At 48.1% G+C, this 143,006-nt stretch overlaps 2 protein-coding genes and 1 pseudogene across 3 annotated transcripts; 2 read left to right on the top strand and 1 right to left on the bottom strand.

Annotated features, from left to right (window-relative positions):
- Positions 1-4,798: 4,798 nt before the first annotated feature.
- Positions 4,799-8,047, top strand: LOC133772975 (nuclear envelope pore membrane protein POM 121C-like). Its single transcript, XM_062210109.1, is given in 4 exon segments — positions 4,799-6,073; positions 6,230-6,406; positions 6,408-6,491; positions 6,673-8,047. Coding segments are annotated over 4 exon segments (2,829 nt in total). The 5' UTR covers positions 4,799-4,880.
- A 16,788-nt stretch (positions 8,048-24,835) lies between these two features.
- Positions 24,836-29,918, bottom strand: LOC133772974 (poly(rC)-binding protein 2-like; annotated as a pseudogene).
- Positions 29,919-34,172: 4,254 nt separating this feature from the next.
- Positions 34,173-135,999, top strand: UXS1 (UDP-glucuronate decarboxylase 1). 2 transcript variants are annotated; one of them, XM_062210044.1, is made up of 15 exons: positions 34,173-34,320; positions 68,514-68,541; positions 70,395-70,443; positions 71,342-71,385; positions 77,976-78,036; positions 92,248-92,428; positions 100,300-100,404; positions 107,484-107,543; positions 110,631-110,752; positions 118,464-118,583; positions 124,535-124,578; positions 125,899-125,959; positions 130,118-130,175; positions 131,501-131,604; positions 135,155-135,999. In XM_062210044.1, the coding sequence occupies exons 1-15, from the start codon at positions 34,227-34,229 to the stop codon at positions 135,284-135,286; spliced, it is 1,263 nt and encodes a 420-aa protein (XP_062066028.1). In that variant the 5' UTR covers positions 34,173-34,226; the 3' UTR covers positions 135,287-135,999. The 2 variants fall into 2 exon arrangements, with proteins under 2 accessions (XP_062066028.1, XP_062066027.1); XM_062210043.1 differs by having other exon boundaries at positions 70,380-70,443.
- The last annotated feature ends 7,007 nt before the right edge of the window (positions 136,000-143,006 follow it).

Genomic DNA, 143,006 nt, shown 5'->3' with positions numbered 1-143,006 from the left:
GAAGTACCCTTGAATATATATGCACATGGGATGTGGGGAGGAAGTCATCAATGAGCCAAATCTTATTTGGTGCAAGAGTTTTTCCATATAAGTGAGATAATTTCAGCCAACTGCAGCTTAGGTTCCAAAACATTTTCAGTTAAAATCATTTTAGATGGAAATATTTTGAAAATGAGATAATCCCTATAAAGCATGTAGCACTCAATAAATGTTAGTTATTTTGTATTTGTCCATAAAGTGTATTAGTAAGGCCCTGCCTTAGAAATCAGAGTAAATGGAGTATAATTTTATTACTCTCAAAGGCCAATGTTCATCATAAATATCAATTATTTAATGGAGCTATGAGCCTAGGGATATTTTGAAAGTGGCAATGACTAGAAACATTGGGTTGTTTGTTCCTGCATTAAAAAGCCCCCAAATGCAAGGCATGGTTAATGCTGAGGCTGCTGGTCAACCTGGCGGTTCCCCATGCCCTTCCCCATGCTGTCAAACTGTCATTTCGCAAAGTTGTCAATATGGTTGCATAACAAGCAGCAGAGGTGGAGGGAGAGGAATATCTTCCATCTACTGCTTCACTCCTCAAACACTCACAACAGCCAGGGCTATTCCAGGCTGAAGCCAGAATCTGAGGATTCCATCTAGGTCTCCCACATTTCAGGCAGACTCAAGTACTTGGGCCTTAGCAGGTGCTTTAGCAGGAAACTGGATTGGAAACAGAACAACAGGGACTTGAACCAGTACCCTGATATGGGATACAGGCCCTGAAAGTGGGATACAGGCACTGAAAGTGGTAACATAATATGTCACTACACCAGCCCCATTTCTATCTCTCTATATAATTTTTTATTTCCGGTTGTCTATTAGCTGAGATATAGGGCTCTTTAAATCTTACAACTATGTTCTGACATTGAGCAATATACTTGCCCTACCTTAGCGTCATAGGTTTCCTATTTGTCTGTAAAACTTTAAGTCTCCAGCTCTAAAATCTTTGAGTCTAGACACTTGAATAACACTCGAAGTGAGAGGGGCTTTGGGTTTCATTTTTTGTATTTTTGTTAGTATTGTAGAGAAATTATCATTGACCAACTTCTTGAAAGTAAAAAAGTTAAACTCTTTATTTATTAGATATTCAAAGCAAAGAAAAATGGCAGCAAAAATTACTGATCTATAGAGACATGTTCTAATGATGGCAGTGCCTTAGAATAGAACCAGAACTGTTTAGAATCAGATATGAATTAGATAGATTATTTCTCTACTAATGGGCATAGAACCTACCTGTGAGAAAGCCAACTGGGACAGTAATGGAAGTTAAGCATTGGATAGAAGGGAGAACTCATATGCAGAAGGAAGAACAGCAGATTTGGGGCCAGAGCTCTGAGCAAATATGAGGTCTTAAGCTGGTCATATAACATGCATACATCCCAATTTCTCTCTATGTAAATTTGGAACACCATACTGGCTTCATTGGATGGTTGTAGGGATTAAATTAAAAAATATCTGTATTAGTTTTCTAGGGCTACCACAACAAGTAGCACAGGCTAGGTGTGGTTGTGGGGGACTTAAACAACACTCCTAGAGGCTAGAGGTCTGAGGGCTCCACTTGGTGTGCACACAACCATCTTCTTCTTACTATGATCTCCCATGGTCTTTTCTTTCTGTAAGTGGGTATCTTCTTATGTGTTCAGATTTCCTTTCTATAAGATCACCAGTCATATTGAATTGGGTTCCTACCATCATGGCCTCATTACACAATAGTTACCTCTTTACATCCTATCTCCAAATACAGTCACATTCTAAGGAGTTGGAGATTAGGTCTTTGGTATGTGAATTTGGGGGAATATGATTCATCCCATAATATGATCCATGAAAATGCTTTGCAAATTTCCTACATATGGAAGGCATGGCTGCTACATCCCTGGGGGTGTACTATGACAGCTGTGCCATAGTGGGCAGAAAACAAATCGGGGCTGAAAACAAATTGCTCTTCACAAATAGTAACACTGCTAGGTGGTCAACTGCATCCAACACCTAGGTTTATGGCTGTGTCCTTTCAACAACTGTTCATGAGTATCTGCTCTGCATGTCAGGCACCAAGCTAGGCAATCTGAGGGTTGCAGGGATGTTATCTGGTGTGTCTGCTCCACAGGGAATGAGTCAGGACATAGAACAAAGCACTTTTGCTGCTTGTCCTTGTCCTGAGCACTTCCTGTGCAGGGGGCTCTGGGCACCCTCACAGACATATACTCCTTAATATTCTCAACAGTTCTTCGAAGGCTCAGAAACATACAATAAATTTGCCAAAGCCATAGCACTGACAGGGTTTGAACTCAGGCTTTCTATGTTGAAGTCAACATTTTTCTCCTTAAAGCCATAGAAGCTATACTGAGGGGATAAAAAGAACCAAAGTTCTAAGGACCATTGTGCACACGTGTCAGCTGGTTATTTTCTCTTTTTTTAAAAGGTTTATTTGTTTATTTGAAAGTCAGAGTTACACAGAGAAAGGAGAGGCAGAGAGAGAGAGAGAGAGAGAGAGAGAGAGAAGAGAGGTCTTCCATCCAATGGTTCACTCCCCAGTTGGCCGCAATGGCGCTGATCCGAAGCAAGGAGCCAGGAGCTTCTTCTGGGTCTCCCACATGGGTATAGGGGCCCAAGGACTTGGGCCATCTTCTACTGCTTTCCCAGGCCATAGCAGAGAACTGGATCAGAAGTGGAGCAGCTAGGTCTTGAACCGGCACCCATATGGGATGCTGGCGCTTCAGGCAAGGGCGTTAACCTGCTGCGCCACAGCGCCAGCCCCAGCAGCTGGTTATTTTCTCATGCAAACCATGTTTGGGTTTTAGGGGTAACAGGGGTTTTGCCCCATAGATTGTCATAGTTAACACAATACATAGCAAACATAAGCTACAACAAAACCAAGCCTTTGGGTAGAATCACTGCACTAATGAATAAACAAATAAGTAAAAGTAATTTGACACTAGAAGGGGGCACAGAATTGCTAAATTTTGAACTATTCTAGGGAACTGGAACAGAAGATTCACAAAGAACACTACAGATCTATCCCTAATGAAGATACATAAGTAGCATCACTCTTTCTCACTCTGAACTGTAACCCCCTCATGTCAGCCTGAAATTGACTTTTTGACTTTTCTATACAAGGGAAGGATAAGATCGCTCCAAATTTCAACTCCCAACCGGAATGTCAAACCCAATTTATTTTCTCCTACCTCCAAAAGATAGCTTTGGTTGCAAGAAGTACTGAAAGCATTAGGTAAAATTAGGGCTTCCTTAACATCCTACCAGCAGCTTCCCTGTGCAGTGGAGCACCAGCAACAGTTTCTACATCCTCAGGGAAATGTTTAGCAGAGAGCTGGATCAGAAGTGGAGCAGCCGGGTCTCGAACCAATGCCCATACAGGATGCCGGTGCTTCAGGCCAGGGCATTAACCCGCTTCGCCACAGAGCTGCCCCCCACCCCCAGGGAAATGTTTAGAAGATGGACATCTACACACCAAAGTAGGAGTTCATATAATTTTAATGTGGTCTTGCGATGCAATGTACACATGCCTTAGACAAAGAAAAGCCAAATGAAGCCAAGATAGATGCTAATATTGTATGTCTGGACAGAATTTGATTGTGTCTGGTACAGGAACCAGGCAAAGTATAAGACATGGAAATTCTTAAGCCTGCTTTGAACATCCAGATTCTGATGAATTGCCAAAATAAATGAAGACAGGTCACTAGTGAAAGTCCTGGAATCAAGAAGATCTCAGTCAGCAAGATCATCTGATCTATGGAGACCACACCAAGAGATAAATATGTCTTCACCTGGGCTAAATCACTTTATTGGACAAGTGGGGGGAAAAACTCCTTAATTCAAAGCCATGTTGGTCAGTGGGCAAATTTTATGGCATATGAACTATATCTCAATAAAGTTATTTTTAAAAAGTCATTGGTGAACACACACATGTGCAGGCACATTTATGATAAACCTGGGAAGACTGTAGTGGCAATAACAGTATAATTCGGGGATCTTTCCAAATCTGCTTATAAAACATAGCAACTAACTATAAAACAAACAAAACCCTACAGAAAGCATTTACAACAAAACGAGAGGCAAGGCGGCCAAATACAGAGGAGGAGGAGACTCTCAAACAGCCCCAGCACCTGCATGTGACCAGGAGCCTCTGTGTAAAAGGAAACAGCAGGGAGTTAGATGCAGAGTGACTGCTGCTTTTAGAAACATATTCGGGGTGGGGGGGGGGGTGGGAAGCTACCTGTGCTTTAGTGCGCGCGACTTGTGTCACACTGCTACAGCGCCCCCACTTTCATCCCCTTATTTTAGCCAGATCATGTCCTTTAATTAAAAAACTCTAAACTCATCTCCTGAGAAAGTCTTTTCCCGTGAATCCTTCCAAATTCATGCCCTCCGTGGGAAGACTTGGGACGGTTGCATCCAGTTCTCAAACTCCTGACCTGATCTCTTGAGATTCTGTTTCTCTGGTTGCACCTGTCCAACGAGGTGAATCATTCCTCCCTAGGATTCTCTCCTTAGGATCACCTCCACAGTGTCCAGGACACATGACCTAGGGCGCCACAGGAAGGCAGTGCCGAAACCAGTTCAGCAAAGTGCCAGACGGAGGCCAGCGGTGGTCCACAGTGAGGGCCAAGGCCGGCCGCGGCCAGGGCAGGGGCTGCAGGTCCTCGAGATGTCCCCGGGAACCGCGGTGGGAACCGAGCCGCGAGCCCCGGGGTTCGCGTCTCGCAATCTCGCTCGTTGGGAACGTGCACTTTAACGAACATTGCTCGCTTCGCCTCTGGCCAAGTTGGCAGTGAACCGAAAGCTCCTAGAGCCTCGGACCTTACCGCGCTCAATTGCGCCTCATGGGCAGTTACCTGAGCAAGCCTGGCCCGCCGCAGCCGGCCCGCACCCAAGAGAGCCGGGACCTGCGGGAGAAGCCCAGCCGCCGCCCAGCTGCCTGCTCCCCGCCGCCTACTGCCCCTGCCCATCGCGTGCAACACGTTCACCCTGCTCTCCCCGCTCCTCCTCTTCGCAGGCGCCCCAGGAGGCCTTCCTCCCGGGACCCTGGGGCTCTGCCAGACTGCTTCGTAATAACACCTCGAAGGCGCTATCCGACCCAGCAGGCCCAGTACTCGCTCGTGGGCGTGCTTCCCACCGTGTGCTGGGATGGTTGTCCCAAGAAGGCTGTGCTCTCTGCTCGAAATTCCAAGATGGTGTGCGGCGGTCCAGGCACCGTGAGAATCGCGCCTCCTGACAGCAAAGTGATGCGTTCTCCAGTGCCAGCGCAGGTCACCCACTCAGTGCTGCCCTTGCCGTCAGCTAAGGCTGCAGACCCGAAGGCCAGTGGACTGAATGTCCTCCAAGAGAGGAAGAAAAGAGCCGTGGGCAAGGAAGACCCGGTATTCCTGGATGGCCTGCAGAATAAGAGAAGGTGCCATGACAGCAATGGCAGTGGACACCCCACAGCGGCGCCCCAGGTGGCCAATGGAGCCCTTGCTGCTGGGGTGCCTAAGCCTGGGTCTCTGAAGAGAGGTCTCAGTTCCCAAAACTCGCATGACCCCTCGATAAAAAGACCTTGCCCCTCTGCCTTGGCAACCACGTACACGGGAGGCATCCCCAGCTCCCGCCGCAACGCCATCACCAGCTCCTACAGTTCCACCCAAGGCCTCTCGCAGCCGCACAAGAGGAGTGGGCCCTCTTCATCCTCCTCCTCCAGCTCTGCCTCCTCCCACCCGCAGATGCCAAAGAGGCCCGAGAAGAAAACAAGGCAACAGCAGCTGCGCGCTCCTTGCGGTTTGGCGCCTCCCAAGGCTTCTCAGGGGGGAAGGGTTGCAGAGCCACCCAAGAGTAAGACAGAAAAGGGATGGAAGTGCCCATCTCCCCCTGACGTTTCCAGTAGGCGCAAACGCAAGATTCAGCTGCTGCCCTGCAGGCGAGGGGAGCCGCTGACCTTGCCTCCTGCGCCGCAGCTCGGCTACCCCATCAGTGCGGAAGAATACGACAAGGAAAAGAGAGCGGCGTTCCAACGGCTCAACAGGCTCTTGGAAGACAAGACAGATGCTGCCCTGAGCTCCGTCGCCAAGAAGCTGCCTGCCGCCCAGCCGCGGGTTAAGTCGACCCTGTCTGCTGCTGGGAGTGCTTTCCCAACCGCCACTCTGTCGGCTTCCAGCACCAAGAAGACACAGAAGTCTTCGGGCCCCCCAGCCTTCCTGGAATCGGCAGGAGTGGCGAAGGCCGTGGCCCCTTCGCCTGCAAAGACACCTGACCTTCTAGCTCCTGTCGGCGCATCTCAGCCAGCGATCTTTCCAGGTACATTTTCAGACTCCAAAGCCCCAGCCCCTTTCCCGGGGCTGATCCCCGCTTCTGCCATGACACTAGTCCCTGGTACCAGGAAAGTCCCCTCCAGCTTCTCAGGCAGAGACATCTGCCAAAAGCCCCATCTCCGCCTGCCCCAGCCCCGGCCACCCTGCCAAGCAACCTGGGGGGGGGGGGGGTGCTACTGAGCACTGCCTTCTCTCTCTCTCTCTCCCTCTCCTCTGCAGCTCCAGCTGGGACCTCAGCATCCTCCAAGTTCAAGTCCAAAGTGGTAGCCTCCCCTGAAAGTGGGAGTGAAGGCCCCTTGCTGTCTGGCCGTGCAACCACAGTGTCTTCCAGGACCACTGGAACGTCCTCCCTAACTGTCACGCCCAACTGTGGCATCCCAGGGCCACCTGCACCTGTCATGCCCTTGGCCACTCCCCACTCCTTCAAGCACAACATTGCTCCAGCCCCAACCCACCCTGTCTTTGCTGGGCAAGCCTCTGCCACCTCCTCTGTGGCTTGTGTCACCACAGCCAGTACCACCACAGACTCGGCTTTGAAGCCTGCTTTTGGCTTTGGTGGCAGGGGTGTGCCCAGCACCCAGAGCAATGCGACTGGCACCACTGCCTCCACTACAGCAAAGCCTTTCCTCTTCGGGGCTCCCCCTGCCTCAGGAGCCAGCTTTGCCCCAACTGAGGGCTCCACAGTCCAGTTTGGCAAGCCTCCTGCCATGCCAGCCTCAGCCACAGTCACCACCTTTGGCCAGTCCTCCTCCAGAGCTGCCCAGTTGGCCACTAGCAACACTGCCCACTTTGGTGGTTTGGGCAGCACCCTCACAACCTCAGCTCCGGTCACCCCCAGCCAGCCTCCACTGATGGTCCCTAAAACAGCCCCTGCAGCATTCAACAAGCCCTGTGGCTCAAGCACCAAGCCCCCTCTCCCATCGTACCCAGGGGCCAACCCCCAGGCCAAGTGTGGGGCCATGGATAGGCAGCAGCAGAAGGCTGCCAAGCTAGCCCTTGCCCCCAGCTTTGGCAGCTCTCTCACTTTGGGGAACATTGCAGCCCCGGCTCCAACAGCAACACAGGCGCTGGCTCGCACTCAGCCAGCTTTGGGTAGTGCCCCCCAGTTGTCTTTGGGTGGTTTGAAATCCACAACAGCTGCCTTTAGTACCCCTGCAAACACCAAGCCAGCCTGTAGAAGTACCACAGCGGGCTCCTCCCTGGGTGCAGTCACCCAAAGCACCAGCAGTGGGACCAGCAGCACCCCCTTCACGTTTGGGGGACCAGCGGCCTGGGTTGGCAGTGGAGGCCCCAAGCCCCGGGGGGCCACCCAAGTCGCCACCTCCACTGCTGAAATGTTTAGCTTCAGGTCTAGACAGAGTGGGACCACAGGTAATGCCTCCTCCTCTGGGGGGACCTTGAGTCAGAAGAGCCTGGCTGCACCCAGCCAGGACCCAGGGGTCCTCAACATGGCCAGCGCCCACGGGAGCAAGCCTGTAGTTGGAGGCACTTCTACACTCACCTTTGCTCAGAACACCCCTGCCCCAGCACTAGGCACAGTGGGTGGCAGCCTTTCCTTTGGGGTGTCCTCAACGTCTACCCATGGTCTTGCTAGAATTGGATCTTTCGGGTCAGAAGCCCCTTCCTTCTCCATTGGTGCAGCACCCAAGACCCCAGGGGCTCGGCAGCGACTGCAGGCTCGACGGCAGCAGCCTCGCAAGAAATAGTCTTTGTCCCTTGCCTCTGCCCCTGACCCTGCACCCCCACCCCTTGCCCAAATCTAGACCTTGTCCCCAACTAGGAAGACCCTTTGACCCTTGGAGTTCCATAAACTAAACCTATCCCAGATCTCTGATGTTGACCACCAAGGTAGTAGTGACAGCCCTGGGGTCCCTTCCCCTCCTGCTGGAGGCAGATACCTCTGGGAGAGGGGCAGGCAGGAGGTAGCAGGGCAGAAGCGTGGTGCTTTTATTTGAATAGTTGCACTGGTGAGCTGGGGAGCCAAAAGAAATCCGTATTTATTTTTTATTTATCCCTCACTCTTGTTTGGTGTGTAACCAACTACCTTTATCCCTGATGGTCATCTTCGTGGGAGGGCATGAGACACAGCCCACTGGGATCTCCATGAGCTTTGGATGGGACTGGGGGAACAGATTATTCCAAAAGCTTGACTTTGCATGGCCTGGCTACAAGAACTGGTCCCCCCCCCCCCCGTCCCTTTAGGGGACTGTGTCTCCCCATTCCTGGTTGCTTTGTCCCCTTACAGGATTTATTCCTTTAAAGATGATCCTGAGTCCAGCTTTGCCTTGGAGACCTCAGTGGGTGCTGCTCCTACTGACCTATTTCCTCCTGCCAGGTCACATCCAGTGTGTCAGCTCCCTCCTTCTCTGTCAGTCTGGCCCCCTACAAAGCATGGTGGGCTCAAGACTGTCAGCCTGACACATCCAGGGATGAGACACCTCACTCTGGGAGAGAGAAACTACCAGAGAAGGCAAGCCACCCCCTGCTGCTGTCCACTGCCTCCTCCCCCACCTACCCAGTGGCCTCAGCAGAGTATCTCCCTCTTAGGGATGCTGCAGGCCTTCTGCTGTGTTACTTGGTGCTCCCATTACTGCCCTTGGGAGTGTGGAGGATGGATTGTGTAAGTGGTGGCATGCTGGTAGCGCCTGACTTAACTGTTGCGACTTTTCCAGAGCCACGCTGGTTGAATGTGGAAGCAGTACCACTTTCCAGCTACTGGTGCTGACTCCTGAGTCTTCCCAGGAGGATGGGACCCAGGGGAAACAAAGGCCTTGTCCCTCTGCTGTTTTCTCCCTTTGTAGGCCCTGCTGTAGGTGACAACACCCCTTGTCTACATTAGAAAGCCCAAATTCATGGGCCATACTTTAAAATAGTGTCTTAGTTCTTTTTCTCAAACATCCCTTTCTCCCTTTCTTCCTTTGTTCCAAAACCACATAGCCCAGGCCCTAGAACCTTGCTGACACACCCAACCTCTTGGGGAGAAATATGAATGTATGTATCTTTGAAAAGATAAATAAACTTTTTAGAAACAAAAACGTTTTTGTATTTAAGTTTTTTTTTTTTTTTTTTGGACAGGCAGACTTAGACAGTGAGAGAGAGAGAGAGACAGAAAGGTCTTCTTTCCGTTGGTTCACCCCTCAAATGGCCGCTACGGCCGGCACTGCGGCCAGCGCGCCGTGCCAGTCTGAAGCCAGGAGCCAGGTGATTCCTCCTGGTCTCCCATGCGGGTGCAGGGCCCAAGCACTTGGGCCATCCTCCACTGCACTCACTCCCAGGCCACAGCAGAGAGCTGGACTGGAAGAAGAGCAACCGGGACAGAATCTGGCGCCCCAACCGGGACTATAACCCTGGGTGCCGGCACCGCAGGCGGAGGATTGGCCTAGTGAGCCACGGCACAGGCCGTATTTAAGTTTTTTAAAAAATAACATGTTAGATGTCGCTTACAAAGAGCAAAATTCTGGGGCCAGCACTGTGGTGCAGCAAGTTAAAGCCCTGGCCTGAAGCGCTGGCATCCCATATGGGCACCGGTTCTAGTCCTGGCTGCTCCTCTTCCAATCCAGCTCTCTGCTATGGCCTGGGAAAGCAGTAGAAGATGGCCCGAGTGCTTGGGCCCCTGCACCCATATGGGAGACCCAGAAGAAGCTCCTGGCTCCTGGCTTCCAATCAGTGCAGCTCTGGCCATTGCAGCTATCTGGGGAGTTAACCAATGGATGGAAGACTTCTCTCTCTGTCTCTACCTCTCTCTGTAATTCTGTCTTCCAAATAAATAAATATTTACCAAAAAAAAAAAGAAATATGGAGTAATGAGTTGGATGTATTTGGGTACTTCAAAAGGGTTGTGGAGAGATGGAATTAAAAGATAAGCTTGGGGCTGGCGCTGTGGAGCAGCAGGTTAACTCCCTGGCCTGAAGTGCCGGCATCCCATATGGGCACTGTTCGAGACCCGGCTGCTCCACTTCTGATCCAGCTCTCTGCTATAGCCTGGAAAAGCAGTAGAAGATGCCCCAAGTCCTTGAGACCCTGTACCTGTGTGGGAGATCCAGAAGAAGCTCCTAGATCCTGGCTTTGGAATAACGCAGCTCCAGCCATTGCAGCCATCTGGGGAGTGAACCAATGGATGGAAGACCTCTCTCTCTGTCTCTACCTCTCTCTGTAACTCTTTCAAATAAATAAATCTTTAAAAAAAGAGAGAGAGAAAAATTCTCACTGAAGAAAACCAAGATGTTCTTTCTAGCTAATCCCAAGGAGAGTATTGCACAATGCACAGTAGACTGCCACCAGGTTTCCTTTATCTAGAGATTTGCCATTTTTAATTGAATAATTTTTTCCAGGTGCGTGAAAGCTAGGTTCAGAAGCACATTTTCAGTAGCCTATTCTGAACATCTTGGATACTTGGGCTAAAGGAAAGAGCAGAGCAGGATATTATGCCAACCTGCATAACCAAACTCATTGTATGAGGCTGCCTCCCAAGTAAAGGGAAGTAGATAACACTGAGTAACGATTGAAGCACCAATGACAGTAGCTAGCAAACAAAGCATCCTTTCCAAAGAGACTACCAAAGATTGGTTATCAACAATGTTTTTGCAAGCCTTTAGAGTTTTCACTTTTAAAATTGGTATCACTAGGCAACCATGTAATTAATTACAGGGCTTAAAATAAATTAGGCTTCTGAGGCTGGCACTGTGGCATGGCAGGTAAAGGCGTTGCCTGCAAAGCTGGCATCCCATATGGGTGCCAGTTTGTGTCCTGGCTGCTCCACTTCTGATCCAGCTCCCTGCTAATGGCCTGAGAAAGCAACAGAAGATGGCCCAAGTACTTAGGGCTCTGCACCAATGCGAGAATCCCAGAAGAAGCTCCTGGCTCCTGTCTTCAGCCCTGGCTGTTGCAACCATTTGGAAAGTGAACTAGCAGATGGAAGATCTTGTGTGTGTGTGTGGATGTGTGTGTGGATGTGTGTGTGTGTCTCCCCCCACCATAACTCTGCCTCTCAAATAGACAAAACTTTACAAAAATTAATAGAACTTCTAATAACAGATTTTTAGCAGATGATGATGATTCAAAGCAAAGAATCTGCCTCTAAACTTATTAATCACCATTTCAAAAGCAGACTTTATAAATCACACTGTTGGATGTGTGATGTTGCTTTTTTCTTCACTAAAACAAACTGAACTATCAACACGGCCTAGAGAAATCACACTGCTTAATGAAAATTTCACAGACAAATTGAAAGTGATTTGCCTGTGCTACGCACTTTTCTGGTGTCAGATGGCCAGTAAGTATTCATTGAGCATGCACAGCTGCAGTTGGCATGTACACTACAGACCAGAATTGATTATCTGCTCCCTGGGAACCTTGTCCCAACAGAGAATGTACCCCCAGCATATTGATGCTGCCTCTGCTCTACTCCTCACTAACAAACATGTAGTTTGGCACAGAGGTCTTTGTATGATCCTCTTGTAAATATTTCAAGTTCTACAGAGCTTGGAACTAACCATTTCAAAAATCAGTAGTCACACAAGAGTGATACCCTCCAGTGGTTTTCATCCACTGCCAGCGAAATCCTTGTTTGATGCTCTGGGTTTTGCCAGCAAGATAGGCAGGAAGGTTTGGTTTAGGAAAGCTGCTGCGAGGTCAGTAATGGCCTTGAAAGGCCTCAAATCCACACCACCTGGTTGATGAGGTTTGTTGATAAAGAACTAACTCAGGAAGCCGGCACTTAGCCTAAAGGTTAGGATCTTGTGCCCCACAATGGAGTACCAGCTCCCAATCCTAATTTCCTAAGGCAGACCCTGATAGGCAGCAAGGATGGCTCAAATAATTGAATTCCTGCCACCCACCTGGGAGACCTGGATGGCGTTTCAAGTTCCTGGCTCCTGGTTTCCGACCACTTAGGGAAAAAAACCCAAACCCTAGTAGGAAATAGAGGGCAACAGCAACAACTCTCTCACACATCCCACAACACCATCATGGGGTTGGTCATCTCTGGCCCAGCACCCCTGGGCTCTGTCACCAGTTTTCTCGCTTAGTCCCTTTCACTCCTGGGATCATCCCTTGGAATTCCAGTTGGCCTGTGGGGGTCCCACATATGCTGTAGGCTTTCAGCTCCCTCAGTCCATCAGTTATTTGATGTGTCCCTATTGTGCTGAGTAAAACACTGCCTCACAATCAACACTAGCACTACGGATGCTCACCCCCAGTCACGTGTGGGCATCTGTGGGGAGGAAAGGTATTCTTTCACTCCTTGATGTCATCTCTCTGGTTGTCCAAAGATAATACAGTCAGCCCTCCCTATCCATGGGTTCCATATCCAGGAATTCAAACAACTGTGGATTAAAAACATTTGAAAAAACTGCATCTGAACTGAATATGTACAGATTTATTTCCTTGTCATTATACCTTAAAGAATACAGTGCAACAAGTATTTACACAGCACGTAACTTGTGTTAGGTTTTAAGGGTCAACTAGGGAGGGATGTGCATGAATTCTATGCGTTTTATACAAGGGCCTAGAGCATCTGTGGATTTTGGTATTTTTGGGGTCCCTGGAACTACCCTCTTCTGGAACAAATGTATACCCACAACACTCTGAATACAATGTGATTACATACTCTTCCCCATACCTGTCAGGCCCATCCTGTCCTCAGCCAGAGAGGCGCACAGAGAGCCCAACAATGTTGCTGGATTCTCCTGCTGCCTCCTGCCCACCCCGGACCCTCCATCACAGTCCCCTGACTTAAGACTCTGGATGGGTCTCTGCTTAGAGAGAAGTTGCCTTGGGGAAAAGAAGACAGAAATCAAGAGGTGAGAAAATCCTCTGTATTCTGTGTTTTTACCCGGTTCTTTCTTTCATTTCAGGGGAGGCCCTCTGGGGAAGGGACATCACACGGGCATCTAACTGACAGGTCTGTTTTACAAACCCGAGAACCTCCCTGCCCTCTCTGTGAGTTGTCAGGCACCATCCCTCCAGCCACAAGAGTACTGCTCAGAGGACAGCCATAGGCTGCACACAGGTACCCAGCTCTTCCTCTCTTCAAAAGCCAAGGCGTATGTGGGTCCAACAAAGCAAGATTTCCACTCAAAACTGAGAAAACGCTTATTGTCACCTGCCAAGAGTCAGATTCTATCCCCACTGATTTCACTATTTCCCAAGGGTCTTCTGTTTCATTTTATAGACAACTTGAGTAAAGAAACTTAGATGTGTGAATGTAGATTGGATCAAATATCTGTTTGTAATATTTAATTTTTTAATTTTACTACAATTCATGTTTAAAACACATGTAACAATATATAAATTTAGAAATAGTATTGTCACCCTTTTAATTCCTGTTTTAATTTGCATGTGAGTAATGGTTATATACAACACTACTAGAGCCAATTTTGAGCTTCTGACACAGTTTTCTAGAGCATAGAATTTTTAGGTTTTTTTAAAAAGGATTTATTTATTTGAGAGGCAGAGTTACAGAGAGATTGGGGGAGACAGAGAGAGGTCTTCCATCCACTGGTTCATTTCCCAAGTGGCCACAAAGACCAAGGCAGAGCCAGGCTGAAGCAGGAGCCAGGAGTTTCTTCCAGGTCCCTTACATGGTGCAAGGGTCCCAAGGACTTGAGCCATCCTCCGCTGCTTTCCCAGGCACATTAGCAGGGAGCTGGATGGGAAGTAGAACAACCGATGCTGACATTGCAGGCAGTGGGTTTATTCACCATGCCACACTGCCAGCTCCAACTTTTAGTTCTTGAATACACTGTAATATAGTACTCTCTGAATCAGTCTGTTACACTGCCAATGGCAAATGGAGCCCAAACCAAAAGTATCCAGTCTAATAAATAGGATAGTAGATTTTCTTTATTCATGCTGCACATGATCATCATAATTTGAATGATTATTCTTTTCTTAATTGATTTTTAAATCATTTTTAATTTAATTTATTTGACAGGTAGAGTTACAGATAGTGAGAGGGAGAGACAGAGAGAAAGGTCTTCCATCCACTGGTTCACTCCTCAAAAGGCCGCGACGGCCAGAGTTGAGTCAATCTGAAGCCAGGAGCTTCTTCTGGATCTCCCATGTGGGTGCAGGGGCTCAAGCACTTAAGCCATCTTCCACTGCTTTCCCAGGCCATAGCAGAGAGCTGGATCAGAAGAGGAGCAGCCAGGACTAGAACCAGTGCCCATATGGGATGCTGGTGCCACAGGTAGAGAATTAACCTACTTCACCACAGCATCGGCCCTCTTAACCTAAATCTTTAAAAACCCTTTGTGAGGGCCCTGTGCCATGGCTCACTTGGCTAATCCTCCACCTGTGGTGCCAGTATCCCATATGGGTGCCAGGTTCTTGTCCCGGTTGCTTCTTAAAAAAAAAAACAAAACAAAAAAACAAATAAACAAGAAAACCCTTTGTGAAATGCCAAACTACAGTTGCAAGTTGAAGTCAGGCCTTCAACACACACTGAATCTTTACCATATAGCTTTGTTCTTTTTTCTTCCTCATGAATGCTTTCTCAGGGAACTCTATAAGCACCCAACTGGCATTGTTTAAGGTCCTCTGAGTCTTAGACTTTGTTCAAAATATAGTAATTGGGATCACATCTCATATCACGAGTCTCTGTAACAACTTCAACATAAGGTGACTCTTTCCTGAGGGATACACTTTAGAGGAGGAAAACCCTTTTGCCTTGTATTAGGGAATACATGACATATGATCTTTTTTAATCATCACAATGATTATTAGACTCTATTAAGGTTACAGAAGTTAAACCTTATAACAGAATGGAATAAACCCTAATCCTTGTTAGGGAGTTCACAGCTATCAGAAGGCCAGAGGATCTGAATGGTGTCTAATATTATGGAGCACAGGCCCTTTATGACATGTTTTTCATTCATTAACTCACTTAATCCATAAAACAATTCTACATGCCAGTATTACTGCTGATCCCATTTAAAATGAAAGGAGACTGAGGCATTATGTAATTGGCAAGGAGACATGGACTTCCTAACTTGTACATACAAGCTAGACAAATCAAGAGAACATATATTTTGTTCCTGCTTAAAAAGTCTAGAATTTCAGTGGTCCTCAACCCTGACTGCATATTCCATAATCCAGATCAAAGTAATCCAGGTCTCTTAGAATGTGGCATCTTCTCAAAACGCCTGCCCCTGGGTTTCTAATGTGCCAGCAAATTGAGAAGCCTCTAACAAGATGGACAGTTCTCAAGTTGGTGCCCAGAGGAGCCACACTGAGTGTGCTGTACCCCAAATCAGATAAACCCCTCTGTGCTAGTTAGCTTTGCATTACTACAGTGAAACACCTGAGACAGCCCAACTTTATAAAGACAAGAGATTCACTTTGGCTCATGGCTTTGGAGAGTCACCGTCTGTGATCGGGTTTCTCTCTGGTGATGGCATTCTTGGTGGCAGAGTCCTGAGACAGCACAGGACAAGGAACATATTTCTCTGTCTCACGTGATCTCTTATAAAGCTACCAAGATTCAGTCATGTGGGCTCCACGCTAACGACATAATTCAATGTAATCGCTTCCCAGAGGCCCCAGCTTCAAACACGACAATTCAGTTACATTTGCACCCTTTAACGTAAGTCCGTAGGGACTAAAATCCTGAATTTGGAGGACAACTATTCAAATCACAGGCAACTCTTAAATGGGCAATGTAATGGATTTAAGTAATCTTCCAGACATAAAATTCTCTGAGCAGTACTCCTGTGGCTGGAGGGATGGTGACTTCAGAACCTAATCATATTTTGTAGAGGTTGAGAACACTGACTAAAACTAGAGCTCCTGCACTAGAGCTTTGCCTCTTGTCAGCTCCCTGACTCCAGGAGACTTAGTTAAGCTCTTTCTACTTATCCATAAAATTGCAATACTTACACCAGTCTGGTAGGATTGAAACAAGAAGTAAACAAAATTGCATGTATACTATCACAGCAGAGTTCTAAAATCTAGCATCTTTGTAAATAAGTCTAAATAATACATTGATAAACCCTTATCACTAACACCCGCAGCAGCAGCAGCAGCAGCGTCTCTTTAACTGAAGCAAATAGTAAATCACGGATTGAAGCGAAGGAAAAGCCATCACAGTAGAAGACAGAGACACCAGAAGACAATCAGAGGGGCAGAAACGTTGTCTTTAGGGAGGAAAAGAGGGTCCAGAGTCTCCCATTTATACAGTCAGGGTGTTTCCATGTAAAACACTTCCCCCCTTCTTATAGCACACATTGTCTCTTTACTTTTAACTTGTGGTGTCATTTTAACCCATACAAATGACTGTCCTCCTTACCTAAGCTTATTCTGCCACCTGGCAAACATTCATGGAATGATTTCAATGATTGAGTCACCAGGGGAAACAGCAGAAAGACTGCCGTGTTCCGTCCTCCAGACTCTCAGCCAACTAGGAGAGAGAATGGACACACGTGGACATAATAATCACAATGAAGCCTCTGTCGGCAAGTACCTTAAGAGATCTAGAAACAGAATATGAGAATTCAAAGCAGAGAGGGATGACTTCTAACTAGAGCCCAGGAACACTGTCATTGGAACTGGCACTTGAGCTGGGTATTGTAGATAACAAGAGCTTTCAAAGGGAAAAGAAAAGACCAGAGAGTTAAACTCAGAATTATGTGAGTCCATGCTGAGAGGGACTCCTGGGGACAGTAGATCTGTTTGATTGGTAGTAAGTGAATTGATAGTAAGTGATTGGTAGGAAGTGATTGGTAGTAAGAGAAATAGAGAAAGAATAAATCAAATGCCCAGGGGCTCAAGTCTTGGCATCTCTGCCAGTGTTGTACCTCAGTGGGTTATGCCACTGCCTGTAAAGCTGGCATCTCACATGGGTGACAGTTTGAGTCCTGGCTGCTCTGCTTCCGATCATATGTATTTGCATCTCTTTCTTCAGTCCCAGTTCAGATGGGCTCATGATTCTTCCAGTTTCTGCTGCGCCGGTCCGAAGCCAGGAGCCAGGTGCTTCTTCCTGGTCTCCCACATGGGTGCAGGGGCCCAAGCACTTGAGCCATCTTCCACTGCCTTCCCGGGCCACAGCAGAGAGCTGTACTGGAAGAGGAGCAACCGGGACAGAACCTGGCACCCCAACCGGGACTAGAACCCAGCACCCCAACCGGGACTAGAACCCGGGGTGTCAGTGCCGCAGGCAGAGGATTAGCCAAGTGAGCTGCGGTGCCGGCCTCACTAAAATGTTTAAGAACAGACAAAATATGATGGGAACTCTATTAGAATAGACTTAGTGATGAAATCCAAGAGACTTGTCATGCCCTCCTGACTCCTGTGGTGCTACAGCTGTTACTAATGAGCACAATTTAACGAGATCCAGAATAGTCAAGGTTGACTACTTTTTCCTCCTAGTTCTTTGAAGCTGACCCTTTATTTTCTAGCTTTTATATTTCATGGTGAATTTTTTACTTACATCCTAGTTTTTATTCTTTCAAAGTTGACAGGACTTTTTCCTTTGGTATCCTCCAGGGGTTTCTCTTTAAATGTGGTATTTTGTAGTTTCTACAGTAAAAATATATTAATGTTGGTTTTATTTTTATTTTTGCTTATATATGAAATTCATTCTTTTTTCCATTCTGAAAAATTACGAGATATTATCCAAATTTTTTTCTCTATCCATTTCTCTCTGTTCTTCTTTCAGGGACTGTTAGTCATATATTGGATTTCCCACTTTATTCCACATGATTTATTTATTTATTTATTTATTTTTTGACAGGCAGAGTGGACAGTGAGAGAGAGAGACAGAGAGAAAGGTCTTCCTTTTGCCGTTGGTTCACCCTCCAATGGCCGCCGTGGTAGGCGCGCTGCGGCCAGCGCACCGCGCTGATCCGATGGCAGGAGCCAGGTGCTTCTCCTAGTCTCCCATGGGGTGCAGGACCCAAGCACTTGGGCCATCCTCCACTGCACTCCCTGGCCACAGCAGAGAGCTGGCCTGGAAGAGGGGCAACCGGGACAGGATCGGTGCCCCAACCGGGACTAGAACCCGGTGTGCCGGCGCCGCAAGGCGGAGGATTAGCCTAGTGAGCCACGGCGCCGGCCTATTCCACATGATTTATTGTCTATTTAATATTTTCCATACCTCTGCTTATTTTTTTTATATTCTCAACTTCAGCTCTCATCAACTCAAAATCCAATGAAGGTCTTTAAAGACTATAATATCTACATATTTTTGATTTCTAAACTATCTCTATTGGGAAGTGACTGCTATGACACCAGTATAATTTATAATGAGGTCCTAATTTACTTGTCCATGTTTTTTAAACTCATACAAGCATACACCTTATCAGACTGTCCAACAAAAAATTTTCCCAATTCTTAAGGATACACTAGACTTTTTCATTCCACTAGTAAATGTTGGGTTGGTCAATCTTGGAGTCACATCTCCCTGGCTACAGGGATTGGTATGTGGCCCAGGCCACTCCAATCATAATTCCTAATCCTGTTGACCACAGCAATGGATTTAGGAACAGGCTCATGACCACAGCATGGCAAAACTTCACTTTTCTAAGTTAAATGAGCAGTAAAAATTCTCTCTCTTCTTGAAAAATTGTTGGCAGACTTTTTATTAAAAGAACTGGAAAGGAAATATTTTAGGATTTGTAGGCCAAGAGGTAAAAAATTGAGAACATGATGTGGGCCCTTAGATTACAAGAGAGAAAAGAGATTTCTACAAAATTTGTATTGAAAAAAAATTTAAAATATAATGATAATTGAGCATTTTTTTGGTAACACAGTTTTATTAATTAGTAAGAATAATATAAGCCAATAAGAATAATATAAGCCATTGTGGAATAACATTCTGCTGATTTGATGGTTAAATTATTGAAATCAATGGCAAATTCCCTATGCTAATACTGATCCATAATGAGATGTTATCTATGAGGGAGTCTTCAAAAAGATCATGGAAAAGGTGCATTTAAAAAAAAAACAATGGATGGACTTCAAAAAATATTTTGCACTCAAATAAATATTGTTCAATTCCATTTCCATGGACTTTTTGAAGCACCTTTATATCTCATCATGGAAAATATCTTTTCACACAGACAGGTACTGTCAAATACTGATACAAAGCCATGAGTATATACCCTTACTGAGAATAGTCATTGCTTGAGAGAAATTTATGAAATAACATTAGATTCTTCCCTTGAGACTTGCTAGTTAGCATCGCATTACGTTTCAGATTGCTCACAGCAGTTGAAGTTAAGGTGGCTACTCCTCACCCTCACAGTTAAGAAGACTTTGACGTATGGAAACGCTTTTTCTCTTGGACTGAGGTCTGGTAAATGTGGCTAGAACTGCAGCCAGAGCTCAGAAATACAAGAGGTGAGCAAGATAGTGGCTAAATAAGCTGCCCCAGCAATCTAGCCAGAGACCACAATGTGAACAGCTATTCATGTACCAAATCACCTCCTCAAGAGCCAAGAAAGCCAGGTGAGACCACAGTGCCTGCTTTTAATATACTAATAAGAAAAGACTCAGTGGAGAAGGCTGGAAAAAAAGAGCAATTGCATCACTCCTCCTCCACCAGCTTCAAATTGCGCAGCACAAAGAAGGCACTTCCTGCTTGGGAGGGGTTGGGGTGGAGTAAATGAACAGACCTTGGGCCCTTGCACCCATGTGGGAGACCCGGAAGAAGCTCCTAGCTCCTAGGTTCAGATCAGCGCAGCTTCCGCCATTGTGGCCATTTGGGGAGTGAATCAGCAGATGGAAGATATCTCCCTCTCTCTCTCTGCCTCTCCTTCTCTTTCTGTGTAACTCTGACTTTCAAATAAATAAATAAATCTTTTAAAAATAAATAAATAAAACATACCACAGAGTTTTTTTTTATTACACCTGCATAAAAACAAATGTAGACAAATTAAACAGAGTAAAGATTCCAGGAATTAATCCATGACTATAGCCAATTGATCTTTCTTTTAAGATTTATTTTTTATTTATTTGAAAGGCGGAGTTGCAGAGAAGCAGAGAGAGAGAGAGAGAGAGAGGTCTTCCATCTGCTGGTTGACTCCCAAATAACGATAATGGCTGGAGCAGGGCTGATCCAAAGCCAGGAGCCAGGAGGCTCCTCTGGGTCTGCCACCTAGGTGCAGGAGCCCAAGGACTTGGACAATCTTCTTACTGCTTTCCCAGGCCACAGTAGAGAATTGGATTGGAAGTGGAGCAGCTGGGATTCAAACTGGTGGCCATGTGGGATGTAGCACTGCAGGCTGCAGCTTTACCTGCTATGCCACAGTGCTGGACTCCAGACAATGGATCTTTGACAAGGATGCCAAAAATCTATAGTGGAGAAAAGACAGTCCCTTCAAAAACTGGTGCTGAGAAAGCTGGACATGGATTTGAAAAACACTGAAACTTGAACCCTACTTTTCATCCTACAGAAAAATCAATTCAAAATAGATGAGACATAAATGTAAGAACTGAAACTATGAAAGTATTAGAAGAAAACACAGGAGAAACAGTTCAAGGCATTAGAATAAGCAATTATTTTTAGAAAAGACCTACAGGCAAAGGCAACAAATGCAAAAAAATATATAGACAAATTGGATTATATCAAACTAAGAAGCTTCTTCACAACAAAAGAAACAATCAACCAGAGTAAACAATTGACAGATGCAAGAAAACATTTATAAACTATAGTTTTTTTTTTTTTTGCCATCTAGGCCACCAAGAATACACAAGTAACTAAAACAAAACAAACAAACAAAAAAACCTCAAGACAGCAAAAAAATAAAATCAAACTATCAAGGATCTGAGTAGCTATTTCTCAGAAGAGGAACTACAAATGGTTAACCAGTACTCAAAAAAATGCTCACTATCACCAGACATCTGGAAAATGAAGATTAAAACCACAATTAAGTATCTTGCTTCATTAGGAATGCCTACTGTCAAAAAGAACAAAAATGATAAATGTTGGTGAAGATGTAGAGAATGCAAATTACCATAGCCATTAGGGAGAGCAGTATGATAGAATTAAAAACAAACAGAAAAGGCCAGTAGATCTGAACTTAGAACAGTGATCACTGAAGGTTGGGAGGCTACAGAGACGGGGACAGAAGGAGTAGGGAGGGAGGTGGATAGAGAAAAGATGAACTGGTACATAGTCAGATAGAAGTAACAAGGTCTACTGTTCAATAGCATAGTGGGATAATGATGGCTCACAACAGTGTAGTATATTCTTGTATAAGAAACTGAAAGAGAAGAACTGATATACTCCAAAGAAAGGTAAGGAAATGGAAAGCCTAGTTGCCTGGTTCCATTGTGATATGTTGTGTGTACATGTTGAAATAGTGGATTGTGTCCCATACAAATGTATACATATTGCCTATTTATTAAAGGTTTTCAAAACAAAATAATTTATACATTTAAAATATTTTATTTGCTTCAAATTTCTGTGTGAATAGAGATATTCTAAGAATGACAGCATGAGAAGTGTATGGAGTAGTTTGACATTACTTCGCTTTATTTTTTTTAAAGATTTATTTATTTATTTGAAAGTCAGAGTTACACACAGAGAGAAGAAGCAGACAGAGAGAGAGAGAGGAGAGAGGTCTTCCACCAACTGGTTCACTCCCCAGTTGGCCGCCATGGCCAGAATTGCACTGATCCAAAGCCAGGAGCTAGGAGCTTCTTCCAGGTCTCCCATGCGGGTGCAGGGGCCCAAGCACTTGGGCCATCTTCTATTGCTTTCCCAGGCCACAGCAGAGATCTAGATTGGAAGTGGAGCAGCCAGGTCTCAAACCAGCACCCATATGGGATGCTGGCACCGCAGGTGGCAGCCTTACCTTCTATGCCACAGCACCAGCCCCAACATTACTTCACTTTAAACATTAGTTGTTATTGAATGGTTGTACCACACTTTGTTTTGTATGGAAGTGTTGTTTAACCTTGTAATTTTAGAATGAATTCATTAATAAACATTATCAACTCTGCAGGAGAAACTACTTTTCAAAGCTATTTCATGTTAGATAAGAAAAGTTAAGTGCATTTTTTTTTTGGCATAAATTCAATTTCAGCTTGAGCTAAAAAAAATGACAATAAAACTTTCCATTGGCAAGTCATTGAACTGATGTGTGGTAAGGCAAGTGAAGATAGTATCAAGGGCAAATAAATGTCCCCTTTATTCTCCTAAGGTTCACTGGATATAAGGACAAAGATGAACTAAATAAAAGAAAAGGCATATACATTTATTAAGGTGAAAAAGCAGGAAAATCATAGCATGAGGAAAATCACAAGAGTATGTTACCCACAGCCCAACATTACTCATATGCTTACAAACCCTCTTATCGTTAGTGGCAGGGGAGAATAGGAACTTTTAGGGGAACAGTAAAGGACTTTTAGAGGAATTCAAAAGGTTTGGAGAACATACAATAAGTTGAGACAAAGAATGTTTGGCCCCAAGAAGGAACAATGGATTATAAATGATTCCCTGTGGAATACTGAATGGGAGTGAAATAGAAGATAATGGTGTGTGTGACAAAAGTCTGGGCACATAGACAGACTATCCGTCTTTGTTCCCGCAATATGAATGTAGTTAATGGAAACGCAGGGAAGGGACTGGAGATATCATTTCTTCTTGGCAGAGATGGAAACTTTGCAGGAGGCCTCTCTCTGTGCTGATTCAGGGGTAAGGGGTATATGACAAGGGAAAGTCAGGGGCCAGCGCCGTGGCTCACTTGGTTAATCCTCAGCCTGCGGCACCGGCATCCCATACAGGCACCAGCTTCTAGTCCCGGCTGCTCCTCTTCCAGTCCAGCTCTCTGCTGTGGCCCAGGAGGGCAGTGGAGGATGACCCAAGTGCTTGGGCCCCTGCACCCACGCAGGAGACCAGGAGGAAGCACCTGGCTCCTGGCTTCGGATTGGCATAGCTCCGGCCATAATGGCTTTTTTGGGGGGTGAACCAATGGAAGGAAGACATTTCTTCTGTCTCTCTCTCTCTCTCTCTCACTGTCTAACATTATCTGTCAAATAAATAAACAAATAAATAAAAGAAAGTCAAAAGGACCTTGATTCCACACAGGTTCTAAGACCTGTCCGCCTGTCAAGGCATCAGTATTTGGGTATCACTGTCTGAGCCCCAACAATGCAACAGCTTGCATTTCTGACAAAAGATCACAAAGCTGAGGGTGGCTAAGTCTAATGGAGACGATGAAGTCACTACTGACATAAATAGTTCAGTATCACATGATACAGTCACATATTTTCCAGCAATAGCCTGCTAACCAATAATATAATGAAGGGCAAACATTTGCTGTGGCAGTTAAGGTGCCACTTGGGAAGTCTGCATCCCGTGTTGGAGTGCCTAGGTTTGAGACACAGCTTTGCACCTGGTTCCAGCTTCCTGATAATGCACACCCGGAAGGAAGCAGGTGGTGGCCCAAGTCGTTGGGTCCCCTGCCACCCATGTAGGAGACCTGGATTGAGTTCCTGGCTCCTGACTTTAGTTTGGCTCAGCCTCAGCTGTTATGGGCATTTGGGGCATGAACCAGCAGATGGGAGATTCTCTCTCTCTCTCTCTCTCTCTCTCTCTCTCTCTCTGTCTCCATCTCCATCTCCATCTCTATCCCTCCTCTATCTCTGTTCTCTCTCTCTCTCTCTCTCTCTCTGTCTCTCCTTGCATTTTCCCAAACATTATAAACATGTCCAACTTAGCTGATATTGTACTCCACACACTCTTATCTCCATCAGATGAAGCACATATTAGCAGATTGCATTTCAGGTAGCACTGAATTCATATTTTCTCAACCTCTGAAAATATTCTCACCCATAGTTTTTCCTCACAGATTATAGAGGCTAATTCTCCAGTTTCCTCAAGTTCACCACTAACTTTCTAAAATAAAAAACAGTCAAGCAGTGTCAGTAAAATTTGTTAATTCATCAAGAACCAAAAGGAAAACACATTTTCTCTCTTTTTAAGTTGACTGTTGATGGGGTTTCCAAAATCATTGACTCTATAAGTAACTATTTCTCACCAAAAGGATAATAGTTTTAAACAAGTGTGTTATATCTAGATACATTTCTTTGGCTACTGCAACAAAATATTATTTAATTAATTTACTATTGAAAAATGATTATCCTTGCTTAGCTAACAAATAAATTACAAATTTACTTTGTAGTTTCCTTTTCATTTTGTGAAAAAAAAAATCTGCTAAGTGAGATGATCTGCTTTAGATGTTCAGCTTTTTCTGCTGTTACGTTCCTGTGAATTGGGAATATTGCTGTGGGTACTTAGTTTGATAATGCCAAGCTATGCAAGAATTCATTCATGCAACTATGGTGTCACTGCATAATGAGAACAATTGTTTGCCTTCTTTTTTTAAAGGAATTAAAATGCTTCTAATTAAAAAAATCACAAGTGGATGATAAAGTGTGTAGAAGCTGCAAATTTACAAACTAAAACTCAGAATTGCTGACTGCTCAGAAACTACACAGATGGATCATGGGTGGTGAACAGCAGAAAAGGATTATGGATGAATCTGCATTGTTCAGCTGCTCCCCATGCCACCCATCTCCAAGGAGAGCCTGACATTGATTAGATACTCAGCCTGGCTAATGCTGGCAGCAGATCCGGTGATGATAACCTGCCTATCAGTAGATCTTTCTACTTGGCTTGTAATTTTGATCCGTGCCACAGACATCTGACTGTCATTGATTTTGCTGCCTTGACACTCAATTATGCAGCCAATTGAATCGTTTAGAATGGTGAGTTCATGAGAAGTAGTCTAAGCAGATGCACCCAGATCTGTCCAATAGCCTTTAACCTCTGGAGAGCTGGATTTAGTGCCACTGAATCCGGTGCTGCCATGGGTCATGGGAAAATGAGACTGTTGCATTGCCAACTGGTGCAGCTTGGTCAACTCTAAAGATGGTTCCTCCAGGTCAGGGTTGAGGCATATGGACAGGGTAGAGTGGAGAAAGCTCACACTGTCACTGCCTGTACCATAATGTCCTGACCACCTACAAAGAGGACTGGAGAACTTGAGGACTTGGGCTGGTACAGGTTGGTCACGTCCTTCATGGGGGACTCCAACATGACCACACATATCTGTTTGACACACTCAAAGATGGACTGCAGGATGCCAGCAATAGTGATGGCCTACTCAGTTGAGCTGGGGAGCACATCCCCTGCCACCTGCACCTGATCCCCTTTTCATATTTCCTTGATCTTGCAACCACATTTTCCAATGAGAGAGCCACACTGACTGGCAGGAACCGCCAGCCTCAGGGTAACCGGAGGTCTACTGGCAGCTGTGCTATTGGTCATAGAGCTGCTGATGTCCTCTTCCAGTTTGTCAAAGATCATAGTCAGTGCCTTGAAGATGGCATTAGTGGGGCCAAAGTGATAATGCTCTCAAGACAGTTCCCTTCTGAGATGTTGATACATGCACCACTCTCCTTGTGCATCTTCATAACAGATTTTCCTTTCTTTCTGATGATACTGACAACTTCCTTGCCATGCATAAGTAGCCGGATGGTGACAGTGACATTTAATCCACCTTCAATCACATGGTATCCATGCCAATCAGTGTTCTTGGGAGCTAGACTTTGAGTGGTCAAGTCTTTGGTCACTGGTAGGGGTGAAGCCAAAACTCCATGTGCCAGGCAATTGAAGGGAAAAGGGGAGCAGGTGGGAAGGGGATGGGTGGGAAGCACTGTTAGGGGAGAATAGGGGCAGGCAAGAAGGCAAGAGGGGCACCCCACGGGCAGGCAGAGAAGGACGCACAGATGGGAGAGGGGGTGGAGGAGAAGGAGGAAGAAGGAGGAAAGAAAGAAGGAAGGGGAGGGTGGCGTGGAGGGCAGACAGGAGAGGGCACAGGCTGCTGCCTCTGCTGGTCTCAGCTGTTTGTCCTCCAATCCAATAAAATGATCCAGAGTCTACTGTTCCTTAAAAACATGACACAAAGGGGAGCATATGTTTGGCCCAGTGGTTAAAATACCAGGTAAGAAATTTACATCCCCGGCTGCTCCACTTCTGATCCAGCTCTCTGCTGTGGCCTGGGAAAGCAGTGGAAGATGGCACAAGTCCTTGGGCCCCTGCACCCACATAGGAGATCCAGAAGAAGCTCCCGACTCCTGGCTTCAACCCAGCCTGGCAGTTGTGGCCATCTGGGGAGTCTCTCTCTCTCTCTCTGTGTCTCTCTCTCTCTCTCTCCCTCGCTCTGTAACTCTTTCAAATAAATAAAATCTTTAAAAAAAAAAAAGAAAGAAATTTACATCCCATACTGGAGTAACTACGTTTGATTCTTGGCTCAGGTTCCCAATTCCATTTTCCTACGAATGCTGAATCTGGGATTCAGTGGTGATGGCCCAAGTAAATGGGTTCCTGCTACTCACGTGGGAGATCTAGATTGAGCTCCCAACACCCAGCACCCAGTTCTGCCTTGGTCCAGCCCTAGCTGTTGTAAGCATTTGGGGAATGAACCAGCAGATGGGAGCTCTCTTTGCTCCTCAAATAAATAAAATTTTTTTTAAAAGCATGACACATGATGTCTACTTCTTGTGTTTTTCTTATTTTAACATAGTGAATATCTACTAATAATACAAATGTCACACATAGTGTTGCAATTGAAATTGTGCTGCATTATGGCCATGTGACACTATTTGTAGTGTGTAGAGCAACAAGGTAAAGGGATAAGGGTGTCACATAGAGTCTGGTGCATCTGCACAACTCCCATCTTTGCAGTACAAAAGCAATTGAATGGGTGAATGGGATTATGTTCCGGTGAAACTCGATGGACACATACATGTGAGTTTTAGATATTTTTCATGTCACAAAATATTATTTTCCTTTGATTTAATGTTTTAAGCATTTAAAATGTAAAATCTTTCTTAGATTGCAGGCCATACAAAAATAGGCAGCCACAGGCTGTAGCTTGTTGCCACCTGTATGGTGACCCTAGAACTCCTCAGGTCCATGCTTCCCACCTGGAGGGGGAATTCCATCTTGCACAAGAAAGAAGCGGAGATGCATGCGTCAGTTACAATGACTAGCTTTCTCTGTCCAGTCCACCTACACTGTTGTTGCAGCATCTGTGCCAGGCTCTGCCCCTGAGACTGCTCCTACTGCCAGAACCCTCCCTGGACAATGGGAGTGGGCCGTGATAGACAGGAACACCTGCTATTTGCAGACTGCAAACCAGACTCTCATCCTGATCAGGCTCAAGATGACATTGTAAACCAAGTACTTTCTAGGGAGTGAATTGGATTTCCCTACAAAGACATTTTTATCAGTAAGTTTGGGAGAGCAAGGTAAGACCATTAAGGTAGGGAGTTATTAGGGAAGATAAACTGCACTGCATAGAAGCAGAAATAAACAGCAAATCTAGCATTGGGTTGGGATGGGAGGTGGGAGAAGGGATGAGAAAATGAGAGAAGAAAAGGTCTGTGTGTGTGTGCGTGTGTGTACACAAGGGTACCTCAAAAAGTGGGAAAATGGAATTTAAAATACAAGTTTTTTTGGCACACAGACTTTTTAAGTGCATGCATGGCTTTTCAAAATGCATATTTTCCAGGTATCATGCAAAAAAGTTTTGTGCCCAGATTTTTTCCGTACCAAAGTAAACTCATATTTTAATTCTGTTTTTCCATAACATTTTTGCAGGCCTGTGTGTGTGTGTGTGTGTGTAGGTTGGGAAAAAAGCCCATACAGACACTATTCCTAGTGATGAGGTGATCAGATTCTTAATTCGCACTGCTACCCATGTTCACTGGAACTGAACAATTTGGCAACTGGAAGGCAGATGGTGGGAGTCAGGTTTCACACCTTTGGTGTGAGGAGCTAGCAGGGGAGGAGGCCAGAATGACCCATGTGTCAATAGATTATAGTTGGAGACATCAAGGGGAAGTCCTGTTGACAGCCTCAGATGGGCACCTCTAGGAATATGTATTCATTAACATGTGTATACACATATATTAAGAGAGCACACACACACGTTTCTATGTTCTGTCAGCCACAAAGGCCTAGAATAATGATATCCCTGTTGTGTCAGCACATCTAATTCCAGACTTTGGTTTCCAATACCCTTTTCCAACAAAAAGAACTAGGAATCCTTGGAGAAAATGATTGATTCTAAATGTAGGGCAAGACATATAAAAGATGAGCTTGGAATATTTTGCAGTGCAAGAAAGAAGGAAATGCCAAAAATGAAGGAGGGGGCATTTAGCCAAATTGTAAGCCACCAGTTAGGATGTCCACATCCCATGCTAGAGTATGTGGCTTCAATTCCTGGTTCCAGCTCCAGATTCCAGCTTCCCATCAATGCTGATCATTGCAGGCAGCTGGTAGTGGCTCAAGTAACTGGGTTCTTGCTACCCACATAGGAGACCTGGATTATGTTCCTGGTTCCCAGCTTCAACCCAACCCAGCCCCGGTCATTGTGGCCATTTGGGAAGTGAACCAAATAATGGGAACTCTCTCTCTCTCTCTCTCTCTCTCTCTCTCTCTCTCTGTCTTGCTCTCTTTCTATTTTTTTTTTTAATTTTTATTTTTTGACAGGCAGAGTGGACAGTGTGAGAGAGAAACAGAGAGAAAGGTCTTCCTTTTTCTGTTGGTTCACTCCCCAATGGCCACTGTGGCCGGCACACCATGCTGATCCAAAGCCAGGAGCCAGGTGCTTCTCCTGGTCTCCCATGCGGGTGCAGGGCTCAAGGACTTGGGCCATCCTCCACTGCACTCCCGGGCCACAGCAGAGAGCTGGACTGGAAGAGGAGCAACCAGCGCCGCAGGTGGAAGATTAGCCTAGTGAGCCACGGCACTAGCCCTTTCTCTCTTTCTATCTCTTTCTCTCTATCAATCTGTCTCTCTAAAAATTAATAATGCTTAAAAAAAGAAAAGACACCTCACAATGACGGGAGGATATCAAAGGGGCACAGGAGCCAAGTAAAAGAGCTCCCAGTAACATAAGGTGGAATAATTTGAGCAAAAAAGTAATTAAGTAGTATTATATTCAAAATATAAAATAACTACCCATGAGTTCATACTGATATAAAGGAAGGATTGCATAAATAACAAAGGGAGACAACACAGCCCTGTGCAGAATTGCTAATATTTTATGTAGTTCCTCCACCCTCAAAGAGGAAGACCCTAGCTCCCCACCCATCAGTGTGGGCTGTGCCCAGCTGACTTCCTTCCAAAGAGCACCATTACAGAAAGGGTGGGGAAAATAACTTTACAGGGGAGAAAGCTGGTAAACAATGCCTCAGCTGAACTTGACCAGATCAAGGTTAACATTAATAATCATGAATCTTGTGGATAATGCGAACTCTTGACAGAAATGATGAAAACTCCACATGGATGCAAGCTGTTAACAATAGGGAGAAATTGGTATTGGGTATATGAGAACTTCTCACACCATCTCAAATTTTCTGTAAAACTGTCCTTTAGAAAAAGCCACTAGAAAATAGCTCAGGAACAGGCATGTTAGATTTGCAATTTCAATTTATTTGTACCATGGTATTAAACCCGTCTGTCTCTCCAAACCCTGTGGTAAGTTATAGTGTACTCACTTTCTTCCTGGGGTGAAGGGAGGGAGGTACTAAAGCAATAGGGCAGCGAAGCCTACCTCCCATCTAGCCCTTGACTGAGACCCGGGGAATGGAGTAACACCCTCTAGAGAGGAACTCCATTGCAGGCTGCATGGCCACTCAGCACCAGGAAGATGGCTCTGACCACAGAGAAGAGGTGCAGCTTCAGGTCAGGCCGCTCAGAAGTAGACCAGCAAGCAGGCTTTCTTTGGCACATTTCTTATGGGAAGATTTATTATTCAACAGGGCTTAGATAGGAAAATTATTCTAGGTATTTTAAACAAAGCATTCAAGCCAGGGGTTTGGTTCCAAAGACATTGGCAGGGTTTAGAAGCTGGGATTCTGGAAGTATGGAAGAAAAGACGGACTCTCCAGAGACCAGAAGCCAGGAATGCCTGTGGACAGTCAGCTCTGATCAGCCCAGAAGGGAGACCTTGACTGCAGTGGGACCTCTGAAAAGATGCTGCCTCCCTCAGGGGGCTGCTGGGGCCCAGAATCATCTCACCTCTGCTGCTGCCGGAGGCGATGCCAACAACTGCCAGCAACCACTGGCAACAGCCACGATGGGAGAGCCAGTTGCAGAAGCACCTTTCTTTTATTCATTGATCTTCTGCCAGGGCCTCCACTTGGCCAAACCCAACAGGAAATCTGAAGAAGCAGTGTGTACACTTGTAGCTCCAGCAGAGCCCAGAACACAGTCCAGAAGTACAGACGGAGCCCAAGAGGCTACCTGTGAGAAGCCTGCAAAACCCTTTGAGAGGAGCGTGATGGATGTCTGCTGTGCACCAAGCTTCCACGCCTTTCAGGATCTTTCCTTTGCACCATGCCTTAGGTCCTCTCCTCTTGTTCTCTGCGCACCACACAGACACCTTACTTTGCTCTTTCCTACTGAGGCCACTGCTCAATATGTGTGAATCAAAATACATCCTTTCCATTTCAGCTCTGCAAGGTCTCTCTCCCTCCCTCTCTCTCTCCTTCTCTTCTCCCAGTTTCCTCACCTGAAAGCAGAAGTATGCTGATTAAAAAAAAAAAAAATCCCTGATTTGTAGCCACTGCTCCTTTCCATGGTGTAAATACTCTCACAGGAAGAGCTGGTAGCAATCAGTTCTGTGAGCCTATGCCAGCTGGACAGGTCATGACAAGCCCTACTGCATGGCCTGACGGCATGTTTCCCTCTTGTGAAATTCCTTTGCCATTCTTCCAGCTCCAGTGTGGACTCACCACATTGTACCATGCATGCCAGCCACTTCTGCCCCAGGCTGTGCTCTCCTACAGAAAAAAAATGTCCTCAGTAGGCGAAAAGGGTGCCTTGAAATCCCAGTCTTACGCTCACAGCTACATGACTGGTAAGCCTGGACACTTGCCAAATGTTCAGAGCAGCAGTTTCTCCGCAATGCAAATTAGTATTAAGTAACAAAATACAGAGGTCCCTCGAAATACTCAAAAACAGAACTATCATATGATCCTGCAATTCCATTTCCAAAGAATCAAAACAGGGTTTCAAACAGATATTTGTACACTTAAATTCATAGCAGCAATATTCACAATAGCCAAGAGGTAAAAGCAACCCATGTGCTCATCGATTCAAATGGATAAAGGAACTGTGTATATACCCACAACGGAATACTACTCAGCCTTAAAAAGAGGACATTTTGTCATTTGTGACAGCACGGATAGACACAGAAGACATCATGCCAAGTGAAAAAAATCAGACATGAGAAGAGAAATGTAATGTTGGATCTAAAAGTGCTGAACTCATAGAAGCAGAGAGCAGAATGACAGTTAGTGATATGGGGAAAGGAAGATCAGAGAAATATTGGTCAACAGAGTCTACATTTCAGTTGGGAGGAAGAAGTTCAAGAGAGCCATTGTATAACATGGTGATTAGAGTAATAGCAAGGTGTTCTAACTGTGAACATTCCCAACCAAAAAACACAACAAGCTGTGAATTCCTGGACATGTGAATTACTTCCATTTTCACAAAACATTGTGTTGTACACCACAAATAAATGCAATTTTTAGTTCTTAGTTTCAAAACGAATAAATTTAAAAAAAGATTAAAGGGGGTTAAAAAATAAAGCCGCAACAGCAACCCTACCCCTCAGTGCTGTTACAAGAGTTCAATGAGATACTGTGTGAAAGTGTCTCACATAACAGCCCAGGGCACATTGTAGATGTTTCATAAATATTAGTGTTCTCTCCTCCTTAGGCTTTTCACATTCTAGGACAGGAGCCATAATATGATTCATTTAAAAATTGCCCTACGTGGCAGGAACACTGCCTGATCACCAGTAATTGCTCAAAAATATGGTTGTTAACAGATCCATGGGAAAAATGAGGGGCTGATGGCAACGGCAAGATGGAGGCTAGGTCAGGAGCCTACAGCCTGTTAGGAAGGTGGGGGATGGGAATGGACTGGGAAGAGACAAGACAGGCCAAGGTCCAACACATTCTAGAAGGGCTTGGAGGGCCTCCACCAACTCCTTTTGCCCAGGCCTATTTGACTCCACTGGGTGCACACAGCTCTTACACTGTGCTTTGCTCCCTGATTCTGGCTGTGGCTGAGCTGGAATTCAAGGTCTTCTGGGTGGCAGTAGTTGAAAGCAGCAGCTACATCAGCTGCAGGTGTTAATGACATTTCCACAGACTTAATCCAATGGGGCAGCAGAAGTTGGCCATAGGAGCTAGCAATAGAAAAAAGGCTCGATGAGGAGGGTTGGGTTTAAGGCGTTTTGTACAGAAATGGCAAATATCCTACAATTTCTGGTCTACTTGAACATACATCTATTAACTTAATCACACTTACAACCTAATAGCTTGACATCTGCCTAGAGGCTTCAAATCTCATTATGCCTGTAGAGTAGGGTTCACAAAATAATATTCATTTCTGCTCCTCATCTTTAACCTAAAAACCATAGAATCAGAGTGGGAGGACCTCAGAATTACTCTTTAAAAAAAATGGATCTAACCCAAATCTAGAACGCCCGTGATAAGGAAGTGCCGACACAGACAAAATCGATCTGTTCCACGGTGGTCTGCTCCGGGGCTCTGGCCCCTTTGTGAACCCAGGCCTCTGACCTCCACGCCAGGTGCTCTGTCACTCACCCTGGACGTCAGAGCCGGGAAGCCGGGCTTCTGGAAGGCTCTTCCGCTGGTGAGCAGCATGGACAGCAGCAACGTGGCTGCAGACTGGCTCTGCCCTGGGCAGAAGTGGCCAGTTTGTCTCTCAGTCAGTGGCTCTCCAGGCGTGGACAGGGAGGGTGGGATGGACCAGAGCCCCAGCATTCCTGCTGTACGGTTGGAAGGACTTAGCAGGACCAGCTGTACTGCTGGTTATAAGCATTTTCCTTGGAGTTTTGTAATAAACAACAGTTCTTCCATTGCTGAGTCTGGCAAAACCCTGCCAGATTTCTCTCGGTGACTAGAGACCAGGATTTGTGGCTTGCAGCTCCCAGCTGTTTTATGGGGTCTCCTGGTGGGGGGGGGGGAGGCTGGCCGTGGTGGCCCCGTCTCTTCCCCAAGGGTCCAGCGCCCCGCCCCCCGCCCGTGGGTCTCTGGACACAATTCCATTCCATAAACGTCGACTGAAGGAAGAGGCTCAGGTAATCTGAGGACCCAGTCCCGCACCGCCGTTCACCCTTAACTAGCCTGCACAATCTCATCTTCCCCTTCTCTTTCCTTGGTTTATCCTCATTTCCATGCTTAACATTGCTGTTCTCGTCATAAGTTAACCGGTCCTAACGGTCCTCCTCCGAAGACGTCGCCGCAGCTCGGTGACAGGGCCGGCTGACAGGGGGGATCTGCGGTTTCCAGAAACCAAGCAAACAGAGAAGCAGTCAGCGTTCAGAGGGAGGCGATCAAAGACACGGCCAATTACAGGATAAATAAGTGTTTCCTTTTATGGCAACACCCCAGCGCCCACCGCGTGCCGCCCGCCCTGCATGCAAGCGCGGGGACCACTCTCTCCGGGGCCTCCGCCCCGCGCGCCTCAGCGCTCCGGGAAAACACGTTCGGACGCGCATGCGCCACGCCCAGCTCTCCGGGCCCGCCCCTCCCGCCACATTCTTCGAAAAACCAATGCGCGCGCGGCAGCCACTGCGCCTGCGGGGGAGAAGAGATGGGAGGGGGTGTGGCCGGGGGGGCGGGACGTGGACGGCGAAGGCGGAGCGCCCTTGGGGGCGGGTCGGCGCGTGCGCACTGGAACTCCCGGCAGGAAGCGCCGCGCTCGGGGGCGGGGTCGCGCGGGCGGCGGGAGGCGGGGCTCTCCCGGGCCGCCGCCGCCGCCGCCGCGGCGCATTGTGCAGCCAGGCGGCCCCCGCGCGGCACGGCCCTGGACCGGCGCGGCGCCCGGGGATGGTGAGCAAGGCGCTCCTGCGCCTCGTGTCAGCCGTCAACCGTAGGAGGATGAAGCTGCTGCTGGGCATCGCCTTGCTCGCCTACGTCGCCTGTGAGTGCGCGCCCGCTGCCGGGCGAGGGAGCCCCATTCATTCCCCGGCGCCTCGGCGGGGTCGGGGTGGCGGACCGTGAGGGGGGAGCGGCCCGGGTCGCCCTGCAGCTCGGGGTCCCGCCCCGACCCGGACGGGACCTGCGCTTCCTGCTCCGGCCCCGTTCCGCTCTGGCGGCGAAGCAGCCAGCCAACTTGGTCGCGGACCCGGGCGGGTTAGGCCCGGCGCGGACCGCGGGCGGGCGGCCGGCCGGCGGAGGGGGGCCCTGGCCCCCGGGGCGCGGTGACCGCGCGGCGTCCTCAGCCGACCCCCGCGGTGCCCAGCCCGGCCGCGCTGTCCGCGTCCGAGGGTCCGGGCCGGCGATACCCGAGCGAGCCGCGCGGGGACACCCCTGGGGACACCCGCGGCCGCGCACGGCGCTGGCTCCGTGGGATAAAAATACCGTTGCCGTTGGCAGAGTCCCCGCTTCGCCTGTTTGCTCCGCAGGAAAATTACTCAGCGTTTAACTCTTGGGGAGCCGAGCGTTGGCAGCCCCCGCGGCCGCGCCCGGGTGTCCGGTGGTGCCAGGTGTCCCCCGGGGCGCGGCGGGGCGTGCGCGCCCGGCGTCTGCGGTCACCCCCTGCGTGCTGCCCGGGGACACTGCCCTGCAGTGGGCCACTTTGCGGGCGGGTGATGGACCCTCTGCTTTAAAGGGAGGCAGAAGCCTTGTTGTTGTCGTTGTTGTTGGACGTGTATCGGATGGGAGTATGTTTGAGTCGCGCTGTCAGTACTTTTGCTGTTAGTACGGAAATCGGACTAGAAGTAGCTGTGAGACGGCCGCTGGAATCCCCGCACCCAGACAGGCACACACACGCTGAGCGATGGAGTACACCTGCTGATTGGTGGGGTTACTTCATCCAGAGGTGCCTGGGGACCCAGGAGAGGGACTCCAGCTGTGCTCTGGTTGGACGAGTGTGAGGACACCCACCCAGCTGGCCACAGCCCTGCTGTCCAGGAGGGTGGAGACCGGGAAGCTCAGGGCTCCGGTTGCCTGCAGAGGTTGGAGGCCTGGGATGGGCATGAGATGGAGGTAGTTTTTGCAAGCAGAGAAGAGCTAGTCTGAAGTCTGTCTTAGAGCTGAGCCCCCAGAGGAGAGACCACCTAAAGTTAAATCCTTATGATTAGGACGGTAATAATACCTAAGTTTGGTGAGTGCTTAACCATGTACGTGCATGCGTGCTACTAAGAATTAGTGAATTATCTTCATCCTGGGAAATGGGCTCTGTGATTTTATTTCCACTTTGGAGGTGTGGAAAGTAAGGCCAAGTGCGATTAGAAACTGCCTGCATGATTACACAGAGGGGAAGCCAAGATGTAAGCCCACCCAGGCCTGGGAGCTGGAGCTGGAACCCAGGTCTTTGCACAACAGGTTCAGTGTTGATTTGTGGGTGGGGGTTGGGGGTGGGTTTTGGAGTTAGACGCAGGGGTTTAGAAATAATAAGGGAGGGAATTACGGGCTGTGGGAAGTTTCTCACCATTCATTCACAGGATGCCTTACCAAGGCCTCCTTGTTGTCTGTCGCTAAAGCTTGGCTCCGGGGGACACCATGAGATGTAAAAACACCTGGTGTCCCTCCTTAGACCACATAATCTAGCACAGTGGGTGGGGACAATAAGGAGTTCTGTCCTGGCAAACCCTGCAGGGGCTCCGAGGCTCTCAGACTTGAACTGGCCTCAGAATTGCCTAAGGGTTTTTCTTTTTCTTTTTTTTTTTAAACACATTTCTGGCTTCCACCTCATGTTTGTGATTCAGTAGGTCTGAGGTGTGGTGAGAGAATTTGCATTTCCCATGTGTTCCCCTCTGATGCTCTTGCCTGGTCTGGGAAGCCCACTCTGAGAAACTGGCCAAGAAAGGGAGGTGGGCATGAATTGGATAATCACCCAAGGCAGGTAAATTACAGGTGGTGTGAGTACTGGGAGTGTGTGACGTGTCCCAGCAGTCAGGGGTCAAGGCTGGGGTGTGAGTGCTGGGAGTGTGTGACGTGTCCCAGCAGTCAGGGAACTTACAGGTGGTGTGAGTGCTGGGGGTGTGTGACGTGTCCCAGCAGTCAGGGGTCAAGGCTGGGGTGTGAGTGCTGGGCGTGTGTGACGTGTCCCAGCAGTCAGGGAACTTACAGGTGGTGTGAGTGCTGGGAGTGTGTGACGTGTCCCAGCAGTCAGGGAACTTACAGGTGGTGTGAGTGCTGGGAGTGTGTGACGTGTCCCAGCAGTCAGGGAACTTACAGGTGGTGTGAGTGCTGGGAGTGTGTGACGTGTCCCAGCAGTCAGGGGTCAAGGCTGGGGTGTGAGTGCTGGGAGTGTGTGACGTGTCCCAGCAGTCAGGGGTCAAGGCTGGGGTGTGAGTGCTGGGAGTGTGTGACATGTCCCAGCAGTCAGGGGTCAAGGCTGGGGTGTGAGTGCTGGGAGTGTGTGACGTGTCCCAGCAGTCAGGGAACTTACAGGTGGTGTGAGTGCTGGGAGTGTGTGACGTGTCCCAGCAGTCAGGGGTCAAGGCTGGGGTGTGAGTGCTGGGAGTGTGTGACGTGTCCCAGCAGTCAGGGGTCAAGGCTGGGGTGTGAGTGCTGGGAGTGTGTGACATGTCCCAGCAGTCAGGGGTCAAGGCTGGGGTGTGAGTGCTGGGAGTGTGTGACATGTCCCAGCAGTCAGGGGTCAAGGCTGGGGTGTGAGTGCTGGGAGTGTGTGATGTGTCCCAGCAGTCAGGGGTCAAGGCTGGGGTGTGAGTGCTGGGAGTGTGTGACATGTCCCAGCAGTCAGGGGTCAAGGCTGGGGTGTGAGTGCTGGGAGTGTGTGACGTGTCCCAGCAGTCAGGGGTCAAGGCTGGGGTGTGAGTGCTGGGAGTGTGTGACATGTCCCAGCAGTCAGGGAACTTACAGGTGGTGTGAGTGCTGGGAGTGTGTGACATGTCCCAGCAGTCAGGGGTCAAGGCTGGGGTGTGAGTGCTGGGAGTGTGTAACATGTCCCAGCAGTCAGGGAACTTACAGGTGGTGTGAGTGCTGGGAGTGTGTGACATGTCCCAGCAGTCAGGGGTCAAGGCTGGGGTGTGAGTGCTGGGAGTGTGTGACGTGTCCCAGCAGTCAGGGGTCAAGGCTGGGGTGTGAGTGCTGGGAGTGTGTGACGTGTCCCAGCAGTCAGGGAACTTACAGGTGGTGTGAGTGCTGGGAGTGTGTGACGTGTCCCAGCAGTCAGGGGTCAAGGCTGGGGTGTGAGTGCTGGGAGTGTGTGACGTGTCCCAGCAGTCAGGGGTCAAGGCTGGGGTGTGAGTGCTGGGAGTGTGTGACGTGTCCCAGCAGTCAGGGGTCAAGGCTGGGGTGTGAGTGCTGGGAGTGTGTGACGTGTCCCAGCAGTCAGGGGTCAAGGCTGGGGTGTGAGTGCTGGGAGTGTGTGACGTGTCCCAGCAGTCAGGGGTCAAGGCTGGGGTGTGAGTGCTGGGAGTGTGTGACGTGTCCCAGCAGTCAGGGGTCAAGGCTGGGGTGTGAGTGCTGGGAGTGTGTGACGTGTCCCAGCAGTCAGGGGTCAAGCCTGGGGTGTGAGTGCTGGGAGTGTGTGACGTGTCCCAGCAGTCAGGGGTCAAGGCTGGGGTGTGAGTGCTGGGCGTGTGTGACGTGTCCCAGCAGTCAGGGAACTTACAGGTGGTGTGAGTGCTGGGAGTGTGTGACGTGTCCCAGCAGTCAGGGAACTTACAGGTGGTGTGAGTGCTGGGAGTGTGTGACGTGTCCCAGCAGTCAGGGAACTTACAGGTGGTGTGAGTGCTGGGAGTGTGTGACGTGTCCCAGCAGTCAGGGGTCAAGGCTGGGGTGTGAGTGCTGGGGGTGTGTGATGTGTCCCAGCAGTCAGGGAACTTACAGGTGGTGTGAGTGCTGGGAGTGTGTGACGTGTCCCAGCAGTCAGGGGTCAAGGCTGGGGTGTGAGTGCTGGGAGTGTGTGACGTGTCCCAGCAGTCAGGGAACTTACAGGTGGTGTGAGTGCTGGAGTGTGTGACGTGTCCCAGCAGTCAGGGGTCAAGGCTGGGGTGTGAGTGCTGGGAGTGTGTGGCGTGTCCCAGCAGTCAGGGGTCAAGGCTGGGGTGTGAGTACTGGGAGTGTGTGACATGTCCCAGCAGTCAGGGAACTTACAGGTGGTGTGAGTGCTGGGAGTGTGTGACATGTCCCAGCAGTCAGGGGTCAAGGCTGGGGTGTGAGTGCTGGAGTGTGTGACGTGTCCCAGCAGTCAGGGGTCAAAGCTGGGGTGTGAGTGCTGGAGTGTGTGACATGTCCCAGCAGTCAGGGAACTTACAGGTGGTGTGAGTGCTGGGAGTGTGTGACATGTCCCAGCCATCAGGGGTCAAGGCTGGGGTGTGAGTGCTGGGAGTGTGTGACGTGTCCCAGCAGTCAGGGATCAAGGCTTCAGCCGAGGGAAGGAAGGGTGGGAAAGAGTTAACAGGAGAGCACAAGAGGGACTGTATCCAGAGGATCAGCATGTGCAGAGGCCCTGTGGCAGCCAAGAACAGGGGCCATTCCAGGAGGGTAAAGAAGAGTAGTTTCCTTGAAGTGAGAACAGAAATAACAGTGATGAAGCTGTCCAAGCAAACAGTGGCCAGTGCAGGCACCCTGGGAGGCCTCTGTGCAGCTCTGAGGGGCTTGGGGCTGGGGTAATTCAGGGTCGTGAAGTCTGAGCTGCTTGGCAGGACAAACTTCGCAGGGCTCTGATCGATGTCATACGGGGAAGCTGAGAATCGTGATCAACAAGGACACCTGTGCTTGCTAATCTCTGCTTTCCTTCTCCGGGGCTCCCAGATGACACACACTGTCCCTGTCTGTCTGTCTTCCAGAAAGGCTCTGCATGTCCCTCCAGCAGAACTCCAGATCAGTGAATCTTTCTCCTTCCACCTCCTAGAACTTTCCCCACACCTTTGTTGTCCACGTGGCCATCTCCCTTCTTGTTCTCATAGAACCGACTCTTCTGCACCAGGCCTTGGGGGTGACCACCTGCTGGCCTGCATTGCCCTCGAGTTCTTTTCCACATCTGTGTTTTTTTTATGGAAGGAATTCCCAGTCCTTGAGCACAGGGATGGTGTCTGAGTGTTTCAGCCCTTGTAGACATTAAAGCAGTGTCGTCAGCTCATCCCAGGAGCATAGTACCTGCCCACTGGGTTGTAGCAAAATCCTGCCAGTCCTACTAGGTCACTCCTAAGTGAGACTCAGCTTGAGTTACCTTCAGTTTTTGTTTTTGTTTTACTTTTCAGCATGCATATCATTTAAAAAGTTAGGTAATGGTTGTGGGGTTTGCAGTGGAAGAGCCCCTGCAGGGTTTGTAGGGCATGACAAGTGCTGCCACCATTTCCCCCACCCAGAAGCAAGTGCCTCCTTCTGCTCGTTACTTTGATGTCTGTCTGTTCCGCTGAATCATAGGCTTCCTGGCTTTCAGTTGTAGATGTCACGGACCCAGTGACTGTTCTTTGGAGGATGATTGTTTATTCTCTTTCCTCTCCTCCACCGACCAGGTACTCAGCCTTCCCCCTCTCATGCATGTAATGTGATTTTGAGATCATCAACAATTAGTGTTGGCTTATATGACTCTGTAAATGCTGTTCATGGTGAGCCTTGTACATTACTCTTTGTTCTCCCTGGAAGCTAACACTCGGCTGATTTTGTTATTCGCTTCACTGTGCACTGTGACTGATCCAGCTCCATAGCCTTTGCCAGTTGTCTGTGTCTTTGCCATGGATGCTAGAAAGTAACAGGACGTTACCCGTGTGCACCTGCCACAGGGATCCCAGCGTATTCTACCAGCTGTGTATGCCTGGCAGCCTCGCCCCCTGCCCCCTGCTTGCCACAGGGCTCCTGAGTGCTGACTTGATCTCTTCCTTATTTCACTCCCTGATTTGGATCTGATTGGAGGTCAATGTTGAGACTTTGTCCATAAGTGACTTTTCTGCCTTCACACTTGCTGATACTGTGGAATTCTAGAAAAATGATCCCTCCAGAATTTTTAAGGTATTGTTCCATCTCTTGCCGGCTTCTCATGTTGCTAAGGAGTTTCAAGCCAGACCCTTCCTTTATTTTTTTTTTAAAGATATATTTATTTATTTGAAAGTGAGTTAAAGAGAGAGAGAGAGAGAGAGAGATCTTCCATCTGCTGGCTCACTCCCCAGATGGCCTCAATAGCCAGGAGCTTCTTCTAGGTCTCCCACAAGGGTGGTAGGGGTCCAAGCACTCGGGCCATCCACTTTTCCCAGGCTGTTAGCAGAGAGCTGGATCAGAAGTGGAACAGCCTGGACACAAACTGGCGCCCATATGGGATGTTGGCATTTCAAGTGGCAGCTTTAACTGTTAAGCCACAATGCTGGCCCCAAGCCAGACCCTTTCTTTCTGGAAGGTTGTTGGGTCTTCTTTTTGCCTCTAGCAGTCATTGTGCACTACGCATTTTCATTCCGCTCCACCCTGACTACTGCTAGGACTGTCTTCCTCTCCCCTGTGCCTGGTGGCCTTATGCAGTGGCTGCACCGTGGTCTGCCTGGGAGCTGTGCAGAGTGCTTGCTTCGCTTCTGGGCCCCAGATTTAGCTGTGAGAGTGAAGTTGCTTCTGGAGTTTTCTCTACCTCTGGATTAATAACTTGCAACGTTCAAGATGATGGTGCTCAGTGTTCTGCCCTTGACATAAACTTGAAGAGTAAATCTCTGGTTTGAAGGCTCTGAGGGTTTCTGGGTAGCTGGCTGCTGCAGCTTAATGAAGCCGCCTCACTGATACATCGCCAGTGCTCAGATAGCCAAGGTGTGCAGCCTTGGAGTACTTTGTCCAGGTGCTGGAGATTGGAGCCCTGGTGATCCAGGGGCATCTTCACTTGTGGAGATTTTCTTCAGTTATTCTTTGGTTACTTTGTAGTATTGCCTTGGTCAGTATTTTAGTTTTATTTCCAATCTTTCGGTATTTTAAAGTTTAGCTTTACTTCTTGGAATCTTTTTTCCTTTTTGTATTTATACTCTGCCAATGATTTTATAAGTTATTTCCCCCATCATTTTTCATTTGTAAGAGTTCTGTTCTCTTAATTATTAAAAAACTAAAATGTGGATTCCATTTCACGCTTGCATTTTCTTTCTGAAACAATTTACTTGCATGTGCAATACTCCACTCACTGATTCACTCCCCAAATGCTCGCAATGGCCCAGTCCAGGCCCAATCTGAAACTAGGAGCTGGGAACTCAGTCCAGGTCTCTCACATGGGTGACAGAGACCCAACTCCCTGGGCCATCACCACTGCCTCTGTGTTGGTGGAAAGTGAGAATTGGGAACTAGAGCTGGGAGTTGAACCCAGGTATTGCAATATGAGATGCAGGAGTCTTAACCACTAAGCCAAATACCAGCCCTGGTTGTAGTCTCTGAATGGCAGTTTTATGTGTTCAGTTTTCTTCTCGCTGAGTACTTTCTTTCCTCCAGGGTGCTTTTCCTTTCCTGTTCAAAGCTGACTTCTGATGGCCTGTGTGTGTCAGAGAGTAGGGGACCCTGCAGAGCTGATGGCTAGTGCCCATTGACCGTGAGCTGTACCGTTTCCTGGTGGAGCCTCCTAGCCTTCGTACCTTATCAGTTCTATCGGGGGGCTGCTCGACAAGGCTCTCCCTGGCCCCTGCTGGGTGGGGAAAGCAGCTCACGGGTGCTGGAGCTGGATGCAGAGAGAGGGCCATAGGCCCGAGCAGCAACCTGATGGTTCCAGCTGGACCTGAGCTGCCCCAGTCCAGAGGTGGAATCACTGGGCTTCTGCCAGTCCAGGAGCTGGACCCAGAATTTGTCCTGTTTCTTAGACTTAATTGAAAATCAAGTTTTTGCCTTCACCCCATTGTAGACACACCAGTTCTTTCTTTATTTTTTAAGATCTATTTACTTATTTGAAAAGCAGAGTGACAGAGAAAGGGCAAACGGGGAGAGAGAGCGAGATTATGTATCTGCTGGTTCATTCTTCAATAGCAAGAGCTGGGCTAGGCTAAAGCCAAGAGGCAGGAACTCCATCGGGATCTCCCAGGTGAGTGGCAGGGGCCCAAGTTTTTAGGCCATCATCTACTGCCTCCCCAGACACAGTAACAGGAATGCTGGGTCAGAAGCAGAGTAGCTGGGACTCAAACCTACAGTCGGATATGGGATGCTGGTGTCACAAGTGGCCGCTTAACCCACTGCATCGCAGTGCTGGCCCTGGATGTACCCGTTCTTGAGCTTCCGCGGGTCTGAATCCGCTGTTCCCACAGCCTGACTTGCATGGCTCCTTCTCTCAGTCCTTCTGCCCTCACCTGACCCATTTTTCCACCTTCTAGTAACGTTTTCTTTTGTTGATTTATTCCTTAAATAGGAACAAAAATAAAGAAAAATCAGAAAGGAACAAAAAGATTTTTTTGACAGTTAAGCAGGGTTTGGGAGCCTTCAGCTCTTGCCACTATACTTGCCACTGCACTTGCAGTATCTAGTAGCATTTATGTTCCTTTTGGTGTGTCCTGGGTTTTGTTGCAATACATTTGAGTTGTGGCACCTTTCTTTCCTGTCGCTGTTCCTCTGTTGAAAATGAAACCCAAACACCATGTGAAGGAAATTCTCTTTTCTGTGCTTCAGCTTTGCCTTTATGGTAAGACTTCAAACTTCTCTGAAGTTGGGACTTCCAGTAGAGTACGGTTTTGACCTTAACCAACAGCCACGTGCTTGGCTGCTGCCCTCATAAATTGACTCGGGAAATATTTCCTGGCCTGCTGCCATGGAGGCTGCACAGCGAGTTAGACCTCATCGTGACGCCGGCAGACTGCAGGGAGGAAAGAGCTAAAAACAAGCCCATGAAGGTGGTGTTTCCAGACCTAGAAGAGCGTGAGAATCAGCCTGGGCCCATGCAGTGCTGGTTCCTAGGATCCCCCACTCTGGTCAGCCCCAGGAGCCGTCTGAGGATGGCCGCTTCCAGCCTGCACTGGAGGCACAACCTCATTCTATTTTTAAAATTTTATAACAATTTTCTGCCCTGTTTGTTGAAAGAATAATTCAGCAAACACCCGAATACTTTGCTTAGATAAACTAGTTCCTTACGTTTTTTTCCATGTTTGTTCTGTTACTTTTTATATAAATTTTATATGTACTTTTTGGCTGAGATATTTAAAAATTGCAGGCATAATTAATGCTTCACCCTTAAATACTTTCACGTGGATCGCCTAAGAATACTGGCATTCTGTGACCATTGTCACACCCTAAAAATGAACATAAACAGTGGCATCTTAAGATAGAGTCCACCTTTAAACTTCCCCCCAGTTGTACCTTAAATGCCTTTGAAAGCTCTTCTGGGTTTTTGTTTGTTTGTTTTGTTTTAATCAAGGATCCAGTCAAGATTTACACACTGCATCTGGTTGTTATGTCTCTAAGTCTCTTGAGCTATAATAGCTAGATTTTTTGATTCATTACATTTGCTTTCCATTTTTTAACAAAAAGCTCAGTTCTGTAAAACAGTCCACATTCTAGATTTATGGACTTATGTGATTGTTTCCTTATGATTAAATTCAGCTAAACTTTTTTTTTTTAAGTTTTATTTATTTATTTCTCTGAAAGGCAGACCAACAGAGAGAAGGAGAGAGAGAACCCCTCCATCAGCTGGTTCACTCCCCAAATGGCCACAACAGGCAAGACTGGGCCAGGCCAAAGCCAAGAGCCTGGATCTCCAGCCAGGTCTCCCACATGGTTGGCAGGGGCAGAAATTCTTGCGCTACCTTCTGTTGCCTTCCCAGGTGCCTAAGCAGGGAGCTGGATCAGAAGTGGAGTAGCTCGGACTGAACAGGCAGTGGAATACAGATGTGGGCATTGTAAACAGTGGCTTCACCCGCCGCACCACAGTGCTGGCCCTAAACATTTTTTTTTTTTTTTTAATAATAATGCTTGTAAGGTGCTGCTGTCACTGATACTGAATTTGATGTCCTGGAAAGGGTGGCCTCCAGTGGCTTCATTTGATAAGGTGCATTTTCCCTGTATGGTCTGTGGCCTCCCTCTTAGAGGCTCCAGCCACTTAGTATCCGTTGGACATCCTTCTGTGGACCAGTTCTTATATTGGGGCTTGCAAATGGTAATTTTCTAATTTTGTAAATCCTTGTAAGTCTTTTAAATTTATTTATTTGAAAGGCAAAATTGCAGAGAGAGAGGAAGAGACAGGGAAATCTTCTAATTCGCTGGTTCACTCCCCAAATGGGCACAACGACCAGGGCTGGGCCAGCCCGAAGCCAGGAGCTTCTTCTGGGTCTCCCATGAGGGTGTGGGGGCCCAAGCACTTGGGCTATCCTCCACTGCTTTCCCAGGCCATCAGCAGAGAGCTGGATCAGAATTGAAGCAGCTGGGACTCAAACCAGTGCCCAAATGGGATGTTGGCATCACATGCAGTAGCTATAGCCCCTACACCACAGCACTGGTCCCAATCCTTGGACTTTCATTAATTGAGATTCTTCTGAGAACCTGCCGTCCCTTTTTCCTCACTGACTTTCCCGTAGTTGCTGTGATAAATTACCTCCAGACTTGGGGATTGTAAAACCAGCGAAGTTTCTTCTCAAAGCTCTGGAGGCTGGACTCCTAAAATCAAGGTGCCGGCAGAGCCCTGCTGCCTCTGAAGTCTCCTTTGTGGCCTCAGATGATCTTGGGCTGTGCCTGCCTCGTTCTGACTTCTCCCCCCATTACCTGGCCTCATCTTCCATCTTCCAGATCACTCCTGTTTCTTTTATAAGAAGATGTATTTATTTGAGAGACAAAGTGAAAGAGATAAAGAGGGGAGCCCCATCCACTATTTCACCCCCCAAATCCCTACAACAGCCAGGGCAAGGCCAGTGTTCCAGGCTGGAGCTGGGAATTCGGTCCAGGTCTCCCGTGTGGTGGTGGGGACCCAGTCACCACCGCCTCCCCAGGACTGCATGGCAGACAGAGGCCAGAGCCAGGAGAGGAGACTCAGGCACTCTGATGGGCATCAGGAGCTTCTTTAGCAGCTCTTAACCACGAGGCTAGTTCCCCGCCTCCCAAGAGTTTCTTATTGAGACATTTGTCGCTGGATTTAAAGTGGAACTGGACAACCTAGGATGAGCTTTTTTTCTCAAGATTTTTACTTACATCTGCAAATACCCCTTGTCCCTGCAAGGTCATATTGACAAGTTCTAGAATCAGGATGAGGACTTATTTGGGAGGGCACCATTCACCTACTACAGGCTTTTATTTATTTATTTATTTATTTATTTATTATCACTGTGGACTCATGGACTCTTTTAGTCTTCAAGCAATTCTGAGTTCTAGATGTGACAGGCTCATTTTCCTTTTTCTGCTCCAAACCTGAAATTATCTGTTTTCTTCGGGGAGCCCTGGTTCCTTTTAGTGCACAGTTGTTTAGAAACCAAGGTTCTGAGCGCTAGATGCATCCATTGCTAATGGAGCACTATTATTTTCAGTGCTGTCACATATTTTTACCAGTTATGAGTTTCTGCAGGGCCCCGATTTCAATCTGGACAGGACAGGTGTCCTCCCAGCTCCTGCTGCTGTCCGTTCCTTTGACCCACAGGGAGACCTCATCGTCAGCATCAGTGTGTTTGTACTGCCTTATAGATAAAATCGCTTCAGAGCCGCACGTCGGTACCCCTGCCAACAACACACTGCAGAAAATTCGGGATTTCTTGGTAGTTCTTTTGTCTTTAGACAAGGAAGGTGGATGTACAGAGTATTGTGTTGAAAAGTTAGGCTCATTTTTTAATGTCTGTGTTCAATTTTAGGATTCGCGATTGTCTTCACTGTTCTGTGGGTAGAAGCAGGACTTTGGACCTGGAGATCTTTATTTTCATCTCTTTTATTCTGCTTCCCCACATAATTTCTAAGATGCTGGTCTCCATGAACTGCTGAGTCGCAAGAAAGAGAGCCCTGGGACATTCCAGGAGCAGGGATGCCCTCAGGGCCAGTGGCATTGAGTCAGCCTGCGGAAGGCAGAGGTGGCAGCATGCACGGAGCAGGGGTCCTGGGGCCCAGAAAGGTGCAGCGTGGAGATGAGGCCCCACGTGGACCAGATTCCGTGAGCCGAGTAGACGTTGTGCGAGCATTCAGGTAGGGCGATGTGCGCGGGGTGTTCAAGCCTCAGGGCAGGGCAGAGCGGAGCAGAATCAGGTGTTATTGGAGGGGCAGCTCCTGCAGCTGGTGGTTGTGCTTCGCTGTGTGCCTCTCTCCTGTGGTCCCCGCATGTAGGCACGCTGGAGGATTTCCATCCTGGTGTACGGTACTGCTCTCTAGGTCAATAGTGCGGTCCAAGGGTCTCTGTCCCCCCAGAGTTTGTATGTTGAACTCATCATCTCCCAGGTGACTTTCTTAGGAGGTGGAGTCTCTGGGAATAATGCTGCTCTGTCTTCAACGTCGGCCTTTTAATACTTTTGGGTAGATATCCAGATGTGGACTTGCTGGACCATCTGGTAATTCTGTGTTGAATTTTTTTGAGGAACTGCCATTGTTTTCCACAGTGGCTATGTCGTTTTACATTCCCACCAACAGTGCACAAGGGCTCCAGTTTCTCCACAGCATGGCTGGCGTGTTCCTTCTGTTCAGTTCTATTAAAGTAGCCATCCTCTTAGGTGTGAGGTAGGGCGTAGTCTTTTTCATGACAGATGTTCTGAAAGAAATGCTACTTTGTGGGTGCCTGCAGCAGGGAGGTAGGCAGGAGGCATTTTGGATTTAGAGATATTTCTTGCATTGCCTGTCTTGTTGGTGGGCAGTTCAGTAGCCTGCTGTCTTCCTGTTGGGCCCTGCGGTAGAAGCCCTGTTTACACCTCCAAGTTGGCTAATGAGGCGACAGTAGGGACAGTGTGGTGATCCCTGGTGGCCTGAGATCAGTTTGTCAGGGTTGAAGCCCCATAGCTTCATTTTATTTAGTTTAGATGGAAGTCTTCTTTGATGGGGCATAACGACCTCTGCAAGCCACTGTGCGCTGTCTGCACAGTCCTCAGTCCCTCTGGAAGAAGACGCGTGTGCTCCTCGCACCTGCTGCGCTTACCTGCTGAGGATGCTTGCACCTGCTGCACACCTCTGCCTTATTATGCACCTTCCTGGCTCTGCCCTGTTGTGCCCCAGACCATCAGCCCCCACACAGGCCTCGGAAGGCACCCACCCACCCCAATTCCTATCCCGCTTGCACCTGCCCGCCCTGGCTATGCCCTCCTACTTGCACATTCACCATCTCCCACTGCCTTCCCCCTGTGTGCGTTCCTGTCCTCTCTTACCATGCTGTCCCTGTCACTTCATTTTCTCGTTCTCCCCTGTCTTCACACACTCGTGGACTCTGGTGAAAGCTGTTGGTAAAAGGCTGGCCTTGCCAGGGCATGTTAGGCTGCTTTCCAGGAATAGTCGTACAGTCCGGCCACACTATGGTAGACAGTAAGTCTAAGGTATCAGGTCTCCCTTATGTTCCAAGGTTGTGCCCACGGACATGTAGTTTGCAGGTGGTCTTACTGGATCTCCCTCACCCCCCCATCCCTGAGTTCTTTTCCTCTCTGCCTCTTTGGACTATAAGATGAGAGAACCGACTTGAAATCATTATTAAACTTTTTAAAGTTTTCCTTCAAAAATTACAAAATAATGTAGAAATAAGAAGATAAGGTGTTCCCTGTAGAAAAACTAAAGGGTGAAATAAAAAGAAGAGAGAAATTATATCCCCATAATTTATGTGTGTTACCAAGCCTTCCCATCCTGAAACACTGTGCGTGTCTTCTTTTAGGCAAGTCTTTCTTTAGCCCTTCACAAAGGCTGTCTAATTTCTGTCATGTAGCTTTTGTATATTCTTAACGAAGTGTGCTTCTGTCAAGTTTCTCTGCAATGTACTTTTTTTTTTTCGTCAAGATTTGTTTATTTATTTGAAAGGCAGAGTTACAGAGAGGCAGAGGCAGAGAGAGAGGTTGTCTATCCACAGATTCACTCCCCAGGTGGCTGCAATGGCCAGAACTGTGCTGATCTGAAGCCAGGAGCATCTTCTGGGTCTCCCATGTGGGTGCAGGGGCTCAAGGACTTGGGAAAGTATCTTCCAGTGCTTTCCCAGGCCATAGCAGGGCGCTAGATCAGAAGTGAAGCAGCCAGGACTCAAACCGGAGCCCATACAGGATGCTAGCACTGTAGGCAGCAGCTTTACCCACTACGCCACAGTGCCGGCCCCCTCTGCAGTGTTCTACATAAAGACCCAGTAGCAAATATATTACAGGTTGAGCACCTCCAATCTGAAAATCAGAGTGCTCTAAAACCTGCAATTACAGGTGGACAGCTCCTCGCCATGGGACTTTGTTTCATGCACAAAATGATTAAGAACACTGTATAAAATTACCTTCAAACTGTGTGTGTAAGCTGTCTGTGGAACACAATGGGATTTTCTATTTAGACTTGGGTACCAGCTCCAAGACACCTCATTATGTATATGCAACTATTCCCAAATCTGAAAATACATGAAATGTGAAGCCCGTCCGGTCCCTAGCATTGCAGATAAGGGGAGCTTAATCTATACTAATGGAACTCTTCAGCAGTAACCAGCAAAATGTGCCCAAGGCTGTAATCTGTGTTGATTTTTCTTTTATTTCTCTCTTGCTTTTTACACTCATCCTTTTCCCCATCTTGTCCATAGTCCTGCTGTTCTTCCTCCTACAAGAAATCAAGACAACTTTACCTGCCATATTTCTGAGCTTCCCGGTCCAGCTACAGGGTGGTCTCACCCTTGAGGAGTTGCCATGAGGAGTCTGACTTTACCTCTTCTTCCTAACCACCACTGCCTTTTGTTCTTGTATTTCCGTGCCATGGGCAATCTCAAAGCAGACTCGTCAGTGTCACTCTCCATGTTCCAGTTGGCGCTCCCAGGAGCCAGTGGAGGAGGCAGGGCCTGTGGCGGTTTTCACAGGGGCATCGCCGCCTTGCCAGCTGGTGTTGGGATCCTGGGCTGTGCAGGTGGAGATGCCTTCTGTTTGCACCAGGAAGTGCCTGGCCGGAGGGGAAGAGCGCACGTTCACGTCCGTGTGCACCTGTGGCGGGACTGGAGGCGACGAGTGAGGCTATGCTTTAATTGCTTGTCTCGGCTGATGCTGGATGGACTAGGCCGGGTCTGGGGGACCGCGTTTCTGCCACGGGTCGTTTGGATGTTTGTTCATTTTCCTCATCCAGAAACACAGTGTTTATTCCAAACTTATTTCGCTTCAAGTATTTTAGTTTTCCACATATAGATTTATTACTGAATATACTCTTATAAATGAGATCTCCTTTCCTTTTTAAAACATTTTGTTGAAATACAGTATACAGGACCGGCGCTGTGGCGCAGTGGGTTAACGCCCTGGCCTGAAGCGCTGGCATCCCATATGGGTGCCGGTTTGAGACGCTGCTGCTCCACTTCCTGTCCAGCTCTCTGCTATGGCCCGGGATAGCAGTAGAAGATGGCCCAAGTCCTTGGACCCCTGCACCCATGTGGGAGACCCAGAAGAAGCTCCTGGCTTCGGATTGGTGCAACTCCGGCTGTTGCGGCCATCTGGGGAGTGAATCATCGGATGGAAGACCTCTCTCTCTGCCTCTCTTCTCTCTGTGTAACTCTGACTTTCAAATAAATAAATACATCTTAAAAAAAAAAAAAAAGAAAAGAAAAGAAATACAGTATGCTTACCAAGAAATACACAGAAGTGTACTGATAAAAGCTGTTTTTGGTCCTCTGATCTCACTCAGAACTAGCACCCAAATTAAGAATAAAACATTACTAATAAGCCAAGACTCATTATTACCCCTCTTCTTTTCTTTAACATGGGAAAGAATAATATATTGTCACTTACACGGTATGATTCAGTGAAGCAATATTTATAACGATATACCAACATCATTCGCAGCCAGACAGAATTATCAACTTAAAAATTAGCCTGCTATAGATTTATTGAATTTCGAGTTTCGCCTGCAATTGCCTTGGCAGGGCCAGAACAAATGATTTCACGGGACGTGCACGACCTGCAGGTTAGACGTTCCCCGCCCCTGGGTTAGAGGGAATTGCTCTTTCTCTTTAGTGAATCCATTCCTTTCGTCAATGAGAAAATTAAGAGGATGCAAGTGTTTGGTTCTTCAGGGTGAGTTTACGAGGATGCTTGAAAAAGTTCGTTTTTAAAGTTTACGTTGCTGATAGCCTCTCCACGCCCTTGAAATCCACGCAGTTTTTTCATAATACAGGTTTTCCATGAACTATTGGAAGAATCCTTGTTTTGTAATCTTCATTGTTGGAGAGAAATTGCCGTTGCACCTCCTTACATCTGTGAACCAGAGTAATAATGTGGCAGGATTTTCTGCTGTGCCACACCAGACCTCTGTTGGTGTTTGTGAAGTGCCGGGGAGGCAGTAGAAGAAGAGAGGGGAGCCTAGTTGTCATTTAATGTTTGTCTCTGGGAGTTTGCAGACTTAAAGTACATTTTGGCTTTCTGGGGACCAGAGGTGGTCTTGTGTTTTCCTTTCCGTCTCTTCCTACCGTCTGCCCCAATTTTAGTGCTGTCGTCTAATATTTGAGATAAGGGGATTTCCGAATGTTTGCTTAATGAACGGTAGGCCCTTGTGTGATGGGCCGGAGTGGGGCCCGTTCACAGACGTATCGGTGTGCTGCTGCGAACGGCAAAAATGGCAGGCGTTCTCGGGGAAGATTTGCAGGCAGAGCTTCTGCTCTGAGGGTGGTCACCTAACTTGTTAATGCCCATGGTGTGGGGAGGTTTCTCTCCGTGGCATCGCTGCTGCCAAGTACTAAGCTGATTTGGACAATCTGGGCACTGAGGCACTTGGTGCTTAAAGGCCAGATATACAGTTTGCATGGTAAGGTGCAAAGGTCATTGCCCTTTTATATCTTTTGGAGGCTCAGTTTCAATTCATAATTTTAGCTCGAGCAGCGTGGAAGGCAATGGGAAGGAAGCTTCTCTCCCTTCTACCTCCCCATTCCCTCCCCACAAGATGCTGGATGCATAGTGTGAGTGCAGAGTATCTTTATGTATTAAAGTGTAATATGTTAAAAGATGCATTTATTTATTGAAAGGTAGTTACCCAGAAGAGAGACAGACAGACAGACAGATCTTCCATCCACTGATTCACTCCCCAGATGGCTACAACAGCCAAGTCTGGACCAGGCCAAAGCCTGGAACCAGCAGCTCTGTCAGGATCTCCCACGGGTAGCAGGGTAGCAGAGAGCTGGATCAGAAGCAGAGCAGCCAGAGCTTGAACCAGCATTCCCATATGGGATGCGGGTGACACAGCTGGTGGCTTAACCCACGATGCCAGCCCCATAAATGATTTTTTATACCATCAATTTTTCTGGGGTTTGCTTTTTTTTTTTTCCTATATGGAGCAAATCTTATGGAGATATCTACCTCATTCATCCCATGGTGGGCTCATATTGTCCTGTGTCCTCGTGTAAATAGGAAAAGGGCTGCCTGGTGAGGATTCCAGAGTGGGCTTCTGTGCCTTCAAACTGTTGTCCTTACAGCTTTCTTGAATACGGCGAGACCCCTACAGGGCAAAGCTCTAGTTTAGATCAGTAAAGCTTTACTTCAGAGCATGAGCTGGGGCCTCAGGGTCAGTTGTGTTAAAGTTCTTCTGACATCATGTTTCACTTCACAGTGATCTTCAGAATGGCTAGGACAGGGACGCAGTCCTGTCCTAGGGACAGAAGCCAGTGGGAGGCACCCCCGAGGTGCAAAGGCAGGGTCCAGAGGGCTGGAGGCCGGCTGGGCCATGTGGGTTTGGAAAGGCGGCGAGGCACAGACCTGTGGAGAGGGCCTTTGTGAAGAGCGGGCGTCCAGTTGCGATGGGGAGACCACGGGACTGAGGACTGAGGGGTAAGGTTGGAGGAGCGGTGGGTGCAGCCTCTTCACAAAGGGCACTCAGGAGTCCAAGCCCAGGAGCCTGGGCTCAGGTAGTCCTGGAGCCAGCCTTCGTCTGGAGAGGAGACCTGGATGGTGCCATGCCTGAGAACCAAGGGAGGGAGCACTGGGCATGCTTGATGGTGGTGGTGGTGGTTGGACCCCAGTGATCCTACAGGACGTTGCATCAGAGAGTGAAGTAGCCAGGCCCTGTGTCCACTCGTGCCTAGTCCCTCACAGGGGACAGGGCTGAGAGCCTCGTCAGTGCCGTCCTTTAGACACGAGACCCTTTTGGGACCAGACATGGATTATTTCATAGTTGGGCCATGCAAATGTTGTGTAAGAAGTCAGAAGACGTTCTGTGGATTTGGAGGGCTGGATGTGTTCAGAACTGCACTACCTACTTGTTTTGGTGGATGGAGGAGTAGAAACAGGGCAGCGAGGAGGCCAGGTGCAAGACATCCATTAGAGTGCAAGATGGAAACCTTCATATGGAGTGTGGTGAAAGGGGATTGTATTACTGCTAGTACTACAACACACGTACACACACAGAGATGCTGCTTGACTTACAATATCCTGAAAAAAAAAACCTTCCATTAACTGAAGACATTATCCATCGACAGCACATTGAATCCATCCAGCCTACCACATGTCCTAGCCCAGCAGCTCAGCACTGTAGAGAGCGGTGGTTTCCTTCATGACCATGGACTGACTGGAGCTGTGGCTGCTGCTGCCCAGCACCACAGAGGACCAGACTGTACAGGACTAGCCCAGGAAGCACTCAAAGTCAGCATTCCAAGGATGGTTTCTGTGGAATGAGGATCGTATTTGCACCCTCATAAGTCATAAGTGAACCATTGCGAATTTGGGACTGTTTGTCTATACACTTTTTTAAGGTTTATTTATTTATTTATTTATTTATTTGAAAGGCAGAGAGAGGGAGGGAGAGAGAGAATCTTCCATCCACTGGTTCACTCACCAAATGGTTGCAACGGCCAGAGCTGGGCTGGTCTGAAGCCAGGAGCCAGAAGCCTCTTCCAAATCTCCCACACTGGTGCAAGGGCCCAAGGACTTGGGCCATCTTCTGCTGCTTTCCCAGGTGCTGAATTGGAAGTGGAGCAACTGCGGCTCAAACTGTCAACCCTATGGGATGCCTGCGTCTCCGGTAGCAGCTTTACTCACTACACCACAATGCTGACCCCTGCCTATACACTTTTTACATCATCCTTTTAGTTTTTTCCTTTGTTGTTATTCTGAGCATAATGTAATGGTGCAGGTCTTCCTCTCTGTCTGTGTGGGCTGTGTGCTCATGATTGTTTTTCTTTTTTCAAAGATTTATTTATTTATTTGAAAGAGTTGGCAGGGGGAGGGAGGAAAGTAAGCAAGCTTCCATCCACTGGTTCACTTCCCAGATGACCACAATGGCCAGGGCTGAGGGGCCAGGAGCTTCATTCAGTCTCCCACATGGGCAACAGGGGTACAAATACCTGGGCCATCTTCTGCTGCTTTTCCCATGCCATTAGCAGGGAGCTGGATAGGAAGTGGAGCAGCCAGGACGTGAACTGGTGCCCATAGAGGATGTTGGCATCACAACTGTCAGCTGTATGTGCTGCGCCACAACGCAGGACCCTCATGATTCTTTTGTTAATTGGAAATGGACAGTCAAAATGGTTTAGAGAACTTGGAAATCTTGAACAGGAAAATGACAAGAACAACAGCTTTCAGGACAAACCTTCTGATAAGAAGAGAAAGAGGTGCCACACAGAGATGGCAGAGACATAAGGACTGTGAAGGAGGTCAGCTGGTGACGTAGTGGCCAGAGCCCTGGTGGAGGTGGGTATAGAAATTGACATGGGGAGAGAGTCAAGTTGGCTATGTAGAGAAACCCAGCATTCACTCCTCCAGTGAGAAAACCAAAAGCACCTCCTTCTGGAGGCTGTAGTCACTGTCACAGACGCAGCCGCTCTCTCTCAGCTTCTGTGGGGCCTGCCTCCTCCACCCAGCATTAGTGCAACTCTTGTAGCTCTGGAGCAGAACAGGAGCTACAAGTCTATAAGGCCATCTGGCTCACAACACCAGATTTCAAGACATACTACAGGAAGTCATAGCCAAAACAGCGTGGTCCTGGCATAAAAATAGAGAGGTAGACCACTGGAACAGAATAGAAACCCAGAAATAAATTCACATGTCTGCAACCAATTAATCCTTGACAAATGTGCTAAAAACATTCCCTTGAGAAAGGACAGCCTCTTCGCTAAATGGTGTTGGGAAAATCAGATTTCCACATGCAAAAGTTTGAAACAAGACCCACCTTATTCCCTATACAAAAAAAAAAAAATCAACTCAAAATGGATGAAGAATCTAAACTCAAGATCAGAAGCTATCAAAATACTAGAGGCAAACATAGGGGAAACATTGCAAGACATTGGTCTAGATGAAGGCTTTTGGGGTAAGACTCCCAAAAGCAGTGGCAGTAAAAGCAAAAAAACGATGTGTGGAATTCCATCAAGCTAAGAGGCTTCTGCACACCCAAGTGAAGAAATAACCAACATGGGAACATGAATTAGTGCAGCCCACTGCGGAAAAGAGTGTGCCAACTGCTTAGCAAATTAGAAATAGACTTGCCATTGTGATCAGCAGTCCCACTGCTGGTTATATACCCAAAAGACAGGAACACATGGTATCAAAGAGATACCTACACCAGTCCTGTTCACAACAGCCAAAATTTGGAATCAGCCAAGCTGTCCATCAAATGAATGGATAAAGAAAATGTGTGTGTGTGTGTGTGTGTGTATACACAATGGAATGTTATTCAGCTATAGGAAAGAATGGAATTCTATCATTCGCAGCAAAATGGCCACAACTGGAGGATGTCATATGGAGTGAAATGAGTTGGACTCAGAAAGGAAAACACTGTTTATTCTCCCTTATACATGGGAGCTAAAATTTTAAAACAAATAAAAAGAATACCCTGTGTGTATTAGTATTGCTGCAAATTTTTGTAAAACTTTGTTTTATACCTTTGTCAAACCAGTGGTCAAGAATATTATACTACTAGTTTTAATGATCTATGATTACTTTAAACTTTATATAGGTGAAGTGGTCATTTTTCCTTTCAATTATTATTTATAGCCATTGTCTCTACTTCCACTAAACTAGTGTCTTTTGGCTTGCTAAACTTCTTACTTGGTGAAGTATTAAGCCTTTTTACTGTAACGTGAATTTAAAATACATTATCTTTTTATTAAAGATTTATTTATTTGAAAGTCAGAGTTACACAGAGAGAGGCGAGGCAGAGAGAGAGAGAGGTCTTCCATCCGCTGGTTCACTCCAACTGGCTGCAATAGCCGGAGCTGCACTGATCCAAAGCCAGGAGCCAGGAGCTTCTTCCGGGTCTCCCACACCGGTGCAGGGGCCCAAGGAATTGGGCCATCTTCCACTGCTTTCCCAGGCCATAGCAGAGAACTGGATCAGAAGTGGAGCAGCCGGGTCTCAAACCAGCACCCATATGGGATGCTGGTGCTTCAGGCCAGGGCATTAACCCACTGTGCCACAGTGCCAGCTCCTAAAATACATTATCTCAAAAACAAAACAAAGAAAGGGAGGAGAAAGGAGAGTGGGAGGAAGGGATGGAATATCATTATGTTCTTAGAACTGTATCTACAAGCCATATTGAATCTGGTAAAAACTGATTAAAAGTTAAAACAACAGAATGGGAGAAATTGTTTGCAAACTGTGCATCTGATAGAGGCTTATTATTCAGAATACATTAAGAGCTCAAGAAACAACAACCACGACAAAGCAAGCACTCCGGTTAAGAAATGAACAAAGGATATGAATAGACATTTTTAAAAGGGAGAAATACAGTGACCAATAGACAAATAAAAAATTCTCAGGGGCTGGCATTGTGGTACAGCAGGTCACGCTGCCAGCAGTGAGCATCCCTGAGTGCCGATTAGAGTTGCAGCTATTCCACTTCCCATCTGGTTCCCTGCTGATGTGTCTGGGAAAGCAGCAGAAGATGGCCTATGTCCTTGGACCCCTGAAACCATGTGGGACATCAGGATGGAGTTCCAGGCTCCTGGCCTTGGCCTGGCCAGCCCTGACTGTTGCAGCCATTTGGGGAGTAAACCAGCAGATGGAAGGGCTCTGTCTCTCCTCTGTCACTCTGCCTTTCAAATAAACAAACAAGCAAACCTTTTTAAAAAAAAAAAAAAGGAAAAATGCTCAATTTCACTAGTTTTCAGGGACATGCAAGTAAAACCCACAGTGAGTTGTCATCTCCAGTTAGAGTGTCTGTTACCCCAAAATCAAAAAATAACAAATGCTGGCAAGGTGTTGAGAAAGTAGTTACCCTAATACACTGTTGGTGGGAATGCAAATTTGTACAACCATTATCGAAAACAACATAGAGATTCCCCCAAAACTAAAAATGTGTCTACCATGTGATCCAGCTATCCTGCTGCTTAGATTATATGCAAAGGAAATGAAGTCAGCATATGAAAGAGGTACTGCACTCTCATGTTTATTGCAACCCAGTTCACAGTAGCAACAGATCAACCTAGATGTCTGTCAACTGGATGCCTGGATAAAGAAAATGTGGTTTATATACATAATGAAATATTACTCAGCCATCAAAATGAATGACATTTGCAATAAAATGAATGGAACTAGAGATCATTATGCTGAATGAAATAAGCCAGACACAGAAAGACTAGTATGTATGCATGTATTTATGTATGTAGCTATCTGTCTATCTCTCTGTCTACACAGAGAGAGAGAGAGAGAAACAGAAATTGTGTGGGTGTCATATTATTTGGTATATAGTTATAAGGATTGTCCTTTCCAAATTATACCATCTTCATGACAATATACCCATCTTACTTTCCTTTATGATCATTGTCATGAATCTCACATTATGTGATTTTTTAAATAAATATTTATGTATTTATTTTGAAAGAATTCCCAGGGGGTGAGAGAGAGAGAGAGAGAGAGAGAGAGAGAGAGATCATCATCATCCATCTATCCATTGGTTCACTTCCCAGATGGCTGCAATGGCCAAGGCTGGACCATGCCGAAGCAAGGAGCCAGGAGCTTCTTCCAGGTCTCTCATATGCATGCAGCGACCCAAACACTTGGGCCATCTTGAAGTCCCAGGCCATTAGCAGGGAGCTGGGTGGGAAGTAGAGCAGCTGAAATACCAATCCCCTCCCATGTGGGATGCTGGCATTTCAGGTAACAGCTTTACCCACTATGCCACAATTTCAGCCCCATGTTATGTGATATGAATATCACTGTCTCCAAGAAAAAATAGTGTATATGCGTTAAGAAAATATATCTACATATAGAGTGAATATGGCAAAATGTTAAAAATTGTTAGCTCTTAAATTTTAAAAAGTGCTTCTAGGAGCACAAATAAGAACAGAAATGTCACACTGTACCCCAAAAATATAATTATTGTCAATGAAATATTTTTGATGATAAAAAAAGAGGTGGACATCAGGGTCTGCCAGCTGTCTGGGCAAGGGAGTGAGAAGGGGGCATTTGACTTCATGGTGGTGCCTGTTGTGGAGGGGGCATGGGCAGAAGGGTTATTTCTGGCATTTGCTTCACCCCATTCTTTGTGCTACCAAACCTGGGCTGTGTGCAGGGCTTTGAGAAGGGGGAAGAGTAAAAGTGGGCCCTGGAGCACTTGCTGGAGCTCGCGTGGCTGGGCCTACCCCAGAGCTTCCGACTGCCCAGCTGCCTTGGTCCCTTGCTGTGACAGAGGACTGTGGACCAGGCCCCTGTAAGCTATGTGAAGTTATCTCACAGTCGTGGACACAGCGCATCCAAGGTCACAGTGTTGGCAGAGTCAGCGTTGGTCAGGGACTCACTTCCTGGGTCATCACTGGTGGGAGACAGGCCAGGAGCTCCTTGGGTTCTCTCACACATGGGTGCCAGCCCACCCCTTGAGGGCTCTGCCCCCTCTCCCAGTGCCCTCATAAACAGGGGCCCTGGGTGGGGCCTGAGAACCTGTATTTGCAGGAGGTCTTCAGTGGCCCTCCTGCCCTGGTCTGGGACACCGTTTGTGCCGTCCTTGGGACCGTTCAATGAGTGGTTTTGAGTTTCTGGCTCTTTGAATTTACAAGTTCTGAGGATTTTAATTTATAATTTAAATTACAGTTTGGGGGCATTTTTACCTTATGCTTTGAAAGCCCTGACACTGTCCCTTCTGGATTCGATGAACCCCATCAGCTTCCTCACAGACTTGCTAAAACACTGAGAACTTTCTTCCTGTGAGTTGTAGAAATTAAAGTCATACAGTACAAACATAGGAAGACCTTACATCACTACCCCAGACTTCCTCCTAGAATAAACAAATACACGTGGGGGTGTAGGTTTAAAAATATGTGTAGTATTAAAAAGCAAAACATTGACTCTACTATGTGTGTTTATATTCTCCAAGTTGCCCTTTTCAGTTACCCTTGACTTTTTAATGTGTATAGACTTTTTTGAAACCCCAAGTGTTGTCTACAAAGCCCAGTTTCCTTCAGTTTTCTTTTTTAAAACTTTTTTTCTTTTTTGAAAGACAGAGTAACACAGAAAGGAAGAGACAGACGGAGGAAGAGATATTCCATCTGCGGATTCACTCCTCAAATAGCTGCAGCAGCTGAGGCTGAGCCAACCTGAAGCCAGGAGGCAGGAACTCCATCTGGGTCTCCCACGTGGGTGGCAGGGTACATCATCTACTGTCTGCCAGGCACATTAGCAGGGAGCTGGATCAGAAACTGAGCCACTGAGCCAGGACTTCATTGTGGGATGTTGGCATTGCAGGATTGCAAGTGGTGGCTTAACCCGCTGTACAATGCCGTCCCAGTCCCCTGCACTTCTAACCACGCATTTAAAAAAGTAATGGTTTTGGGCAAAAATATTTCCCATGGGAATGATGGTAGGTGTGTTAGTCTGTTTTCTCCTGCTATAACAGAGTGTAACTAAGTGAAGTATAAGTAATAGATTATATTCATACAAGTACAAGATTGAGGGCCCGTATCCGGCGAGGGCCTTTGTGCTGGCAGGCTGAGTCTTCTCTGGGCAGGGCGTGGTGCAGGCGTGGGGGCCACTTGGGTGGCTCACTGCCTTCCCTTTTAGCAGCCTCATTGTTTTAGTGGAAAGAGGAAACTGGCAAGAAGCTCTCTCACTTCTGCGCATGCTCCTTATTTAAGAAATTTTAAAAAGAGAACAGTATCTTATTGAAACTTTGTGGTCAGTTTGAACAAAACTTTCAATACTTTTGTTATTGTAAGAATTACGCATGCTCTTACCTGCTTTGGGGAAACATTTCGCCCTGCCACCCCCAAGTTTATGCTTTCCAAAGCACTGGAATCACTGGGCTTCTCTGGGGGTGAGTAAGGGCACATCTCTCCTGGACACATCTGATGTTTGGTTCAGATAGGGACAGGAAGAGTGCAGCCAGGTGGGACAGGCAGCCTGAGCTGGAAGGACTCAGGATTTTGCCTGGACTTTGGACCTAGCCCTTGCCTTTCTTTTTATCTAAGAATCTTTTTAGAATTGATTTGAGAGGCAGAGAGAGCTCCCATCTACTGGTTCACTTCCCAAAAGCCTTCAATGAGTTGAGCTGGGCCCAAAGCCAGGAGCTAAGAGCTCAACTCAGGTCTCCCATGTGGGTGGCAGGACCCAACTTCTTGAGCTGTCATTGCTGCTTCCCGGGGTCTGCATTGTTGGGGAGCTGGAGTCAGGAGCCAGAGCTGGGGATCAGACTCAAGCACTGTGTTGGAAAATGGGAGCATTTTAATCATTAGATTAAATGCCCGTTCCCCTGGCCTTAGGGTTGTGCCCAGATTGGCTGGTCTCTGTGCAGAGCTGAGCCTGTGGTTTGAGTACAGTGCATCTGTAGTTGAAGGGGAGAAATTGAGCTCCGGCACTTGATTTACTCTGGGAGCTGCAGTGGGGACATCTGAGCATCTGTCAGAGTGGCAGAGCTGGCTTAATAAGCCGCTTAACAGCTTTTAGTGGTAAACAGCCGTCATTTTATTACACTCCCGAGTCCTGTGGGTCGGGGAGTATGGAAGGGGGATGACTCTTCTGCTTTGTGACATCAGGGAGCTCGGCTGGGGCAACTCAGACACTTGGGCTGGAGAGTCCACCTGCAGGCGGGCCTCTGAGGGACAGATTCTGCCAGGACTGAGTGGACTTGGGCTGGCCGCTGTCTTGCATGGTAGCCCCAGCAGATAAGGCGACAGCACTGGCCATATGTGACCGACCATCCCTGTGGCCCATGCAGCACAAACCCCCGGATTCAAGGGAGGACACAGAAACTGCCCCCATGGGAGGTGCCTCAATGTTTGGACAGGTTTTAACAGTGCCACCTTGCAGTGACACTGCCCAGCTGTGCAGTGAGCCCTGTCAGACGGTTATGGGTGAGACATCTTGGTGCAGTTAACGTGCTCAGAAAAGCTTCAGGAGAGCAGCAGACAGCCCAGCAGCATTGTTCTGGAACTTTCTGTGCCATGCTACTTTAAAGGTACTCAAGGTGCCCTGTTTGCACAAGGTTTCTATTTTGAATGCTCCTCTAAATTGAAGTGCTCTCGGCCTGAGCAGTGGAAGGCTGGGGCGCGTCTTCCATGTTGGAACTGGCTTTCCTGCCCTCTAAGGGTTTCATTGGTGTTACTGTCACTCAGTAAGAGCATAGGCCACACGGCATCCAAGGAGGGGGTTCACGTAGAGAACATGTTTGAAAATGAGCAAGGCGCCCTTCTTCCGTGCAGATGGGAACAACGCCACACAGGCCTTGGCGTGAGGTCTCCTGGTTCCTCCCTGGACCAACCCCAGCTGTTGTGGCCATTTGGGGAAAGAAGCATCGGGTAGAAGATCTCTCTCTCTCTCTCTCCCCCTCTCTCCCCCCTCTCTCTCCTCTCTCTCTCTCTCTCTCCTTCCTCTCTCTCCTCTCTCTCTCTCAGACCCAGGAGCTAAAAAAGTTTTAACAATTTTTAATCTGTTGAGAAAAAAACACTTAAAAGAACATCATTCAGAGCACCTGGAAATCACATTTCACCTCCTTAAATAAAATGGTGTGTGAGCGCAGCATGCTTTTACAGACCGTCTGTGGTTGTGCTTGCTGTGTAGCCAGAGTTTTAGTTATGACAGAGATCAAGGGCCCTGCAGAGTCTGAAATATTGGCTGCTGACCCTTCATAGGGAAAGTTTGACCGTTCCTGCTTCAGAGCAGCGATTCTAGTCACGTAGGAGAGATTTTCATTCATTCATCCTTTGAGCACATACGATGTTCCCTGTCTCCATACTCTAGATTGTAGTAATAAAGAAAACAGAAAATCTTTGCCACTTTGGAGCTTACATTTTCTTGGGAGAGAGGCAACAAACAGACTCATTGATAAATAAACAAGTTGAGTATCCCTAATCCAAACATCCCAAATCTGAAATGCTCTAAATTCTGAAACTCTTTGAGCCCGAGCACGATGCCACAAGTGGAAAATTCCACACCATGAAACTTTTCCTCATGTTCAACATTATTAAGAGTGTATAAAATTACCCTCAGGCTCTGTGGATAAGGTACATATGAAACTGAAATGAACTTCACGTTTAGACTTGGGGCCCATCCCCAAGATATCTGAAAACATCTTGGGACACATCTGGGTCTAGCATTTTGGGTAAGAGATACTCAGCCTGTGCGGTGCTTTGGCCCAGGAGAAAAGGAGCAGGCCATATGGGCAGATGGAAGTAGCAGGTGGGGGTGCCGTTACTGGGGAATCGCCCAGACACCTCACTGATCAGGTGACGTTGGGACTATGACCTGGGTGCTCTGAGGGAGGGCGACAGTTGGGAGATGAGTCAGTGTCAAGGCCCCAGGGCAAGGGCAGACCTGGCAAGTTGGAGCAGCCTTGGGGGACAGAGTGCCTTGAGCCTGGAGATGGGCAACAGGTGAGGCGTGGTGGCAGCAGGTCACCAGGGGTCAGAGTCACCTGGGCACTTAGGAACCACAGCCGCTGGGACCCCTCCACGGAGATTCTGATTTGGATCCGGAGTTCATGCCGTGCAGGCCCAGGAAAGTCTTGGATTTTGTGGGCTGACTGGGGAATCAGATCCCTGCTGCTCCCCCTGGCCCCACCCCCCGTCGTTGCTAGGTCCTGAAGAGCTTTTCAGTGCTAAAGGACAGCGAGATTAGGAACCTTGTTTGTGGGGCCCTATAGGTTGCTTGGCTTCGAGGAGCAACTCAATAAATAAATAATGAAATTTTCAAAAGACTTGTGTTGATGCTTGTTACTGCTGTTTCGGGCTAGCATTTCTCCCCACGCTCGTCCAGTCCCGAAGGCCTGGCTCATAACCTGGGTAAGGTCCCCAGCATCTAGCTGGTGACTAGTGCTGTTTGCAAGAATGGAGGTCGTGCTCTTGCTTCCTACAGTCCTAGGTGGGCCCCTCCTGCTTTCCACCAGCCAGCTGAGTCTTTGGGAAGCCTCTTCAGCCTTCCTCTCTGGGAGTCCTCCCTGTACATCCTGCTGTATTTTGGTCACAACCCCACACTGCCCTCTGGACGGTGCAGCAGTTGTGTGCAGGGTCTCACTGCTCCTGCATCACAGGGTCTGCAGGCATTTGTTGAATGAATGGTGGATGGATGGATGGATAAGGAAAGAGTTTAGGAAACACCAGAAAAGGAAGGTGAAGGCCTGGGTTCCCCATGTGGTCTGGGGCTGACCGACATTGCCAGGCCAGTCAGCGAGCTTCTGGTTTGCTGGTTTGTGGGGATGCTTCTGGTACAGGCCATGTCTCATGGGCCTCTGCCATGCGAGGGGTGGAAGGGCAGCTTCCTGACGTCACACGTCTTCCTGTGACTCAGTTTAAGACACATAGGCTTGCTGGTTTGCAGTAGTGGTCAGGATGCCTGATAGATAGAAACGTGCATGGCAGTAGCAGTTTTGTCTGATCCAGCATTGTAACAGTGCTTAAAACAGGGCCATTGAAATGTCTGCCACAGACCTACCTTCCCCATGCAGATACTGGCCGCTTCTCTGCTGCCTGTCCTGTTCTCAGACCAGTGCCTCTTAAAGTTCCAGGCTTTTTCTGCACCCCTGTGGGAGACCGGGAAGAAGCTCCTGGCTTCGGATCGGTGCAGTTCTGGCTGTTGCGGCCAGTTGGAGAGTGAACCATCCGATGAAAGACCTCTCCCTCCCCCTCCCCCTCCCCCTCCACCTCCCTCCCCCCTCCCTCTCCATGTAACTCTGACTTTCAAATAAATAAATAAATCTTTAAAAAAAAAATTCCAGGCATTTGCAGATTACAGGTTGATGGTTTTTCATTTGCTCTGGGTGTAGGCTTTGCCTGTATTTTCAGGGGATTTCCTGCCCTAGACTTTCAGACTCATTCCTGAATCCTGAATCCGCAGACTTCAGATTGAGGGAATGTGCTATGAAAGGATCTATCGCAGATGATAGCTGACTGGAATTAAGAACTGAGTTAGACTAACCAGAGACCATGAAAGTGTTGTTAGGATTTTTTTTTCTTTGTTGGAAAAGGACACTCATTTCTTTTTTTATACATAAAGATTTATTTGAAAGGTGGAGAGAAAGAGAGAGAGATCTTCCATCTACTCTTTCACTCCCCAAATGACTGTAACTGCCAGGGCTGAGCCAAGCTGAAGCCAGGAGGCTGGAATGCCTTCCAGGCCTCCCACATGGGGCAGGGGATTTGGGCCATCATCCACTGCCTTGCCAGGTGCATTGGCAGGAAGCTGGATTGGAAGTGGAGCAGCTGGAACAAACCAGCACTCCAGTATGGGATGCCAGTGTCACATGCAGTGGCTTAACGGTGACATAATGCCAGCCCCCAGGACACTCATGCCCTTGAAAATAACTCAACGTTTGGCCCTAAGTGCATGTTTAGATTTTGAATTGGATTTCCCTGTATACTACAAAGTCTGGACATAGACATAATGAGAGCTATGAAACTGTTATGCCTCAGTTTGCATACAAAGCATTTTTAAAATTTACATGAAAAATGAGAATAAGTCAAAGTGTTTTGAAGTGTGTATAAGGGAATTCAATTTAAGCTTTTTTGTCAGTAACCGAGAATATATGTCTCTTTTATACTTACTTTTTTGATACTGACTCCAAGTGTTAGGTACAAACAGTTCAAATATTTATAGGGAACATGTATTAGTAATGCCTGGCTGTCTCTTTGAGGCACCGGGAGGTAGGCCAGCATAACTCCAGAAGGTCGCAAATTTCTAAAAGCAGCATTAATTTTGAATAACATTTAACTTTTAAAGTCTGTGCCATGCAACCTTCCGGGCTTCTCCATGCAAAACCACAGGAGCAAGACCCCACCATTGTTGGAAATCACGTGTGTTTTCCCTTTGTGGCCCACAGGGGCCGTCCTGCTGCTGTGTGTGTCCACCTTTGGTCTGTGCTGAGTGCTGAGTTCTTTATTCTTCACCAAGCAAAGCAGGTGCAGCTTTTAGTGAGTTGAGGAGACCCCTGACCCTGGAGCTAAAAATATGGTTAAGATTAGTTGGCTATCCCACTCCTGAAGAAAGAAAGTAGTAAGATACATGTTATAAGCAAAGGTAATGTATTTTGGCTTCCACTTGACTAAGTTAGCTTTTGGACCCCATGTGCCTGGCGTCACAAATGTAAGAAACCATCTTATTCTACAGGGAAACCCTCCTCCCCTCATAAGCCTCCAGTTTGAACAAAACATGGAGTGAGTGCTGTGGCCACACAGGCAGACCAGTGTCCCCTCGTGAGGGAAGAGAGGCCAAGGAGATTTCCTGCCTTGGAGAGGGCAGGTGAAGCTTGACAGGCTGGGAGGTGGAGTCTGCTCTGGCCAGGAGAGCACCTGCAGGTGAACCAAAGGGTTGGGGTGGGAGAGGGGTGTTTGCAGGGAGCAACCTCGGGGGTCTGATGCTGGAGGAGGGGCTGGTAGGGAAAGGGGTAGAGCAGCTGGGAGCAGGGAGCCGAGCCAGGAGCCAGGAAGGGTGTGAGCCTCAGAAACCCCTCTAGGCCTTGACCTATTATGTGGCTTGGACCTCCTTGCTGAAGGCTGATCTGGGAACCTGGCCATCGTCTGCTTCCCCAGGAGAGCTGCCGAAGAGGGGTGGGACAGGAGGAGAAGGCGTCCGGACCAGCAGGCAGCCTCTGTGCTCCCAGAGGCACTGAGTGGTGGTGGAAGGATTCAGAGGTGCCTCTGCAGTGGACCTTTATACTGACTACAGGTTGGAGAGCAAAAAGCTGAATCAACTCAGGACCTGGAAAGGATTGGCAAAGGCCACGCAGAGGCACTCCCCGCGCAGAAGGCGCCTGGCCTAGCGGATAACTGCTCATCAGCAGGCTTCTGCAGCAAGGGGCTGCCTCAGCTTGTGCTGTTAAGCAGCTGTGACTTGTCATCCTGCAGCCAGTATTTGAGATGGCGCAGTAAAGCCTGGCCTTGGCTGGCTCTGGGGACCTGTGGGCTCGTCAAGGGGGGACAGCGCTGCTGTCTGAGCCGAGGGGGAGCCCAAGAACCAGGTAACAGACGCATGGAGCTTAGCAAGGGTTTCAGAATCCCTCTCCTCCTGTTCTAAACACAGGACAAGCACAGAAATACAAGGGAAAACAATCACTCGTGGTGCTATTTAAGCTCAGGATTTGGGCTGCTTCAGTCTCTTTCTTTGTGATGTAGTTTTTAGTGGTGGATGTCATGCCAGGTATTTATTGGGTCATCTGCTCCTGTCATAACTGCATTTTGATGTATTGGGGTTCCAAAAACACCACCCCAAAGAAAGCACTTTGGCCTGCGGAGTCCTTTGATCTGGAGGAGACCAGAAGGCCTCAGAGCAGCTGCAGAGCCCGGTTTCCCTGGCCTCTCCTGCCCGCCCACCTCCTCCCACCCTTCGGCCTCTCCCAAAGTGAGACTCTGAAACCAGAATTCCTCCTCCTGGGGCAGGTTTTAGAAGAATCCCCTTGCCCCAAAGCCAGCCCTAAAACCTGAAACTGTCCTCTCCTAGGCTGTGAAGCCAGTCTCTGAGCTCCCTTGTTTGATTGCAGTCAGATCCCCATTCCAGACAGGGCCTTTTCTCACAGCCGGCAGGAAGGAATGCTGCAGAGAGAGGCCTGGGAGAATGTGAGCCGACAGGCCTTGCTGGGTCTCCTCCTCGTCCATTGCTGTTACCACTGGCCCACACGTCCTTTGTCCAGTCACATTTCTGCACAGTTGTCCCTGAGTCATTAAACCCAAGCATGAAAAAGAGACTTTGCCCTGTGTCTTTGGGCATTTGTTCTGAAGGCTCCTGTGTCCTATATAGCTATGATGAAGTACATGCATTGCACTTTCCTCTTGTTAACCTAAGATTGATTGATTGATTGATTTGAAAGAGAAAGAGGGAGAGACAGCGAGAGAGAGAACGAGAGATTTGCCATCTGCTGGTTCACACCCCAGATGGCTGCAACAGCTAGGTCTGGGCCAGGCTGAAGCCAGGAGCCAGAAGCTTCTTCCAGGTCTCTCACATGAGTAGCAGAAGCTCATGCACCTGAGCCATCTTACACTGCCTTTCCCAGGCCATTCACAGGGAGCTGGATCAGAAGTGGAGCAGCCAGGACACGAACTGGTGCTCATATGGGATGCTGGCACCACAGACTGCGGCTTTACCCACTACATACACCACAGCACCGGCCCTGTTAAACTATCTTTTGTTACACAAGTGTCAGCTGCGACCCTTAACAGGTTTCTGATTACACTGAATTCTTGGATCGCAATTTATACAGCAGATCACCAGTTGTGGGATATTTGGGTTCATTCTTATGTGGGTGTGATCATAAATAAGGTAATGATGTTTGTGAAGGCAACTTTCCTGTATGAGTATATATATATGTATTTCCTAAGAATAATACTCCACAGTAAAATTACATGGTCCAAAGATACAAGCATCCTTTTTAGAAAAAATGAATACGGAGTCCCATACAGCTCCCATTTCTTGCCTCCTTCCCACTTTTGTTTATTATGGCTGTTCTCTGCCAGTAGCTTCCTCTTCTGTTTAAAGAGGGAAATGCTTTGATGGAATCAGCAGTATTCCCCTTTTGGACCATGGGAATTTCTTGTGAGACTAGGATTCTGACCACTGGATCCTACTGAAAAAAATACTTATTAAGCCTCCACTAGGTACCAGAAGATGTCGACGCAAGGAAGCTGGAGTTATTGGATATTCACCTAAAGTCCTTCCCCACCTCACAAAACTGCCAGTCCCTGCCCCAGGCAGCCATGCGTCCCCTGCCCTGGAAGCACCTGAGAGCACCAGGCAACCCGTAGCCTTTCAGGGTGTGTTAAGAGGCCGCAGGAGGGCCACATGGGGATGTGTGCAAAATATTAGGACCACACATTTCATGCTAAAGGTTGCTCATGGTCTTGCGTTGCATATCAAAGCCATTGTCTTCATCCGGTTTGTGTTGCTATGATAATACCCAAGGCTGGGCAAGTTAACAATGAAAAAGAAGCTTATTTAAGTCACGGTTCTGAAGGGAGTCCATGAGCATGGCAGAGGCATCTGCTGGGTCCTGGCAGGGCAGGGTGCACCACAGGGTGGGACAGAGCAAGCCTGCCAGAGGAAACTCGCTCTTACAGTGGAGATGACCCTGCCGTAACCCACGAATCCACTAGACCCAGTCGCGTCTGCCCACCTGGTCCCAATTCATCATGCTTCACGGAGCAGACTTCACTTGAGCAGGAGCTCGGGTGGGGACATGGAAACCCCAGCAGTCTCCTGCCATTATGTTGTACTGTGGGGCAGGGCTGGTTTAGACCCCTGTGTTGAGGGCAGCTGTGTTGGATAACCTGCCCACCAGGTGCCTGTAATCAGAGAAGGACCTCCCCCCACCCCCTACCCTGGCCCAAACAGACCAGAGACTGAGAGAGGGGAAATTGGGGAGAGTCTAGAACAGATGGAGCTAAGGCACAGCTTGAGGCCATCACTCCTGTTTAACTTGTCATCAGCAATTAAAGGGAAGGGTTCTCTTGCAGGCATACAAGTCTCTAACTTTTGCCCGGACCCTCCCTCAAGCAGAGGTTGAGGACATTCTGTTCATTAGAACGCAGTCACCCTTGAACTACAAAGGCCAAAAGGGGTATTCCAAAACACGGGGCTCCACAGGATCCTGTTCTCACTAACTTCTGGGAGGACTTAAGTCTTTGAAAACAAAGTGTAGATTTTATTGTCTTCGTGGGCTATAGTGTAGTTTTCTCAGCTTTAAAATATTGTTTAAAAACTAAATCTTTTAATCAATTTGCATCCTTCCATGTTGTGGATTTAAATATTGACTTTTTTCTTCTTCTTTCTTTTTCAGCTGTTTGGGGCAACTTCGTTAATATGAGGTAATTGTTTTTAATTACTTGTGTGCTGTGATAGGGCTTTATAGACACATTGTAGTTGTTACCTATCTGCCATGGGTGTCATGGGTTAATTGAATACTTTAGAAATGAAACTGAATTTTGTACCCTTCAAGCATCTGGGCCGTTTCTCTTCGCCTGTGGGTATTACAAAGAATCACCTGATTTTCACATTTACCCAGATGTGAAGAAATGGCTTGTCCTCCAGCATGCCCACGACCTCCCCTTCCCTAGAGAGGGCTGACCCTGGCCTTCACGCCACTCAGAGGTCTGTGGGCGTTGCTAGGTGGCTTGGGAAAGAACACAGCTGTTGCTTCTGCAAAGCCTTTTCAGAAGGGAGCTGTCTTGGGAAATCAGGCTGGTCTTGGCCCCAGGGAGCTAACTAGAGTTACTATTCCTTATCTGAAGTTTGGAATGGGAAGTGATTTGGATTTTGAATTTTTTGTTAAATTTTGGAATAGTTGCATGTACATAATGATATGTCTTGGAGAGGGGACTCAAGTGTAAGTACGATATTCATTGATATTTCCCATACACCATAGACACATAGCTGGGCAATTTTATACAGTACTTCAGTGCACCTGTGCTTTGACTATGCCAGTCACATGAGATCAGATGTGGAATTTTCCACTTGTGGCACCGTGTCAGCACCCAGAAAGTTTTGGATTTGGGGGCATTTTGGATTTAGGATTTTCAGACGAGGGGTGCTCAACCTGTATGATGTGGAGGCTGAGGCCACCTGTCTATCCTAGGGTAGTCTTAGGGAGCCTCTGCTCTGAGGGTGAATGATTTCTTCTTAAGAGGGCAAGAGGCACACTTGTCTCGGTAAAATCCTTCTGTTCACCAAATTGAAAAATAGCCTTTTGTTTTTTTAATCAACAAAAGGTAATGAGCATTTACCATAAAATGCTGTTGCCATTGTCAGCACGTTTTTTCACGTAAGGAAGAATGCGGTCCCCTGTGTTGTTTCTTGACACTGCCACAGGAAAGAAGAGCACTCAGGACTGTGACGATGAAGTCGGCATTAGGACTGCAGTGCCCTGTGCAGGGTTCAGGGGCGAAAGGTTGCCGGCCCCAGGAGGCTTTTCCTGTGGGGTTGGCTTTGCAAGGTGGGTGGGGTGGTGTTGATCCGATTCCTGCCGCCAGGGCTCCTGTGTCATCTGACAAAGCCTGCTGTGTGTGGCTAGGTGGGGTGCTCAGATCCCATTTGAAGGAGCTCTGTGTTTTTTTCTTGGAAGTACTCCATTTTGCATCAAATCCCTGGGAAGGCCCAGCGGACAAACATGTACTCCTATGGAAACACTTCCTGCTTGTCCTTAAAAATCCCGTATTGGAGGCAACATGGGAAGGAGATTGTTTTAGTTTCATAGAAATAATCCATTAGATAGTACAGTTGGCCCTCCACATCCCTGGATTCAGCCAGGTGCAGATCAAAAACAGGGTTAAGTCTGAACTAAATATGTACCGAGTAAATCTTACAGCGTGCCAACTGTTTACATAGCAGGTACACTGTGTTAGATATTATAAGTCATGTAGAGGCCTATGGGAGGATGTGCACAAGGTCTGTGCAAATATTGTACCATTTTATGTTAAGGACGTGAACACCCACAGATTTTCGTATCAGTGGGGTGTGGGCTCTAGATCCAATCCCCTCAGATACTGGGCTTGCTCATCGATGGGTTCAGGAGATTTGCTCCCCTCTGGAGGAAGTGACATGTACTTGAGCAGGATGAGGAGCTGGCCGGTAGCGTTTGTGTCATGATAATTCTATCAGAAGCAAATCTTGAAGTCACGGAGCCTTTCAGTTGATCTCAGTTTTATAGCTTTCTACTCAACAGGTCTATCCAGGAAACCAGTGAACTAAAAATTGAAAGCAAGATTGAAGAGGTTAGTCTCTCTCCATGTTCTCTTGTATTGGTGAATTTCTCCATTTCCCTTTGTCTGCTGTGCGGGTGTCTTTGTTTTGGTAGCTTACTGCTGGTGTGTGATTTCAAAGCCATCTAAAATTGTACTTTATTCACGAGGAGTCTCTCTGTTATCCTGTAGATGCAGTTGCTTTGTTACCACTTGTCTATTTTTGTAAAAGTGCGATGTGTTAAATTCTGCCTTCAGGGCAGAAAAAATTTAGACTTCTACATGAGAGGTGGAACGAATACCAGCCCCCACTTACTTTGGCAGGTGCTAAAAGGAAGAAGTGACCCCATACCAGATATAAGGACTTGGGAAATATAAAAAGCACCTGTGTGCACAGATCGGGGAGTCACGCACCCACCTAACTAAAAGCTGATACACCTCCTCTTTTAAAATAATTACAATAGCTGGAGTGTGGGAGGGGATGGGAGGATCTGACCTCATGGAGAAGCCCTCAGGTCAGTCTCTGCCCAAGCTCCACACATGGGTGTGCGTTCACTGTCAGCCTGCGGTTTGTGTGCTGGTAACATGGAAATCAGTGCAGAAACTTGGGCTGCCCTTAGGGCACTCTTCTTCCTGAAAAGAGACGGACACTGATGATCTGTCCATTTTGAACCTGGAGCACCTTGCATTCTTCCTAGTGAGGAGGGTAACGAGGAGGTGACTGTGACGTAAGAGATCCAGCATGCGGTTTACCTGTTTAATTCTAGCGTGGCGATTGTCTTCATTTCAGATTAGAAGCAAATTTGTAGAAGAAATTAAAAGCTGTTTCACATTTTGTCATGCTTATCTGAAATGTCAGAATGGGGTAAAAGTGGTAGAAGACTGTTTTTGTTTTATTTATTTATTTATTTATTTATTACTTTTATTCCAGATTGTTGAACCACTAAGAGAGAAGATCAGAGATTTGGAGAAGAGGTATGTGTTCTTTTGGTTTTGAGTTGAGGAAAAATGTTTCTATCTTAGTTGTGTGGTAGGGAAAGTTCAGTATCTGATACAAGTTCGTATCCACTGAATAATGAACTCTGTACCGTGAGAAATGGAAGGCAGCCTTCAGACAGGGGACCTGTCCATGAGAGGGTAAAACTGTATGAATACAGTGTTTTAGAGTCTTTTTTTTCCCCTTTGAGGGTCTGTTTCTGATAAAAGCCATGGCTTCTGTCCAGAAAGAAAAGATACTTATTTACTTACTTAATTCATATTTTCAGAAAAGCTTCCTGAAGCCTAAATGTAAAATCTATGTTTAAAGTCTTCCTGGAGTGAACATTTAGCCTAGCAGTGAGACACCACTTAAGTGGCCCACGGACCGTAACTGAGTACCAGTACCTGGGTTTGTTTTTTTGTTTGTTTGTTTTCGCTTTTGCCTTTTTTTTTTTTTTTTTTTTTTTTTTTTTTTTTTGGTAAGGTTGGTTTATTTATTTGAAAGGCAGAGTGACAGAAAGGGACACACACACAGAAAGAGAGAGATCTTCCCAGATGCTCACAACAGCCAGGGTTGGGGCACACCAACACCAGGAGACCAGAACTCCATCCTGGTTTCCCACGTAGGTGGCAGGGAGCCAAGCCCTTGCTCCCTCCCAGGCACATTGGTGAGGTAGGTAGCTGGTGATCTAGCCAGGCACTCCTGGATGGGAAGCAGGCGTCCCAAGCGGTGGCCCTGTCCACTGGGCCACAGCATCTACCCAGAGTAGCTAGGTTGTATACCTGGTTTTGGTTCCTGATTCTAGCTTCCCAGTAATGCAGACCTGGGAGGCAAAAGTAATTGGTGGCTCAAGTAATTGGGTTCCTGCCGCCCACATGGGAGACCTGGACTGAATTCTTCATTCCCAGCTTCTGGCTTCTGGCCCTCCAGCTATCTGGGGAGTGAAGCAGTCGATAGGAGCTCTCTCCTCCTCTCTCTCCCTCACAAAACAGAAAAAGCGTCCTTCTTCTCTGTCAGTTTGATTTCTACAAACCAGGACAAAACTAAACCAAGGCCCACATTAAGCATTGTCACTTTTCTCCCCATCTGAGCATAAACCCTAGTAGTGAGCACCCTGGAAGGAGAAGGGATCTGGTTGTGTATGAGCGCCCCGTGGGTAACCTCTTGTGAGTAGCTTCAGTGAGGGGTCGGGTGGTGCCTGGCATATACTGGTAAGTCTAGCAGAATTGAGAGCAGAGACGTCTGGAGGGCGGAGACACCACACACGGGTGGGCACTGTGAGAGGGCACGGATGTGGGGGCTGATCTGTCGTGCTCAGTCCTTTTCTGCTGTCATCCCCAGTGTGCATCAGGAGGCCTGTTAGTCAGCCTTCCATGACGCTCACTAAAACACCTGGGAGGAGCTTCTTGGGAAGGAAGGGGTTATTTGGGCTGAGAGTTCAGAGGTCACACAGCACAGTTCAGGGTCAGGCAGCAGGTGGAACAGGTGTAAAGGAATGACCACCCGGTGAGTGAGCCGGGAAGCACAGAGAGCAGCTGGACTGAACACGGCTTACCTAACTGATCCCCAGGTGAGAACGCCCTCCTGGCCCCCATGACCAGATGCAGCCCCCATGCTAACTCATCAGCCATTAGCATTCATCCCTGAACTGTTATCATGTGACTGGGGTTTAGAGCCTAATGAACTTAGGAAGCCAAGTCCAGGTCAAGTGGCTGAGAAGGAAAAAGTGTGCCGTATGACAGACATGTTTATCTGAATCCTATTCCAAAGTAAATTCCTCCTCCTCACTGTTTGGCTTGGGGGGGTTCCCCGGGCACGTGACCTGTTGCACAGACACTCTCTCTGTCACTCTCGCTCCTAGAAATGTTTGCATCACTGGCACCAGGATTTTTCCTTTGAGTGTATGTATGTGAGAAACTTCATACATTTGGAGTAACAGTTGAATCTTGAAATTTTAAAAAGAAAACTGGAAACATTTCATTGGGGTGAAGTAATTCGTTTTCTTTTCTTGGGATGAGTTTGGGTGGTACGAGTCTATTTCTGTGAGTCCTTCAGTTAAGTCCAGACCAAAAGGAAGAAATAAAGAGCAGTGTTTCTTTGATTTTTCATTAAAAGATCAAAGGGGACGAGAGTGGAGAAGACTCATCCAACAAAACGTGCTTGTTCATTTCCTTATCTTCCGCGGGGCGCTCAGGTCAGCCTTCATTTCCACTCGTACTGGAGTGAAAGCTGGCAGTTATTCTAGCAGATTGCCTTAGTAATGCGAGGTTGTTTGTGTTTTAAATTCTTCTTGCCATGACTTTTTACAAATTATACTTCTGGTAACATTTCATTGAAAAGGAGCCAGAAATTCTGCCTTTGATAAGGCTATATAATTTGATATTTTTTTTTTAAAAAAGATTGATTTATTTGAAAGAGTTACAGAGAGGCAGAGGCAGAGTGAGAGAGAGAGAGAGAGAGAGAGAGAGAGAGGTTGTCCATCTGCTGGTTCACTCCCCAAATGGCCACAACAACCAGAGCTGGACCAATCCGAAGCCAGGAGCCAGGAGCTTCTTCCGCATCTCCCACGCGGGTGTAGGGGCCTAAGGACTTGGCCATCTTCTACTGCTTTCCCAGACCAAAGCAGAGAGCTGGATCAGAAGTGGAGCAGCCGGAACTCGAACTGACACCCATATGGGATACTGGCACTGCAGAAGCAACTTTACCTGCTACACCACAGCAGCAGCCTCCTAATTTGAGATATTTTAAAGGAAGCTTTAAAAAAAAAACAAACAAACAAACAAAAAAAACTAGTTTATGCTAAGAAAACCCACTGTTTTATGTTGGTTTACAAAAAAAAAAAGAAAAAAAAAATCTACCCAGACACAATCATTTTCTTTAGACAATAATATTCATGTTTTTAATTTTTAGACTATTTTTTATTTATTGGAGAAGTGGTGAGAGACCACAGACAGAGAGCGAGCGCCCATCCACTGGTTTACTCACCAAATTCAAACAGTGGCAGAGACTGGAGACAGGTGCTGGGAATGCAATCCAGGTCTCCAGCATGGGTGACAGGAGTGGCAGCATGGGTGGCAGTTACTGGAGCGGTTATCACTGCCTCCCTAGGTCTGCATGGTAGGAAGCTGGAGGCGAGAACGAGCCAGGAACTGAACTCAGGCAGTCCACATGGGACATGGGCATCTTCACTGCCAGGGTAACCATCGCTCCTATTTTATCTTTTGGGGAAAAAAAATGAATTAATTACGTAACTTCCCTGGGACTTACAAACAGGATCTCTTAAAATATGAGGATTAGGCGATTCCCTTTGACACTTAGATGGTGTTCTTTCTGCTTTCAAGCGACAGGAGAAGCACAAGTAAGAATTTAATCTGAAGAATTTACTAGTAGCTCTCTCTTCTCAAGCAGTGGGAGCTGCCTGTAAAATAGAGCAGAGGGTTAGCATTTGACCCTTGGGGCTGAGGGTTGGTTCTTCGTGGTTCTAAATGCTTGTGTTCTGCAGGCTGGTGGGCGGGTCAGGTGGAGGAGCCTGTGACAGAGGTCACACAGAGGCTTTGTGGTGGGAATGGATGCAATCCCGTAGGATGCTCACTCAGGTCCCTCACATGAAATGGACAGTATTGCCTCTATCCCAAGCACATCTTCCCGCGTACTTTACATCTCTAGGTTACTCACACAATGTAAGTGCCATGTAAATAGATTTTATCCTGTGTTGAGGCAATAATGACAAGCCAAAAAGCCTGTACATGGTCGACAGAGATGTAACTTTTTTTTTCTGGATATTTTGGATCCACAGTTGCTTAAATCCATGGATCCAGAACCCGTGATTTGGAGGCCTGATTATATGCCATTGGTTTAGTCGCCTCCATGTCTTTGTGTTTTGAATGGATGGCAACTCAAGATGATATTTTAGGTTCCAAGTAAGCCTCCTTCTTACTGGCTGTCCTGCTAAACAGTAAGGTTAGAGTCTAGAATCGCATAAAGTAATTAGTGAAGGTTTAATTTGGGGAGGAGGTGAGAAAAGAGAAGATCCCCTTTCTGTTTCATTCTCCATTCTGAACTACTAGCCTGACACTCAGGAATGAGAGCTTCATGGGGCAGGATTTCCTTCAGCCTCTATCACTGTATTCCAGTGGCTGCATAGAACATGTCCCTGAGTCAATTGTCCCTGTACAGTGAGTCAGATTTTCACCCCCTTCTGCCTCTCCACAGCCTACTACCCACTGCCCAGCCCTGAGTAAGCACAGCAGGTGCGCGGGGGCACTGAGTGGCCACCTGCAGGTGCAGCCCACACCACAGAAGTTTAATAATAAATTAACCATGCATATGAAATCTAAAACCTGTCCCTACATTTTGAAGAAAAACAAAGCAGAAAACCAACTGTTTCATCTTTTAAACAAAATGTTTCAGACATGGTGGAGGTATTTTTGAGTCCATCTTATCTATACAAGTCACTGAGCTTTCGCTCTGTCTTACGGAGTAAAGACAACCACCCATCCTTTTCTTCCTTGTAGAAATAGCATTCCAAGTTTCACTTCTGGCTTCCAGACTGGGACTACACTCAGCCCTGTGTCCGTGACTCCCACATCTGCAGGTTCAAACAACCTCACAAGATATCTGGTGGGAAAAGTTCCCTTTGTACTGAACATGTATAGACTTTGTTTTCTTGCCATTATTCCCTAAACACTACAGGATAACAACTACTTACAAAGCATTTGTGCTGTATTAGGTATTGTAAGTCATCTAGGACTGACTTAAAGAAATGAGAGGATGTCATTGTATAGAAGAGATTTGAGCCTCTGGTCTGTGGGGGACCTTAGAACCAACACCCTGCAGATACCAAGGGACAACTGTATTCTAAGCTAATCACTTGGAATAAAACTTGGTTTCTTGGCCAAACGGTTGTGCTCCTTCCTGGGCTGCCCATCACAGGATCAATTCGACCCTTCTATCTCATGTTCTGGTGCATAGCTGCAGTCCTATTCCCTGGGTATTTCAACTCATACAGATGGTAGAGAGCAAGCTCCCGTGGTGAGTGAGGGAACGGGCCTAGTCCAGGCCGGCGCCAGCCTGTCCTGCTAGGGGACAGTGGAGTCATGGTGCTCAGGAGTGGCAGAGGGGAGGAGGGCGAGTTTCTGCTGTGCCATGTGACTGAGTATGGAGCTCAGCGAATGAGGCTGAAGATATGGGTATCACAAGCACAGGGGTGTGAGGGGGGCTTGTAGAGAGAGCTGAGTTTCACATTGTCCTCCCTCAGCTGAGTAATTGAGGAAGGGTATGGAATGAGCAGAAGTCTTTGGCAAACAAGGCATAGATCCCACTCCCCTGGGTCCTGCAGAGTCGCCAACTGAAGACAGCACTTGAACCTGCTCCCCAGCTGCATGGTTAATATTCGTTATGCACTCACTAGGGTCAGTGTGTCCTGGAGACAGGCTGTGCCAGGGCAGCCCTGTAGATAGGGAGCTGTAGTTACCTCTGCACCCAGCGGGGTCACAGAGCTAACAAGGGGACAACCAGGCTCTCACCCCACCCTCCCATCTGCCAACCTCTGGTTTTCTTGTCTATAAGAACAACTTGACCTTTTGAGAACCTGGAAATTTTTAATGGGATAGTTTGTCTACATTATAAAGAAGGGCACCGATTTAAGCAGCCCTACACACTCCGCATGTGAGGAACACCTGTCCAGGCCACCCATCTAATGACTTGTCATATTCTGTTTCATTCAGCAGCCATAAAGGAAATGCACTTTGTGTCCCAGCTCTGGGCTTGTTCTGGGGACAGAGAACCCATGAGGACTATGCCACCTGGCCTAGCACCTCTCTAGTGAAAATAATAACCATGAAGCTGATCGTCTGGATTTTACATGAAGCACTTCTGTTACTAACTGAATCATTTCAAGAATGCAGTTTCCAATCTATATTCATTACCCCTCTCTGAGCATTTTGTATGCCCATGTGCTTCTCTGCTCCTGGAACCTCTGCATGGGGTGGGGACCTATGGCCCCTTTAGGGGAGCAAGAGGGTATCAAAAGATAAGATGAAAATAAGAAAGAATCAGAATAGCCCATGCTGGACAGCAGGTGCTGCTGCCAGGGACGCTGGTCAGGAAAGGGAGGCTGGATTTGTGACTGCCCAGAACAGGACGCAAAGCTTTGTGAGTCTCCCCTCCAACCTTGGGAGGCACCGACTCTTGCCCTGGACCGTGACCACATGCAGCTGCCTTCTTCCGTGCTTCGTGCAGCTTCTTGGGAATGCTGCCACCTCCCATATTTTGTGTCTCTAACTGGATTGGGAAGAGGTTGTGCCTCCTCTGCCCTAGCAGCTTCCAGTAGCTCCTTAAACTTTCACTTCTCAAGGATGGACTCAAAACATGTTCTCAGCTTGATTGCAAGCAAGGAGCACGTCAGATATTTCTTGATTCCAGCTAGACAGTGAGTCCTTGGGTCCTCGGGGCTCGTTTGTGGTAGAAAGAAGGGGCAAACAATAGCAGTTCCTCAGTCTGGCCTTGGCTTTGATGGTGGGGGGGGGGAGAATTTGCAACGTGAGATGATTGACTTTCTTCTTTTCAATCTCTCCATGTTACACAGCTTCACCCAGAAATACCCACCAGTAAAGTTTTTATCAGAAAAGGATCGCAAAAGAATTTTGGTAAGTTTGCTCACCTGATTGGTATTTACAGTATAAAGAAACTTGATTTTTAAAATTGAGAGTTAACTGACATAACCATGGAACTCGCATATACACTTCTGAGTTTGTACACTTAAGGGGTTTATGGTGTATACGCAGAGTTGTGCAGCACCACCACATTATGATTTCACACTGTTTATCACCCCAAAAAGAAACCTGCACCGTTAGCAGTCACTCTCTCTTCCTAGCGGAATTCCTCTGGGCAACCACTGAAACCACGTTCTGCCTGTACGCATTTGCTTTTGTGCTCACTTGGTATGGGTGAAAGGATGTAAAATGCGCCACACTGTAGCGTGAATCAGGCCTTCATCTCTGCGTGTGTCTGCACAGTACTGCATTGTATGGGCAGACTGCGTCCTATTCATCTGTTTCTCCGGCACTGCACATTTGCAGTTAGTGATCTTCTGATGCCATCGTGAGTAATGGTGCTGTGAACACATGGGTATTAGCATTTATGTGAGCATGGTTTTTCAGTTCTGGATATTTGTAGGGGTGGAATGACTGGATAATATGGAAACTGTATGTGTAACTTTTGGAGGAAGTGTGATACCATTTTCCACTATGGTGGTTTTTAACCTTTGTGGTTCACACGCCACTTTGATGAATACCCTGGGTGCTTTCTTGGCTAATAGCCAACTTGTTGAAGGTCACCACAAACTTACCAGCTCAAGAATTCTATTTCCCTATTGTGTAGCACAGTGAGTCCAAAGAGATTGAACGTTTCTATTTTTTTTTTTTTTAAGATTTTATTTATTTATTTGAGAGGTAGAACTACAGACAAGAGAAAGGGAGAGCCAGAAAGAAAAGTCTTCCATCCACTGGTTCACTCCCCAGATGGCCACAAGCTGAGCCAATCCGAAGCCAAGAGCCCGGAGTTTTTTTCCAGGTCTCCCACACGGGTGCAGGGACCCATGTACTTAAGCCATCTTCCACTGCTTTCCCAGGCCATTAACAGAAGCTGGATCAGAAGAGGAGAAGCCAGGGCAGGAACTGGTGCACATATGGGATGCCAGCACCAAAAATGAAGGCTCAGCCCATCACAGTGCTGGACCTGAACCTTTGTACTTTTTTTCAAATAACTTTATTGAGATATACCTCACATACTGTGTAGCTCACCCTTAAAAGTCTAGAATTCAGTGGTTTGTGGTATGTTCAGAGTTATGCAATGATCACCACATCCAATTTTGAAGTCTCAGAGAAACTATGTACCCATTAGTATCTCTTTTCTGCCAGTATCCTACACTGCAAACCATAGTCAACCACTAATCAGTCTACTTTCTGTCTGCATAGATTTGCCAAAGCAGGATATTTCATAAAAATGGAATAATGCAGTGTTTGTCCTTTTGTGATTGGCTTCTTTACTTAGCAGAATGTTCTCAGGGTTCATTCATGTCATACTTTGTATCAGTCTTTATATATTTAGCTACCAAATTGTACATCGTGTGACTATACCACATTTGATTTGCACATGTATTATCTCCTATGGAAACTGCTTAGCTTTTGAGGATCTAGCAGCCGTTTGCCAAAGTAGCTGCATCATTTTACATTTCAACCAACTATGCGTGTGGCTTCCAATGTTTGTGCATGCTGTACACTATTTACTTGTTATTGTGTCTTTTTGACCATAGCCCCCCTTTTTTTTAAATTTTTATTTAATAAATTTAAATTTCCAAAGTACAGCTTTTGGATTACAGTGGCTCTCCCCCACCCCATAACTTCCCTCCCACCCACAACCCTCCCACCTCCCGCTCCCTCTCCCATTCCATTCACATCAAGATTCATTTTCAATTATCTTTATATACAGAAGATCAATTTAGTATATATTAAGTAAAGATTTCAACAGTTTGCACCCACACAGAAACACAAAATGTAAAGTACTGTTTGAGTACTAGTTATAGCATTAATTCACATTGTACAACACATTAAGGACAGAGATCCTACATGGGGAGTAAGTGCACAATGACTCCTGTTGTTGACTTAACAAATTGACACTCTTGTTTATGGCGTCATAATCACCTGAGGCTCTTGTCATGAGTTGCCAAGGCTATGGAAGCCTTTTGAGTTCACCAACTCTGATCTTATTTAGACAAGGTCATAGTTAAAGTGGAAGTTCTCTCCTCCCTTCAGAGAAAGGTACCTTCTCTGATGGCCTGTTCTTTCTGCTGGGATCTCACTCACAGAGATCTTTCATTTAGGTTTTTTTTTTTTTTTTTTTTTTTTTTTTTTTTTTTTTTTTTCCCCAGAGTGTCTTGGCTTTCCATGCCTGAAATACTCTCATGGGCTTTTTAGCCAGATCCAAATGCCTTAAGGGCTGATTCTGAGGCCAGAGTGCTGTTTAGGACATCTGCCATTCTGAGTCTGCTGTGTATCCTGCTTCCCATGTTGGATCGTTCTCTCCTTTTTAATTCTATCAGTTAGTATTAGCAGACACTAGTCTTGTTTATGTGACCCCTTTGAGTCTTAATCCTATCATTATGATCAGTTGTGAACTGAAACTGATCACTTGGACTAGTGAGATGGCATTGGTACATGCCACCTTGATGGGACTGAATTGGAATCCCCTGGCACATTTCTAACTCCACCATTTGGGGCAAGTCCGATTGAGCATGTCCCAAATTATGCATCTCCTCCCTCTCTTATTCCCACTCTTATATTTAACAGGGATCACTTTTCAGTTAAATTTAAACACTAAGAATAATTGTGTGTTAATTAAAGAGTTCAACCATTAGTATTAAGTAGAACAAAAAAAAAGTACTAAAAGGGATAAAGTATTAAGTTGTTCATCAACAGTCAGGACAAGGGCTGTTTCTCATAGTGTCGATTTCACTTCAACAGGTTTCCTTTTTGGTGCTCAGTTAGTTGTCACCAGTCAGGGAGAACATATGATATTTGTCCATTTGGGACTGGCTTATTTCACCCACCATCATGGTTTCCAGATTCCTCTATTTTGTTACAAATTTGACGGATTTCATTTTTTTTTTTTTTTACTGCTGTATAGTATTCAATAGAGTACATATCCCATAATTTCTTTATCCATTCTACTGTTGATGGGCATTTAGATTGATTCCAGGTCTTAGCTATTGTGAATTGAGCTGCAATAAACATTAAGGTGCAGACAGCTATTTTATTTACCAATTTAATTTCGTTTGGGTAAATTCCAAGAAGTGGGATGGCTGGGTTGTATGGTAGGGTTATATTCAGGTTTCTGAGGAATCTCCAAACTGTCTTCCATAGTGGCCTTACCAGTTTGCATTTCCACCAACAGTGGGTTAGTGTCCTTTTTTCCCCACATCCTTGCCAGCATCTGTTGTTGGTAGATTTCTGGATGTGAGCCATTCTCACTGGGGTGAGGTGAAACCTCATTGTGGTTTTGATTTGCATTTCCCTGATTGCTAGTGATCTTGAACATTTTTTCATGTGTCTGTTGGCCATTTGGATTTCCTCTTTTGAAAAATGTCTATTGAAGTCCTTGGCCCATCTCTTAAGTGGGTTGTTTGTTTTGATGTTGTGGAGTTTCTTGACCTCTTTGTAGATTCTGTTTATTAATCCTTTATCGGTTGCATAGTTTGCAAATATTTTTTCCCATTCTGTTGGTTGCCTCTTCACTTTCCTGACTGTTTCTTTTGCAGTACAGAAACTTCTCAATTTGGTGTAATCCCTATTGTTAATTTTGGCTTTGACTGCCGATGGCTCCGGGGTCTTTTCCAAGAAGTCTTTGCCTGTGCCTATATCTTGCAGGGTTTCTCCAATGTTCTCTAATAATTTGTTAGTGTCGGGTCATAGATTTAAGTCTTTAATCCATGTTGAGTGGATTTAGGGGTCTTGCTTCATGATTCAGCACATGGAAATCCAGTTTTCCCAGCACCATTTATTGAATAGACTGTCCTTGCTCCAGGAATTGGTTTTAGATCCTTGATCAAATATAAGTTGGCTATAGATGTTTGGATTGATTTCTGGTGTTTCTATTCTGTTCCATTGGTCTATCCATCTGTTTCTGTACCAGTACTATGCTGTTTTGATTATAACTGCCCTGTAGTATTTGACCATAGCCCCTTAACAGATGTGAGGTGATACCTTTTTGTGGATTTGACACTTGCCTGATAGCTAATGATGCTGAGCATCCTTTCAAGGACTTATTGATCATTTCTGTGTCTTTGGAGAAATTTCTATTCAGATACCTAGCCCATTTTGTAATTGGATTATTTTCCCATTTTTTTTATTGGGCAGTTATAAGAGTTCTTTACCAAATATATGATTTGCTTTTTTTTTTTTTTTTTTTTTTTTTTTTGCCCATTCTGTGTGTTGTCTTTCTCTCTCTTTTCTTTCTTTTTTAAATTGAGAGGTATATAGAGGAAGCTCTTATCTTGTTCTCTCCCACAGGCCTGCTTTGGCTGGGGCTAGGCTGAGGCCAAAGCTGGGAGCTGGGGACTCAGGCAAGGCCTCCCACCTGGGTGGGAGAGACCCGGTCTCTCGAGCCATTCGGCTGTCTCCCATGGTCTGCATGAGCAGGAAGGTGGAGTCAGTACACACAGGCACTCCAGTGTCGGGGCAGTATCTTAACTCCCAGGTCAATGCCCACCTCATGTCTTCTCACTTTCTCCATTGTGTTCTGTGAAGTGGAAATGTTTTTCACGTTCATAATGTCTGGTTTCTGCCCTTGATTGCTGGTTCTTTACCCGTCATGTTTCAGAAGCAGTTTCCTAATGTAAAGTGACAAATGTTTACTGTTTTTTCCTAAAAGTGTCATAGATTTCCTCCTTAAATTTAGGTCTTTGATCCATTTTGAGTGATTTTTAATTACGGCGTTAGGTAGGGGTACTTCCTTCTTTTGTGTACGGCTGCCTAGCTGTCCAGCACAATTTTCTAAAATGACTACTCACTGCCCATTGAATTGTCATGGCACTCTTGTTGAGAATCGCTTGACCACTGATGTATTTACTTCCAGCAGCAGTACCCATATTCTATTTTTCCCATGTTTCTTTTTTGAAGTAAAATTTATAATGAAGCATATAAATTCAGTAAGTTCTGACCAATGGGTAATCCTCATACTCCTTCCCAGTCAATCCCTAACACCACCCAAGGCAACTATTATTACACTTGTTATCCTCTCATAGATTGATTTTGCCTATTCAGAATTTCATACAAATGGTGTTGTAACAATGAAACCAGCTCAGCATGCTTTTGTGATTTATACATACTTTGCCATCCCAAGTTGTTTTGGCTATCAGCAGATCATCCCTTTTTATTGCTGAATAATATTCAACTGTACGGATATGTTATACAGCTTGATTATTTATCCCACTAATGGACATCTGAGCTATTTCTAGTTTTTGGTTATTACTGTGTTGGTAGAGGAATTCATTTCTCCTGTGTAAATATAGAGGATTGGATCTGCTAGCTTATAGAGTAGATGTATGTTTGTTTTTATAAGAAATTGCCATGATGAAGAGGTTTAACATGATCAAGTTCTCCCAGTAACTTAAAAGAGTAAGTCTGAGTATGACCTTTTATTTCTCAGAAGAAACTTGATTACCTTGACAGGATCAACCAGCCTTCTTCTGTTTGTATTCTACTCCTAGGTTTTTCATTTCTTTGTAAGTGTCTGGATTCTCTTTTCCATGAAGTCTGAGGATACATATGTTCAAAGGTTTCACGCAGCTTTTTACACATGCCCCAGTACTTTCTCATTTAACTGTGGCTGTTGCCCTGGGTTTAGGCTTCAAAACCACAACTCATTACCATCCTGTCTTGATTTTTTGTTCTTTAATTTTCCCTTCCAGGCTTCCTTTTGGGCTTGGTATGTGGGGTTCATAAATTTTCCACTTTTGGTGGATGATGTAGATCTTCATCTCATGTTGGCAATCCCTATGGTTTACTTTTTCATTTAGAAAAAAAAAAAAAAAACAATAAAACCATCACTTCTGCTGGGCTCTCAGGACTTCAGGAAATGGGGGGGGGGGGTGAATCTTGGCCTCTTTGACGTGGGAGAGGTCTTTATACCTCTGCCTCTCAGTCAACCACCCAGGCCCCGCCATCTTGAAACCTCACCCACAAAACTGTGTAGCTTTGTTGCACATTTTGAAATTGGAGAGTGTCTTCCACCTGTGCTTTTCTTTTTGAAGATGATTTTGGTCTTGGTGGATTCCTTGCAATTCCCTGTGAACTTAAGGATTAGATTCTCCAAAGAAGCCAGTTGAGATTTTTGATAGACGCTGACCTGAATCTGCATCACTGTCTTAACAACACTAAGTCTTTGGATCCATGAACATGGGATGTCTTTCCATTTTCTGTGTCTTCATTTGTGTCTTTCAACTTTGTGTGTGCATGTGTGTGTGTGTGTGTGTGTGAGTGATTTTTCAGAGTGCAAGTTTTACACTCCTTTTCTTAAATTTATTCTAAAGTTTGTTATTCTTTTTGCTGATATCATAAATAAAATTATTTTGCTTTTTTTTTAATTTTTAGACTATATATTGTAAGTATATAGAAATACAATTGAATTTTGTTTCATATTGGAACCTTACCAAACTTAGCAGTTTAGTTCTAATAGTTTTAATTAGATTCTTTCAGGCTTTCTAAATACAAGATCATATCCTCTGCAATTTTTTTAAATTTTACTTAAGGTATACAAATTTCATATATTTTAATATATACAGATTTAGAAACAGTATGTATGCTGTTAAAATTATTACCTTATATAATTTTATGACTGGCAAATAAGCTGAGACAATAAAGGAGAACGTGAATGTATTTATAGAATTTGTTACATTGACCTTTTGATTTACCCTATATGAATTTTTTCATTTGTTCCTGCAAGTTTGAGTTAATTTCTCATTTCATTTCTTGATATGAGACAGCTTTGTCCCTGCCTACCCTTTTTGTGCTATTATTGTTATGTATATTTGTATATATTATAGGACTAATAATATAATTATATCTATCATATATACATATACAGTTTTCTATAATTGTGTATTTTTGAGTGTATGGTGAAGCACACATAGAAATTTATTAACCATTTTAAGGCATAAAGTTTTACAGCTTTAAGTACATTCATAGTGTTGTACTATACAATTTGTCTTTAAATCAGTGAAGAGTAGGAAGGAAAAACACACATTATGAGGGCAATTCAAAAAGTTGCAGAAGACCAGTTCAAAAAAGTTTTAAGTCCCTGCATAGTTTTTTATAATAATACTCATTTCCATGAACATTTTGAAGACTTCATATATGTGGATTTCAGAAATTTTTTGGCAGCAAAGTAAACTTATCTTTTTAATTCTGCGAACTTACCCTCATGTGCTGTCTTGTATAATTACCCCATTACCTAATTGGTCGCTTCCACCACTGCCGCTTTTCCCCCTATGGATTCTAGTTGTTGTCTAGGATCACTTGCTTTTAGTTTGAAGAATGTTCCTTTGGTATTTTTTATATGGTAGTTCTGCTAGCAATGAATTATCTTATTATTTGTTTATCTAACAAAAGAAAAAGTAGGAAAGTTCAAGCATAAGGGCGATTGTTGCGGTGGATTTGTTCTGAGAGGAGGAGTGTGGTGGGGGCAAGAGGTGCCCAGTCACCACACAGACCACAGGAGTCGGGTGAAAGTGGGCCAGAGGCGAGCAGCCCGCAGACTTGTTTATTTCAGTTGGTACAGCGGCTTAAATAGCCAAGGCAGCCAATCCGGTCAAGGGGCGTTTTATGCCCTAACCAATCACAGCCTGTTGCCAGGCAGGCTCTGTTTCCAGGTGGTTTCTCAGGGGGTTTCCAAAGCCACTCCTGAGTAACTGACACTCGCTTGCCAGCGGCCATTTTGGTATGGCCTTCTCATTCCACCACATTTCCCCCTTTTTGTTTATTTTTGAGCAATGGGCGATTACTTTTGCCCTTATTTTTGAAAGGCGTTTTGGTTGTATATGTAGTATTCTGTTTTTTATGATTTATTTATTTATTTGAAAAGCAGAGTTACAGAGAGATCTTCCATCCATTGATTCACTCCTCAGATGGCCACAACAATCAAGGTTAGGCCAGAATGAAGCCAGAAGCCAGGAGCTTTATCCAGGTCTCAGACTCACATGAGGGGCAGGGGTCCAGACATGCAGGCCATAAGCAGGGAGCTGGACTGGAAGTGGAGCAGCCAGGACACAAACTGGCACCCATATGGGATGCTGGCATCACGAGTGGTGGCTCTACTCGCCTATGTCACAACTTGGAGTTGTCATCCACTGCTTTCTCCATTATCTGTTACAGTAGTCGATTATTAATCAGATTGGGATTCCCTTGTATGTGACACATCATTTATCTTTTTCTGTTGAGTTAATTTCCTTGGGCTACTGTCATAATCACCACCAACTTGGGGGCTTAAGAAAGAAGCAGAAATTTACTCTTTCGTAGTTCTAGAAGCTGCAAGTCTGAAATCAAGGTGTTGTGAGAGCCTGCTGTCTCTGAAGGTTGTAGGGAAGCATCTGTTCCATGCTTTGTCCTGGCATCTGGTGTTGCCAGCGGTCCTTGGCATTCCTCGCCTTGAGAGGCATCGTTGCAGTCCCTGATCTGTTATCAGATGGGTCCTGTGTGTCTCATATTGGGTTAAGGGCCCACCCTAATCCAGTATGAGCTTATCTTCAGCAGCCACAGCCCCAGTGGCAGTATTTCCACTAAGGGCCCATTCTGAAGCTCCCGGAAGGATGTGTGTTTTGCAGGACAGTGTTTAGTCCAGTGCAGCTCCTTTCAAGAGCTTTGTCTTTGGTTATTAGCGTTTTAGTACACGTATCTCTGCGTGTATTTCCGTTTTAGGCTATGCTGCTTGCAGTTCAGTGACCTTGCTGAATGCCGTTCATCAGTTCTGGGGGGTTTGCAGGCTTTATTTCTTTGAATATATTCTGTCCCTTTCTCCCTCCTTCCTGAAAGTCCCACTGAGTGAGTGCATGTTGGTGCACTTACTGATGTCCTGTATTCTCTGAGGCCCTGTTATTGCCTAAACAGCACAGAGTAACAGGGTCACATACGGCATTTGCATATGCATAGGAGAAATCTTGAGGCGATGTAAAGTACACAGGCAGATGTGCATAGATTGTGTGTAAATAATACACCAGTTTTTTAAAAAGGGATTTATTTATTTGAAAGTCAGAGTCACAGAGACAGGAGAGACAGAGAGAAAGCTTCTGTGTATTGTTTCACTTGCCAAATGGCCACAATGACCGGGATGGGCCAGGCCAAAGCCAGGAACCAAGAGCTTTTTCTGATGTGGGTGGCCGGGGCCCAGGCCATCTTCCACTGCTTTCCCAGGCACATTAGCAGGGAACTGATTGGAAGTAGAGGAGCTGGGACTTGAACCAGTGCCCATATGGGATGCTGGCTCTGTAGACAGTGGCTTACCTGCCGCACCACAGTGCTGGGCCCCAGTAGTACACCATTTTATATAAAGAAGTTGAGCATCTGTGGGGGTCCTGGACCAGTTCTCTGTGGATATTGAGCAATGACTATATTTGTAGCAATTCTGAACACTGGCTCCACCCCCTAGTCCCAGATTTGTTTTATTTTTGTTTGCCTGTTTGTTTAGTGACTGTGTTGGTTTATTTCAGTGAGGTCAGTTTCCCCCACATCCTGAACTGCTAAGGTCTGGGCTGTAGCCTTGGCCTCAGCTCCGGGGCTGACCGTGTTTCTTACAGGTTCCTGTGGACTTTCTCTTTCCCTGAGTCCTGGCTAAGCTGTCTGCCTTGTGTGATATCACACTCAGGATTTGGCTTTGGCAGTGCCAACTGATGGCTTTACTCTTTCAGCAGTGCTCCGGGTATAAACTGTTCCACAGATCCAGCTTAATTCCGGCTCTTTTGCAGTCCAGTTTCTTCTTATGCCAGGAGGCTCGTAATTGCCCCATTTCCTTGGTTCCTTCTGTTAAATAGGGTTTGGCATGTTTGCTTTCAGAGCTACTGCCTCTTTTTTTGACTGTTTACTGCTGAAGTCTCGATTGTTTTTGAGAACGCCCTTGTGCTTGAACTTGCCTGCTCTCTCTTTGAAAGAGAGTCAGCTGCTTTGGGGAGCACTCTGGAGCTCTCTGTGTGGGTGAGCTCTGTCTTCAGGGGATGGTCTGTGAGGCTGCTCTGGAGATGGGGCTGAAGGGACTGCTCTGCGTCACAGCAGGGTGCAGGCAGGAGCAGCAGCCCTCATCTTCTTGGGCCTGGACTCCAGCTGCTGTGAGCAAGCAAGGGGGATTGGAATCCTGTGTTTCTTAGCCCTCCCCATCCCCCATCCAGGACATGCTGCTGACCCGCCCTTATTGGTGAGATAGCTTATCTTTTTTTTTTTTTTTTTTTTAAATTTGACAGGCAGAGTTAGACAGTGAGAGAGAGAGAGACAGAGAGAAAGGTCCTTCCATTGGTTCACCCCCCAAATGGCTGCTACAGCCAGTGCTGCGCCAGTCCGAAGCCAGGAGCCAGGTGCTTCTCCTGGTCTCCCATGTGGGTGCAGGGCCCAAGCACTTGGGCCATCCTCCACTGCCTTCCCGGACCACAGCAGAGAGCTGGACTGGAAGAGGAGCAACCGGGACTAGAACCCGGTGCCCATATGGGATGCCGGCGCTGCAGGCGGAGGATTAACCAAGTGAGCCACGGCGCCAGCCCAAGATAGCTTATCTTTTGACTGGGAACACTCATACACTGAGCCCACTCACCTACTCTGAACTGAGGGGTGGGGAAGGAAGAGGAGGGAGCCACGGCTCAAGTATTACACTCGGTCTTCTTACTCCATTGTAGATTGTGCTGAAATTGCTACTTCATTCACCGTACATGCTTAGGACAATTTCTAGAGACGTTTTGGTTTTTCAAATTATTTTATTTATATGAGAGGCTGGTTCACTCTCCCAATGCCCACAATGGCCAGAACTGGGTCAGGCTGAATCTGGGAACTGGAAACTCAATTCAGGAGTGTCCATGGGTGGCAGGGACCCAACTCTGTGAGCCGTCACTGCTGCCTCCAGGGTGCGTGCTGGGGGAAGCTGGAGTCAGCATTTGGAGGCAGGTATTAGACCATGGTCCCCTATACCGGATGTAGGCATCTTTACCAGCTTCTAAACCACTAGGCCAAATGCCTGCCCCCAATTTCCAGACTCTTAGTCATTTTATTTATATTTTTTTTAGTAATTTCTCCCAGTTGTGATATTGTTGGAGAACAGGCTTGTGGAGCACCTCACACTGCTGTTCCACAGAAGTATTTTTATCTGTGACCTTGATACACAAATGATTAATACGCAAATTCATTTTTGTTGTACGTTTTACCCATCATCTAGGCTGTAGCAATGTGCATCCCAAAGGGCAGAACCTGACTTAACTCCTGAAGCAAGATTAGCCTGTTCACTCACGTAATTTCTTCTAGAAGTCGCAGGCCCACCTTTCAGGGTTATTTCCATCACTTCTGGGATATGTGTGCATTTGAGAGTGAATTTATAAGTCATACATTAGTGTCCCAAGGAACAACGCTAATTTTCCTTATCAGACTGACCCCACAATCTGATGGTCTTGTCTCGGTCTGTTTTGTGCTGCTGTAACAGAATACCCCAGTCTGTGCACTTTACTGTGATCTCAGACTTAGGCTCTCGTGGTTCTGGTGACTGGGAGGCCTAAGATCAGGGCTCTCCTGTCTTACGAGGGCCTTCATGCTGCGTCCTGCAGTGGCAGAAGGGCGGAGAAAGGGCAAGAGAGAGACAAAAGGGGCCACACTGGTCCCTTTATAGGGATACCGTTCCTGTGGTTATGAACCTGCTTCCAAGATGACGGCGTTAATCTGTTCATGAGGGCAGCACCCTCATGCCATAATCCCCTCTCTTTAGGCTCCACCTCCCAACGCTGTTGCCTTGGAGATTAAATTTCTAGCACAAGATTTTGGAGGGCCACATTCAAACTCCAGCAACACCGGTAGATGAACCCTGCTCAGTGGGGCCAGAGTTGCTGTTTCCATGTGGGCTGGTCTTCCTGTCAATGTTGAGTATTGCAGAATTAACTTCACTTTACGCAGCATCACCACAAATGGACCTAGCATTTCCCACTCATCTGTTCTCTCATAGGATAAACAGTCTCAGAGTCACCTGATGTATGAGTCTCACCTACTGGTGCTAAAATCTAAAGGCTTTTCAGTGATCGTTGAAGCCTTAGAACAAAGAAGAATTTTGTTGGGAAATATATTCCTTTTGGTAATTGGCTGAGTGGCACAAGTGTGAATGCTGACCTTGAGCTGCATCACTTAAGCCACCCCCAAGAGCAAGAAATGCAAGCACACTGAGTTGAGCTCCTACATTGCACAGCCGTGCTGACCTGCCTATGTTCTAAGCATTTCCAAGAAAGGGGTATTACGTCTTTTCTCCTGATGTCCTTCAGGAATTAGCTCCATGTTACTTAGAGAGGTGGTACTTGACCTTGGTGGTTAGTGTTCCCGAGGAAACTTTCTAAAGTCTGTACTTCTGGTTTTCTTTCCATTTGAAATATTTGCCTGATTGGCTGAGAGTGCTGAGGAAAAAAATTATAACTGTCCAGTTATGTTCCATAGATCTGCTAGGTATTCTCAGTAGACGAGAATTGCTCAAGAAAAACAATTCCAGTGCATTTAGGTCAAGGTTAAGGTGCTTCCTACAGTTATTTTAATTTTTAAAAACTTTTTTTGAAAGGCAGAGAAACACAGACACCGAGATTTCCCATCTGCTGGCTTACTTCCCAAATGTCCACAATGCTGGAGCTGGGTCAGGCCAAAGCCAGGAGCTGGGGACTCTCCTCGGAGTCTCCCGTGTGGGTGGTGTGGACCCAGGGACTTAAACTGTCACCACTGCCTTCCACTGCAGGAAGCAGGAATTAGGAACAGAGCTGGGACTTGAACTCCAGCACTCTGCTATAGGAGGCAGGCATCTCAGTCAGCATCTTAACTGCTACCCAGATGTCTGACCCTTCCGGCAATCTTGTGTCACCACTAAAGCTATTGAAATGTTGGAGATGAGGGTGTGCAGTCCAGCACATTACACTCCCGCTAAGCTCTGAGCTGTCAGCAAGGTATTTTGGGTGCAGAGATAATGTTAGATTACCAAGGAATATCTTAACTGGGGGAACATTTACATATGAATATGTAGATTGCATTAAAAGAGGTTCAATTTATTTTAAATGGTTGTAATATTTCTGATTTAAAAACATCCTAGAATGCTTGGGAAAGTGCAATAGAATGAAGATAAAATGGAGTCTCAGCCCGTGAATTAAGTACTAGTAGCTAAATTTGAAATTCAATTACTTTTTTAGAGAATCTTTTTCATGGTCATTGTATAGGTGTGCATGTAGAATGGAGCTATGTGTTCAGTTTCAGTTGCATTAACAAAGTCCCTGGAGCTGGGTACTTTATAGAGAAAAGAGATGTATTTAGCTCACAGTTTGGTAGGCTGAAAGTCCAAGATTGTGCAACACCATTGGTTTGGCCTCTGGCAAGGCAAGGACCACATGGCAGATGGCATCACAGCAGCACTGCTTGCAAGAGGGATCACATGTCAAGACACGAAGCAGGAAAATGGGGAGGGGCCTGGCTTGCTCTTTTGTAAGAGTCTCTGGTGAGAACTAACTGGGGTCCCGAGGAGAACTGCATCAGTGCCTCCCTCTTGGAGGACAGCATCCCTAATTACCTAAGTCCCTCCTCTTAAAGTTCCTGCTGCCTCCCAGCATCATCCCTGGTGAGGGCCAGGCTTCCTGCACATAAACTCTTGGGGGCACAAAATGGTATCTAAACCATAGTCGTGGGAGGGCTGAAGCTAAAACAAACCAGACAAATTGACAGGTAGTAGAGACAGCATGTGGTTCGGAAGACTGTAGGCTTATTCTGTCCCAAGGAATGATCTGAGGATCTCTGTCGAAAACTCATCTTCTCCGGTGTCAGTTTCTCAGCTCTGAAGCAGAGGGGATTCAGAAAGTGGGGCTGTGAGCCACGCTAACAGAAAGCTGCTGAGTACCGGGATGTCTGCTCTCCAAATTCCAATTTAAACCTTTATGTTAGTGTTTTCCCCAGAGCACGTGTAAGTACCTAGCTTGTGGTTGCGAAGTGGGTGTTCACAGGAATGGCTTAGCATTGACTGTGCCCAAGATGTCGCTCCATGAAGTTGGCCATCATGGCATTCTCAAGCGCTTTTTCTGGGGATGTCTTACACACATTATCCTAACGCAGATAACTGGAGGCGCGGGGTTCGTGGGCTCCCATCTCACTGACAAGCTCATGATGGACGGCCACGAGGTGACCGTGGTGGACAACTTCTTCACGGGAAGGAAGAGAAACGTGGAACACTGGATTGGCCACGAGAACTTCGAACTGATTAACCACGATGTGGTAGAGCCACTCTACATTGAAGGTGAGAGAAAGCTGGACTTTGCCGTCATTCAGTGTGTGGTAGACTGTCACACCAGGGCAGCGAGATCCCCAAGGGCAAGCTGTCCGACTCAGCCACGTTCAGTGTTGTGTTCTGTTTTTGAAATTGTCTTACTGTGCACAAGGCACCATCCTAGTTTCTGTGGTGGAAAAAAAAGTGGCCGGGTGGGGGCAGGGGGGCTGGGTGGGATTATAATAGTGTGAATATCTAATTTCACTATTGCATAGTAACCACTGGTTTTGAACTTCTGGCATCTGTTAAAGTAACATTTATGTAATACACATCTGCTATGGTCTGAATGTTTGTGTCCCTCGGAAGTCCCGTGTTGAATTCTGAATCTCTAAGTTGATGGTATTAGCAGGTAGGGCCTTTGGGAGCTGATTCCATCATGGAGGTAAAGTTCTCATCAGTGAGATTGGTGGCCTTATAAAAGAGGCCTCAGCAAGATCCCTCACCCCTACTGCTATGTGAGGACAGTGAGAAGGGACCATCCGTAGACCAGGAAGCAGGCCCCCACCACACTGCAAATCTGCCAGCATCTGGATCTTGGACTTCCCAGCCTCTCAAATGTGGGCAACACATTGCCGTTGTTTGTGAATCACCAGTGACGTCATTTCATTACCGCAGCCTGATTGCACTAAGACAGCTTCCATAGTGCAGCCTGATGCCTGAGCTATTTCACAGGCATTGCTTTCAGCTTCCTGTGGGAAATTAGCAGTGTAAAATGCTGAATTAATAATGAAACCCTACTTACCAGTCACTTTCCCACTTTAAAGGCATTATGCTTTGAGGCTGTTGTGTGTTGAATGGCGGCTCCAAAAAAGAGGGGCCCCCATCTCAACGCCCAGAACCTGTGAGTGTGACCTTAATGGAGAAAAGATGTAAGAGTCTCTGAATGACGTGGGTGGGCTGAAATTCCAGTGGCCAGTGGCCATTTAAGAAAGAGAATGAGAGAAGACAAAGCCCACAGAGAGACTTGAAGGCAGAGTGGAGTCGTGCAGCCCGAGCCAAGGTGCACTGGAGGAGGCGAGGGAGGGAGTCTCCTAGGAGCTGCTGGAGGAAGTGTGGCCCTGCCAACACCTGGCTTGCAGACTTTGGGCTGCTAGAGCTGTGTGAGGGTAAATGTCTGGTGCTTATATCCAGATAGTTGGTGCTACTTCAGTAAAGCAGTCATAGGATACTAATTCAGGAGTCTCAGGTAGACTGTGAAAACTCCTTCTCTGGGGTTCTAGAAGATGTGCTGGCCCCAGGTGCTTGCTCTCAGCAGCCTCTGAGGTTCATACAGACTTGTCTTTTTTTTTTTTTTTTAAGATTTTATTTATTTATTTGACAAGTAGGGTTACAGACAGTGAGAGGCAGAGACAGAGAGAAAGGTCTTCCTTCTGTTGGTTCACTCCCCAGATGGCCACAACGGCTGGAGCTGTGCCGATCCGAAGCCAGGAGCCAGGTGTTTCTTCCCGGTCTCCTATGTGGTGCAGGGGCCCAAGGACTTGGGCCATCCTCCACTGCTTTCCCAGGCCATAGCAGAGAGCTGGATTGGAAGAGGAGCAGCAGGGACTAGAACCGGCACCCATGTGGGATGCCAACGCCACAGGCAGAGGATTAACCTACTGCGCCACGGGGCCGGCCCTAGACTTGACTTTAATTCTCCTTTTTATACGACCACGGCCCGATGGCTGCGAGGTACCATCCCTGCTTACATGGAGAACTGGGAGGAGGTTAGACCATGTGGCAGCACCAGAACTCAGTCTTGGCTCCTACTCCAAGTCTCCACAGTTAACTGCCCCTTCCCACCCCACCCCTGTGGCCTCCATAGCGCCGCATTCTGCTTTGTCTCGTTTGTTTTTAACAAGTTGTGAACACTTCCCCATGTCAATAAAAAGTGCTGAGAAGCTCTCCTTGGATGAGTATAGTGTAGGTTTTCTTTTTTTAATCTTCACTTAATATTCTCCAAAATAGTTTTATGGCAGATATTCCTGGCTGAATTATCGCCTCAGTAGAACTAGTCTAATAGTTGCACCCAGTCATACTGCCATTCTGTCTCCTTCATTGCTCGGTGGTCTCACTTTCACTTTTACATTAGTAGCACTGAGCTTTATCTTAAAAAAACTACTAACAAAAATATTTCACTGACATGATAGAAAACCAGGATTCAATGTGCATTTCTTTGGGTGCTAAAAAGGCTAAAGGTTCTAAATTGTTCACTCACAAAGGAAATCCAAATTGTTTCTTTTAGCCACTTTAAAGCTTTAGTAGTCACTGTACACAAAAAGGACGTGAACCATTGGACTTAGATATAAGCATTTCCCGCCCCGATCCAGCTTTTGCTTTTTCACTTTACTGAAATTTTATAATTTTAGCATAACCTAATCTGTTCATATCCCTTTTGCTGTTTCTTCTGTCTCTTTTATTCAATAACTATCTCAAGATTGGGTGAATAGTCAATGTTTTTTTGAAATAGTGATTTTTTTTCTTGGTTGATCTTCTGCTTCATCTTTAAGCATTTGCTTATTTATTAGGGGTTCACGTGGGGGCTAGGCTGTAGTTTTTGTGTAGAGAGCTCATCTAGTTGACTGATAGACTGGCTCACTTTCCACTTGCACTTTGCCAGGGTTTGTGTGTGGTGTGAACAGTGTCCCCCAGGCACCCATTGTTGCTGGAGGATTGGTCCTGGGTGGGTGGGTGGGGGGGGTGTATTAGGTGGAGCTGTAGATGAGCCCAGTGGGAGGTCTTTGGGTCAATTAAAGGTGTTCCCTCTAACACAGGGGTGGGGAACAGACCACCCCATGGGCCATATAAGGCCCAGTAAAGTCATTTGGTCCGGTCCTGCCAAGGCATCCACAGACTGGAAATATCATAAATCTATAGCAGCTAATTTTTAAGTTGATAGTTTTGTTTGGCCCGCAAATGAGGTCATAAATTCCCAAATGGCCATGGGCAGCCAAAAGGCCCCCTGCTCTAAAGAAGGGACTGTGAGTTCTGTGTCTCCCCCACCCCACCCCCCCACCCCACCCCACCCCGCCTCCTGGCTCTGGATGTGACCACTTGCCCTGGCATCCCTCTGCCACTTGCCACCTACCTTCCATCATCATCCAGTCCTCACCACAGTGGAGTTGAAGCAGGCCACGTGCCTTTTGGACCCCTGAAGCTGTGAGCCACGTAAGCCTCTCTTTACTTCGTGAGTAGCCTGCATCCGTGGTTCATTGTAGTAGAGCAAAGCCGATGAATAGACTTCCCCGTGGGGTTGCTGTGGGGTCGGTTGAAGGAGATGCATCTGCGTGTGATGAAGGCTCTGGCAGGTGGAATTCTACCGGTGTCCTGCCCAGGTACCTCTCTCCCAGTATTCAGCAGAGATGCCATGATATTCCTAAGGTTAGGAAGCAGCTGGTTTTTAACTAGAGATTGTCTGGGTTGGCCTCACGTGAACGAACACGTGAGCCCTTACAGGCAGCAAAAGGAAGTGGAAGAGGAAGGCGGAGAGATTGGGTGGAAGAGATGTCCCAGGGAAGCCAGTGACATTCACAATGGAGAGGGACCTCAGCTGCCGTTCGTTGCTGACTTCGCAGCTGAGAATGACTCCCAGTCTACGGCTAACAGGGAACAAGGACCTCAGGCCTGCAGCCTCATGGAGTTGTCTTGCCAGCATCTTGAGTCAGGCTCAGTAGAAAGAAGCACCGCTCTGCCAAGAGTTTGATTTCAGCGCCAAAGAGACAAAGCCAAAAACCAGCTGAGAATCACGCAGACCTCTGACCCACACATGTGTTGGACTACAGATGGGCAGGTTTTTAAGCCTCTGGATTTGGTAGGGTAGTACAGAAGGCAACTGAACAGGCTTAGCACAGTATTCAGCCCAAAGTTTCAGATTTCAGAACATTTTGGATTTCAGATTTTTGGATTAGGGGTGCTCAGCTGGTAAAATCTATGTAAATATTCCCAAATCCAAAAACGCTGACATCTGAAACACTTCTGATTTCAAGCATTTCCAATAAGGGATATTTAGCCTGAACTGCTGAGAAGCCAAACATAGTATAAATGGCGCATTATTAAGTAATTTACCTTCTTTGTGAGCTTTGGTCCCGAAGCCACTCTACTGCCGTTCTCACTGCTTCTGTCTGCACACTGTGCGGGGTACACCTGTACATGCTGGCTGGGACTCTGCAGTACATGTGTGCTTTGCCCAGGTGTGAAGTTCCCTCATTGGCACATGCGTTAGGGGAGTGGAGGACGCTTATCCACCTCGTAGTTGGAAGCCTGCATCTCACCCGCTTGCCTCAGTACATTCCCAGCCCTAGCACCGGGGCCTTCCGTGTGCCTTCCTGCCCCCACAATGCCCACTTCACCCAACAACAGCACAGTACACGGGGAACGTTCCCCAAGACTGCTGTTCTGAGACATAAAATACACAGTAACAAACTGGAAAGAATAGAAATCATAAAAAGTGTGCTCTCAGACCACAAGGCTGTTAAACTAGAAATCAGGACTACATGACTCAAAGACAGCATTTAAAAAGAAGTTAAAAACACTTTGAACTAAATGAAAGTTAACTTTCTCGTTTATGTTTTTGATAAAAAATAAGATGGAAAAGAATCTTTCTTTTCTCTTTTCAAAAGAATATTCTTTTTTCTTTTTTTAAGACTTTTATTTATTTATTTGACTGGTAGACTTGAACCCAGGCTCTCTTAATATTTGATGTGGGCATCTCAAGCAGAGTCTCAACCACTGGTTCAACTGCCCTCCCAGGATGCTCAGCCTTTTCGGTAATGTCTAAGGAAGAATGACAAGGAACACTAGTCTGTATGTGTTCATACAGATGCGGTTTTCCTTGGGCGAGGGCAGCGTTTTCCATCCACGGAACCCACAGCTGTGGAGAGCTGTATTTCTGCCAGGCCTTGAACTTGGAGCTACAGGTACCTTTGTGTTGGAATTTTACCATACGCTGAATCATCACATGACTTCATAGAAAGAACCAAGGCTTTATTTTACTTTTCAGTGTTTCCCTAGTCTTCGTCTTCATGTGTAAACCCTTACCTGGCCCTCAGCAGTTCTGTAGGGTGCGGGCATGGCATAGGAGCCTTGATACCAGGTACATCCTTGGAAACTTCCGTCTGAACAGCGGTCTCCCCTTTGATACGAGATATTGCCTGATTTCTCTGCGGGGTTCTAAACAGTGATTTTGGGTTATCCCAAGAGTTGCTTAATCTCTACAGGACTGATTTTTGTTTCCTTCCCTATTTGTGAACCACTGATGGAAGTTTCAGGCATGTGAATTTCCTCTGAAGAATTGTGGTTAGGAGGGTCGGGTCTTCCCTCTTCAGAATTCACAGTAGAGCAGGCAAATGCCTCACCTCTCTCCCAGCCTCCTTCCTACATAAGCATAATGTACTTACCTCCTGGTAGGGGTGCTGTTGATAATGTTCATGTTTTTTAAGATTTATTTTATTTATTTGAAAGAGTTAACACAGAGAGAGAAGGTGAGGCAGAGAGAGAGAGAGAGGTCTTCCATCCACTGATTCAGCCCCCCACAATTGGCAGCAGTGGCTGGAGCTGAGCCGATCTGAAGCCAGAAGCCAGGGGCTTCTTCCAGGTCTCCCACTTGGGGGCAGGAGCCCAAGGACTTGGGCCATCTTCCACTGATTTCCCAGGCCATGGCAGAGAGCTGGATCAGAAATGGAGCAGCCAGGACTCAAACCGGCGCCCATATGCAATGCAGGCACTGCAGACAGTGGCTTTATTCACTACACCACAGTGCCAGCCCCGGTTTGTTTCTGAGACAGTGACACAGGGCCTTGTAAATGTGGAAGAGTCACGGCAGGGTCACTTGGTGGACGGCACCCAAAGGCAGTGTGTGTCCAGCCAATGAAGAGACGTGCCTCTCTGCCACCGCACAACTCCTGTAGATGTCCTCTGTTCGCCCAGCTTGGATTTTTGAATGTTCCGTGCACTTTTGGTGCACTGATCATCAGTGCTATTGACATACTCACCCAGCTTTCTGCCTGGCCTGTGAGGGTTGATTTCAGAGGTGCTCGTTACTAAGCTTTTTATTCATTTAGCATCTCTCACCGCTGTGTATTTATCCCTGCCCTGAAGTTTCCCTCACCTCTCCCTGCCATGATTCTTTACCAGGTTAAACATCAACAGGCTCCTGTGCAGTGCCCCTTTTAGGATAGGATCAGGAATTACTCTTATTAACGACACAAGCAGAACACATTTCCTGGGACAGGGCCACAGAGAACCTTGAATTTTCAGGCTCTTAAGTAGGATGATGCATCAGCGCTGTTACTTTAATCAATGGAACGACGTAGTTTCACTGGACAGCAGGAGGGCTGAGCTGCCAGATATTTAAACACACACACACAGACCAGAAGGAATAGGCTTTGGGGATGAAAAGGTTAGATTTATGGCTCATCTCCTCACTAAGCTGGCTTACAGTGAGCCCTGTTCCCAGGCAGCTCAGGCCAGAGCACCGTGGAGGTCAGGGAAGTAGCAGGTGCTCTCAAAGCACACTTGTTTTCCTCCTTCCTCTGCATTTGACGTCACCCCCAGAGTGAAAACCAGTGCTGAGTGGTTGCTTCTGTCGGATCATGGCCTGTGTTGTCTGAGGAGCGTGGGGCGGCCTGAGTCGGGTGAGAGGAGCAGTCCAGGTCTCAGCCGGCTGGCTGTGCTGGTGTTGTATCCGCAGCTCTGTCCAGAAGCATCCGAGTCCGAACCTGCCCCTTCCTGCTGCTGGTCAGCCATAGGCGTGAGGTGGTGTTCTCAAAGGAGGAGATGTGCCGCCCCCGGGGTCGGTGGTCTGCCTCTTCCACCTACAGCTCCGGAGCCTCAGCAGGCGTGAGGGGCTGACCCCAGCTGGGAAAGAGGGAGCAGCGTCAGAGTTAGGGGATCCTATGAGGCCCCATGGAAAGCCGACCTTGTGAACTTGGGATTCATAGGGTGTAATTCTTGTTCCCATTGTATCTGGCTGTTTATCAACCCAGAGTAACCTGAGGACAGGGACGCCAAGCATAAGATTGTCCTCTGACGTGGACAGGTCCTTTCCGTGAATTTGCATATTGACAGACTACCAGCAGTTTTAAAAGATCTTGTCTTAGTTCTCACGAAAGAAGAGTATTCTCTTCATGAGCATTGGTTGTATTTTAAAACTTAACTCAGGCTTTTCAGACTGGGCTTCTTAAAATGTGCATACAAAGGTGCAGAGTCTCCCAGCTTAAAGCAGCCCCGTCTGGGTGTGTGTGTGTGTGTGTGTGACACTGCGTTCTGTTGCTGTCACAGAACACACGATGCTGGTGTTGTATGCAGAAACAGGGTTAGCTGGGCTCACGCTTCTGAAGGTCCCACAGCATGCCGCGTGGCAGACGGCATCAAAGGGGAGTGTGTCGTCTCAGGATCTGCCTTTATGGATCGGATGTGAGCAAGCAAAGAGAAGGGCTGTTTGCTCTTGTGGTTTTGTGTCTTTGCTTTAGGTCCTGTTTGCTTCACAACAAAACAAAACCAACGTTTACTGTAGGTTCCGTGTTTGCCTTCTGATGTGAGTGCTTTATGTGGGACAAAAACCTCGAAAAATAATCAACTCGATAATCAGGTTTCCTGTGGTTGAAGATGAATAGTCCCAAACAGCCGACCCAACACATGTTTTTGTCTACAGAAAATTGGACTATTTTTTGCTCTTCTAATTACAAATGTAAATTAGTTTCTATAAAGGGTAGCATGTTAACAACTAGAATGTCAGTGAAAGAGACACTAATGCCTTTTTTCTATGGTATAATTTCTAGGAGTTTAGTTTCTTGTGTGTGTGTGTTTTCTTCTTTTGTAGTATTTTTCTTGGAAATAATGTGTCTCTGTTTTGTCTCTTTTAGTTGACCAGATATACCATCTGGCCTCGCCAGCCTCTCCTCCCAACTACATGTATAACCCTATCAAGACATTAAAAACTAATACAATTGGGACGCTGAACATGTTGGGTGAGTTGTCGTTTTCCTATTTTTTGCTCTGGCTTGGGTTTACGTAAGGTGATTTCAGGCATAGGTATAGTAGTCCCCCCTTGTCTAGGGGGCTACTGCCATGGCTGTCTAAAGCCATAGATGGTAGCCCTATAATTCAACATCTTTCCCATCTTAACTAACCGTTCACCACACACTATGGCTCTGACTTTTACAGTTTGAGGTGTAAAAGTGAAACCAGCATGGATTTTGTTTTCCTTCATAATTTCACAGGTAAAAGATTCATTCTTATCATAGATCTCAGCATATAATTTTTGGTTTTTTTTTTCCCTTATTAAGTGGAAAACTTGCACCTTTTTGCTTATAGGAAGCATCTTACAACTTCTCTTTGGAATATTTGAAAGACCAGCACCACTATTCTTGCTTTTGGGAGTCATTACTAAGTAAAATAAGAGTGACTTGAACATAGGCACTGTGACACTGCAACTGTCAATCTGACCACTGACTAGGCTACTGAGGGACCAGTGGGCATGGACACGCTGCACAAAGGGATGATTCACATCTCAGATAGGACGGAGTAGGGATGGTACAGAATTTTATTATGCCACTCAGAGTGGCACAACATTTAATTTATGAATTGCCTATTTCTGCACATTTCCTCTTAATATTTTCGGACCACAGTTGACTATAGGTGACTGAAGCCTCAGACAGTGAAAACACAGGTGCAGTGAGCAGCTGTGAGTGAATGGTGTGTGCAGTTTGATCTCGCTGTTGTCCCCTCTCTCATTGCCCAGCCTGTGGACACTTCCTCAGTGTTGTTTCAGTGTGACTTTATTTGTCATCAGAACTCATCATGGGGGAAGAAGTCTTTTTTTTTTTTTTAAAGATATATTTATTTTACTTGAAAGTCAGAGTTACACAGAGAGAGGAGAGGCAGAGAGAGAGAGAGAGGTCTTCCATCCGATGGTTCACTCCCCAGTTGGCCGCAATGGCCGGAACTGTGCCAATCTGAAGCCAAGAGCCAGGAACTTCCTCTGGGTCTCCCATGTGGGTGCAGGGGTCCAAGGACTCTGGCCATCTTCTACTGCTTTCCCAGGCTACAGCAGAGAGCTGGATCCAAAGTGGAGTAGCCAGGACTAGAACCGGTGCCCAAATGGGATGCTGGCACTGCAGGCCAGGGCGTTAACCCACTGCACCACAGCGCCGACCCCGAGGAAGTCTTAACTTTCTGCATCAGCCCAGCTTCCATGCATCATAGTAACCAGTTTGGAATCTCTCAGTGTGAATACCCTGAGAGTGACCACGGAGACTTCAAAGTAGCAATTCAGTTTTCCACTTTTTCCCATACGAAACTAATTGACCAATGCCCAGGGCAAATGGTGCACCTTGTGCTGGGAAGAGGTACTGATGACTATGATCCCAGGGTTGGTGGCTTGGCCTCACAGTCTGGGACGATTGAAGGAGTAGGTAGAGAAAATATCTGTTTGGGAATGTTGCAACTGTCTGCCTGCTCTAGACTGAACCTCAGGGTTCGCATTAGAAGTGAAAGATGGGCATAGGCATTGTGGCACCGTGGGTTAAGCCACTGTGTAGGACATCTGCCTCCCATATGAGAGTGCCTGGTTTGTGTCCCAGCTGCTACACTAACGGTGCGCTTCCTGCTAACACACATCCTGGGAGGCAGCAGATGATGGTTCAGATACTTGAGTCGCTGCCACCCATTTGGGAGGCTTGGATAGAGTTCTGGCTTCTAGCTTTGGCCTGGCCTTAGCCTGGCCTAGCCCTGGCTGTTACTGGCATTTATGAAGTAAACAAATGGATGGAAGAGATTCATCTGTTTCTGTCTCTATATGTTTCTCTCTGTCTCTTGTGTGTTTATGCCCCTCCCCTTTCAAATAAATGAACAAATATACAAAACATTAAAAATGAAAGATGGGAGAGTGTACATTTTTAAAGGTAGCCATATATTTCCAAGCAGCATGCCCTAGATTTATGGCTATGGGTCATATGAATGTATTAATATTTAAAATTGGAGGCACGCTTAAGTTTGGTACCATTTAAAAAAGAAAAAAAACAAGATTTTGATTAGTTGCAAAGGGAAGAGCAACCACTTTTTAAAATGTCAAGTGAAAATGGATTTAATTATAGGAACACCTAAAACAGGGCCTATAAACGGATTTGAGAAATACAGCCCTGAATGTTAATTTGAGCACATTGTGCAGACAAGGGACTAAAATGGCTGCTGGGGATTGCCTTTTATGATGTCTCTAAGACTAACCATTTTGGTGAGCTGTGTCCGTGCCCTCCAGAGGAGCAGAGCCAATAGGACATACGTAGACACTGAGAAGGAGATCAATGCCGAGGGGCTGGCTCATGACTGGAGGCCAAGTGCCTCCATCCTCCATCCGAGCCCTGGAGAGCCAGGGGTCCAGCTCAGGCAGCCCTGCCCCTATCTTTTGTTCTGTTCAGTCACTCAAGAGATTGGATGAGGCTCACTCACACTGGCGGGGGAGTGTGGAGAGGGCATCTTTTCTATTCAGTGCGCTGATTCAAATGCTACTCTTCCATAGACATCCTCACAGGCAGAAGCAATCCTTAGCCAGATGTCTGAGCATAGTTTAGCACAGTGAAGTTGACACATAGCCCTCTCGGAGTCAGGTTCTGCATGGAGCAAGACGACCTCTCTTATAATCTGCTGTGCGGTTGCCCTTCACTTTTTACCATCCCCTGCCCTGGTCAGCACACAGAGCAGCATGCCCCTGCCTCTGTCTACAGGTGTAACGTGGTGGAGACTGCACCCTGTTCCTGCCACCCCAAGCTCCCAAGCTCCCTACCCCCACCCCCAGCACACACACACCCTCTGCTGCCCCAGCCTCTCCATCCTACTAGAAGCAGACACCACAGAGGAGGAGCCTGTCGTGCCTGCCCCTGATGTGTAGAGAGAAAGCTTTCATTCTTCCTGTTTAGGGGGTGCAGCCACTGTGTCCAAGGCAGAGCTCTGTCTTCCACGGGGGGCGCTCAGAGAAGGACTGCACTCAGGCTCTTCAGGGTGTGTGCTGCACGGGCACCAGCATGGGTCTACAGAGCCGGTAGGGAAAGCTTCCAAAAGAGAGAGCCAGCGAAATGCTATCAGAGTTCGAGGCAAAAGAGGCTTGAGCTGGGGTTTGACCATGTGTGAGCCTGGATGTGGAGGTCTTGCAGGAAGGGTCAAGGGTCTCCAGGAGTGACGTGAACAAAAACCTGAGGGAGGCCGTCCCTAGACTGGAAAGAAACCCAAATTGGACTCTGTTTCTGAGCTGAAAGCTGCCATTAGCCATTTTTCACTGGAGACAGAATGCACTGTACCCTGGCTTCCAGCTGGGAAGGTCTTTTCCCTGTGTAGATTCACCCCCCTGGACCAGTGCTTGGCTTCTTTCGTGAGATCTCTGTCCAGCCTCCGCATAGACACCCGGGACCCTCTGACCCCACCCAGGAAAGTTGTCTCTGTGGATTCTGCCTTGGTCATGCAGGAGGAGTCTTGCAGCACTCAGTACATGTTGCAGGTCTGGTGTGTGTATTCTGCCAAAGTTGAAAAAAAAAACCACGAGCTACAGCAACCTCAGGAGGTGAGACTATAAGATGGCACAGTCAGATAGTTTCTTTTCTTTTTTTTTTTTTTTTTTTAAGATTTATTTATTTATTTGAAAGTCAGAGTTACACAGAGAGAGAAGGAGAGGCAGAAAAGAGAGAGAGAAAGAGAGAGAGGTCTTCCATCTGCTGGTTCACTCCCCAGTTGACCGCAATGGCTGGAGCTATGCTGATCCGAAGCCAGGAGCCAGGAGCTTCTTCCCGGTATCCCAGGCGGGTGCAGGGGCCCAAGGACTTGGTCCATCTTCTACTGCTTTCCCAGGCCATAGATGGGAGCTGGATCAGAAATGGAGCAGCCAGGTCTAGAACTGGCGCCCATATGGGATGCCGGCACTGCAGGCGGCAGCTTTACCCACTACACCACAGCACTGGCTCCAGATCATTTCTTAAAAAACTAAATGTGCAACCGCCATACAAAACAGTAGTTATAATCCCGTGCATTGGCCCCATGTCCACACGTAAACCCAAGTGCTTGGGCCTCTGCACCCATGTGGGAGACCAAAATGGACTGCCAGGCTCCTGACTTCAGCCCGGCCCATCCTCCAGTGTTGGAGCCATCTGGGGATTAACCTGGTGGATGGAAGAGCTCTGTCTCTGTGTCTTTTGCGCTCTCTCTCTCTTTCTCTGTGTCACTCTCCCTTTCAAGTATTTTTTCGAAAAATAATAGGAAGGAACTATCCGTATATATAGCAGTTTGGGTGGATTTCAAAGGAAGTATGCCCAGTGAAAAACTTGAATCCCATAAGGTCATATACCATATGATTCCATTTGTCATTCTTGAAATGATAACACTTACAGAAGTACAGAATGCATTAATGGTGGCCAGGAGCTCAGGGAATGGGCAGAAAAGAGGTGAGGCCATAAAAGCGGCACACCCTGCCTCAGTAGTATCAGGGGGACAGTCTGTGACCCGGAGATTGAATGACCACATCCCTGGTAGCGTCCAGTCTATGACGCCACACTCTGGCTCTGCAAGTGATTGCTACTGGGGGACTCCGGGGAGGGGGTACCTGGACTCCCTCTGAAGCCTCCCACAGATAATTTGAACATAGAAATGTATCAGAATAAAAGGTAAAGTTGTTTAAAAGACTGCAGGGCCCTTCATTGAAGACACCTCCATTACTGCCATACGCTGCTGTGGTGACCTCGCGCTGGGGGAAATGGAGTGAAGGGCGTGGGCCTGTGAAGTCCCCCTGACAGGCCATCAAGAGTGACATCCCAGGGCTGGCGCTGTGGCATAGTGGGCCAAGTCTCTGCCTGTGGTGCCGGCATCCCACATGGGGTTCTAGTCCTAGCAGCTCCATCTCCAATCCAGTTCTCTGCTGTGGCCTGGGAAAGCAGTGGAAGATGGCCCAAGTCCTTGGGCTCCTGCACCTGCGTAGGAGACCGGGAAGAAGCTCCTGGCTCCTGGCTTCAGATCAGCCCAGTTGCAGCTGTTGTGGCCATTTGGGGAGTGAACCAGCAGGTAGAAGACCTCTCTCTCTCTCTGTCTCCCCACTCTTTGTCTGTAATTCTGCCTTTCAAATAAATAAAAAAAATCTTAAAAGAGTGAAGTTCCCTGACTGACGCACCATCCCTTCACTCCAGCACATGGTGGCATCGGCGCCCTTGGTCTCTAAGGCCTTGCCCTTGTTAGCACCCCTGTCCTCTTATTCTTTGTTGATTAATTGTTTAACTTTTCTATTGACATGTAAAAATTACACATATCTGTGGGCTGCCATGGGATCTTTCAATATTGAACACACTGTGTATGTCCAAATCAGGGTACACATATCTGTCTCTCAAAATATATATCATTTTTTATGTTAAAACATTCAAAGTCCTTCCTTTTAGATCTCTTTTTGTTTGTTTGTTTGTTTGTTTGTTTTGTTTTGTTTTTGTTAAAAAAATTATGCGGTAGGGAGCCAGCGCCATGGCTCACTTGGCTAATCCTCCGCCTGCAGCACCGGCATCCCATGTGGGCACCCGGTTCTACTCCCGGTTGCTCCTCTTCCAGTTCAGCTCTCTGTTGTGGCCCGGGAGGGCAGTGGAGGATGGCCCAAGTGCTCCCACCAGCATGGGAGATTGGGAAGAAGCTCCTGGCTCCTGGCTTCGGGCCAGCGCAACGCTAGCCGTAGCGGCCATTTGGGGAGTGAACCAACAGAAGGAAGACTTTTCTCTCTGTCTCTCTCACTGTCTATAACTCTACCTGTCAATAAAAAAAATTATACAGTACATTATCATTGTGTCATCTCATTGTCGGGGTACACTTTGGGGTTGTCTACTTCCCTCCCATAGAAGCTCACTCACTCCTGGTGGGCCCCTCACTCTGGGACCCTTCAGTCCCACCCCAGCCTTCCCAGCACTGTCCACAGGGCATGTGCACACTGCCTGCCTTGTCTCTCTCTCTCTCTCTCCTGGCCATGCCTCATGGGCTGCAGTGGGATCCCTGCCCATGTGCAGAACCAGATAGAAGGGGTCCCAGCTCAGCCACCCCTGCAGTGTAACAGTGCGCAGTGCTTGGGGAGCATAGGGCCACATGAAGGTCATCCCTTCTCGGGGCTGCTGATGCTGGTGGGACCCTGGGAAAGAGTTCCTTGCTACCTGCAGGTAGCGATGTTCTAGCCCCTTCTGTGCGTGATTGGTCAGTTAAGTGCAGGAGTGGGCTCAGAGCAGGACTCAGGCCTAGGGCGAGTGGCTTTGGAGTGATGCATGTGAGCTGGGCCGCAGAGGAGGTGGAGGAGGGCTGTGCAGTGGCCCAGATGTGGGTAGCACAGACACAGCTGGAAGATTCTGGGCACGTGCAGGCGGGCAGCCCCTCTTGGAGGTTAGGTGGGAAGGGCCTTGCCTGCCGCCTACCAGGGGAGGTTATCTGTTGAAATACAGTGTGGTAATTGAGGCAGGGGAGTCTCAGTCTCCTCTGATCATATCTTATCAATGCATCGGACTCTGCACTTGAGCTTTCCAGCCGTAACTACCCAGCTCGTTGCTGCGCTAAGGATCCATCTGTGATTTTTATTTAATAGCTTTTTAAAGTTGTTTCTTTTTATTTTATTTTATTTTAATTTTTTTTTATCTTATTTGAGAGATGGAGAAATAGGCGGGAGAGCTCCTGATGGCTAGTTCACTCCCTGCATACCTGCAACAGCTGGAGCCACAGTCAGGAGCCTGGAACTCGATCAGGCCTCCCCCGCTGTGCGTAGCAGGGACTCAACTACTTGAGCCAACACCTGCCGCCTCACAGGGTGTGAACTAGCAGAAAACTGGAATTGGAAGTAGAACCAGTACGCAAACCCAGACACTCTGGCATGAAACACTGGCATCCCATGAAGCATCTTAACCCTACACCAAACACTTGGCCCTCACATTTGTTTTGATTTCGGTTGCAAACCCAGACGTGATAAGACTGAATAATTTGATGGATAATCAGATACCAAAAAAGTACTGTCCCTGTAAGTTGACAAATTTTTTGATCCTATCTTTGCTTCCTTTAGGGCTGGCAAAGCGAGTCGGTGCCCGCCTGCTCCTGGCCTCCACGTCAGAGGTGTATGGAGGTGAGTGAGTGGGGCTCCTGAGGGGAGGGGGTGTCGCTCCTGGACCCATCCTGTCAGGGGAATGGAGTGCAGATCCCGTTTCTTTGCAGGCCCAAGCTTCTGGTGCTCTCCCTGAGCACAGCAGAAGATTCCCATCTTGACTTTTGTGGTCACCATGTTCCTCTGGGTGGGAGGACGGCTCTATTTTACCACATACCTCAGAAGGACAGTATCTTTCCACGTGGCCAGTAGTCGAGGCACAGAAACTGCCACCGTGCTCTGAAAGTACCCCGAGGTCACAGCAGTAGGGATTTTCTGACCTGCATAGCTGGAGTACGCTGTTCCTCAGTGGAAGCCATGCATACTGTGTGCCTCACCTGTCATGAGCTTGCAGGTTGGCTGTCCAAGCTTGCTGGGTGATGAGACACATGCTGGGCTGTTGTAAAACAGTTCCTGGAAGAGCCTTACGTAGGAAGCACCAGCAAGCCAGAAGCCTGTTGTACTGAACTGCAGCCTTCATTGTCCCTCCTGGCCTACCTAGTGCCTGGGAGTGAGTGTAAGGAGCCAGGAAGCCAGGAGGAGGACTGTCTCCTCTCTCTCTCTCTCTCTCTCTCTCTCTCTCTGTGTGTGTGTGTGTGTGTGTCTCCTCTCTCTCTCTCTCTGATTGATTGATTGATTGATTGATTGAATTGAAGACAGAATGGCAGAGGAAAGAGTGAGATCTTCAATCCACAGGTTCACTCCCCAAATGGCTGCAACAGCCAAGGGTAAACCAGGCCTAAGCCAGAGACCTGGAACTCCATCTGGATCTCACAAGTACTTGGGCCATCTTCTGCTAGTTTCTCAGATGCATTAGCAGGGAGCTGGATCAAAAGCAGAGCATCCAGGACTCAGACTAGTGCTCTATAGGACGCCAGCGTCCCAGGCAGTAGCTTAACCCACTGCATCACAACGCCAGCCCCAAGACCTGTCTTCTTACCACAGTTCGAGTTCCATTTGGTTTCAGACCTGCTGGTGCAGGCTTGTGAAGAACAGCTTGATGCAATGGAACCCAGGTCCTGGTGCAACGTAATTTCTATTTCACATTATTGTTGTGAAAAAGAGAAATCAGGAAGGAAAGGCAAAATCAGAATAGACTTTTTTTAAAAAGTAGTCAAATGAAAAAATGTAGGCCGGTGCCGTGGCTTAACAGGCTAATCCTCCACCTTGCGGTGCCAGCACACCGGGTTCTAGTCCCGGTTGGGGCGCTGGATTCTGTCCCGGTTGCCCCTCTTCCAGGCCAGCTCTCTGCTATGGCCCGGGAAGGCAGTGGAGGATGGCCCAAGTGCTTGGGCCCTGCACCCACATGGGAGACCAGGAGGAAGCACCTGGCTCCTTGCTTCGGATCAGCACAATGCACCGGCCGCAGTGGCCATTGGAGGGTGAACCAACGGCAAAAAGGAAGACCTTTATCTCTGTCTCTCTCTCTCTCTCTCACTATCCACTCTGCCTGTCAAAAAAAAAAAAAAAGAAAGAAAAGAAAAAAGATAAATGTAGCAACTGAGAAATTCTCCTAAATGCAGTCAGTTATCTGGGGGATCTTCACAGAGTTCAAGGAAGATGCACATTATGAAGAAACTAAGCCTGTGTTTCAAAATACATGGCACCAAAATGAACTTTTAATTTCACTTTCCACGAACTGCATGATTTAAAAAGAATTTTTCCATTTATTTGAAAGGCAGAGACAGAGAGATTCTGTACACTGGTTCACTCCCCAAATGCCGACAGCAGTGGTGACAGGGTCAGGCCAAAGCCAAGAGACTGGAATTCCATCTACGCTGTGGACGGCAGGGACCTGACCAGTTGCACTGTCACCTGCTACCTCCTAGCGTGTGCATTAGCTGGAAGGTGGAATCCGAAGCACAGCTGGGGCTTGAACCTAGGTACTCAGATGCGGGTGGGCAGGTGTCCCGAGCAGCATCTTACCACTGTGCCAGATGGCTGCTCCTCCAGACATCTGAGGTCCCCTCGTATTCTCCGTAACCCCTGGGAAAAGATAGCACATCACACACTTCTTTGAAGTGCCAGGCAGTTAAAGGGCAGAAATGTCTCCATCCAGAAGGGCACAGTGACGTGTTTGCCACAGCCCACCTGCCTGTTCCCCCCATATTCATGAGCTGCATGTTTGATAAGAACGTGTGCACTCTGGGGTTCTTAAGTAACTATAGGGTCTAATTTGTGGAACTCAGCAGATGTCCCCCCCCGATATCTGATAACCAGCGTAAACTTGGGTTTTATGGTTAGCCTCACAAAGTGCTGAAAGGGGAGACTAGTTTGAAATCATTTTGACAGCAGATCTTTACTTTCGTAAGTGACAGAGTGATTTGGGGAGGGAACTGTTTTTTGAAGTTGGTGCCAGTTGAGGGCAGATGGGTGCCCAGCCCTCTCCTCCTCCTCCTTTGCCACCAATTCGTGGCCATCTCTTTTCAGGTCAGGTTTGCCCAGCCCCGGTGGCGAATCCCCAGGAAGAGCTCTGGTTTGGGTCACCCGGGACATCACTGTGAATCGCACTCTGGTTTCCTTTTCTCAGGGGGCCTTTGCCTTGGAGCTCTCCTCTCGTGATGCAGTGAAAAGTGGGCCCCTCTTGAGGGGATTTTAAACCTTCCGCTGCCCTGTGCTTCCTCAGTGCTGCACAGGCAGTGTTGGGTCCTGAAAGGGTCAGCTGGCCTGGACACGCGGGCCAGGGTCCATGTGCACTTACCTCTCTGTGTCTGCTCTGGTCCCGTCGTCCCAAGGAGCCCAGAGTCAGACTGCAGATGTGGAATCAGCGAGGTGTGAATGGGTAACTCTGGTGTCTGGGTCTTGTCCAGGTTCCTTGGCAAAGGTTTATATGTCTTATACCATGGCTGTACCTGGAGAACGTATAAAATTTGTGGAGTACTACATACATGAGGTTGTAATTCACATTCCAGAAATACTCTTGTCAAAAAAAGAATGTGTTACTTGGTTTCTTTAAATAGCCTGTCTCCCTGTCTATCTTTTGCGTCATAAATATACCTAGTTCCTACTGCATATGAGCTGCAAGGAAGGAAAGATTAAAAACACAGTGTCTCTCTTTCTCACCCTTAGATCCTGAAGTCCACCCTCAAAGTGAGGATTACTGGGGCCATGTGAATCCCATCGGACCCCGTGCCTGCTACGACGAAGGCAAGCGCGTGGCAGAGACCATGTGCTATGCCTACATGAAGCAGGTACAGCACCACGTCCCAGGTGTGGTGTAGGCGTGCGGGGCACCGGGAGGGGTTAAAGTCGTGCTTCCTTGTTCCTAGAGTAGGTGTTGGGACAGCCCAGTTTCTCAGGGAGCGTGTCCTGTGTTTGGGTCCACACCGTCAGATCCTCATGGAAATGCCCTTTAGTAGAGTAGTCCACACAGGTAAGTACATGTGGCCTCAGAGTACTCCAGGTCAGGCTGGTGACAGATGGCAGTGTCTGTCCCTGGGAGCAGCACGCTCAGGCCCAGGGCCTGGTCTGCATTGTGAGAGGCAGTGGTGTGTGGGGCGTTTGGTGCTCAGGGCATCATCCCAAGCACGTCTTAGGCCCCGAGAGAGCCAGCAGTACGAGCCCATGCCGAGGGCCGGGTCCCCTGGTCCTGACGTCTCCACAAAGATTGTCATCGCCCTCCAGTGCCAGGGTACTTAGGATGACAGCACAGCACAGGAGCAAGCAGGCACCTGCTGCCCCTTTCCTGGGTATGGGAGAGGGGGACTGTCAGGGACTCTGTTTCTCAGCATTAAAGATCCACAGAATAACCTGTGCCATTGTAGATTTTGAAGCTTCCTGCTTTATTTCTTAGCCAGAAGCAGAACTAACGGCTTTCTGAGCTCTTCTGTGTGGTTGGCTTGTATTGTTATCTACGTATTCTAAGAGTTGTCCATCAGTTTTAGAAAGACGTTCCTTTTTCATTTTTGAGCCCAGAATATCTTGACTCAAGAGTTGAAAGTGCTCTCCCTGGCACACAGGAGCCCTCTGTGTGCCTTGGTACCTAGGAGAGCTGAGTAGAGTGTGAGGGTCACATCTCCATGTTATATTGAGTGATAAGTGCGAGGGGAGATTGGACCCTCACCTGTTTTCTTCTGCAGTCTGATGGTTGTAGTTCTTACTCAGTGAGTTCTCTCATAGGCAAAGCTGGGGACCAAATGGCATATCGGTGTCCGTGTTACCTTGAGTATGTGCTCATGATAATTATCATATTTAGGAATAATAGAGCTGGCACTTCCTGAGCACTGACCGTGCCAGGCGCTGTCCTAGGCACCTGGGCACACAAACCAGGTTCATGTGGTGTGTGCATGCACACATACACACACACACAGGATCCATGCTATAAGCTGCACACTCAGGAACTTGGCAAGGCGGCACCCAGGTTGACTCTGGAGTGCTGGCGTTTATATTTCTGTTCACGTGGATCCCAAGAGTTCAGTTGCATAGGTGACATTGCCCTGAAAACTGTAAACTAATAAACCCCATGGCAGCCGTGTTTGGACAGCTGTCCCCAAGTGCCCACGGCTGATGTCTGCCCAGAGCTGCTGGGCAGGCGTCCCTCACTGCAAGGGCCATCCTGTGCAGGAGCTGCCTGTCACTCCTGTGGTGTGATGCTGCCTGGGAATGCGCCTCACCCTGGAAGGCCCGGACAGGTGGTCGTAAATGGATGCGAAGGTCGCGTCGGTGGCCTGCTCAGAATGCACTTCCTGCTGGGGCACTGAGGACTCTGCACATGGGAACGACACCTGGTGACTCTCCATCACAAGCCGAGGCTTGAGAATCGCCATTAGAAGACAGGCTTGGCGCTTTCTGGGAAGGACACTGTGGACCTTGGGGTCCTGGGCTGTGGGTAGCGCTCAGTAATCTGGACTTGGGGCTCATCACTCTGCTCAGCGCACCTGCCCTGGTGAGCACTGCTGACATAGGTCATTCGGAAGATAGCCTTGAGGAAGGCCCCCGGCAGCACGTGGGGATTTCTGAATAGGTGTGATGCAGCCACCCATCCTCACAGCCCCTTGCCTGTCTCACTGTGCAACATTAGGTCAGAGGGTGACCGTGCTCCTGGCCCTGGGGTGCCCCTGTTGGGTTTTGGTGGCTGTGAGACAGGCAGTGGAGGTTGTGGCTCCTGATGGGAAATGGGACAACGTGGCCAAGAACAGTGGGCTTGACCGAGGTTACTGCGGCAACCTGAGTTCTGAAAGGCCCATGTGAGCGCCCGGTCTCCCAACCACTGTTCCCGGTGTTGTAAATAGCGTGATCCCTTATGGCGAGAGCCCGTGGTCTAAGATAGTACCCATGCATCCCTCCCACTCCTATCTGGGACAGTGCCACAGAGGGAGGAAAACACTGCCTTTCTTCTCCACCTGTGTAGGCAAACACACATAGCTGACGTGTTTGCTTTTGCTGTGCTTGGACATTCTGCCAGGCACAGGAAAACCAGATAAGCAAGAAGCAAAGTTGCTAGCCTGAAAGGCCATCTAGAGACACACACCAGGGGGAAATTAACTCCAAGACCACCCTGTCGAGAAGTGAAGGAGGTGGAATATTCGAGACGTCAGCGTGGTTCTTTGACTCAGTTTCACGTTAGCCACCAGTGAGGATCCATCGAGCACCTGCCACTCTTGTTGGGTTTGCCATCTGGGTGTAGCCTGGCCAGGGAGAAAGTACTCTGGGGCTCACCCCCCAGAGTTTCCTGGCACTGGGACTCTGCTGCTTCTACTTCTCATCTCTTCACCTCAACATAGGTGTCACTTGTGGGCCCTGCAGGGTGCCCTGTTGTGCCTGTCTGGATGCCCTGCTGTCTGGAGGTGGCATCTTATCTGAGCATGCCCCGCCCGCCTGTAGTGTGTGTTGCAGAGAAAGAGCGAGAGGCTGGGCTGTCTGCATGAGCTTGGCCTCTGTCAGGGCTCCGTCTGTATCCGCTCGGCTCCTCCTGCAGCCCCCTTCAGGGTGGGTGTGGGTTGCCCATCCTACAGGTGGAAGGGTGGCGCCAAAGCTTGCTTCCAGTTCCTGGCCTGTAAACGGGCCCACAGCTGGCTTCCAGTGAGACGTGCCTCTTCCCCTGCCCAGCTGACCCCAGGGCCTTTGCAGGTAAGGAAGCATGGCTGAGCGAGAGAAGACAGTACAGCTTCTGGTCTGGGGACATCAGGGCTCCCTCCGTGCAGCAGGCACAGCTGTATGAGGTGCCCAGAACCGGGTCAGATTCGCGGGAGTTCTACTTGCCTTTCTCGATGCTCTTGGGTTCCCTACAAGAGTAAAACCCAGCCATGACTGCAAGTGAGTCAGATACTGGTTTTGTGGACAATGGCCTTGTGTCTGCAAGAGGCCCTGTGTGGTGCTGACACGGAGAGAGACTCACCATCGTGGTGGTCAGCAGGACATGGGTCAAACAGATGCAGGCTGGCTCCATTTCAGGAGCTAGGGAAATGTTCAGTTGTGCAGATCAGCAAGCTTTGCATGAGTCAGGAGTTAGGAAGTGTTTGGTTCTGTAGACCAGGAGAGTCTGCTGATTAGTCTTTCAGAAGTGGGTTTTCCCTTAAATGGAACATCATGGCCTGCTGGGTGCTTCCTGGGTTTTCAGCCTAGCTCTTCCATCCTTTGGGTTGGACGGTGCCCCTCTCCCCAGGACTGAGATTTGGAGTATTACACCTCCATCCCCATCCAAGGTGTGCATGGGTGCCACCTGAGTGGCCACCATCAGCAGACATGGCACACCTGCTCACTGTCCACTCACAGATTGTCAGGTGGCCCACAGTCGCCTTCGAGTTAGGGTAAAAGGTTTACGCATGCTGCCCAGAAAGCGCAGATCAGCAGTTTGTCTTCCTTTCTTTTTAAAGATTGATTGATTTGAACATCAGAGTTACAGAGAGAGAGGGAGAGAGCTCTTCTATCCACTAGTTTACTTCCCAGATAGCCTCAATGGCCAGGGCTGGGCTAGGCTGAAGCCCAGCAGCCAGGAGCTTCTTCCGGGTCTCCCACATGGGTGCAGGAGCCCAAGCACTTGGGCCATCTTCTGCTGCCTTCCCCAGGCACATTAGCAGGGAGCTAGATTAGAAGTGGAGCAGCTGGGATATGAACCCATCTGGAATGCTGGCATCACTACCCATTAGACCGTAACACTGGCGCCTGTATTTCTGAGCTAATTGCTAGTCTTGGTGGGCACTGGGCTCGAGGGCTAAGTTCTGAGGAAAGAGCCACTGTTGTCTGAGCTGTGACGACTGCTCCCCAGGGTGGGCCTGGACTGCATCACTATTGCAGGCTCAAGCAGAGACATGGGAACCAGCAGGCCTGCTTGGGCCCTGGCCAGTCACTCTCCACAGAGCCCACCCCTCCCTCCCTCTCTCTCTCTCTCTCTCTCTCTCTGATATTTTTATTGTTATTTACTTATTTTTTGACCATCTGATACTTTTTTATGTTGATGTGATATTACAAAGAGAACAGATTCATTGTATTTCATAGGTTCAAGTCTGAGAATATAATTTTATTCCCTCCCTCCCCCAGCTCCTAACAAGGACAGTTCCAGGGTGCCATCCCCAAGAATGGGAGGGTCATTTGTCACAGAGTAGCTCACTCAGCCCATCCAGCTTTCTGCCTGCCAGGCACGTGGGGTCCATTGTTGTGAACTGGCTTAGGGTTTCCCAGTCTCCTAGAATAAATCTCTATTCCATGACTTCTGATTCTTTCCCCATCCTACCAGTTTAATGCAGTAGAGGCTTGTGAGTTAGGTTCTGTTGGACAACCTCTCTGCCCCTCTCTTCTTTCTTTTTATTTCAGTATTATTCTCCCTTTATTGGCCGGCAGGGGTGTTCCAAGACCTCCAGGGGATGCCTGCAATGGCAGGTGCTACACGCAGCTCTATGATTTAATGGCTTTTCCATTTGAACTAAGCGCTTACTAAATGCTCTGACCTTAACTTTTGCTTTTTGAGGAGTGACAGCAAAACGGACATAAATTCCTTTTCCCTTCTTCACAATTTCACAGATAAAAAGATTCATTTTTATGATAGATCTTAGCAATCTCAGCATATTTTTTTATTTCCTTATTGAGAACTTGAATCTGTTTCACTTAAAGGAAGCACTTTCTGGCTTCTCTTTGGCATATCTGAATTGCCACTCGCTTTGGGGCTATTACTAGGTAAAATAAGGGTGACTTCCACATGGATGCATAGTTGATCTGATAACCAGATGGCTACCAAGTGACTAAGGGGTGAGTCTGATAAACCGCCCGGATGCCCTGGAAAAGGGAGAAATCCACATCCCAGAGGGACAGAGCACAATGGCACCAGATTGCATCATGCTATCCAGAATGCTGCACAATTCAAAAATCAAAGTTGTTTTATTTCTAGAATGTTCCATGTAATATTGTTGGGCCACAATTGACTGGGTAACTGAGACCCCAGAAAATGAAACTGGATGGGGATGGGGGAGCTACCATCCACCACAGTCAGTCTGGTAGAGAAAGTGGTGGATTTATTCCAGGCTTTAGAACAGAGGGTCATACCTTGGCCCGAGCAGCTCTTGTAGACGAATGGCCATGCATTACTGGGGGAATTAGCACAGCAGGTGAAGTCTCTGCACTCCAAAAGGTAACTGTGCTGGCTCCGTGCTCCCCAGCTCTCTCCCATCCCAACACACATGGAGCCTGCCCCGTCTGTCTAACACCCTGGAGGAATCTGTGAGGCTGCCACGGGCAGAGCTGATGGCCAAGTAGCTGCAGCCACTGGGCAGGTCGCCTGCACTTTCGGAGATCTGCCACTCACCCCCTCTAACTGCACTGAAGGGGGAGTTCTGTGCCCAGTAAGCCTCCCTAGTTATGGATCCCTTGGACCTCCATCCCGTGCTGGTCCAAGGGGGCAGATTGGAACAGCTTCCACCGGTGGCGATCACAGCAGCAGCAAATATTTGTCAGTCTCGTCACTGGGCCTGTACTGGGAGCATGCACAGTCTGATTTCATCTCCTAAAACCCCTGGAAGGTAAGGACTGTTGCTCTCCCACTCTTAGTGTCACCAGCAGGTTGAGCAGGAATCAGGGAGACTGGAGGGTACGTGGACATGGCAGGAAGCAAGAGCCGTGGGTCCTCACCTCACATGCTGCCTGCCCTCGGGCACCCAGAGAACACACCTCTGCTTTGTGGTGGATTGAACCTTAGACACACAGGCGTGGGAAAGTCCACGAAGGCAAGGTGTGGAGTAGAAACTGGAGCTTCTCCACCCATGACAAGCAGTCTTTAAATAAACGATCATTTGAGGAAGGTGTTGGTGCTTTAATAAACACACTTTGCCAATTACATGAAAGAGTGCTTGCTCTCCTGGATTACAGTGGCACATATTTGTTGTGACAATAGAAGCATTTTTAAAATACACACGAGGAGTGAGGATAGAGCGAACGGGAAGGGCAGAGGTGTCAGAGTCACGGACACACACCCGTCTGGAGTGCTAACTTTGCACAATACATTCTGTGAAGAAGAGTATGAAGGGCTATGTACAAGCAAGTATTTGCCCTGGTGATTCCAAGCTGGTTAAGATGCCCATGTCCTGCATCAGAGCAGCTGGGTCCTTTACCCAGCTCTGGCTCCTGACTCCAGCTTCCTGCCAATGCAGACCCTGGCTCAGTTGAGCGGTAATGGCTCAATTAATTGAGTCTCTGCAACCTGCCTGGCTGGGCAGAGAGGTCTGAGGTACCTGGACTGAATTGCTGGCTCTCAACTCAACCCCGGCCCAGCTGTTGTGGGTGGGTATTTGAGGAGGGAACCAGTGGGTGGGAGCTGTCTCTGTTTGCCTCTCGGCATCTCTGCCTCAAAGAAATAAATAATAATTTTTATTTTTATTTAGAAGTCAGAACCACAGAGAGGGAGAGACAGGAATCTTCCATCTACTGGTTTACTCCCCAAATGGCCACAACATCCGGGGCTGTGTCAGACCCAAGCCAGGAGCCAGAGCTTTTTCTAGGTCTCCCACGTGAGTGCAGGGACCCAAGAACTGGGGCCATCCTCTGCCGCTTTCCAGGTGTGTTAGCAGGGAGCTAGATTGGAAGTGGAACAGTCAGGACTCCAACCAGGGGCTTTACCAGCTATGCCACAATACCAGCCCTTAATAATAATTTTTTAAATGAGAATTCATAGTGTGATCTCATTTGAAATTGTAGATATTTTCTGGGGGAAAATATTCATGTTAACACCTTTCCACTGACCGATCGGCTGCCAGAATGTTAATGCTGGTGGCTGCTGCGTCCAGCCCAGTAGGGTATCAGGTTATCCGGAAAGAGGAACGGATTAACGATTTTAATGTGGGGAAAGCCGGGGACACTCTGTCTACTGCCACGGTGGAGGCAGGAGCAGAGGCCCAGGTGTCTGGTTACTCCAAGTATCTGTTATCAACGATGACATGATCAATTAATCATAAAAAATGTGCAGTTTGTGAAAACAGGATTTCACAATGAAGGAGTTTCAATGAGGTGAAACAGGGAGCAATGGGGAGTTTGGGTGTTTACAGGAAGGACTGTTTGCTTGGAAGCTGGGATTAAGGGGACCATCACAACGTGGAGAAACCTTGAGAAGACTAATTATTAACTGGTGCAATGGCCTGCTTGCTGTTTCCCGGGGCCCATGGCATTTTCTTAGCTGCTTCAGCATCATGTCAGATGACCTTTGCCATTGACGTAACTCGACCGATCACCTTTGCAATCCGGCCAAGCATGCCTTCTGCAGAACTCAGGCCGTGCGGTGGTCCCTGACAGGTGGCCTTTGGGCGGGGAGGCCTGGGGCAACTCTGTGTAGTCTCCAAACCAGTTCTTGATGCAGACCTTACAGAGCCAACACACAAGCCCTTCTGAGCTTGGAGCACAAGCAGACTGCTTTCCGACCTGCTATGCATGATTCGGCCTGCAGAGGGCAGCACGCCTGACTCCCTGTCCCCTCTCTTCCAGGAGGGCGTGGAAGTGCGCGTGGCCAGAATCTTCAACACCTTTGGGCCACGCATGCACATGAACGACGGGCGAGTGGTCAGCAACTTCATCCTGCAGGCTCTCCAAGGGGAGCCGCTCACGGTAGGTGCCGCCTTGCTGGACACTGGCCCGCTCTAGCCCAGTTCAGCAAATCAGCAGTCGGTCCACCAGTGAAGGGTGAGTGGCTGCTTGAGGCAGGGAATAGCATTGCCAAAGTTGCCGTTTAATGTCCACATGTTTCCCCACGCCTCTCATAAACGGGAAGGCATGTCGACAGGGCCCAGATGAGGAGTGGCTGCTCGGTGTGACTGGGCGCCTTGCCCCGCTGAGGACCCCGGGGCTTCCAGACTTGTCCCTGCCGCCTGTGCCTTAGACTGCACGGTTGCCAGGACTGACGGTTCTTGGCCTGCTGGCTATAGCCAGGGGTGCGTCTGCACTCAGTCCAGTGGCCACCAGATGGTCGAGTAGTATTGCAAGTTTGGGTGGGCACGAGGAACGTCAAGTCTGGGCCAGGTATGGCTCTCATCTCAATGGTGCCGAGAAGTTCTCAGCTCCCTCCTCTGCCAGAATCTCAACCCAGGGAGGCCCCTGCTGCCCACGTGGTCTGAGGTCAGTGGTCCATGTGTGCAGCAAGGACGAAGATGTCTGTCCCCACCTGTGGGGCAGAGTGGGCTCTCCCCGCAGGGAAAGAGCACCTGAGCCCGCTCACAGGTTCTGTTGGGTTTCTTCAGTCTTGCTGAATCCCCGTGCTCCTCTCTGCCTCTTCCTGCTTCTCTTTCCTGTGGCCTTTTCCATCCTCTGCCCTTGGCTGCTTTGCTCTTCCAATCCGTAGCCACACAGAGTCCTTTTCAGCTTGGTGTTTGGTGGGAATCCAGAGCAGATGAGCTTCCTGTTATTACCTGAGTATATCCCAGTATCCCAGGGGCGAACATCAGAACTGCACATACATCCATTGATCTACAGAGTTAGCTTATTATGCTCTGGTCTGTGATCTTGGCATCTGTTAACTCACTTAGTGCTCGTAGTAGATCCACAGGGTGCAGGAAACCTGTTATCCGTTTTCCAGCCCGGGAGAGTGAAACACAGAGGTTGGGGCACCTAGCCTTCTGTGGCTCCGTGATGGTAGCCTGGTTTTGAACCAGGAGCCCTGCTCTGAATCCCTGTCCCCGTAATGTACATGGCTTGCTGTGTGTCATCTGCTCCCCTGCACAGAACAGGAAGCACAGCTCACCACAGAGTGGCTTCCGCTGCAGGTGCATCAATCTTCTGTACGTATTTGCCTGAACACGTCGCAGGGGAGAGGTGAGGCAGCTCTCTACACCTCCCCCTCCTTAGGTGGCATGTTGGTACCTCTGCATGGAGGGGGGCGGCACACCTGGCTCTTCTGCCCATGCCGCATGTCTCTTCCACCAGTGCATCCTGATGGCCTGGCCCTAGTAGACACAGGCTTCAGCCCCTGGTCTGCACTTCTGCCACTCTGTCTTGACTTGTGACCACGCTCTGCCTCCCTGTCCGGTGTACTCTCAACCCGGCAGCCTATTCAAGAGAAGCCAGAAACTACTATGGCTCCATTCTCTCAGACAGTATAATCCACAGCCCTCTTCCCCTGTGTGTCCCTACCACACACCCCCTCCTCCCCACCCCCAACACACACTGGGCTGGATCCTCTCAGCCCTTCTGCCGGTCCCAGGAGCTCGTTTACTCTGGCCATTCTCCCCATTCAGTCATCATCTCTAGAGAGAAACCTCGGAACCATTCCATCTGAGGGTACTTCATGGAATTCAAATGGAATCCAAAGGTATGGTTAGTTTGGCCCAGTGATTGAGCCACCCACCCCTTGGGACACCCACATCCCACGGTGGAGTACCTGGGTTTGAAGCCCAGTCCACTCCCCGTTTTCAGCTTCCTGCTAACCTACACCCCTCAAGGCAGCAGATGGTGGCTCACCGAGGTCAGTTTGTGCCTTCCACACGGGGGACCCAGGTTGAGTTTTCAGCCCCGCCCAACCCAGCTCCTGCTGCTAAAGGCATTTGCGAAATGAACTAGCAGATAAGAGGTCTCTGTCTCTGTGTCTCCGTTTTTCAAATAAGTAAATACATGGTTTTTTTTTTTTTAAAAAAAAAAAAAAGCTAAAAATTTGAAATCCATATGCTGGGTTTTCGTAGCATGCACTGTCTGTGAATTTTTAAATTTGGCTTATCTACAATGGCCCCACGTTGGTTACCTGTAACCACATTGTTTTCATTGCACTTGTCACCAGCTGAGGTATTCATTTTCTAGCCCACCAACCCCTGCCAAGTTCAGGGTAAGCCCTTCAAAAACAGGAGCTTTGCTCCCTTAACAGCTGTGTCTGCTTTCCCTAAGAGCGTGTGGCACCCAGGTGGTGTGAGATAAACAGAAGTGCATCAGTGGTTGGCTTTATAGTGGCTGCCTCCCTGGACAGTGAGCGCAGGTGACTCCCAGACCTGGCTGGAAGCTTGTGGCTGTAGCTTTTCTTAAAGAGGAAACTCCTTCATCCCATCTTCCCCTTTTGCTGCTGTCTGGGATTCTGAGGGGCTCATGCCCTGGGAACCTCCTCAGGCCAGCTGTCCTCTTCAGAAGTCAGTGTCCTGGGGACAGCCCCCACTGGCTGTTCAGCCACTGCAGTCAGTGACTCTTACCCTGCCCCTCCCACCCCCCAGCGAGATCAGAGCTGCTTTGTTTGTGGAGTAAATTGTTAAATCCTTCCAAGCAGCCACTGCTTGATGGATCGCCTCCTGGGCGGCAGCCTGGCCTGCACATTTAGAGCAGCAGAGCGAGGGCCCAGGCAGCCCCGAGAATGCACACACTGTTGGCAGGTGGCAGTAATCCCCGAGTTGTCTTCACGCCCAGCGAGCTTGGGTGCCAGGGCCAGGAGGGCGAGGCTCGCTGGTGCCATCCGGGACACCATTAATCCAGAGCAGGCTGGACTTTGGTCCCTTCCAGACGCCTTGGGGTGCAGGAGGCCGGAGCCTGAGGGAGGCCTTTCAGATGGCTTCTGTTTCCCTCTCATGCAGAAGTCTCTATTTCCCATCAAGAAGCTAATGCTTCACTAACTGGCATCCTTGTGGAGCCAGCTGATAGATTTCTGGCTCTCATCAGGTGGTTCCCTGGAGAAGTCTGGGGGAGATTCGCAAGACTGCCTGGAGCCAGCCGTCTGGAGGATGGGAAATAGGAGATGTGTCGTCCCCCACCCCCTTATAATGCCACATTTCCAGCAAGTCACTGCTGAGGCAGAGGACCCCATCAGGGTCGGTTGGGACCACGCAGTGTCCTGTTTCCCTTGGCCACGCTGGGCTGATGTGACCACTTATCTTCCAGCTGGGGCAGCTGTCTGTTATCTGAGCACTGTGGATAGGTGAATCTCTGGGCTTATTGGCATAGTGTTCACTATTGGTATATGGGTGCCTTTAAGGGACCCTGGGGACTTTGCTTCTGGATTGAGGATGTTGTATACCAAAGTAGTATTTTACGGTGAATCACGTAAAAAAACTTCAGAAAAATACTGTGCCCTTATTCAGAGGCTTTAAAGAATAGTTTGGGTAGAGTTGGCTCATGAAGTTTATTTTGTAAATCTTTATTGTTTCATCCCATCTGCTTGCTGGTTCACTCCTCAGATGGCTGGGGGGGGGGGGGGGGGCGTGGCCAGAGCCAGGAGCTCAGTCCAGGTATCCCTCGTGATGATGGGAACCCAATTGCTTGTGCCGTCACCGGCTACCTTCCAGGGCAGGCTAGAAGTCGGGAGCCAGAGCAGGGGATCGGCGTGGGATGCAGACTTGCCAACAGGCGGCTTATCTGCTAGGCCGGACGCCCACCCTGCTAAGCTCATGTCTGAAAGAAGCCTTGGCTCTGAATTCTGGGAAAGCAGACACATCTGCAGGGGAGCGTAACTCTGCTCTGCACCCTACTGCGATGGACCCCGGATTCCAGGTGCAGAAGACAGCTTCCCCGAGTTGAATTTGCCCAGGACAGCCCAGGTGTGCAGCACTGGGGTCCCATTAGAAAGGCTTGCTGGTTGGCCCAAGGACAGTGTTGGGAAAGCCATACTTCTGAGGTTGGTTCAGTGCTGGTATGGCGTGTCCCCTCGTCACTCACACTGTGGCGTCGGAAGTCTCCTGCCCTGGGTCCTCGTCGTGGAGACGAGCCGTGCACTGTTAGGGACAGCGTTAGGGGGTGGACACTTGCTAGTGCACCAGGGGAGGCCTTCGTTCAGGAGCAGTGCGATGGGAGGGGCCCACTGCCGAGGGAGACTGCCGCACAGGAGTAGGTGGGCTGCACTCCAGATACAGCAGGGTGAAGGAAGGCAGGGTGGAGGTCCATGAATGGAAAATTACTGGGAGGAGACGTTCAAGGTCGGGAGGTTCTGGCTACCCTGGCCTTGCGGGCTTCCTGCAGAGGACAGGCCAGGGTGGTTGGGCATCCCCTGAGAGCAGGTGGAAGATGAGGAACCTGTTCAGATGTCAAGGGTGGGGAATTCTGGGAAGGCTCTAGCTAAAACTCATGTTACCAGGAGTGCACAGATGGACCCAGGAAAAGGTTCAAGGGCCTGACTAATCTTTGTCACAGCTCACACACAAAAGGCACCGCAGGAGGGGCGGCCCCATGGGTTCCAGCCGGCAGCTTCCTGCTGGCTCTGCTCTCTGGCCTGGCCCTCACCCTTGCGGGTGTTTTCCAGCCTTCTCTCACGGGGAGGCCTTCCTTCCACCCAACAACAGAAGCCCAGTAGATAGAACTGACAGAGCTACGCAGAGATCACATATGCATGTGCTTGTTAAAACGACAGGAATCGGCTGGAAAGCAGCTCTGCCTCGGGATGTGGGTGGCAGTCCTCCCTTTCCTGCCTCCGTCCCTTCTCCTTAGCTCTGGTGGAATGAGCTCCTAGGACGTCCTACTGGGGAAGGCCGGTGGTGCTGGTGGTGCCCAGTCAGGCATGTTCCCGGAGGCTGCCCCTCTCCTGGCTGCTGCCTTCCCACTGCAAGCAGGCAAGCAAGCTAACAGAAGCCCTGGGGCCTGCCGTTCCCTGGGACCATGGCTTTAGGGAGTCTCTGAAGAGCCTCCTGGCCCCTTCTCTTCCCTCCTTCTCTTCCTCCTCGGTAGTGGTGCATGTAGGTAGAGCATCCCTAATCCAAAGATTCAAAATCTAGAGTGCTTCAAAATCCCCAACTCTGAGCACCAACAAGGCGCGATATGACAGTGGGAGACCCCACACCTGGCCTCACATGACGTGAAACATCTGTGGATTCTATGTGCAGACTTGGGCCCCCACCCCCAAGATTGCTCACTAAATACATGCAGATACTCAAAAATCCGAAGCACTTCGGATCCCCGGGTTACTGTCTCGCGGTGCTCGTCCTGCACGCACGTCGCGCTGGGCCCCAGGAGGCAGAGCCTCGGGAGCCGACGAAGGGACAGCCGCTCACTTAGGGAACAAACTGGGGAAAGCATCCAAGGAGGTGGCCCAGGAGCAGGTTCCGGTGAGAGGGACAGCCCTGGCCAGGTGTGGTGTAAGAAAAGCGGCATCTTGGCCAGCAGGGGCAGCGTGTGAGCTGAGACACGCAGGCGTGGGGTCACGCCATGGACAATTAGCGGACCTGGGGGCTCTCCTGGGGCTGTCCACGTGGCCTTGGCCCACAGTAGGATCACCTAGAGGGCTTGTGTGGCAGCACCAGGAGACACCTGCTCATCCCCAGAGGGTGTGTGGACTGGACTGGGCTAAGTGCCAGCTGTCCTGATGGACAGCCAGGGCGGGGACCCATGGTTAAATGTGGTGTGGGTCTATCGCCCAGTGGACTCCTGGGGTCGTAGTTCCAGGAGCCTAACATATGCCTGTGGCACACACGTCACAGACACTGAGGGAAGCCACCTCCTCCCTGTGGACTGTGATTTTGAATGCAAACGTGAGATGGCGCTGGAGGTGCTCTGAGTCAGCATGAGTGTCCCTTCGGGGCCCCAGGACCTGCTGGAATTGCAAGGAGCCCCGCCTGCCAGTGCCAGTTCGGTGTTCACAGGAGGCCTAACTGTGGGTTTCCTTCTAGGTGTACGGATCTGGGTCCCAGACGAGGGCGTTCCAGTACGTCAGGTAAGGCCCAGCGCCGGCTGCAGGAGACACAGCCATGGCGCTGAGCAGGGACGGGGGCAGTGCAGATAGTTAACAGCAGTTAAGGCTTGCTGTTCCCTGTGTGCGAGTTAACCTTTCCTCCGTGACTTTTCCCGGACTCCTGTGCTGATCCCTTACTGCCACCTAGTGGTGCACAGGTGGAGCTGCCAGCCCAGAGATGGCATTCCTGACCTGGTGCTGTAGTGACTTTTTGCCAGTTTTCTATTAAAAAAAGAAAAAAAACATCCAAGATTACCAGGCACTTGCATTTGTGTGAGATAGAACACTTTGCGTATGTTCATGGGAAATACCCCTTTGTTACAAGTAAGAGAGCAAACATAGCTGGCCTACTAAATACTCAACCCCCACCCCCACCCTCTTTTTTTCCAAATAAGAGGAAAATTAAAGTCGTAGCCAGGCTGTCCTTTTGGGAGGTGGTCATGTCCCATGGGCACCTGCTCCTCGCTGGTGCTGCTGGAGGAGGAAGGGAGAGAGGTCCGTGAAGACGTGACCCATGTCACAGGGACCGAGTACGGTAAGTCCACCCAGGAGGAGCGGCTGAGAGGGTGCCGCCGTGCAGCAGTGGCTTGTCATCTCTACAGTGATCTTTCTGTTGTAACAGCCACGCTCTGAAGCTTCTACAAGTCAGGACAAACCCTGGCGAGTGAGAGCTCGCTCACTCACCTCACCCTTGTGGCCCGCTCAGCCACATTGCAGACCAGACACCCATTCACCCCAGGCCTTCCGGGGCGGCGGGGAGTCTAAGGCCGGGCAGCGGTCTCGTTGATGAGAGCCTCAGCACACTGTGTCTGTGATTTGCCAGCACACTGCTCACCTATGAGAGCACATTCCATTTCTGTGGATCTCATTTGAAACCATCGCCGAGAGCCTTTTCCTGGGTCAGCTGGTAAGGATTTGCATCCAGCACAGACCCACATCAGGAATCCCTGTCAACTCCGTCTGTTTTGGGTCCATGCTGGTTTTAACGTACGTGTAGCCCTTAACTCTTAAAGCATTTCAGAAACACAAGAGTGGTGAACTCCACCCGTCTCAGCTGTCAGCCCGCTGACGCTGTCTGTGCCCCGCCATTGAAAGCAAATCCCAGAGATCACGGACACCAGCTCATCCATGGTGATCATCTCAATTTGTAGGTCTGCATTTGATCGATTTTCACCTCCCGTTTTCTGTGTGGGTCCTGTTTTCTTGGAAAGCGGTAAAGCTGCTTCTCAGAGGGCCATGTGCATTGTCAGCACTGGGCTGTCGCCGCTGGTGGCGTCTCACCCACCTCCCCCTCTCTTCCAGTGACCTGGTGAACGGCCTCGTGGCGCTCATGAACAGCAACGTCAGCAGCCCGGTCAACCTGGTGAGTCCTGCCTCTCCTGCGCTCTCCCTGGCACAGCTCGGAGTGTCTTCTTTCCGTGGAGCCACACACAGCATCAGGCTTTGTGCTGCCGGCCATCAGCACATGTAGAACATGTGTGTTAGATGTTTGCTCCCAAGTCCTGCAGAATAAAACAAAACCAGGGGAGAATCCACAAGGAACTGTAGTGTCTACAAGGCGTAGACGAGCAATGTGAGAAATGCTAGGCCAGCGAGCTTCCTCCACCTGCAGGGCCCAAGTGTAAAAATGAGTGGAAGCCTGTGGGTGTATGGACTGAATATGCTTGGAATCGGAAGTGTTTCCCGTGGAGGGATATCATATGGGCAAAATGAGACAAACTTGGAGCTGGGCCCCCAGGTCCCAGTACAGAATTCACTTGTGTCTTAGGCATGCTGCCTGAAGGTGATCTTGTGCAGTGTCTTCAGCGCACCTGTGTCCTGACTGGTCAATCACAAGGTCAGGTGTATGGTTTTCCACTGGAGGCATCAGCTTGGCTGGCAGTCAGGTTTTGTAGCATTTCAGATTTGCAGGTCGAGGATGCTGGCCATATCGTTGATAGCTGCTTTTCACGTGCATTGTTTTCTCTGGGAAATGCATGGATTGCCCTGACGCGAGAGGTGAGGGTTTTTAGAAGACGGAGGCCCTGAGGAGCAGAAGCTCAGCAGTTCCTGAGCCCCTCGGTGACTCAGCCATGGCTTCCAGCCTCCCCTAGGTCTCCCTGGAGGAGGCAGGCACCCTGATGTGGTTTTGCCCAATTTCCCGTCCAGCCTTGAGCACTTTCAGCGCCCATGAACTTGCTTTAGCTCAGAGTGTGTCCTCGTGTTTGGACACTTCCGGCCTGCAGGATTTCTTCCTGCTCCTGGACTAACACCTCACTCTGTGTACGCACTCCCTGATCTCACTTCTCTAGCGGGGGACAACAGCCAGCCCCGCGCCCCTGCACCATGAAGGCTTCCCAAGCCTTTGGAGCGCACGGTCCACCCCACCTCCAGCCTTCACTTGCAGCTTCAGCCAGGGCTCCCACCACGCTGGGCCCTCTGACCATTTCTCTCCCTCTCTCCCTCTCCCCTCTCTCCCTCTCTCCCTCTCTCCCTCTCTCCCTCTCTCCCTCTCTCCCTCTCCCTCCCCCTCTCCCTCTCCCTCCCCCTCTCCCTCCCCCTTCCCCCTCCCCCTCTCTCTCTCCTAGGTGGCTTTTTTCCACCTCAGTGAAAAGGCGAGGTGTCCAGGGTGGACTGCCCAGAGTTCAGGCCACGGCTTCTGTGAGCAGCAGGCAGCACAGACTTCCCCAGCCAGGGGCCGCTTCCCCTGCCGTGTCTGACAAACCCTTGGGCCGGTGCAGGTGCAGGTGCTGCTCCAGAGCCCTGCTCCTGCTTCCCTCGGTGGTTCAGGGCTCACAGAAGTGGTCGTGCAGAGCTGTGAGGGGTCTTTAATAAGTTGATGGAAAAGATAAGTATATTTTAAAATTCTTTAAAATATATGCAGAGTTTTTCTCAAAAACAGTTTTCATAAACTTTTTTTAAGACCCCTCATAGGCATGGATTTCAATTTTTTTTACAACAAAATGAAATTATCTTTTTTTAAAAAGATTTATTTATTTATTTGAAAACCAGAGTTACACAGAGAGAGGAGAGGCAGAGAGAGAGAGAGAGAGAGAGAGAGAGGTCTTCCATACGATGGTTCACTCCCCAGTTGGCCGCAATGGCCGGATCTACGCTGTTCTGAAGCCAGGAGCCAGGTGCCTCCTCCCAGTCTCCCACCTGGATGCAGGGGCCCAAAGACTTGGGCCACTTTCTACTGCTTTCCCACGCCACAGCAGAGAGCTGGGTCGGAAGAGGAGCAGCTGGGTCTCGAACAGGCTCCCATATGGGATGCCGGTGCTTCAGGCCAGGGTGTTAACCTCCCGCGCCACAGCGCCAGCCCCTGAAATTATCTTTTAATTCCATTTTCCAGCAGCTATTTGAAGTACCCTCGTATTTCTCACAAACCACATCACACAGCAGCCGTCCTTAAACTGGCCTTTTGTCACCAGCCATCTCCAGCACGTGCAGATACTGTTCCCCTTGCCCCGATTGAGAGGGCTTCTTATTTTTTTTAATAAAGATTTATTTATTTATTTATTTATTTATTTAAAAGTCAGAGTTTTACAGAGAGAAGAGAGGCAGAGAGAGAGAGAGAGAGAGGTCTTCCATTCGTTGGTTCACTACCCAGTTGGCTGCATTGGCTAGAGCTGCGCCAACCCAAAGCCAGGAGCTTCTTCCAGGTCTCCCACACGGATGCAGGGGCCCGAGGATCTGGGCCATCTTGTACTGCTTTCCCAGGCCATGGCTGAGAGCTGGATCAGAAGCAGAGCAGCTGGGACTTGAACCGGTACCCATGGGATGCCGGCACTGCAGGCTGCGGTTTTACCCGCTACGCCACAGCACCGGCCCCTGAGAAGGTTTCTTTACCTAGGAAAGAAGGGCCCTGGAGCTGTCAGTGCCTCCTGCACTGGTGCTCACCCACAGGTGCAGGGTGACCACACACATCTGGCCAGCACTTTGGAATTAGCATTCACTTTAAAACAGCAGGTGGTGCCTCACAGTACAAGCCTCGCGTCATCGGGAGCCCTTGTCTGCCTGACTCTGCACAGGCCCAGGCCAGAACCATCCCATCCTTGCTTTTTTTTTTTGCTACATGCCCTTTAAAAAATATAGAGAGTATGTATTTAAAAGGTAGAGTTACAGAGAAAGTGGGAGAGACAGATCTTCCAACCACTGGTTCACTACCAAATGACCAAAGGCCAGGAGTCTATAACTCCATCTAAGTTTCCCATATAGGTAGCAGAAGCCCAAGCACTTGGGGGCCATCTTCCACTGCTTTCCCAGGCATGGTAGCAGGGAGCTGGATTGGACATGGAGCAGCCAGGATTCAAACCTTAACGCAGCCAGTCCCTGCTGCATGCCCTTTTGAAACTGTGTTGAGGCTGGTGCCGCGGCTCAATAGGCTAATCCTCTGCCTGCGGCACTGGCACACCGGGTTCTAGTCCCAGTTGGGGCGCCAGATTCTGTCCCAGTTGCCCCTCTTCCAGGCCAGCTCTCTGCTGTGGCCTGGGAGTGCAGTGGAGGATGGCCCAAGTGCTTGGGCCCTGCACCCGCATGGGAGACCAGAAGAAGCACCTGGCTCCTGGCTTCAGATCAGTGCAATGCGCCGGCCGCAGTGGCCATTGGAGGGTGAACCAACGGCAAAAGAAAGACTTTTCTCTCTCTCTCTCTCTCTCTCTCTCTCTCTCACTGTCCACTCTGCCTGTAAAAAAAAAAAAAAAAAAAGAAGAAGAAGCTGTGTTGAACAGCCGCACACTTCTCCTTAGATACGCTCTTCATTCTTCCCTCTTTTCAGAGGGACTTTGCAGTAGGCTGTTGGGGGACTCTCCTTCCCAGAAATCTGAACCATGTCTGCCCAGGAGCCCCCCGAGAAGCCCCACTTCTTCCCCCATTCCCAAGCCTCTACTTTGCTATCCAGGCCTGTCTCTGTGCTAAGGAGACCCAGGGCCTCCTCCTGCCTCTCTGACCATCTGGCTTCAGACCAAGCTAGGAAGATGGGGTTGAAGAGTATTTAGGGTATAGAGTTGGTGATAGCAAAACAGGATCCCAGGCCTGAGAAGGGAGGTGACGGTGGCCGCTGGGTCGTGTGGGACAAGAAAAGGACAGCGTGGTTTCCTCCAAGCCCCCCAGAAGTAAGCTCCGTTTACACAACACACCGAGTCTGCGGGAGCCCCTCCCTGAGTGCACTTGTCGTCGTGGAAGGTATTCTCACAGTGCACCCAGAGGGAGACGTCTGGTCTCAGGAGAGCCCAGAGCTCATGTGGTCAGGTCACACTTCTGCCAAGTGACCCTGAAGTCCCAGGAAACAGACAGCAGACGGGTGCCCTGCGTAGGTGCCCTTGACCTGTCCAAGCCCCTTGTCCCCGGGCAGTCTGGTTAGCACTGAGCCGGGTTGAGTCTCATTCCTCGTAGTAAGTCCAGCCCCCAGGGAGGCATGAAGCAGGCACACGCTGGGCAGGGGCTGGGGTCTTGTGTGCTGTGGGACGGACAGCACGTCTCTGAAGACATGGCGGGCAGCTGTCATCACCACGCTTATAACTGGAAACCGTTTCTTCTCTAGGGGAACCCCGAAGAACACACGATCCTAGAGTTTGCTCAATTAATTAAAAACCTTGTTGGTAAGTAGGAGGAACCGGGACGTGAGTGAGATCGGCTGCACTTCCCCATCTGGTGACAGCCCTGGGTGAGAACGTGTGTCAGTGATATAAGCTGGTTGGACTGGATCAAAGCAGAATGTTTATCAAGAGCACTTAGTTGTTTCCTGTTCTCTGAGTAAGAAAAAGAGAAACGGGGGCTCCATTGTTTGTTCACAGCTTTGATTTCAGGTCCGCACAGAGTGGGAAGAGAGATTTCTTCCACGTTGTGAGGTGCGGTTCTTTTAGATCAGACTGCACGGGTGACAGTTACTTCATTTCCAGCGCTGGTCCTGTTGAGCATGGAGTTTTAGGGGGCGCAAGAGTGGCGATGCTAGCTTGTCGTTCCTGCAAGTGTGGAATTCTGACTGTGAGACACTGAGGGCCCTGCCACAGTGGGAGGAGACGCCCTGTCCATGAGTATAAAAAGGTCGTGTGTTCTGGGCCAGCCTTAGGGGTGGCAGGCGCAGGGTGGATGAGCCCGGGCCTCATCCTGAGGCTTAGTGGAATCCTGGAAGCGTGGCTCTTGGAGGTGCCTCTCTCCTGGGGTTGATCCAGAAATCTGAGTCAGGGTACGCCAGGCTGGCCTGGTGGCCGAGCATGCTCCAGGGTGCTCTGAGGTAACCTCCAGACCCCACTGGCTGCACTGTCCCTCCGGGCATGGGCTGTCATTGGTCAGCGTTGTTCTAATGCCTGGACACTCGGAACCCTGTTCCTCCAGGCAATGGATGCCGGAGCTCCCACACAGGAGCTGCAGCCTCTCATGGCTCCGGCAGCTCCGGGCAGATCCACCTGCCAGCTTTTTCCATTCCGAGCTGCGTGTCCCTCCCAAGGGAGGGAGAGTGTGCTCAGGGCATCGCTGCGTGCCTCCTACGCCTTCCGAACCCTGCTACCCAGCGTGAGGTGCACCTGTCAGTGACTTCACAGCACTTGGTACAGAGACATAGGCCCCCTGGCCCCTGGTCTCCCCGAGCAGAACCTGCATTTCAGTCTGTCCACGTATTGGCGTGAGAGAAGCGTAGGTCTGCAGCCCAGAGGAATGCAAGGGCCACAGTGCCCCAAGCCACAGCTCTGCTGGAGCCAGAAGGAAGCTGGACTCCCGCACCAGGCCAGTCCCACTGCGGCCCTTACAGACCCACTCCCTGGATTTCCAGGGGCAATCCTGGGTCCCTCGGGTGGCTAAGCAGCCTGGTGAGAGCCGTGTGTGTGCACACGTGACCCGCACCCTGACTTCACAGAGGGGGTTTGACCGCGATGGCAGGCAGCAGCCACGACTAGGGATTTGTGATCTTCTCCTACCTCTTTTCCAGGCAGCGGGAGTGAAATCCAGTTTCTCTCTGAAGCCCAGGATGACCCACAGAAAAGAAAACCAGACATCAAAAGAGCGAAGCTGATGCTGGGGTGGGAGCCTGTGGTACGTGCAGGAGCCACCCCCTTGTGGTGAAGGGCTCCTCCCCACCCCACCCCCAGCACCACATCCCACAGCCTCACAGGGAGTGGCCCTTGCCCCAGCCTCCACAGTGGAGCATCCAGGCAAACATAAGGTTTCCCAGGGCCATTAAGTGACTTTTCCTGTATCGCAGGCCTCATGCTGTGTTCCCGGGGAAGCGGCTCAGCCCTGCTGTGGGCTCAGCCTGTGCGGGCAGTAGCTGGGCAAGGGCAGCGTTCAGGGTGGGCCGAGGTCTCTGGGAACTGGGGTGACACAGTGCACGTCAGCCTCCATGCAGGCAGGACACCCTTCTGCTCCTGCCGGGCCCTTCCCTGTGCAGGGCCAGTGCCTATCTCCCGGAGCCAGGTCTCCTGTCCTTTGGAGACCACCTCCTTGAAGAGGCCAGGCCCAGCCAGCCACTTCTGCAGGACCACGCCCGCCTCTGTCAACAGCTGCTGGCCTGCTGTTCTGTTTGTTTCTTGGTTCCCCCCCGAGGTGTGCAAATAAAACATGGGCTCATGCGCACCAGCAGCCTCAACGGCTGTCGGAGAGCCACGTGTGCATCGGACTCTGGACTGACACAGCCTGAGCATGGCCCAGCTGCCTCCCTGTCAGACCTCAGTTTACTTTTAATGTATCTCTTTAAATAGACAGTAAGGTTTTTTAAAAAAAATTAATACATTTTTATTTATTTGGAAACTCAGAGAGAGACAGAGATCTGGTTCACTCCCCAGATAGCTACAATAGCTGGGCCTGGGCCAGGCCTAACACCAGGAGCTCAGGACTCAATCCTGGTCTCCTGCAGGGGTGCCAGCGACCAGGGACCTGAGCCGTCACGTGGTGTCTGCAGAGTGCACGTTAGCGGGAAGCTGGAGTCAGAAGTGGAGCCAGGACTTGAACACAAGCCCTTAAATTTGGGATGTAGATGGTCCAAGCAGCATCTCAACCACTGCACCAAACGCCCACCTCAGTTTCCTTTTTAGAAATGTACATGGTGGTAGAGCAGGTAACGCCCCTTCCTGTGACGCCAGCACCCCATATGGTTCCGGCTGCTCCACTTCCAGTCCAGTTCCCTGCTGGTGGCCTGGGAAAAACAGCAGAAGATGGCCCAAGTGCTTGGGCCCCTGCTACTCTGTGGGAGACCTGGATGAAGCTCTTGGCTCCTGGCTTTGGCCTGGCCCAGCACTGGCATTGGTAGCCATCTGGGGGGTGAACCAATGAACAGAAGATCCCTCTCTCTGTCTGTCCCTCTCTGTAACTGTGACTTTCAAAATAAATAAATCTTTTAAAAAGAAATATACATTGTACTGAGAGCTGAGTAAGGAGAATCCTAGAATATTAAACCCTGAATAAGAATTTCAGTGTGATCATTATTTATTTGCTCATGTCCAAGTCAAAGTGATCAGCTGAAGGCCCAGAAATTTGGCAAATGAAATAAAAATGGCATTATACCCAGGCTTAACAAAAATCTAATAAATCCCATTTGTGCAAAGCAGATTATAGCATGCAAAAATACAAGTTGTTTTTTGAAGGAATTTTCAATTAGTGCCTTTCTAAATAGAACCTGTATTTTTTTTAAAGATTTATTTTATCAATTCAATAGGCAGAATTAGGGAGGGAAAGAGGGAGAGAAAGAGTCACAGTGAAAGAGATCTTCTATCCATTGGTTCACTCCCCAGATGGCCGCAACAGCCAGGGCTGGGCCAGGATGAAGCCAGGAGCCAGGAAAGAACTTCCTCTGGGTCTCCCACGTGGGTGCAGGGGCCCAAGCACTTGGGCCATCTTCTGCTGCTCTCCCAGGCTTGTTAGCAGGGAGCCAGCTGGGAAGTGGAGCATCTGAGACTGGAACCAGCACCTATATGGGATACTGGTGTCACAGGAGGCAGTTTAACCCACTATGCCACAACGCCAGCCCCAGAACCTGTATATTTTTTTTAAATGCTTATTTATTTATTTGAAAGACAGAGTTACAGAGAGGCAGAGAGAGGTCTTCCATCCACTGATTCACTCCCCAAATGGCTGCAGTGGCCAGAGCTGGGCCGATCCAAAGCCAGGAGCCAAGAGCCTCTTCCTGGTCTCCCACATGGGTGCAGGGGCCTAAGGACCTAGGTCATCTTCCACTGTTTTCCCAGTCCATAGCAGAGAGCTGGGTCAGAAATAGAGCAGACAGGACTAGAACCAGCATCCATACGGAATGCCGGCACTGCAGGCTGCAGCTTTACCCGCTGTGCCATAGCGCCAGCCTCAGAACCTGTATTTTAAGCAAAATATTTTCTAAAAGTTAATTGCCTATTCTCTATATTAACTGTGACTTTCACATTGTGTTAAGGATGTGTGGCCAGTGTATTTATGTACATGAAGTTTGGGTACAGTGCTGTAATATTTTTAGGATGTAGAATGTCAACCACCAGTTTCCTGCTACTTGATCTAATTCATAAGGAATTTTTGAGGGTCTGATCCAAGGAACTTTTAGCCATCCCTACCTTAGTTTTCACATGTGGATGTGCAATGGAACAAGTTGTTGAGGCATAATGGGGATACAGCCAACTGCCTATGTTTAAAATGTGCAATTTGGGGGTGGATGTTTGGCTTAGCGGTTATACTGCCCATTAGAATGCCAGCAACCCACATCGGAGTACCTGGGTTCAATCCACAGCTCTGGGACCTGACTCCAGCCTCCTGCTAATGTAGATCCCAGGAGACAGGGGCGATGGCTCAAGTGGTTGGCTTCCCGCCACCCATGCGGGAGACTGGGTCTGAATCCCGGGCTTCTGGTTTCCAGGTCCAGTAGCTGAGTGCTGGCTATTGGGGGCATGTGGGGAGCAAACCAGAGGATGGGTGAGCTCGCTTGCTCGCTCTCTCTCTCTCTCCATCTGTTTGTCAAATAAAAAATTGTAAGCTTTGACCTGTTTTGACCCCTCTGAAAGTGTCACCACAATCAAGATAGACAGATCCTTGTGCCTGGCGGCATGGCTGCTGCTACCCACCCTTTGTTCTGTTTGCTTTTGATGCACAATTAACTTGGATTCTGTGTGGCAGCTCCAGTGAGGTCTGCACACTGTGTGTTGTGTGGTCCTGGGTCCCCTCTCAGGCAGCCTTGCAAGTGGACCATCTGCTGGGAAGTGCAGAGGGCTGAGGTCACGTGGGAGGCTGAGGCCGGCAGGTCAGGTGCAGACTGACCACCACCTCAAGCAGACTCCCTCCACTCCATCAACAGGTCTTCTGGAAGAAGGGGAAGGTGTGCGCTATTGTAGATGTGAGCTCTATCGTTGACTCACTCCCTACCCGCAACAGACAGTTTGGGATTGGGGCTCACTTTACAGCGGTGGGAGTGTCACTTAGTGAGTGGCATGACACATTCCTGGAACCAGCCACAGCGGGGGGCTTCCGACATGTCTGGGGTGGGCCGCGATGCTGCGGTGAGGAGTGTGTGGCTCTGCGGGTGTCCTCGGAGCCCACTTCCCCGGGAAGACCTGGTATGTGATGCCTTCTGTTGATGCGAGCCATCTCTCCTTCTCGTTACCTCCTTACACAGGTCCCGCTGGAGGAAGGCCTAAACAAAGCAATTCACTACTTCCGTAAAGAACTGGAATACCAGGCAAATAACCAGTATATCCCCAAACCAAAGCCTGCCAGGATAAAAAAGGGACGAACACGCCACAGCTGAGCCCTCACTGCCTGGGACACAAGACTCCATGTTTCACACTTGATGAGATGTATTTTTGTTTCTGTTTTTTTAAAAGAAAGACTTCTAACAGGTGTCATGAAGAACAAACTGGAATTTCATTCTGAAGCTTGCTTTAAAGAAATGGATGTGCCTAAAAGCTCCCCTCAGAACCCTGCAGACTTTGCCTTGCACTTTTTGAATTTGTCTTTTGATGTAAAATAGCATAGACGCATCTCCGCGAACTTTCAAGTTTTTTATCTTGCTGTGAGAGCTATGTCGTGACTGTCGTTGACAGTTTTATTTACTGGTTTCTTTGTGAAGCTGAAAAGGAACATTAAATGAGATGAAAAAATCGCCGATTTTATTTATAAAAGTGGGTCCTTATCAATGAGACGTTACACTATGCATAAAGAAAACGAGCAGTATTGTCAGGTGGGCGGCGCACTGGCATTCATTTTCAGGCAGAAAAAAGAATTCCGTTTGAGAGCTTTATGTTTCTTTTTCATTCAGAATTTTTCCAGGGTCTAGTTTTTAGCCACAAACTTGACTTTGAAATGTTTCTGTTATCACGATCAAGGATATTTGAATTTACTACTGCGTTGTGCTGCATATTGGGGGGGGGGGGGGTAAGGGGTGGGGAGAGAACAAAGTTCTTGTTCAACCATGGTTAAATATGCTATTTTAATAAAATACAGAAACCTACCCACCATGAACTTTGACTTTGACAGTTGGCTTTGCCTGGGACGTTCGTTGGATTGCTAAGGAGAATGTTGCAGAATTTAGTTTAAATGAAAATCCCATAAGCATCCTCATGTAATCCATAACAGATGTATGAATATTGAAACTGCGTATATGCTGCTTGGGCTGAATCTGCACATTGATCCATACCCAAAATGCTCGGGAGGTTTCACAGTCTTTCAGATTTGGGAATATTTGCATAGACTGGCCAGTTGAGCATCCCTAATCGGAATACTGAGATGTTCCAAAATCTAAAACTTTTAGAGCGTGGTGCTCAGAAAGTTACAGATCTTAGAGCATTTTTGAATTTTGGATTTTCAGATTAGGGATGCTCAGCCTGTGTTAACTGTGTGTGAGGTGTTCAGGTCATGCGCAGCGTTAGAATCAGTTCCGTGTCCTTCCCGGGTGGCACAGACTAGATGGAGACAGAGATGCACCATGTGACCAAGCCCACAGAGTGAAAACTTACAGCTTCTGTTTTCCTGAGGAGCGCTTTCAAGGCACAGTGGTGAGTTTTACTTTTCTTCTTACACTAAGTTAAGGAACAATGAGGATAAGTTAAATAAGCAGTAAGTTAAAGCAACGTATTTCTCCAAGTAGATTGGCTCCACCCAACGGCAACAAAACCCTGAACAGGCAACCCGGGACATACAGGTATCAAATAGGCTGGCAGAAACCTCGTTTCTGCTATCAGAAACAATTTAAACTGAGGCATCCTGGGATACCTAACTAGTGTCAGCAAGACTCGCCTGTCCTTCAAAAGCTCCTCGGGATTTTTTTTTTTTTAACTGGACCTGTTTGTTGTATCAGTGTCTCTGGAGCCCAGCCAGGGATGCTGTGGATTTGTCTTTGTCATGCAAAATTTCTGAGAAGATTCTAGAACAGAAGCCAGTGCTAGAATGAAAGTAGCATAAGTTAAAAAAAAAATCAGGGATGGTTCCTAATTTTTAAATTCATTACTGTGGCCTGGACTAAGTGACATACCAGTGACTACACTGGATGAGCAGAGCTGGGAGCTGACCTGGGAAATGCTAGTGGGCATGGTGACCCCATTCATGAAGTACAGGCAGGGATCCCTGGGAGTTTTGTGGAGCCGGGCTGTGCAGTGCAATCTGGGAGTGCCATGAGGTCCCAGAGTCCAGAATTCTCTTACCCTGATACTTGACAATATCTGGAATTGTATGTCATTCATTCTTTTGATGTTTTCTCTATGATTTTTGCAGACTATTTTCAAGGAAGAATGGAAGAAGAATTGCATCTAATTCTAAGGAAAGGGGTAAGTGCATCCAGGGAAATAAGGTAAGCTTAAATTAAGCACAGGAGTGTCCCAGGGAGATAGGAACGTGGTGAGTAGGTGGTAGATGATGGTCAGTGTGGTTTGAATGTCGGGTTCACTCCCAAAACCCCTATGTTGAAACCTAATCTCAGTGCAGTGCAACTGGGAGGTGTGGCCTTTGGGCGGTAGTTCGGTCATAACGGTGAAGCCCGCATCAGTGGGATTAGTGTGCTTATGGAAGAGGCCTGGGGGTCGCATTCACCCCTTACAGCATGAGGACACAAGACGGCTTTGAAGCAGAAGAGTGAGGAGCAGTGGGCACACTGCCGATCTGCTGGTGCCTTCATCTCAGACTCTCGGCCTCCAGTACTGTGAACAATGAAACTCTGCCGTTTGTCACCTAACCAGCGCAAGGCATGGTCACAGCAGCCCAGACAGACCATGGCAGTGGTGCACCTGCAGTTCAGAAACGGCTCCTCAGGCATCACTGCTGCTGCTGCTGCTGACAGGAATCAGACTGGCACCACCACTCGGGACCTCAGTGACAGTCGCACAGGGCTGGAGCAAGGTGCACATTGCAGACTCTGAACTTCTGGACTTCAGCAGTGCCCCTGGTGGAACCTCTGTGTGGCAGGGGCTCCCGGCAAGGTCTGTGATCATGGCTGTGGCGCTGGGTGGGCCGCCGTGCCGGCCAGAGGCTCTGAGTTCTCAGGGAGCTTGACTTCGTTGCAGTCAGAGGTTGAGCTCTGGCCACAAGGCTGAGTTGCAGTTGCATCTCAGGAGGCTGGGAAACGTGGCAGGTCCTCAGTGCTCCCCGGGACAGAGGACTTCTGAGTTTGACTGTTTCCATTTGTCTATTAGAGTGCTTCGTGTACTGCACCTGGCGTTGGTCAGTGTAGGCTCAGTAGCTCTGCTGAGACATTGAAAGCTTGTCTGATGTTAGTCTGAGACATGATGCTATGTGTGGGTGGATCTGCTTTGTTGCAAACACAGCCATAGGGCTTTGTTGTTCTAATCAAGGAAGTTAACCCACGGTTGCTCGTTTGTGTCCTGTTTGTGCCCTGTTTGTGCCTTAGCCGCATAGGGGGAATAAAGGTAAATTTGATCAAGTTAATGTTGTGAGAAGAAAAAAGGTTAAGATTTTATTATGAAGAACCTTAATGTGTTTTGTAAAATGCTGTCTTGGTACTTTTTGGATTTTTGAGTTTCTGTAGTTTATGTACATTTCATTTGAAGTAAAATTAACAGAGTACAGAGACCCAGGAGGCAGGAATCATAGTATCTGGCTCTGCCATTCACCAGCCTAGGGAGAGCTGTTGTTTAGGAAACTAAGATAAATGCAGAAGAGATTTCCAGGGTCAGGAAGATGGAGCAGATGTGTTTCCCTGTTCTTCCCAGCAAGCTCCTCCTTCTCCTAGGGGTTCCACATCTGCAGACAAAACCAGCTGTGTAGGCAATACTGGACAACAGAGTGTGTCTATACTGAATCCATGTAGACTTTGTGCCACACACACACACACACACACACACTACATTGTAACAGCTCCCTGCATTGTTGGAGGTATTATAAGCAATCTGGAGAGGATTTGTGTAGGTTCTTTGCAAACTACCCTTGGAGACTTGAGCATCTAAGAGCTGTAGTATCCTCCGGAGTCCTGGTAGCAGTCCCCTGTGAATACCAAGACCTAACTGTACAGTTAGCATCATATGTAAAACAAACACAAGACCCTGAGCGTGACTAGAAACAGGGAGACTGCCCAGGGAACCTCAAAACCCGACAACAACTGCAGTGATGGAATGGGCTGTGTGATGTCGCCCTGAAGCTCCTGTGTTGAAGGCTGACCCCCACCCCGGACCTCAGGATGTAGCCGTGTTTAGAGATGAGAGCGTGAAGAAGGTTAAGTTAACGTGGTGCCTTTCGGTGGGCCCTCGTCTCCACTCTGACTGGTGTCCTCAGAAGAGGAAATTAGACACCAGACATACACAGGGGAAAGGCACATGAGGATACAGCAAGAAGACGACCATCTGGAAGCCCAGGAGAGACCTCAGAAGATACCCAGCCTGCCGGCTTGGACTGATCTTAGACTTCACGCCCCCAGAACTGTCTGTGAGAAATACATTTCCATTGTTCGAGGCATTTTGTGATGGCAGCACCACGGAGTTAGTACAAGTCCTGTGTTCCCTGACATGTTTCATCTCATGTATCCATACTTGCGAGGTGGAGAAGTCAGCAGGAACTCCAACAGGCACAGTGGCCAAAACCACAAATCCTGTTCTGTAGTCAACACACCAGGAGAGGGGCAGCCTGTTGAGACAGAAAACTTCCAAACAGTAATGGTTTTGTTCCAGCCAAACCCCGCGTGAAGAAGCTGCAGCCCCAGCTCCATCCTGCAGCAAAGACTGTGGGAGCACAGGGCTTGGTGACCTGTGCCTTCCTGTGACAAGATGCCTCCACCGCCTCCCTGCCTCCCCACCACTGTGGTGTTCAGGGCCTGAGCTGAGTTCTGCCTCCTCTGCCAGTGACGACTCCACCCGTCCCCTGGTATCAGTAGAGACTGACTATGTAGGGATTCTGAGTTTCCACTGTCACGTAGCAGTGGGGAGCCCCTGTTTTTCCACTTGTTTTTGAGGAATCCCTTATATTCCCTGTTTGGGGTGGTAAAAGAGGTTATTGGAGAATCGGGGATTTTATTAATAAGCCCTTAGACATTCAGCAGTGACGAGGCAACCTCAGTGGAGGCCACTTGGGGAGCAGTAGGGAGGTACTCCTCCCCCTCCCAGCCTGATGTTATCAGTGAAGGCCCCAGAGAACCCTGGATTCGACTCCCACCTGGCAGTAATTAAGAGGCAACCTTCGCATTCACTGAAGAGGTGTCAAGGAAGCCAGCTCAGTAAAACCTAAATCAGACCCAGATGGGGACAGTATTGTGGTACAGAGTGTTAAACCGACTCTTGCAAAGCCAGCATCCCGTATCACAGTGCTGGTTTGAGTTCCAGCTGCTCAACTTCCAATCCGGCTTCCAGCTAATGTGCCTCGGTAGACAGCAGAAGATGGCCCAGGTACTTGGGTTCCTGCCACCCGTGTGGGACACCAGGATGGAGTACTGGGATCCTGTGTAAAGGCTGGCCCAGACCTAGCTGTTGTACCCATTTGGGGAATGAACCAGCAAAAGGAAGATCTGTCTCCCTCTCTCTGTTGCTCTGCCTTTCAAACAAATTAATCTAAATGAATAAATTAGACCCAGAGTCTTACTCAAACGACCAGTTTTCAGTCAAAACTCATCACACCAAGAACCAAAAAGGTCTCAGACTGCATGAGAAAAAGCATGGCAGCACCAAGATGAGAGACATTAAAATTACCTGACCAGTATATCAAAGCAGCAATCATAAAGATACTTAAATTAACAATTACAAGCATGCTCCAAACCAGACAATGGAAAATCTCAACAAAGAGGCAGTACAGGGAATTAAAGGGAAATTTTAGAACTGAAAAATAACCAAAATAAAAAGCGCTGCGAACAAAGGCAAGAATCTGTATGCTGGAATATAGAACAGTAGAGAAGAAACAGACACATCTGCAATTACCTTTGGAGGCTTAAAAACCACTCTCCCCGTTTATGGGAACGCTAGACAGATCAGCAAATCCTGAGGAATTTGAAAACCATCCACCAACAGGATTTAACTGGTATTTATAGGATGCTCTACCCAGCAGCAGCAGAATGCAAATTCTTGTAACTTACCCACAGAACACATACCAGGACAGACCATAAAACAAACCTAGACACATTTCAAAGATGTCAAATAATACCATGACCACCATACAATTCAACTAGAACTCAGTAACAGAAAAATACCAGGGACATCTCCAGACACTTGAAAATTAAACACATTTCTAAAGCTAAATAAGTCAACAGGGAGTCTCAAGAAAAATAATTTTTAAAAATATATTTTACTGGGGCCAGTGCTGTGGCATAGTAGGCTGAGCCTCCGCCTGTGGTGCTGGCACCCCATATGGGCACTGGTTCAAGTCCCAGCTGCTCCACTTCCAATCCAGGTCCCTACTAATGTGTCTGGGAAAGCAGCAGAAGATGGCCCAAGCCCTTGGTTCCCTACACTCACATGGAAGACCTGGAAGAAGCTCCTGGCTCCTGGCTTTGGATAGGCCCAGCTCCTGCTGTTGGAGCCATTTGGGGAATGAACCAGTGGATGGAAGATGTCTTTGCCTTTCTGTCTATGACTCTGCCTCTGAAATAATAAGTCTTTAAAATGTATATATATAACTGAAAATGACATCAGAATTTGTGGAATGCAGCTAAATTGTAGCATTCAAATGCTTACATCAGAAAAGGAATCTAAAGGCGGTCATTTATTTAAAAGATTTATGTTTATTTGCATGGCAGAATTACAAAGAAGAGAGAGAGAGAGAGATCTTCCACCCACTGGTTCAGTCTCCAAATGCGTGCATCAGTCAGAGCTGGGCCAGGCTGGAGCCAGGAGCTTGGAACTCCATTTGGGTCTCCCATGTGGGTGGCAGGGGCCCAGCACTTGGGCCATCTGCTGCTGCCTTCCCAGGTGCATTAGCAGGGAGCTGGATGGGAAGTGGACTGGAACTGGCACTCCACTATGGGATGCCGGTGCTGCTGTACCATAGCACTGGCCCTACAAATCAACCATTTAAACTTCCACCTAAAGAAACAAGAGCATAGCAAGCAGAAGGAAGGAAATAAAAAGGAGTACAAAAAATAATTTGAAAAATAAAGCCAATAGAGAAAATCAGTGTAACAAACAACTGGTTTCTTGGAAACATAAAATCCATACACTCCCACCAAGACTGACAGAACATAATTAGCTGAATGAAGCCAGGGAAATCCTGTAACAGACATCAAGATGATGAGGGAATCCTAGGTACAAAACTGTTGCATAAACTGACAGGTGAAATGGACCAATTCCTGAAAAAGTAAAAACTACCAGGACTCACCCAATGTGAAATCCATAATTAGAACAGTATTCAGTTACATTCGTAATCTAAAGCCTCCTGAAAAAGACATCTTCAGGCCCAGAAAGAGTCACTGGAGAATTCCACCAGACACGATGAGGAACTGAGACCAACAGTTGAGATACCTGCATCCCACACGGGAGTGCCGGAGTCAAGTCCTCTCTCTCCTGCACTTGGCTCCAGCTTCCTGCCAACACAGACTTCAGGAGGCAGCCCTGATGGCCCAAGTATTGGGGTTCCTGCCATCCGCATGGGGGACTTGGGTTGATCCTTGGCTCTTGACTGTCTTCCTAGTGTCACCAGCTTTTGGAATGTCAGTCAGTGGATAAGAGCTCTGTTGCATGCTTGTTCTGTTTCTCTCTCTCCCACCCTCCCTTTCAGATAAATAAAAAATGTGTTAAAGAAGAATTCATATCAATTCTACAGAATCCCTTCCAGAAACTAGAAGAGGACCACTTCTCAGCTCACTTCATGAAGCCTGATACTAAAGCCATAGAACTACAATGCAAGAAAAGAAACTACAGAGCATCCATGTAGAGGTAAAGAGTTTTAATACAATCTCAGCAAATTGAAGACAGCAATATATAAAAAGAATTACGTACCGTGAAGTGCTGCTTATTCCAGGGATGCAAGACTGCCTCAATAATTGAGAATTTTTATCAGTATAATTCACCATTTTAATAGGCTAAAAAAAAATTTTATGATCCTAT

The sequence above is a fragment of the Lepus europaeus genome, chromosome 13 (assembly GCF_033115175.1).
Source record: "Lepus europaeus isolate LE1 chromosome 13, mLepTim1.pri, whole genome shotgun sequence".
NCBI lineage: Eukaryota > Metazoa > Chordata > Mammalia > Lagomorpha > Leporidae > Lepus > Lepus europaeus.
Note: the sequence above shows the minus strand (reverse complement) of the source record. Positions and strands in the feature narration are given on the sequence as shown.

Excerpts from the sequence above, each read along its gene's own strand:
- UXS1 (XM_062210043.1), top strand. The coding sequence starts at position 34,227 with ATGGTGAGCAAGGCGCTCCTGCGCCTCGTGTCAGCCGTCAACCGTAGG. Across the intron at positions 34,321-68,513 it reads CTTGCTCGCCTACGTCGCCT|CTGTTTGGGGCAACTTCGTT; the intron begins GTGAGTGCGCGC and ends TTTCTTTTTCAG. Across the intron at positions 118,584-124,534 it reads TCCAAGGGGAGCCGCTCACG|GTGTACGGATCTGGGTCCCA; the intron begins GTAGGTGCCGCC and ends GTTTCCTTCTAG.